The sequence below is a fragment of the Rhinolophus sinicus genome, linkage group LG04 (assembly GCF_036562045.2).
Source record: "Rhinolophus sinicus isolate RSC01 linkage group LG04, ASM3656204v1, whole genome shotgun sequence".
NCBI classification, from domain to species: domain Eukaryota; kingdom Metazoa; phylum Chordata; class Mammalia; order Chiroptera; family Rhinolophidae; genus Rhinolophus; species Rhinolophus sinicus.
The window spans coordinates 108,153,609-108,297,787 of record NC_133754.1 but is presented as its reverse complement, the minus strand read 5'-3'; the positions used below and the strand labels follow the sequence as shown (position 1 = coordinate 108,297,787).

General features: G+C 40.5%; 1 protein-coding gene across 3 annotated transcripts; it reads right to left on the bottom strand.

Moving 5' to 3' along the window:
- Positions 1-45,446: 45,446 nt before the first annotated feature.
- SPTLC1 (serine palmitoyltransferase long chain base subunit 1) lies at positions 45,447-105,145 on the bottom strand. Of its 3 annotated transcripts, none has more exons than XM_019713878.2 (15): positions 104,990-105,145; positions 103,749-103,856; positions 101,217-101,311; positions 91,142-91,235; positions 90,556-90,628; positions 76,524-76,656; positions 74,085-74,214; positions 70,075-70,164; positions 62,496-62,603; positions 60,325-60,420; positions 59,883-59,979; positions 58,498-58,552; positions 51,659-51,776; positions 47,977-48,050; positions 45,447-46,862 (listed from the first exon to the last, which is right to left on the bottom strand). In XM_019713878.2, exons 1-15 carry the CDS (start codon positions 105,044-105,046, stop codon positions 46,769-46,771), a joined length of 1,422 nt encoding a protein of 473 aa, XP_019569437.1. In that variant the 5' UTR covers positions 105,047-105,145; the 3' UTR covers positions 45,447-46,768. The 3 variants fall into 3 exon arrangements, with proteins under 3 accessions (XP_019569437.1, XP_019569438.2, XP_074186290.1); XM_019713879.2 differs by having other exon boundaries at positions 46,392-46,827; XM_074330189.1 differs by lacking the exons at positions 90,556-90,628; positions 91,142-91,235; positions 103,749-103,856; positions 104,990-105,145 and having other exon boundaries at positions 46,636-46,862.
- Positions 105,146-144,179: the final 39,034 nt, after the last annotated feature.

Below are 144,179 nucleotides of genomic sequence, written 5' to 3'. Positions count from 1 at the left end.
CTTCCCCACTAATTTTGGCACCCGTCGGTGGATCTTGCCAACAATTATTGTTTCGTGGTCTGCCTAATGGTGATTTTTCTATTTCCCCTGTTCTTTCTACCTTTGTTAACTGGATTCACCTGTAAAAAAAGAGCTGTTCCTCCTTCCTATTTCTGTATTTACTTATTCAAGTTCTATTTGTATTGCTGTGGACTCAGGGATATTTACTTTACTCTAAGGGTTAGGCTCCACACCATCCTTACATATTTGTCATCCCTCGTGTCTGGATTTCTGGGGTCTCCATCTCCCTCCTGTGTGTGTAGCGTCTCCTTTCCATGTATGTAACTGTGGCAAAAAGGTTTGAAGTCAGAGGCAGCCTTTGTTTCAGTTGTTACCATTCCAACGCATGTTCCATGCAAAAGTCACTGGATTTCCCCCCCTAGTATCTTACTCTAATAGCCTATTAATTTATCTTTATTGATCAATTAAATTTATCACTCAAAAAAAGTTTGGTATTCATAGGAGGTATTGCCTGGATTTTGAGTGAATCAAATAAGCACTTGAAAATTTTAGGGGCTCCTTAAATGCTAATCACTGTTGTTGTTCTTCATTGTTCAGGTGCAGTATAATTATAAATAGGACAATTCATAAAGACGAGCAGAAACTCATTCAGAGAGAATTCCTCATATATCAAATGTGGAGAATATCTACCCCACAGAATTATTTTATATAAATAAAATTATGTATATTATTATTATTATTTTGTTTTTAAGTGTTAAGTGGACCATCTTCAAACACTTCTTCTTTAAAGATTGCTTCTCTAATCCCTGAACTAATTCTGTCACTGTTAAGTTACTACTTCCAAGTCTTAACAATTTGTTGGTTACCCGTGTGTGGCAGGATTAAGGGTGATTTTTGTACTCGATACTTTCCTGAACTTTTAAAGTTTTTATACAGTGAACATGTATTTCTTCTATTATAATAAAATTTTATCTAAAATATTTTATAATGTAACCCTTAATCCCACTTAGAAAGAAGTAGAAATTTCATTTTGTTGAAGAGACACGATGCTTCCTCCCCACCCCCTCATTTCTTATATTGAAATGCACAGTTGTTTTCCTCTTGGGCACACACACTCGTTTGTATACGTTAGAGTGGTGTTGGGGAGATTATTTTGTTAGCTTGTAAAATACACACAATTTTATTCATAGTTTTCCTTCTGAAAATAGTACCACCAGGAAAATGTGATCTGTTCCCCAGTACAGTAAAGAATTTTAATTTACTTAGGTTTTGGCTTGGAGAAACAGGGTTGCTTAAACAAACTCTCTCAAGACCACGGGGTGTCGTGGGCCAAGTGCTGGATGACATTAGATAAGCCGCATCCTTACCTCAGTGCAGCCAGACAGAGGATCACCACCGTACTAAGCTGGCGTTGGTTCACCACGCTCTGCTCAAACTTGAATGGAGTTTAAACCTAAATGGGTTTAATGCAGAACACCCTTTCTATGAAAATAAACCTTGAAAGCGTTGTTATTCAAGAAAACATTTAGAATAAAGCCTCCCGGCCTGAATGCCAGGGGAGATGGACTGACCTAAGTGGGGCTGGACAAGTCGTCCCTGGTGGTAAAGGGCAGCAGGGTGAGAGGCCAGGGCCTCACGGGCTCTGGTTGTGCATCAGAGCTCATCTAAGTCCCCAGTGCACTTACTTGTATAGAATAACAATGATTCTGGTTAAAATATCCAGGCTGTTTACTCCTGACTCTGGGAGAAGGCTGGTGGGGTGGGGTGGAGGGAAAAGTTTGCAGACCCTCCCCGCCGAAGGGAGCAGAACACATCAACCCAAAATATACCACTTTGGCATAAGGGTTATTTTGAGTCAAAGGCACTTGAGTAACAACAGATGCAGAAAGGGCTCTCTGACCTCCTCCTTCCCATGTAAAAGCAGGTCATAAAATTTCCCATGAGAAAGTGCCCTCCTTGGACCAAGAAGAGAATATTCTTATAACCTGAGACAGAGTCAACACCGAGATGGAGCCCCACAAATAAACCTTCTTAAAACAACTCTTATCTTCCATTAGTTTCCCTCATATATTTATCTTCCAGTAATTTACCACCTAGAAGGATAACCCCCTTTTCCTTTCTCTTGTCACCACAATTTATCGCTCTTTGTTTAAAATGGTATATAAGCTCCCAGGGTTAATCACTTTTTGGGGCATTTTAATTTCTGTGAGGTCCCTCATATGAATATGAAATAAACCTTTTTCTCTGGTTAATGTCTTTTGTCAGTTTAATTTGCAAGGTCCCAGGTACTGAACCTAAGAAGGAGAGGAAGAAGGTTTCTTTCCTTCCCAATACCTCCTATTGATTCTTTTTCCACACAAGTAAAGTTCATTCAAGGAGCACCTGCAGCTCAGGGAAACTGCAGCTTTCTTCACTGTAAAAGTAAAAAGAAAAAAGCTGCACCTGTCAGTTTTTTGGGGCAGAGCTTATGATTTAGACTGATAGTTTGTTTGGTAAATTAACCTTGCTTGGGGTGATGAGCTCCTTTGAGAATCTGATGGAAGCTTTGGGCTCTCTTCCCAGCAGAAAGTCCACAGGTGGCCACCTGTGTATAATGAGGGTGGGCGGTCCCTCCTGACAGTCTTCAAAGGTGTTTCTTGGTAACTCAGGGGAGATGGTCAGGGAACACAGCCTGGGGTGTCACAGGGTGGAGAGGACTGTAGCTGACACCCTGAGGTGTCTGGATCTATGGCTCCTCTCACCCTGGTGAGGGTCCCAACCAGTAGTTTGGTAGAAATTTGAGATGTCTTTGCAATGGCTGAGGTGTGGTTATCAGTCCTTTTCAATGACCTCCTGTAAGCCAGGCTAACCCTAATCTAAACAACATTCTTTTTTTTATTTTTTTTATTTAACTGAGTCAGTGCTTCTCCCAGTAGATGAAGCAGCAGAAATTTCAGCTTTATCTTGCTTGCCTAATCCAATATGTCTATGGCAAGTGTCGTAGTCCATTTGTTTCTCAGTTTTTTCATATGTAAAATTGGGGTAACAATAGTATCTATCACATAGGGTTATTGTGAGGATTAGATGTGTAAAACTCTCAAAACTGCCCCTGGTACCTGGTAAGTACTGTCTAAATGTAATTAATTCAATGATCAATGGATTCATAATTTCTAAGTTTCCTTCCTGCTCTAAGAATCCATGAATCTGAATAACACAAGCATTAGCTCCATATTTTAATCTGCTATCCTGTCGACATGCTTTATTTCACTTAATGCCCAGGAAAATCCTGTGAGTTGGGTTATATCGCCCAGTCAGACAGAGAGGAGACCGATGTTGAGTAACTTGCATAAGATTGTACAGTGGTGGGGTCAGTCTCAAAGATGACAGGGCCAGAATGCAAATCCGTACCCGCCCAAATCACAGACTGAGACGTTATTTGCAACATAGAGACAGGGGATTAGTATCAGAAAACAAAAGAAAGCTTACATATCCATAAGGAAAAAGACAAGGACATCAAAGTATTTAAAATGAATAGACAGCTCCTAGAAGAAGGAACTCATGGAAATGCAAATTATTAGGCTGGTGCAAAAGTAATTGCGGTTTTTGCAATTATTTTATTTATTTATTTATTTATTTATTTTAAAAAGGCCACATTTTTATTCCCTTCGATCTCTGTGGGTAATATTTTAGTTACTCCTTGGTGTTTACATTTCAAAGACATGGTTAAGAGTTACAGCTTTAAGAGACAGAGAAGGACTTTACATTTTTCAGCATTCCCAGGACATGTCAGAATTTTATATAATTTTTAGAACATTCATAATAATATCATATCGACCATATAAATATAATCAAAGGTTTAGCTCACTTATTTGACAGTAATTAACATACCAAATAAGCCTAATTAGTTTAATTTCTCCCTTTTATAAAGAGAGAAATTTTCTTTGAAATGTTTCAGGGGCCTTCTGGAACACCCCAAAGTTATTCCTAGGTCTATAAGACAATTTTTGCAATTATTTTTAACCTTTTAAACCGCAATTACTTTTGCGCCAACCTAATGCAATGACAATGAGATACCATATTTATCAGAAATGCTGGTGAGGACAGAGGGAAATGGGGACACTCTCCACTCCAGGTGAGCGACAGTCTTTCTGAGCTCCAAAGATATTCTTCTTCTATCTTCTACCTTCCCATAGTGCTGCTGAAAAGTCCTATGCTGCTATTATTTCTGATTCTTTGTATGTGTATTAATTACAATGCTTTGGGTAGCAAGGAACTGTAGGGGAGGAAAAAACTTTTCCTCTAGCCTTTTAGGTCCTGTAGCTGTGATTTGTGAATTAAACTGGTAAAAGGCAGATTAACAGAAGAAGGGGCACACACATTTTATTTGATGTGAATTAAATTTTACATGTTGGAGGGCTTCATGGTAAAGAAGTAAAGACATGAAGAGGCAGTTAGACCTGGAGGCTTATATGTCATTTTAGCGAAGGGAGAGAATTTGTAGAGACATGACTAGACAAAGGAAAGGGGTTGGGCATCTAGGGGCAGTAACTTACTGTAAGGAAAATATGTGGGGGAGAGTAATGGAAGACGAGGTCATTTGGTAAGGTTTGTTTATGCAGACTCCTCTTGGTGCCGTCTCCACCTGCAGTGATAAAGGATGCTCTTCCTTTCCTGGTACTGAAGAGGATGACATCTTCCCACAGGGACACTTATGCCCTGTTTTTTGGCAGATAGGGGGAGGGTGGAAAGCTTTTTTCCTACAGATCTGCTGCTTCTCAGTTGCCTTCAGTTCAAAATAATCCTTATACTAAAGTGGCATATTTTGCGGTGTCATGTTCTGATCCTCCCCAGAACATACTATCTATCTTAAAATAGCATGAGTACATTGATTGTTCCCTTAACGGGAGGACTGGGAGTAAATCACCCCAAGGTTGGATTGGCACCTCCCATGCTCACCAAGGGCCCAGGCCTCTCCTAGTTCTCTGCTTCTCCATCCTTGTGTGTGAGCGAGGGTGTTCTTTCTTCATTGGGATAAGATGGTTGGAGCAGCTCCAACCATCACAGCCTGAATCACAAGTAGAGTAGTAATAAGGTTCAACCATCCCCAGCAGATGTCTTCCTGCATTTCCTTGGTTGGGGCTGGACCCACCCAGTCCAGTAACTGGTCAAAGCCCTAGATGACCAGACCATGCCTTGTCTGGTCAGGACCCCTCCTCCAGGAGGGGCCATACTGCAAGCCTCCCATCTGGGTTCTAAGAAGCCCAAAAGGGGAAAGGGCACTTGGGCAGACATCTGCAGTGTCTGTCACAGTAGAGGATCTCTATTTTTCTCCTCTCTGAAAGTTTATCAATCTCTCCGGTGTTTGGGGTGGAAGTAGGTAGCTCAGTCCCATATTCTGTAATTCAGCCTTGGCTAGAACATTTGCTGAAGTGGAAGCATTTAATGAAAAATCCGAGAGAATGAGAATCTGCTAAAACAGGTGCTTGTAAAAGAACAACCCAGAGCTACACATTATTTTTTTAAATCGATAAGGAAGTGTTCAGTGACCAACCTGTTAAACCACATGTATTCTCTATCTCACCATCAGAAAGGTAAGCTCTGGCTCAGTCTTACTGATACGCGGTGTAGAGGCTTTTCTGTAATATTGATGGCCTTGTGTTAACAGTTCCATGGACTGTTTTCTTGTAACCTTGGGACTAGAGTATGTTTATCACAAGATAGTCCAAGTTTTTAGACTTCTTAGTATACACAACTATGTTTGTTTACTTGAAGGTGTCAATTTTATTTCTTATTAAAGGCTGACTTTACTCACTGACCGTGGTGACTCACTCTGATTTCATTTCACTCTGATTAACTCAGCCTCTGTCAAATGACAAAATTAGAAACACAGTTCAAGGCATAGTGTTTGATGAATATGTATTTATAAATAAATAACATGATTCTAACAGATTAACTTTGAAACACAATTCAGAAATTCAATTTGTTATTATATTTGAAATTTCATAATGATATGCTTTGTTATGGGTCTTTTAAATTCATTTTCTGAGGTGTTCATTGGGCTTTTCCAGTACGGAAACTCGCGTCCCAGGTTCTGGGAAATTTCCATGGATTAATTTTTGAGGAGTAAGAAGGTTATTTATCCATTTATCCATTAATGATTCTAGAAGGTCAACAGCTAACATCTATTTTAGTTAAGCTTTTAGTTAATTAAAAAAAATTGTTCTTTCTTTCTATATTTTTAATTAATTAGATATTGTACTTCCTAGACTGATTCTTTCATTTCTTATATTTTTCCATTTCTCCATCCCTCTTACCCTGATATTTCCTTAACTTTATCTTCCATTCCACCTACCGTACTTGTAAAACAATTATTTTAGGTTATTTTTAGTCTCTGATGATTATTCTCAGTTTATGAATGCAAAATTTTATTTCTGATATTCAACCATAGAGGTGTGTGTGTGTGTGTGTGTGTGTGTGTGTGTGTGTGTGAATAATTCTTTACCTAAATTGTCTGTTTTGTTTGTTCATTTGTTTTAGTCCCTCCCACGATGATAACCCTTGTCTAACTGCCATATTGAGTGTCAGGTACTAAGAAGCTGGCTGTGTGTGAGTGAGGGGACACTGGGGCCTGGTGGTCACAACTGAGTGTGCTTGGCAAAGGAGCCAATTCTGTCACTCCACACCTGGAGGTCTTTTCTCCTACGAAGGGCTCTTGGAGCGGGTGGCACTGCCTGACAGAATTCTAGAAGCAAGATAGGACAAAGGTGCCTGACGGACACGCCATCCTGTTCCTCCTTCTAGGAAGAGCTTGTCATCGCCAGCTGTCAGCTTCTTTAGGGTCGGCCTCAGTGTAGGAAGCCTCTTCTCTCAGCGCATCCTTTCCAGGCAGCCCATCCAAGGCCTGATCGAAGTGAACGCCTGCCGTCTGGGTCTGACCCTGAATTGAGCAGCTGGCAGCTTTGGGGTCTCCCAAAGTCCTCGGTTTAACTCTCTGTTGAAAGTCAGTAAATGCTGAGTTCTCTTTTGCAAAACTTGTAATAGCTGACGTAGTGGCGTCTGTGGATGCCTTGTTCTCCCAGAGCTCATGTCTTCTGACCCGTGACCGCTACTGCCAGTGCCTGTGGCCACAGGAGCATGTGCAGGGTGGGCGAGAATGTGCTTGCAGCCACCCCCACCCAGAGCAGGATGGGGGTCCCTGGCCAGTCTCTGACTGTCCAGCAGAACGGAGCCCCAGCCACCTACAGGGGGCCTCTCACATATACCGCTCCCTGGAGCAATGTCAATGTCTCCTGTTCCTCTGCAAGTGCCTCCCAGATCAACTGCTGTGCCGTTAACTCTCCTCTCACTCAGGGCCTGCTTCTGGGAGAGCCCAAACTCAGACCCAGTCTGTCAGCAGACACTGGGCTAGCACAAGGCTAGACACTCTGCATGCACCCTCTCAGTCAGAGCTGACCTGGAGTGTAGGTTGTGGGCACCCGTTCTGACAGGCCTTGGACTTGGTCAGTGCTGCTACCCCACCTCTCACTATGTAGCACTGTGAAGCTGCTTGTCTCGCCTCATTTCACAGAAGGGGAACTGAGGTTGAAAACATTACCTGAGGTCACATAGTTAAGAAACTGGGAGGCCCTGGCTGAAATTCTAGCTTCCTGACTCCAAAGTCCTATGTTCTCAACATGGGACCGTCTGTTCCGCCTGCACAGGAACCAGATGAAAAGTGGCTCAGAAACAATAGCCCCAGGAATATCGATAATGTTTCCAAGATTGTTAGCACCTGTTCTCGAACAAACAAATTCATTTCTCTCATTTGTGATTTATAAGAGTCATTTCTTATACACAAAAGAAAAAACCAAACACCATAATCTGAAGGGGAAAAAATCCCAAATTTAAAAGTGGAAAGTGGTGAGTGGGACATAAAGCATGCTACAGTTTAGTGGAACAAAGGAAAGTCATGTCTGGTTAGAATTCAAGATTCAAGGGCCCTTTTAGAAATTATTGTTTTCCCAGGATTTTATCGTTCCATTTTGGATTGCTGTGGCAGAGAGAAAAGTACAGCAAGTGAGGTGAGTAGGAGTCAAGAGAGGGTCTGGACATCCTGGCGGTGGGACCAGAGGAAGGTTAGTATCTCTATCTCTGTGTTCTCATCTGGAAGTAGATTTTGTGGGGTTTAAATGAGATGCAATTTCTTAGAGAGCTTTGAGACCTAAGACTGCAGATGCAAACATTCTACACCCTCAGGTGATTTTAAGCTAAGTCTTGAGGAAAAGAGTAAGTGGGATCTAATTGGGTTAACCTGAATGTGAGTGTACAAATGAAGAGCTGCTTTGCAGATCTTCTTGGTGCAGAATCTCCCCAAACACTTGTTATTAAACCCTTTCCAAATCCGAAAGCCCATCAAAATCCCCCATTCACCTTTGAAACGTGAATGCACTTGGAATTTAGTTTCTATGAAACTATTTGAGAAATGGCTGTATGATTATTTTTGAAACAAAATAAAGGAGGGAATACAGACAGTTGGTAAACTCTTTAGATGTGAAAGTGTTCCATTTTTCTTTCTCTTCAATGGACTCTGACCCTGAACAATAAACATTTAAATATAAACATTCCTGAAATCAGAAAACTATACATCTTAGCTGCTAAAAACTGGGTTTACACCCAATTTTACACCTCCTTGTTTGACTAAAGTTAGGGTGGAGTGAAAGACAGTTGGTTTTGAATTCTGTCCACTGGAGGTACAAAGGGAATGAAGCCTGCGGGCCCGAGTGCAGGGAGCCCAAAAACCCCTCTTGCACCTCCCAGAGCACACTCATATGCTGACAGTTGGTTGTTTTGGAGTAATTTCCCATTAATTTAATAAATATTCATACCTCTTTAGTGTCACTTACGCTTTTGAGGGGAGAAATTAAATACTAATAAAATGTTCCAGGTTTAATTTATCTTTAGCACGGAAGCTATCATCACTGATGAAGCATAAAAGGTGACATTCTAAAAACCTATTAAAATGGGGTACTGAAACAACCATGTCAAGAATTAATATAAAAATTTATTTCTAAGAACTCATATTAATTTCCCATATCATCTCGGAATACAAGGTCTGTCTGCAGTAGCAGCTTCATAGAGGGGTAGATGCCAGCACCCCACAACCTAATTTAAAATAATCAAGTCCAGATGCTGTTGCCAAAAAAGAGGTTTGCACCATTCACCGCCGTGACCTGGATGGATCATATTTCAAAAGTGTCAAATCAAAGCTGTCCCACCAAAGCCTGATTTCTTAATGAATTCCTTATGCATTTCATCTCTTGAATACAAAAAGTGGGGTATCTGCTGGGGAGTAAAATTCGGATTTACAAAAACAAAACCTGTGGGTATGATCCTTTGTAATTCGGATTTACAAAAACAAAACCTGTGGGTATGATCCTTTGTGAAACACCCCATGTGTCGATCTCTCACGTACAGTTATTTACTACTTCATTAAGATGCTTTCATTTAAACAGCTACATCTGAGAGGCATTATAATATTTACAGAGAAAAGGAAGAATGAGCTGAAGGAAAACCCACTGAATTCTCAACTTTTAAGTCTTTAAAAAATGCTGACATTCTGTCATGTTAATCTGATTGTTATGAGAAAAATTTAAAATTTTTTGTCATTTCTATATATTAAATACTGGCCTCTTTCCTGAGAAAGCTTTCAGCTGAAGATTTTGAGTCCTGTCTGGGTACTGGATAGCAAGTTTTCTTCTTTTTGGAAAACAGAGAAGAATGATCCTCAAGGTGGCTGGATAAATACACATATATAGACAGAAACACAGACAGATGGACAAATGGACAGATGGGTGGACAGATATAAGTAGATAGTAGTGTCATAACAATCTCCTACCTGCAGACTACCAGTTCAATGTGGATTTTTCTCAGAAAGATGCAGCTTAAAAGCCCCGAGAAGTACTTGTCCAAGAATTCAGGGCTATGGGGCTCTTTATGCCTTTAAGATACTGAAATTAAAGTATGAAAACTCCATTCACTCATTCATTTAACCAATAATTATTACAGAGTGCCCACTCTGTACCAAGGCCCAGCAATGACTCTTGCAATCATGGAATTGAAATGGTTCATTCCCATTTCCATTTGCAAAATCTCAAATGGTATGTTCAGAACAAGGAAGCATAGACCCACTATCCCTCCTCCCCCGGACCCCTGAAAACAACTAAATAGCCTGGAAATAATCCAACAGACAACAAAAAAGGATTTTGAAAGCTGGAAAGAATAAGGTACACTGGTTATAGAGCTCAGGGCTTGAGGAATGATGATGTGGTGAGTTCTTTTATTTCCCACATGCCCCATATGGGTGCCAGAGAGGCCTGGAACCTGGAACCACCAATGGGGACAGACAAGCAAGCAAACAAACAAGAAAGGCCTGGCCAAAGACCTGGAAGAGGAGAAACCCATCAGAGCCCACTTTACAAAGGTACACAGCAAGGACCTAATTTGCCTTCAACGCTCTGCTGGGATGACCCAACCCCTACTCCATACCTGAGCACTGGCGGGTGAGCTGATCCCCTGAGGGATAGTATTGGCACAGCCTGGCATCTCTCTGTCTTTTGCCAGTGGCATGAAAAGACACAGGCCCATTGGTGTTGGCCCCTCCCACTTCCCTCAGCAGCAGGTGGACTCACAGCAGCAGGTGGCCCAGGGAAACGACTTCCACCTCTTCAGGCAGCACCAGCAGGGATTCAGTGAGAGCCCCAGAAATGCCAGAACAATGAGACAGACCAGAATAGAAATGCAATGGCTCTGAAAACTGAACTGTCCTGGAAACTACAGCCCACAAAAGTAGGCAAGACCTAGACATTAAACTTAAAGGGTGACTGCCTACTAAAGCAGAAGATTTAAATAGCATTAAGAGTCACCAAACATAATAACAAGAATGTCTGGGATACAATAAAACTTAACTCATCACACCAAAAAACAGAAAAAATACACTTTTAATGAGAAAAAAGAAATCAACTAATGCCAATACTGAAATGAATATGATGTTGGAATTATTTGACAAAGATTTTAAAACAGTTGTAATAAGAATGCTTCAACAAACAATTACAAACTCTCTTGAAACAAATGAAAAAATAGAAAATCTCTACAAATAGAAGTTACAAAAATGAGCCATATGTAAATTATAAAACTGACAAATACAATAACTAAAACTTTAAAAATTCACTGCATGGACTCAATAGTAGAGTGGAGATGACAGTGGATACACTCCATGGACCTGTAGACAGGTCCATTGAATTTATTCAATCTGAACAAAACAGAAAAAATAAACTGAAAAAAACAAATGGAGCTGCAGGGATCTGTAAAACACATATCTAACTAAATATCTGAAATACCTAACATTTTATCATTGGAGTGCCAGAGGAAAAGAGAAAGAGGGTGTGGCTGAAATAGAAATAATGGTTGACACCTACAGCAAGAGATACAAAAATACAGATTCAAGAAGCTGAGTGAAACCTAAATAGGATAAACCCAAAGAAACTGAAAGAAAGACACATCATTATTAAACTTCTGAAAAACTAGAGAGAGAGAAAGAGAGAGCAAAAGAGAGAGAGAGAGAAATGATGCATTACCAACAATATAGGAATATCAAATTAATGGCACCAGATTTCTTATTTGAAATTATCAAGGCCAGAAGTTAGTGGCACAACATTTCAACTGATAAAAAAAAAGCAACTGGTAATTATGAATCCTATATCTGGCAAAACTATCCTTTAAAATGAAGGGGAAATAAGCCTTCTCAGATGAAGAAAAATTAAGAGAATTTGTTGTTAGCAGGCCTACCTTTAAAGGTTGACTGAAGAAAGCTCCCCAAACATAAAAAATAATGTTATGGATTGAATAATATCACCCAAAAATTCACATGCTGAAACCCTAATCCCCAATGAAACTGTATTTGGAGATAGAAATTTTAAGGAGGTAAATAAGGTTAATCAAGGTCATAAGGATGTGGCCCTATCCCTGATAGGACTCATGTCTTTACAAGAAAAGGAAGAGACACTGAGGGGTGAGGATGCAGGGATGGGAGTGTCAGACCTAATTGTCAGACCTCGCATCAATGATTAATTTAAATATAAGTGGTACAAATACACGAATTAAAAGATACGTGTCAATCCAAAACACTAATTCAAAAATATATATGCAGCCCTATGTTTACCGCAGTGCTGTTTCCGTATCTTAAATCAAGCCAAATGCCCATCATTAGACGATTAAATAAAGAACTTGTGGTATATTTGTACAATGGAGTATTACTCTGCCATAAAAAGAATGAAATCTTACCATTTACAGTAACATGGATGGACCTAGAGGATATTACGCTGAGTGAAATAAATCAGACTGAGAAAGACAAATACCATATAATCTCCTTACATGTAGAAACTAAAGAACAGAATATATGAACAAACAAAACAACAAAAAAAAAGATAGAGGTCAATTATTCCTCAGTAAAGTTGGAAACAATTAAAAATAAAAAAGATATAGTGGATAACACTAACATGACTCAATTATATGCAGTTTATAAAGAAATGACTTCAAAAGTAGCAACAATAGATAAATAGGAAATAAAAGGATGGAAAAATATATATCATGCAAATATGAAGGAGAAAAAAAGCAAGCATAACTTATAATAACATAAAATAAGGTAAACTTCAGAGCAAAGAAAATTATTAGGAACAAAAGTAGGCATTACATAACAATAAAGGATAAATCAACCCACCAAGATACACCAATCCAAAGTGTGTGTACAGCACACAGCAGTTTCAAAATACATGAAGCAAAAATTGATAGAGATGAAAAGAGAAATAGACAAATTCATAGTTGTAGTCAGGGATTTCAAAACCCAACTTTCATCAATTTATAGAAGTTCTAGAGATGAAATCAGCAAGGATATAGAGGAATGACAACACCATCGACCTACTGGATCTGACTGACATTTATAGAATATTTCACCTAACAAAAGCAGAATACACATTCTATTCAAGTGTTCGTGGAACATTCACCATGAAGACCATGTCATAGGTCATACAACAAACCTTAACCAATTGGAAAGAATTGAAATCGAAGGGTCCGGAAAAATGGCCGCGTGAGGTGAGCCTCTGTAAAACTCCCCTGGAATTTACAAAGAATCGAACAACAAAATCTCCACAAAGGACTCCCTGCACAGCAGACAGGCAAGACGAAGAGGCCCATTACCGACTGAAATCACCTACAGGTGGGAGATTCGGGCGAGTGGGGGGAGGAGGGAAGGGAGAAGTGTGCAGAGACGGAGCCACGCGGGAGCAGAACGCAGACCTGGCTCAGTGCTCCGAGCTCGCTGCTTCCCGGAACTACCGCAGCTGCGGGAGAGGGAAGAACTCGGACTCCTAGGGCTCCGCTTATGGCCCACAGGGCTGAGGGGACAGCATATACCACGGCTGAACCCAACGCTCATGGCAGAGACCTCGGAGAAAAGACTGAGGGAAGAAGGCTGAAAACGGTGGTTTAAGCCCTCACTGCCGAGCAGAAAACGGAGCCTTAGGCACTGAGACTAGCCGCCCCCTCCCTCCCCTCCCAGAGCTCGCCCTGCCCCCACCTGCCCGGTGCTAGAAGCGAAACAGTAGCAGTGTCAGATCAGAAAACAGAAAATTTGCTGTTTTGAGAACTGTGGACCGCAGATACAAATTAACAGCCCAACTAGTTCCGGCAAAGGGGAGGGAGCTGTAGAAGCAGGACCAGCTGTGGTGGTGGTCGTGGCCATTGCTCTGGGCCACCTCTCACAACTCACTCCGCCCCTGACCCCACCTATCTGGGCGGATCCCTGCAGGAGTAAACAGAACTGCTAAAACATACGGGCTCTGAATCAGGAGCTGGAAGAGCTTTGGAACATCAAAAGCTCTCCGCATACCCACCGGGACACTGCGCCCTGTGACCTAGACGAACTATTAACAGAGGAGAAGCCCGTCTCCCAGGGGATCCCCCCGTTGTGTGAGAAGCTGGAATAGTGCAGACAAAACATAGCACTACCGTGTGGGAGAAGAAAAATAAGTTGCAGTTGGAGAAATAATAAAACATTCTACCAACAAGTACTGGAAAACAAAAGAAAGACTGCTTCCTACCAACTTGTTGCAGAAGTCACTCCTGTAGATGTCTAGGAAGAGAAATAGTAAACCAGTAATCGCCATGAATAACCAAGGCAAAAAGATAGCTCAGAAAGAAAGTGAAAAATCTCCAGAGAAGGCACTTAAAGATACAGAAATATGTGACTTAAATGACAGAGAATTCAAGATTGCAGTTCTGAAAAAACTCAACAAGATACAAGAAAACACAGATAGGCAGTTAAATGAACTCAGAAACTCAATCAAAGAACAGCATGAACATTTTACGAAAGAGATTGAAATTTTAAAAAAGAACCAAATAGAATTTCTGGAGATTAAGAACTCAATAGAAGAAATTAAGAATGAAATAACCGGCTTAGGTAGTAGAGTTGACCAGATGGAGGAAAGAATCAGTGACATCGAAGATAGAAACCTGGAAATGACATGGATGGAAGAAGAAAGAGACTTGAGACTTAAAAGAAATGAAAGAACTCTACAAGAACTTTCTGACTCCATCAGAAAGAGCAATATAAGAATAATGGGCATACCAGAAGGAGAAGAAAGAGAGAAGGGAACAGAGAATATATTCAAACAAATTGTCGATGAGAACTTCCCAAATTTGTGGACAGAACTGGACCCTCGAATCCAAGAAGCAAATAGAACACCTAGTTACCTCAATCCCAACAGGCCTTCTCCAAGGCACATTGTATTGAAGCTGTCTAAAATCAACGACAAAGAAAGAATCCTCAAGGCAGCCAGGGAAAAGAAGACGGTAACTTACAAAGGAAAGCCCATTAGATTATCATCAGATTTTTCAGCAGAAACTCTGCAAGCCAGGAGGGAGTGGAACCAACTATTCAAACTATTGAAAGAGAGAAATCATGAGCCAAGAATAATATATCCAGCAAAGATATCCTTTAGATATGAAGGAGGAATAAAGACCTTTCCAGACATACAGAAGCTGAGGGAATTTTCTAATACACACCTTCTTTACAAGAAATACTAAAGAAGGCTATTCGACCACCATCAACAGGGACAATTTGTGGCAACCAAAACTCAAAAGGGAGGAGAGTAAAGGCCTGAACCGGAATATGGGAATGGAGAAAGTAAGCGTGCTGAAGAAAATGGAATATTCTAAATATCAAACTTTCTTTTACATAAACTTAAGGGTAACCACTCAAAATAAATCCAGAACTGAAATATATACTGAAATCAAAGAAGAAACAGAGGGAAACATCATAGAATACCACCACACAGAAATAATAGACAACAACAAAAAGGCAAAGAAACAATGGAGACACAGCCTTACCAGAAAACTAAAGATAGAATGACAGGAAATCCTCACATATCAATAATCACCCTAAATGTAAATGGACTGAACTCACCAATAAAAAGGCACAGAGTAGCAGATTGGATCAAAAAACTAAACCCAACCATATGCTGTCTCCAAGAGACACATCTCAGCTACAAGGACAAGCATAGACTCAAAGTGAAAGGGTGGAAATTGACACTCCAAGCAAATGGTACCCAGAGAAAATCAGGTGTAGCCATAATGATATCAGATGAAACAGACTTCAAGGTGAAAAAGATAACAAGAGACAAAGATGGACATTTCATAATGGTGAAGGGACTGTACAACAAGAAGACATAACAGTCATCAATATTTATGCCCCCAATCAGGGAGCACCAAATACACCAAGCAACTACTAACAGAACTAAAGGGAGAAATTGACCAAAACACAATTATACTAGGGGACTTAAATACATCATTGACAGCTATGGATAGATCATCCAAACAGAAAATAAATAACGAAATAGTAGCCCTAAATGACACATTAGATGAAATGGACATAATTGACATTTATAGAGCACTTCATCCTAAAACATCAGACTATACATTCTTTTCTAGTGTACATGGAACATTCTCAAGGATAGACCATATATTGGGACATAAAATCAGTCTCAACAAATTTAAGAAGATTGAAATCATACCAAGCATATTCTCTGATCACAAGGCTTTGAAATTGGATATCAACTGTAAAAAGAAAGCGGGAAAAAACATAAATACATGGAGATTAAATAACATACTTTTAAAGAAGGACTGGGTCAAAATAGAAATTAGAGGAGAGATCAAAAGATACATAGAAACAAATGACAATGAAAATACATCCTACCAAAATTTTGGGGATGCAGCAAAAGCAGTTTTAAGAGGGAAATTTATCTCATTACAGGCCTATCTCAAGAAACAAGAAAACTCCAAAATAAATAACCTCATGAACCTTAAATAACCTTAAAGAACTAGAAAAAGAAGAACAAGTAAAACCCAAGGTCAGCAGAAGAAAGGAAATAACAAAAATTAGAGCAGAACTAAATGAAATAGAGAACAAAAAGACAATAGAAAAAATTAATGTGACAAAGAGTTGTTTCCTTGAAAAGATTAACAAAATTGACAAACCCTTGGCTAGACTCACTAAGATAAAAAGAGATAAGACACTGATTAACAAAATCAGAAACGTAAAAGGGGAAGTTATCACAGACACCACAGAAATACAAAGGATCATCCAAGAATACTATGAAGGACTATATGCCACCAAATTCAACAACCTAGAAGAAATGGACAAATTCTTAGAAACATATAGCCTTCCAAGGCTGAACCATGAAGAACTGGAAAATCTAAACAGACCGATCACCAGTAACGAAATTGAATCAGTCATCCAAAACCTTCCCAAAAGCAAAAGTCCGGGACCAGATGGCTTCACTAGTGAATTCTACCAAACCTTCAAAGAGGATCTAATACCAATTCTGCACAAACTCTTCCAAAAATTGAAGAAGAGACAGTACTCCCTAACTCATTTTATGAGGCCAACATTACCCTGATACCAAAACCTGGTAAGGACAGCACAAAAAAGAAAACTACAGACCAATATCTCTGATGAATACCGATGCAAAAATCCTAAATAAAATTCTAGCAAATCGAATACAACAATGCATTAAAAAGATTATTCATCACGACCAAGTGGGGTTCATCCCGGGGCACAAGGATGGTTCAACATCCAAATCCATCAATGTGATACATCACATAAACAAAATAAAGGACAAAAATCATATGATTATATCAATTGATGCAGAAAAAGCATTTGACAAGATACAACATCCATTTATGATTAAAACACTTAATAAAATGGGTATAGAAGGAAAATACCTTAACATAATAAAGGCCATATATGACAAGCCCTCTGCTAATCTCATAATTAATGGAGAAAAACTGAAGCCCTTTGTTCTACGTTCAGGAACATGATAGGGTTGTTCCCTATCACCTCTGCTTTTCAACACAGTGTTGGAAGCCCTTGCCAGAGCAATCAGGCAAGAGAAAGAAATAAAAGGCATCCAAATTGGGAATGAAGAAATTAAATTATCACTCTTTGCAGATGACATGATGCTATATATAGAAAACCCTAAAGACTCCACCAAACAGCTATTAGAAATAATCAACGAATACAGTAAAGTTGCTGGCTACAAAATCAACGTACAAAAGCCATTGCCTTCCTATATACTAACAATGAAATCTCAGAAAAAGAAATACAAAAAACAATTCCTTTTGCAATTGCAGCAAAAAGAATAAAATCCCTAGGAATAAACTTAAGCAAGGACGTGAAAGACCTATATGCTGAAAACTATAAGACATTTTTGAAAGAAATTGAAGAAGACACAAAGAAATGGAAAGTCAGTCCGTGCTCATGGATTGGAAGAATCAACATAGTTAAAATGCCATATTACTCAAAGCAATATACAGATTCAATGCAATCCCCATCAAAATCCCAATGGCATATTTTAAAGAAATAGAACAAAAAATCATCAGATTTGTTTGGACCACAAAAGACCCCGAATAGCCAAAGCAATCTTAAGAAAAAGAACAATAATGGAGGTATCACACTTCCTGACTTTGGCTTGTACTACAGGGCTACAATAATCAAAACAGCATGGTATTGGCAGAATAACAGACACATAGACCAATGGAATAGAATTGAGAACCCAGAAATAAAACCACATAAATATGGACAGATATTTTTTGACAAAGAAGCTAAAAACATACAATGGAGCAAAGACAGCCTCTTCAATAAATGGTGCTGGGAGAATTGGATAGCCACGTGCAAAAGAATGAAACTGGACTGCTATTTGTCACCATGTACCAAAGTTAATTCAAAATGCATCAAAGACTTAAGCATAAGACCTGACACAATAAACTGCATAGAAGAAAACATAGGTACTAAACTTATGGACCTTGGGTTCAAAGAGCATTTTATAAACTTGACTCGAAAGGGAATGGAAGTAAAAGGTAAAATAAACGAATGGGACTATATGAAACTTAAAAGCTTCTGCACAGCAAAAGAAACCATTGACAAAATAAAGAGGCCACCAACTGAATGGGAGAAGATTTTTGCAAACAGTGCCTCCGATAAGGGGCTAGTATCCAGAATATACAAGGAACTCATGCAACTCAACAACAAAAAAACAAACAACCCAATTGAAAAATGGGCAGAGGACTTGAAGAGACATTTCTCCAAAGAGGACATACAAATGGCAAATAGACATATGAAAAAATGCTCAACATCACTAATCATCAGAGAAATGCAAATCAAAACCACAATGAGATATCACCTCACCCCAGTCAGAATGGCTATCATCAACAAGACAAATAGTAACAAATGTTGGAGAGGCTGTGGAGAAAAAGGAACCCTCATACACTGTTGGTGGGAATGCAGACTGGTGCAGCGTTATGGAAGGCAGTGTGGAGGTTCCTCAAAGAATTACGAATAGAATTGCCATATGACCCAGCAATCCCTCTCCTGGGTATCTACCCAAAAAATCTGAAAACATTTAGAGATAAAGACACGTGTGCTCCAATGTTCATTGCAGCTTTGTTTACGGTGGCCAAGACATGGAAACAACCAAAATGTCCTTCGATAGATGAATGGATAAAGAAGTTGTGGTATATATACACAATGGAATACTATTCCGCAGTAAGAAAAGATGATATAGGAACATTTGTGACAACATGGATGGATCTTGAGAGAGTAATGCTGAGCGAAATAAGTCAGACAGAAAAAGCAGATAACCATGTGATTTCACTGATATATGGTATATAAACCAAAAACAACAAAAGAACAAGACAAACAAATGAGAAACAGAAACTCATAGACACAGACAATAGTTTAGTGGTTGCCAGAGGATAAGGGTGGTGGGGGGTGGGGGGTGGGAGATGAGGGTAAGGGGGATCGAATATATGGTGATGGAAGGAGAACTGACTCTATGTGATGAACACACAATGGGATTTATAGATGATGTAATACAGAGTTGTACACCTGAAATCTATGTAATTTTACTAACAATTGTCACCCCAATAAATTTAATAAAATAAAATTAAAAAAAAAAAGAATTGAAATCATACAGAATATGTTTCTGACCATAATGGATTCAAGTTAGAAACCAATAACTGAAAGACAAAAGAAATATCTCCAAATAATTGGAAATTAAGCAACACACTTCTAAATAATCCATAAGTCAAAGAGGAAATCTCAAAGGAAATTAAAAAATAGAAGTAAAAATTTGCATGAATGAAATTGAAAATACAACATGTCATAATTACTGGTGTTCAGCTAAAGCAGTGCTGAGGGGGAGATTTGTAGCACAAAATGTTTACATTAGAAAAGAAAAAACATATTAATCAATGATCTGAATTCCTAGCTCAAAAGACTGGAAAAAAAAGAGAAATAAACAACAAAAACAAAGCAAGCAAGCAGAAGGAAGGAATTTTTTTTAAAAAGCAGAAATCAGTAAAAATGAAAAAAAGAGAGAAAATTAATGAAACAAAAATCTTATTTGTCAAAAACGAATCAATGAAATTATCAAAGCCCTAGTGCAGTTGACAAAGATTAAAAGATATAAGACACAAACCACCAATGTCAAAATAAAAGATGGGTATCGCCAGGGATCCCACAGACATTAAAATAACAGATAAATACTACAAACAACTCCATGATCATAAAGTTGACAACTTAGAAGAAATGAACCAATTCCTTGAAAACCACAAACTACAAAAACTCAGTAAGATAAAATAGGTATATAAATAGTCCTATAACCATTAAAGAATATAATTTGTAATTAAGAAGTTCCTGAAAAAGAAATCTCCAGGTTCCAGATGTTTTCAAATAGAGAATTTCTTAAAACATCTAAAGAATTAACACCAATTCAAAAAAAAAATCTCTTTCAGTAAAGAGAAGAGGAGAGGAAATTTCCCACCTCAGTTCATGAGGTCACAATTACCTGATACCAAAACCATACAAAGACAGTAAATAAAAAGAAAATTATACAACGATACCTCTCATGAACTTAAATGCAAAATTCCTCAACAAAATATTAGCGAATTGAATCAAGCAATGCATTTAAAAAAGAATTATACATCAAGACCATGTAGGGTTTATACCAGGGATACAAGAGTGGTTCAACATTTAAAAATCAACCAATGTAATCCACCATATCAATAGGTCAAATCACTTGCATGTCTGTTTCTGTCTTGTCATCTGCTTCCCAGAAGACTCAAACTACATTAATCTGTTAAGGGCTACATACCAAAAACCCCACAGCAACTTAATTAGAGAAACATAATAGAGAAACTTTAGATGGATTTTCTTTGTGGTTAATTACAAGGTAAAGACACCCACTACCACTGCCACCATTTAATATTGCTCTGGAGACCCTGGACAATGCTGTAACAAAAGAAAAAGAAATAAGAGGTATAATGAACATCTACATAGAAAAAAACACAAAAGAACCAACAAACTATTAGAACACATATGAGTTCAGCAAGTTTTCCAGATCAACTTACAAATATCATTGACCTTTCTCTACCTGCAATAAATGACTATAAATATAATAAAACAAGATACAAATTACAATAACTAAAAGTATAATATATCTAGGAATTATTCAAAAATTAAAAATCCCTCTAAGGGAAAACTTCAAACTCTAATAAAGGAGATCAAAGAGCCGAATAAATACAAAGACATCCCAAACTCATAGACAGGACAATTTAATATTATAAGATATTGATTCTTCCTAAATTGATCTATGAATGAAATGCAATACTAGTCAAAATTCCAGCTGGGGGTTCCAGTCAAGATGATGGATTAGATAAATGCTGCACTCACCTCCTCTCAGGACCACATCAACATTACACATAAACTACAAAACAATCATCATTGAGAATCACCTGAAATCTTGCTGACCTGAAGCCCTACAACTAAGGTCATACAAAAGAAGCCACCTCGAGAATGGTAGGAAGGCAGAGACGTGTAATAGGCTGGTCCCACACCCACGTGTGACCATTAAAAATCAGAAGCGATATCCTGACAGCAGAGGTCTCCTCAAAGGAGAAAGGGGTCCCAGAAACACACCAGGCTTCCCAGCCCAGGATTCCACTTCCAGGGAGAGAAGTCCCCATAATTTCTGTTTGTGAAAACCAGCGGAGATTGTGGCTGAGTGACACAGATGGTGGCTGGAGTCCCAGGTGTTCCTCTTAAAAGGACCCTGCACAGACTTACTCACTGAAGGAATCACTGACTCTGAGCTCCAGCACTGGGGCAGAAGTTGGAGAAGTGACAGGAACATACAGGGGGGAACTGAGTTGTGTGGCTTCAGGGCAAAGACTGGAGGGGCAGCTTTCTCCCAGACACAGGAGTCGGCAGAAGTCATTGTTTCTTTGTTGAGCCCTCCCCCTCACTGTGTGCAGACACAGGCAGCTGCCATATCTGAATCTCCATCAAGATGGCTAATGCCGTTCATTAGCCCGGCCCTGGTGATTCTGAGACCACGTCCCACCCAACTTTCCAGCACACTCCAGCCCCTTCCAGTGGCTTTTCCATATAAAGGGGCCTACCTTAGCTCATGCTGCAGAATTTCCTAGGGTCTCTCACAGGTTCACAGAACCCAGACAAGCAGCATCTGTCTTGAACAGCCCTAATCCCAGCTCTAATGGCAGCCAGCCTTGGTTCACATCTTGGCCTCTCGAGGAACTTCCATGCACCGCACAGGCGGTGGCCATCTGCGGATTGCTTTGTGGCTCCTGCTGTGTAGTCCCGGGGAGGGGGGGTAGGCACAGGCTGTGGTCGAACTTACTTTCGACAGGTGTCCTCCCAGGTGGTCCTGGGGCTGGCACCTCCAGTGGCCAGCTTCAAAATGAGCTGGAACATCACCAAGCCACCTTAAAGGACAACATACCCAAAGGGCAGATTGGGCTGGCACCAGAGCCCTGCTGAGGTAGATCCTACTCTGTAGGGTCAGCCCCTGCACTGGAACTCTTCCACTGTAGGCACTGCACCCTCCACAGACAGAGTGCACAGAAGCCAGATCCAGCAGGGGTCCCTCCTCCTATTCTTAAGCTCACCCATCTATTATTCTCCTGCTGTGCCTTCTAGCTATTGGAAATCAGACTGAGGAAAACAGCGTTCCTTAATCGAAGGCTTATAATGTGAGGGTCAGGTAACACTGGTGCTGGGAGGACAAAGATAAATAAATACAGTCCCCCACCCCGTGGATGTTCTAGCCTAGTGTGTTGAAGGGGTTTCCATCAACACAGATAGTTGCAGCATTGGACCTCATCAGGCAGTTTGCACCTGAGAGAGTAATGTATCCATCGACATGTTTGAAGGAGGTACAGTGCAGACACACCATGCTGATTTTTAAATATGATAAGCTGAGTCTAACATTCTTTTGGAAGAGAAAAAGTGTAAGGACGACCGAGAACACCATGAAAAAATGAGGATAGAAGATTTGTCTTCCAGATACAAAAACATTTTAGGAATCTATAATAGTTGGTAAGTTTTGGTATTGGCTAAGAAAAGACAAACAGCTCTACAGGTGACTATGAACCCATAGGAAGAAGTATTTAAAAAGGAAAGGATGGCCTTTGTATAATTCTGAAGTGGGCACACCTTTTTAAGCAAGGCAAAACTTCCAGGTGATAATGGAAGAGACTGGCAGATTTGACAACATAAAGATTTGAAGCAGTTGTAAATAGAAAGATAACAAACTCAAGAACAGAAGTAAAAATATATTTGTGATATATAGGCATACATCTTCTTATTGCGCTTTGCAGATACTGAGTTTTCATAAATTGAATGTTTGTGGCAACCCTGAGTCAAGCAAGTCCAAGGATGCAATTTTTCCAACAGGCTCAGATGATGGTTAGCAGTAAGGTATGTACATTTTTTCAGACATAATGCTATTGCACACTTAGACTACAGTACAGTGTAAACATAGCCATTATATATACTGGGAAACCAAAAAAATTCATGTGACTTGCTTTATTGCGGTATTTACTTTATTGCGATATTCGATCTGGAACCCAACCCTCAATATCTCTGAGATATGTCTATAGATACCTGATAAAATATTTATTAGTATCTATCCAAAAAAAAGAGTTTGGGGAAGTAGAAGCAAAAATAAAAAGATGGGACTATATCAAACTGAAAAGCTTCTGCACAGCAAAAGAAACCACCAACAAAACAAAGACAACCAACAAAATGGGAGAAGATATTTGCAAACAATGCCTCAGATAAGGGGCTAATATCCAAAATATATAAAGAACACATACAACACCCCCCCATAAAAAAGCAAACAATCCAATAAAAAAAAAATAGGAAGAGGACCTGAACAGACACTTCTCCCAAGAAGACATACAAACAGGCAACAGATACATGAAAAAATGTTCAACTTCACTACTTATTAGGGAAATGCAAATCAAAATCACAATGAGATACCACCTCACACCAGTTAGAATGGCTATCATCAACAAGACATGTGATAAACATGTGTTGGAGAGGTAATGGAGGAAAAGGAACCCTCATACACTGCTGGTGGGAATGTAAATTAGCACAACCACTATGGAAAACAGTATGAGTTTCCTCAAAAAAATGAGAATAGAATTACCATATGAGTTCAGCAGTCTCTCTTTTAGGTATCTATCCAAAAAATCTGAAAACATTTGTCTGTAAAGATACATGTACCCCTGTGTTCACTGCAGCATTATTCATGGTGACCAAGACATGGAAACAACCAAAGTGTCTTTCAATAGATGATTGGATAAAGAAGATGTGGTACATATATACAATGGAATATTACGTGGCCATATGAAAAGACAAAATACTGCTATTTGTGACAACATAGATGGATCTTGAGATTATCATGCTAAGCGAAATGAGTCAGACAGAAAAAGTCGAGAACAATATGACTTCACTCATATATGTGAGATATAAACTGAAAGCAACAAAGGAACAAGACGAACAAATAAAGAAACAAAAACTCATAGACACAGACAATAGTTTAGTGAGTACCAAAGGTTAAGGGGGGTGGGAGATGAGGGTAAGGGGGATCAAATATATGGTGATGGAAGGAAAACTGACTCTGGGTGATGAACACACAGTGGGATATATAGATGATGCATTATAGAAATGTACACTTGAAGCCTATATAATTTTACTAACAAATGTTACCCCAATAAATTTAATACATGAATAAATAAGTACATAAATAAATAGAACTTTGCAAACTCTTGGACTCAGATTCCAATTCTAGAAATCCACATCACAGAAACTCCTGCAGAGGCAAATAAAATTACATGTTCAAGGATGTTCACTTCAGCATTGTTTGTCGTAGGAAGAAAATAACAAACTTAAATGTCTACAAAAAAATTGGTCAGATAAATTGTAACATCCAAACTAGAATATTCTGCATGGAATAAAAGGAATGATGCGCTGGTGTGAAAAAATTCCTGTAAAGTCAGAACAATGAGATTGTTCTGTTTGTGCTTTTAAAAAGTCATCTGAGAATATAGATATATACGTAAATGTTTCTGTACTGTTCTTGGAAGATTTCCAACAAACTCTGAAGACATACCCTTGGGGAGAGAAGTGGAATGGCGTAAAAATAGGATTTTCAAGTTTTATTCTTCATGCCTCCTTATTGTTTGGATTTTTAATATGAACGTTTATCACTTGTGTAATTTAAAAAATCTAAACAACAGGAAAGCAAGGCTCCTTGACACCAGGGAAGAATAAGGAGCCTGAGGCCACCCAGGAGTTACCGGATGGGGAAACAGACATGAAGGAACCAGTGGGTGGTGGGGAGCGGTAGGCACAAACTCCTTTCATTCTCAGCTCCAAGCAGAGGGTCATCTGCACTGGGACGAAGGACAGTTTCCTCTCCACTTGAACAAAAACAAAAAAAATCAAGAATTTGGAAGTGGCAGATGTGACACCTATAAAATGATTTATCACCCACAGATCTGAGGCCATGGAAACAGCAGCTCAGTCCTATTCTAATTCAACACTGCTCAGCGACAGTGTCGGGCTATTCAGACAGAGAGGCATCTCTGATGGGGACCCTGGCCTGCCTGCCTGGAGGCAGCCTCTCAGGAGTCCTGGCCTCCAGACCTTGCTGGAAGCTTGTGAGCTAAGAAATGGCTGAGTTGTAAATACTTTCTTGTCTGGAATCCGTGCTAGGAATTTGAACAAGATCTCTCTTACTCGTTGACTTCCAGTCCAGCCCCTGGGGGAGAGCACTCAGTCCCTCAGTGTGGGAGCAGGGTTGGGCTTGGAATTTACCAGGATGTCTGGATTCTCAACACAACGTCCAGGAAGTTGGTTCCAAGGCATGTGTGTGAATTAAAGGGGACAGAAATATTCCTTTTCTTGGAAGTCTTCAGTATTGGGGGTGGGGGAGGGCGCAGAGGGGCTTCTGTAAAACAGTGCAGGGACGATCATGGACCTGGACGTCACGGAAGTCACAAAGTCCTCCTGGAGCGACTTGCTCCTGGATCCTGTAGGAGGTAAGAGATCTGCACTTCTGTGTGGAGTTCTTTCTGCCAATTTGTCTCAGCCATGTTATTATCATTAAAGATAATAACACACAATACATATTTCCCACGCATCAGGGGGAGTGCTAAGTGCTTGCTTGTAGCACATCACCTAATTCTCACAGTAGCTGTGAGGTTGGACGTCGTTATTCTCCATTTGTAGACGAGGAAACTGAGGCACAGAAGATGTAAGCCACTTTCCAGGATCACGTGGAAGGTAGGTGGTGATGGGGGTCCTCGTCTAGGTGACCTGTCCCTGGGGCCTGCACTCCTCTGTCGCAGCCCCCTCTGACATCACAGGGTCTGTGGAACAAAGGAGGCTGAGAGGAAAAGGGTCCTTGTGGTGAAGCCCTGCAGGGAGCGTGCTCAGAAGAAAGTGCGTGGAGGCCATTATGGGGTTGAGGGGTGGGGCGGTATGGGGCTTTCGGGGGCAGAGACACCTGGTTGTGGAAATGGAGCTCAATATTTGAAGCTTTCCAGCAGATGCATTGCCATCAGAATGGGACACTGGCTGGTGTGAGAGAATAGAAGGGACTCTGTACTTCCCTTGAGAAAGGAGTGTATGATAGTTCTTCCTCAGTGATGGAGGGTGTCTGCAGCCAAGTAGGAATTACCAACTTGGCCTGGAAGAACACTATGACAGCAGAAAAACTCAGATAATTCAGACAAATAGAGTCCTTCAGCTCAATTCTTTATTTCATAGGTGAGAATCTCCCTTGTAAGGAGTAGGTTTCATCCAAGGAGTCAGGCCTACTGGGTAAATGAACTGGGAGCGGACTCTGCTTTCTAGCATTTCCCGTCTTCAGATTTGCCTTGGGCTGCCTCCTGGTCCCCACTCTGCCTCCTCCAGTGTCCAGCGGCTGCTGGCGCTCATTGGTTAGTGGCTGCATCACTCCGGCTCTGTCCGTCCTCACACTGCCTTCTCTCTGGTGTCATCTCCTCGGTGTACCAATGGGTTACCTCCTTCTGCCTCTATCATTTTTTTTTAATCTTTTAAAAAATAATTTTCAACTACAGTTACATTCAATATAGTTTTATATTAATTTCAGATGTATAACATAGTGGTTAGACATTTATATAATTTACAAAGTGATTTACAAAGTGAGATAAGTCTAGTACCCACCTGACACCATACATAGTTATTGCAATATTATTGACTATATTCCTTACGCTGTACTTTACATCCTCTTGACTATTTCATAACTACCAATCTGTTACTTCTAAATCCCTTCACCTTTTTCACCCAACACCCCCAACACCCCTCCCACCCAGAAACCATCAGTGTGTTCTCTGTATCTATGAGTTTGTTTCTGTTTTGTTTGTTTGTTTATATTGTTCTTTAGATTCCACATATAACTGAGATCATATGGTATTTGTCTTTCCCTGTTTGACTTATTTCATTTAGCATAATACCTTCCAGGTCTCTCCATGTTGTCTCAAATGGTAAGAGTTCATCACTTTTTATGGTCAAGTAATATTCCATTGTATATATACACATCTTCTTTGTCCAATTGTCTATGGATGGGCACTTAGGTTGCTTCCGTATCTTGGCTACAGTACATAACACTGCAATGAACATAGGGTTGCATATATTTTTTTCAAATTAGTGTTTTGGATTTCTTCAGATAAATACCCAGAAGTGTGTGTGATTGCTGGGTCGTAAGGTAGCTCTATTTTTAGTTTTTTGAGGAAACTCCATACTGTATTCCACCAACTTGCAATCCCACTAACAGTGCACAAGGCTTCTATTTTTTCCACAACCTTGCCAATACTTGTTCTTTGTTGATTTATTGATGATAGCTATTCTGACAGGTGCGAAGTGATATCTCATTATGGTTTTAATTTGCATTTCTCTGATAGTTAGTGATGTTGAGCATCTTTTCGTATGTCTATTGATGATGTGTATGTCCTCTTTGGAGAAATGTCTATTCAAGTCCTCTGCCCATTTTTTAAAATTTGAATGTTTGGGTTTTTTTTGGTTTTGAGGTATGTGAATTCTTTATAAATTTTGGATATTAACCCTTTATCAGATACATCATTGGCAAATATCTTCTCCCATTCAGTAGGATGTCTTTTTGTTTTGTTGATGGTTTGCTTCACTGTGCAAAAACTTTTCAGTTTGATGTAGTCCCATTTGTTTATTATTCTTTTGTTTCCCTTGCCAGAAGAGATATATCAGAAAAAAATATTACCAAGAGCAATGTCAGAGAGTATACTGCCTATGTTTTCTTTTAGGAATTTTATGCTTTTAAGTCTTACATTTAAGTCTTTAATCCATTTTGAGTTTATTCTTGTATATGGTGTAAGAAACTGATCTAATTTCATTTTTTTGCATGTATCTGTCCAGTTTTCCTAACCCAATTTATTGAATAGATTGTGTTTACCTCAGTGTGTATTCTTACCTCCTTTGTCATAGATTAACCGAGCATGTAGCATGGGTTTATTTCTGGGCTCTCTATTCAGTTCCATTGATTTGTGTGTCTGTTTTTATGACTGTAACATGCTGTTTGGATTTCTATAGCCTTATAGTATAATTTGATATCAGGTAGCATAATATCTCAACTTTGTTCTTCTTTCTCTAGATTGCTGCAGTTATTCAGGGTATTTTATGGGGTCCATATAAATTTTTAGGATTATTGGTTCTAGTTCTGTGAAATATGTCATTGCAATTTTGATAGGGATTGCAATGAATCTATAGATTGCTTTGGGTGGTGCAGACATTTTAACAATGTTAATTCTTCCTACCCAAAAGCATGGTATACGCTTCCATTAATTTGCATCTTCTTCAATTTTTTTTTTCAATGTCTTATAATTGCTGAGTACAGATCTTTTAATTCCTTGGTTAAATTCATTCCTAGAAAAAAAATTTATTATTTTTTCTGATGCAATTGTAAATGGGATTGTTTTCTTAATGTCTCTTTCTGACATCTTTGTGTACAAAGCAACCAATTACCAAAATATTAGTTTTGTATCTTGCTACTTTACTGAATTCATTTGTCAGTTCCAATAGTTTTTTGGTGGAATCTTTAGGTTTCTCTCTATATATGCAGTATCATGTCCTCTGAAAATAATGACAGTTTTATTTTTTCCTTTCCAATTTGGATGCTTTTATTTCTTTTCCTTGTCTGATTGCTGAGGCTAGAACTTCCAGTACTGTGCTGAATAAAGTGGTGAAAGTGGACATCCTTGTCTTGTTCTTGATATTAAGGAACATGTTTTTAGCTTTATCCCATTGAGTATGATGTTAGCTGTGGGTTTGTCATATATGACCTTTATTATGTTGAGGTATGTTCCCTCCATTCCCATTGTGCTGAAAGCTTTATCATAAATGGATGCTGGATTTTGTAAAATGCTTTTTCTTCATCTATTGATACAATCACATGATTTTAATCCTTCATTTTGTTCAGGTGGTGTCACATTAATTGATTTCCGGATGCTCAACCAATCTTGCATACCAGGAATAAATCTCACTTGGTCATGATGTATGATCTTTCTAATGTATTGCTGAATTTGGTTTGCTAATATTTTGTTGAGAATTTTTGCATCTATGTTCATTGGGGATATTGGCGTATAACTTTTTCTTTCTTTCTCTTTCTTTCTTTCTTTCTTTCTTTCTTTCTTTCTTTCTTTCTTTCTTTCTTTCTTTCTTTCTTTCTGTAATATCTTTGTCTGGTTTTTAAGGAAATAATTAAGAAAACAATTAGAGTAATGGCAACCTAATAAAATTAGCTTGGGAGCCTTCCCTGCTCTCTGATTTTTTAGAATATTTTGAGAACGATAGTTGATAATTCTTCTTTGAATGTGAAGCCATCTGGCCCAGGACTTTTGTTTGTTGGGAGTTTTTTTTATTACTCATTCGATTTTATTAGTAGTAATCAGTCTGTTCAGATTTTCTCTTCTTGATTCATCTTGGAAAATTTTATATTTCTAGGAATTTATCCATTTATTTCGGATTGTCCAATTTGTTGGCATATAATTGTCCCTAGTACTTTCTTATAACCCTTTGTATTTCTCTGGTGTCAGTTGTCACTTTTCCTCTTTCATTTCTGATTTTATTTATTTGGGTCCTCTTTGTTTCTTGATGAGTCTGGTTAAAGATTTATCAATTTTGTATATTTTTTCAATGAACCAGCTCTTGGTTTAATGATCTTTTGTATTGTTTTTTAAGACTCTGTTTCATTTATTTCTGCTTTGATGTTTATTATTCCCTTCCTTCTATTCTTTTAGATCTTTGTTTGTTGATCTTTCTTTGGTTCCTTTAAGTGTAAGGTTAGATTGTTCGAGATTTTTCTTGTTTCTTTAGGTAGGCTTGCACTGCTATGGATTTCCATCTTTGGACTACTTTCTCTGTATCCTATAGATTTTGGGTTGTTGTGTTTTCATTTTCATTTGTTTCAAGGTGTTTTTTGATTTCTTCCTTGATCTCATGGTTGACACATTCATTTTTAGTAGCATGTTATTTAGACTCCATGTGTTTGTGTTTTTTAGTTTTCTTCTTGTAATTGATTTCTCATTTCATACCATTGTGGTAAGAGAAGACTCTTCATATGACTTCAATCTCCTTAAATTTATTGAGACATGTTTTGTGGCCTAACATATGGTCTATCTTGGAAAATGTTCCATGTGCACTTGAAAAAAATATGTATATTCTGCTGCTTTGGGGTGAAATACTCTAAAAATATCAATTAAATCCATCTGGTCTAGCGTGGCATTTAAAGCAACTGTTTCCTTGTTGATTTTCTGTCTAGAAGATCAGTCTGTCAGTGTCAATGGAGTGTTAAAATCCTCTACTATAACTGTATTACTGTTGATCTCTCCCTTTATGTTGGTCAGTGTTTCCTTTTTGTATTTAGGTGCTCCTACATTGGATACATAAATGTTTACAAGGGTTATACCCTCTTGTTGGATTAATCCCTTTATCATTATGAAATGTCCTTCTTTTTTTCTTATTATAGCCTTTGTTTTAAAGTCTATTTTGTCTGATGTAAGTATTACTATCCCAGATTTTTATTTTTTTTGTTTCCATTTGCATGAAATACCTTTTTCCATCCTTTACTTTCAGTCTGTGTGTCTTTTAATCAAAAGTGGGTCTCTTGTAGACAGCATATGTATCGGTCTTTTCTTCTCATCCATCAGCCACCCTGTCTTTTGATTGGAGGATTTAATCCTTTTACATTTTACATGATTATTGTTAGGTACATAGTTATTGCCATTTTATTATTCATATGTATGTCCTCCCCTGCCCCCTCACTCCTTCTTCTTAAAGAAGTCCTTTTAATATTTCTTGTGATACTGGTTTGGTGGTGATGAACACCTGTAGCTTTTTTTTTTTTTTTTTTTTTCTGTCTGGGAAGCTCTTTATCTCTCTTTCAATTTTAAATAATAGCCTTGCTGGATAGAGTAGTCTTGGTTGTAGGCCCTTACTTTTCATCACTTTGACTATTTCATGCCAATCCTTCTAGCCTGCAAAGTTTCTATTGAGAAATGAGCTGACAGTCTTATGGGAGATCACTTGTAAGTAACTAACAGCTTTTCTCTTGCTGTCTTTAAGATTTTCTCTATGTCTTTAACCTTTTAATTATGATGTGTCTTGGTGTGGGCCTCTTTGGGTTCACCTTGTTTGGAACTCTTTGTGTTTCCTGGACTTGTATGTCTATTTCCTTCACCAGGTTAGGGATGTTTTCAGTTATTATTTCTTCAAAGAGATTCACAATCCTTTGCTCCCTCTCTTCTTCTGGTACTCCTATAATGCAAATATTGTTATGCTTGATGGTATCCCAGAGGTCCCTTAAACTATATTTTTTACTCTTCTTTTTGTTGTTATTCTTGGGTGTTTTCTGTTACCTTATCTTCCAAACTGGGGATTCAATCCTTTGCTTCATGTAATCTGCATTTGATTCCTTTCAGTGTATTCTTCATTTCAGTTATTGTATCCTTCATTTCTGACTGGTTCTTTTTTGACTTCTATGTCCTTCTTTATACTTACTCTCTTTGTTGATGTTCTCACTAAGTTCTTTGAACATCTTTTTATAACCAGTAAAGTTTTGAACTGTCTCTGGTAGGTTGGCTGCCTCCATTTAGTTTAGTTCTTTTTCTGGAGTTTTCTCCTGTTCTTTTATTTGGGACATTTTTCTTTGTTTCCTCTGTGGAGGACAGCCTCATTTTGGCTGTCTGTGTTTTTTTTTTCTTCTTCTTCTTCTATGTATTAAGTAGTTCGGCTACATCTCCCAGTCTTGTCTGGGTGACCTTATATAGTAGGTGTTCTGTGGGGCCCACTTGTACAGTCTTCCTTGTTGCCTGAGCCATATGCTCCAGGTGTGTCCCTTGTGTGGGTCGTGTGTGCTCTCCTGTTGTAGTTGAGCCTTGATTGCTGTTGGCACACCAGTGGCTGGGATTGACTCCAACGTTGACTGGTTGTGGATATTAGCCACGACCACAGTGTAGGAACTGATGTGCGGCAGCTGACCCCTTGGAGTAGTATTGGTCCCAGTGGGCTCTGGCACCTGCTGAGACCATTCTTTGGGTGAACCACTTGTGGGTTTAATTGGGTAGTACTTTGTTGTGGTCTGAAGCTGTCTACCAGTGTGTTCATTCGAGGTGTCTTGGGAGTGGCTCCTCTGTAGACCAAGGTCAGCCTCTGTCTGTGACTGGGCAGCATGGTAGGAGCAATCCGCAGGTGGTTGCTGCCTGTGCTGGACCTGAAGTTGCATGGGAGAGGCCGTGCTGGGAACCAAGGCTTGCTGCCACCAACGGGCCTGGGGTAGCTCAGTAAAAGGCCCAGTATATTCCAAGACCTACCACCACTTGCCAATTGCCTGTATGCCTCAGGTGCTGAAAGATGCTCAGGTGGTAAATGAGGTGGGTGAGGGAGTCACCAGGGAGTCACCAGGGTGGGATGAGTGGTGTTCACTAGGTTAGTGCAGATTCAGCTTTGGCAATAGTCATGAGCCTGGGCCCACTCAAAAGGGTCAGAGAACATTGAGGCCAGCTGCTGTCTTCCTGGGGTTCATGGACCCCCAAGAACTGTCCAAGTAAGTCTGCAGCAGATGCCAATCCCAACTGCCTGCTGGCCACCAATTGCCAAAAATGTCTCCAGTGGTGCACAAATTGGGTTGGGCGGGGTCCCACGGAGTCACTGGGTTGTAGTGAGTGGAGTTCACCAGGCCAATACAGGTTCAGATTTAGTGGTGTGAAGGAGGGCTTAACCTAAGAAAGATGGCCTTTGCCTGTCAGCTACAAGAGAGGAGGATTCAACACAGGGATAATGGCAGCTGTCTCTCCAGCTCTTGCCCTGAAGTCACTTAACTCAGTCTTTCCCTATATGTCTTTGGCACCTTTCAAACCACTGTCACTCTGTCAGAGCCCAGGTAAGAGCCTGGGAGTGAGAGAGTCTATGTGCAGGCCCTTTAAGAGGAATGCCTTGGTTTACCTCAGCCTTCTGTCTCACACAGATGGACGGATGGAATCCCTGCTGACTTTTATAGCCAGATATTGTGGGGACTTCTCTTCCTGAGACATGTGCCCTGGGCTTAGGCAGCCCGGTGTGGGGTTGGGACCCATTGCTCCTCTGCTGCTGAGAGATCCTTTCAGATTCACAACTGCCACACTTGGGTGTGGGAGCAGCACATTCAATGGCTCTGCCCCTCCTGCCAGTCTCAACATGGCTTCTTTATATTCTTTTCTAAAAGTCTTCTGTTGAGCTAGTCTTCAGATGGTTCTCCAGGTTGACTGTTCTACAATTTAGTTGTAATTTTAATGTGGTCATGGGCAGAGGCAAGCATAGCATTTACCTACTCTGCCATGTTGACTGGAACTTCTGCCTCTATCTTATAAGGGCTATAATGGCACTTGTGATGGCATTTAAGGCCCACAGTTATAATTCAGGATCATGTCATCTTTATATCCTCAACTTAATCACAGCCACACAGATCCCTTTTTCCAGATAACATAACATTTACAAAGTCCAGGGATTAGGACTTGATCTTGGAATGGCGATTATTCAACCTATGACAGTATCCAATTCTCAGCAACATTTGTTGAAAAAACTATTATTTCCCCGTTGAATTCTTTTGGCAATTTGTCAAAAATCAACTGACCATAAATATAAGGGTTTATTTCTGAATTCTCAACTCTGTTCTAATGATATAGCCTTAAACCGGTACCGTACTGCGTTACTAGCTGTAGTATTATAGTAAATTTTAAAATCAGGTTGTGTGAGTCCTCCATCTTTGTTCTCTTTTTAAAAAATTGTTTTGGCTATGGTAAGCCTTTGTATTTTCATACAAATTTTAGGATCAATATTGATTTCTGCTGGAATTTTCATAGGAATTGCATTGAATCTATAAATCAGTTTGGGACATCTTCCAACTTTGAACAAAGAACATCTCTCCACTTATTTAAATCTTTAATTTCTCATAGTAATATTTTATAGTTTTCTCTTACACTTGTGAAGTGTATTTATTGTTTTATTCTTTTTAATGCCTTTACGAATGGAATTGTTTTCCTAATTTCTTTTCAGATTTTTGGTAATATGTAGAAATACATATTTTCGCATACTGATCGTGTATCTTCTGATCTTGCTAAACCCATTTATTGCCTTAGGATTTTTTACACGTAGTGTCATGTCATCTGCAAATAAGGGCATTTTTTACTTTTTCCTTTCCAAGCTGGATTTTTCTTTTTTTTTGACTGATTTTTTTGACTGATTTTGCACAGGCCAGATTCTCCAGTAAAATATTGAATAGAAGTTAAAGCTTTTTTTGCCCATGTTCATGAGGGAAATTGTGTGTAGTTTTCTTTTTTTTTTTTTAATTAAATTTATTGGGGTGACATTTGTTAGTAAATTACATAGATTTCAGGTGTACAATTCTGTATTACATCATCTATAAATCCCATTGTGTGTTCAGCACCCAGAGTCAGTTCTCCTTCCATCACCATATATTCGATCCCCCTTACCCTCATCTCCCACCCCCACCCCCGCCCCCTTACCCTCTGGCAACCACTAAACTATTGTCTGTGTCTATGAGTTTCTGTTTCTCATTTGTTTGTCTTGTTCTTTTGTTGTTTTTGGTTTATATACCACATATCAGTGAAATCACATGGTTCTCTGCTTTTTCTGTCTGACTTGTTTCGCTCAGCATTACTCTCTCAAGATCCATCCATGTTGTCACAAATGTTCCTATATCATCTTTTCTTACTGCCGAATAGTATTCCATTGTGTATATATACCACAACTTCTTTATCCATTCATCTATCGAAGGACATTTTGGTTGTTTCCATGTCTTGGCCACAGTAAACAAAGCTGCAATGAACATTGGAGCACACGTGTCTTTATCTCTAAATGTTTTCAGATTTTTTGGGTAGATACCCAGGAGAGGGATTGCTGGGTCATATGGCAATTCTATTCGTAATTTTGTGAGGAACCTCCACACTGCCTTCCATAACGGCTGCACCAGTCTGCATTCCCACCAACAGTGTATGAGGGTTCCTTTTTCTCCACAGCCTCTCCAACATTTGTTACTATTTGTCTTGTTGATGATAGCCATTCTGACTGGGGTGAGGTGATATCTCATTGTGGTTTTGATTTGCATTTCTCTGATGATTAGTGATGTTGAGCATTTTTTCATATGTCTATTTGCCATCTGTATGTCCTCTTTGGAGAAATGTCTCTTCAAGTCCTCTGCCCATTTTTCAATTGGGTTGTTTGTTTTTTTGTTGTTGAGTTGCATGAGTTCCTTGTATATTCTGGATACTAGCCCCTTATCGGAGGCACTGTTTGCAAAAATCTTCTCCCATTCAGTTGGTGGCCTCTTTATTTTGTCAATGGTTTCTTTTGCTGTGCAGAAGCTTTTAAGTTTCATATAGTCCCATTCATTTATTTTAGCTTTTACTTCCATTGCCTTTCGAGTCAAGTTCATAAAATGCTCTTTGAACCCAAGGTCCATAAGTTTAGTACCTATGTTTTCTTCTATGCAGTTTATTGTGTCAGGTCTTATGCTTAAGTCTTTGATCCATTTTGAATTAACTTTGGTACATGGTGACAAATAGCAGTCCAGTTTCATTCTTTTGCACGTGGCTATCCAATTCTCCCAGCACCATTTATTGAAGAGGCTGTCTTTGCTCCATTGTATGTTTTTAGCTTCTTTGTCAAAAATTATCTGTCCATATTTATGTGGTTTTATTTCTGGGTTCTCAATTCTATTCCATTGGTCTATGTGTCTGTTTTTCTGCCAATACCATGCTGTTTTGATTATTGTAGCCCTGTAGTACAAGCCAAAGTCAGGAAGTGTGATACCTCCATTATTGTTCTTTTTCTTAAGATTGCTTTGGCTATTCGGGGTCTTTTGTGGTTCCAAACAAATCTGATGATTTTTGTTCTATTTCTTTAAAATATGCCATTGGGATTTTGATGGGGATTGCATTGAATCTGTATATTGCTTTGGGTAATATGGCCATTTTAACTATGTTGATTCTTCCAATCCATGAGCACGGAATGTCTTTCCATTTCTTTGTGTCTTCTTCAATTTCTTTCAAAAATGTCTTATAGTTTTCAGCATATAGGTCTTTCACATCCTTGGTTAAGTTTATTCCTAGGTATTTTATTCTTTTGCTGCAATTGCAAAAGGAATTGTTTTTTGTATTTCTTTTTCTGAGATTTCATTGTTAGTATATAGGAAGGCAATGGACTTTTGTGCATTGATTTTGTAGCCGCAACTTTACTGTATTCGTTGATTGTTTCTAATAGCTTTTTGGTGGAGTCTTTAGGGTTTTCTATATATAGCATCATGTCATCTGCAAAGAGTGATAATTTAACTTCTTCATTCCCAATTTGATGCCTTTTATTTCTTTCTCTTGCCTGATTGCTCTGGCAAGGACTTCCAACACTATGTTGAAAAGCAGAGGTGATAGGGGACATCCCTGTCGTGTTCCTGAACGTAGAGCAAAGGGCTTCAGTTTTTCTCCATTAATTATGAGATTAGCAGAGGGCTTGTCATATATGGCCTTTATTATGTTAAGGTATTTTCCTTCTATACCCATTTTATTAAGTGTTTTAATCATAAATGGATGTTGTATCTTGTCAAATGCTTTTTCTGCATCAATTGATATAATCATATGATTTTTGTCCTTTATTTTGTTTATGTGATGTATCACATTGATGGATTTTGGATGTTGAACCATCCTTGTGCCCCGGGATAAACCCCACTTGGTCGTGATGAATAATCTTTTAATGCATTGTTGTATTCGATTTGCTAGAATTTTATTTAGGATTTTTGCATCGGTATTCATCAGAGATATTGGTCTGTAGTTTTTTTTTGTGCTGTCCTTACCAGGTTTTGGTATCAGGGTAATGTTGGCCTCATAAAATGAGTTAGGGAGTACTGTCTCTTCTTCAATTTTTGGAAGAGTTTGTGCAGAATTGGTATTAGATCCTCTTTGAAGGTTTGGTAGAATTCACTAGTGAAGCCATCTGGTCCCGGACTTTTGCTTTTGGGAAGGTTTTGGATGACTGATTCAATTTCGTTACTGGTGATCGGTCTGTTTAGATTTTCCAGTTCTTCATGGTTCAGCCTTGGAAGGCTATATGTTTCTAAGAACTTGTCCATTTCTTCTAGGTTGTTGAATTTGGTGGCACATAGTCCTTCATAGTATTCTTGGATGATCCTTTGTATTTCTGTGGTGTCCGTGATAACTTCCCCTTTTACGTTTCTGATTTTGTTAATCAGTGTCTTCTCTCTTTTTATCTTAGTAAGTCTAGCCAAGGGTCTGTCAATTTTGTTAATCTTTTCAAAGAACCAGCTCTTTGTCACTTTAATTTTTTCTATTGTCTTTTTGTTCTCTATTTCATTTAGTTCTGTTCTAATTTTTGTTATTTCCTTTCTTCTGCTGACCTTGGGTTTCACTTGTTCTTCTTTTTCTAGTTCTTTAAGGTGTAACATGAGGTTATTTATTTGGGAGTTTTCTTGTTTCTTGAGATAGGCCTGTAATGAGATAAATTTCCCTCTCTTTCAATAGTCTGAATATTTGGTTCCACTCCCTCCTGGCTTGTAGAGTTTCTGCTGAAAAATCTGATGATAATCTAATGGGCTTTCCTTTGTAAGTTACCGTCTTCTTTTCCCTGGCTGCCTTGAGGATTCTTTCTTTGTCGTTGATTTTAGACAGCTTCAATACAATGTGCCTTGGAGAAGGCCTATTGGGATTGAGGTAACTAGGTGGTCTATTTGCTTCTTGGATTCAAGGGTCCAGTTCTGTCCACAAGTTTGGGAAGTTCTCATCGACAATTTGTTTGAATATATTCTCTGTTCCCTTCTCTCTTTCTTCTGCTTCTGGTATGCCCATTATTCTTATATTGCTCTCTCTGATGGAGTCAGAAACTTCTTGTAGAGTTCTTTCATTTCTTTTAAGTCTCAAGTCTCTTTCTTCTTCTATCTGTGTCATTTCCAGGTTTCTATCTTCGATGTCACTGATTCTTTCCTCCATCTGGTCAACTCTACTACCTAAGCTGGTTATTTCATTCTTAATTTCTTCTATTGAGTTCTTAATCTCCAGAAATTCTATTTGGTTCTTTTTTAAAATTTCAATCTCTTTCGTAAAATGCTCATGCTGTTCTTTGATTGAGTTTCTGAGTTCATTTAACTGCCTATCTGTGTTTTCTTGTATCTCGTTGAGTTTTTTCAGAACTGCAATCTTGAATTCTCTGTCATTTAAGTCACATATTTCTGTATCTTTAAGTGCCTTCTCTGGAGATTTTTCACTTTCTTTCTGAGCTATCTTGTTGCCTTGGTTATTCATGGCGATTACTGGTTTACTATTTCTCTTCCTAGACATCTACAGGAGTGACTTCTGCAACAGGTTGATAGAAAGCAGTCTTTCTTTTGTTTGTCAGTGCTTGTTGGTAGAATGTTTTATTTTTTCTCCAACTGCAACTTATTTTTCTTCTCCCACACGCTATGCTATGTTTTCTCTGCACTATTCCAACTTCTCACACAATGGGGGGATTCCCTGGGAGACGGGCTTCTCCTCTGTTAATAGTTCGTCTAGGTCACAGGGCGCAGTGTCCCGGTGGTTATGCGGAGAGCTTTGATGTTCCAAAGCTCTTCCAGCTCCTGATTTAGAGCCCGTATGTTTCAGCAGTTTTGTTTACTCCTGCAGGGATCCGCCCAGATAGGTGGGGTCAGGGGCGGGGTGAGTTGTGAGAGGTGGCCCAGAGCAATGGCGGCGACCACCACCACAGCCGTTCCTGCTTCCACAGCTCCCTCCCCTTTGCCGGAACTAGTTGGGCTGTGAATTTGTGTCTGCAGTCCACAGTTCTCAAAACAGCAAATTTTCTGTTGTTTTGATCTGACACTGCTACTGTTTCGCTTCTAGCACCGGGAAGGTGGGGGCAGGGCGAGCTCTGGGAGGGGAGGGAGGGGGCGGCCAGTCTCAGTGCCTAAGGCTCCGTTCTCTGCTCGGCAGTGCGGGCTTAAAACACCGTTTTCAGCCTTCTTCCCTCAGTCTTTTCTCCGAGGTCTCTGCCGTGAGCGTTGGGTTCAGCCGTGTTATATGCTGTCCCGTCAGCCCTGTGGAGCCCTGGCGGAGCCCTAGCAGTCCGAGTTCTTCCCTCTCCTGCAGCTGCGGTAGTTCCGGGAAGCAGCGAGCTCGGCGCACTGAGCCAGGTCTGCGTCCTGCGTCCTGGGCCCGCGAGGCTCCGTCTCCGCGCACTTCTCACTTTCCTCCTCCCCCCACTCGCGCGAATCTCCCACCTGTAGGTGATTTCAGTCGGTAGTGGGCCTCTTCGTCTTGCCTGTCTGCTGTGCAGGGAGTCCTTTGTGGAGTTTTTGTTGTTCGATTCTTTGTAAATTCCAGGGGAGGTTTACAGAGGCTCACCTCACGCCGCCATTTTTCCGTGTGTAGTTTTCTTATAATTTGTCTGGCTTTGTTATATAGAATGAATTGACAAATGTTCTCATCTCCTGTTTTTCTGAAAGAAATTTGTGAGTGATTTCTATTATTTCTTCTCTAAATATTTAATAGAATTTACTAGTGAACTTATATGGATCCAGATATTTTTGTGAGAAGATTTAAAATTATTAGTTCAATTTCCTTACTTGTTATAGTTCTATTGAGATTTTCTATTTCTTTTAGTTGTTTTGATAATTTGTGTCTTTCTTGGAATTTGTTTGTAATATTCTCTTTTAATCCTTTTAATTTCTGTAGAATTGGTAGTGATGTTGCCTCTCTAGGTCATGATTTTGGTAATTTGTGTCTTTGTTATTTTCTTGGCCAGTCCATCTAAGGATTTGCCAATTTTGTTGATCTTTTCAAAGAGATTGTTTTTGTTTCATTCATTTTTGCCATTGTTTTTCTGTCTTCTTTTCTATTGATTTGCTCTCTAATCTTTCCTTCCTTCCTTTTGTTTGCTTCTGGTTTAGCTTATCCTTTTTCTAGTTTTTAAGGTGGAAGCACAGGTTATTGATTGGAAACCTTTCTTCTTTTTTTGATACAAGCATTTAAAGCTATTTAAATTCTCCTAACCATTGCTTTAGTTGTGTCACATAAATTTTGATGTGTTATATTTACTTCATTCAGTTGAGAACATTTCAAAGATTTCCTTTGTGATTCTTCTTTGATCCATGAGTTATTTAGAAGTATGCTGGTTAATTACCAAATATTTAGGGTTTTTCCAGTTTTCTTTCTAATGTGGATCTCTGATTTGTGTTATAGACAGAGAACATACTTTTCATGATTCCAATCTTTTAAAATATATTGAGACTTGTTTTATGGCCCAGGATTTGTTTTATCCTGGAGACTGTTTCATGTGCAGTTGAAAAGACTATGTATTCTGGAATCTGTGAGTGGAGTGTTCAATAAACATTTTTGTTCATGTTGGTTGGTAATTTTGGTCAAGTCTTCTATATCCTTACTAATTTTATTTCTGGGTGTTCTATCAATTATTTAGAGTGGGTTATTCAAATCTCAAACTATTAAATTACCTAGTTCTTTCAATTATATCAGTTTTGCTTTATATATTTTAGGACACTGTTTTTAGGAACATATATACTTATAATTGTTAATTTTCCCTATGTATTGACCCTTTTATCGTTCTGAAAAGTCTTTATTTTAGTAACATTTCTTGTCTAAAAGTCCATCATTTTTCTAATATTAGTAAAGGCCACTTCAGCTCTCTTATGGTTACTGTTTGCATGTCTGAATGTCAAGTGTAGCTTTTATACATAATTTTTTTTCTTTAAATTCAGCATGTCAAACTCAGCCTTTTGAATGTTTAGCCTATTCACATTCTAATGGAATTATTGACATAGTTGGGTTTTTACTGTTTGTTTCATATCACTTTTGTACCTCTGTTGCACCTTTCTTTTCTGTTAAATAATTTTTAGTTTAATATTTTAATTCCTCTATTTTTTTATAATTTATTTTCTTATTTGCTCTATTGATTACAATGTGCATTTTAATTTATCATAATCTACTTCAGAGTAATGGTTACCTAATTCTAGTAAAATATAAAGCTTTTTGCTCCCCATTTCTTTGTGTTATTATTGCCATATTACATGCATATGTTATAAACTCCCCAAAGCAATGTTTTAATTATTGCTCTACACAATCATATCTTTTAAAAGAGTAAAGTGAAGCAATGGGGAATATATTTACAGTTTAAAAAAATTTACCCACATATTTACCGTTTCCGGAGTTCTTAATTTCTTCCTGCAGATTTGAGTTATTTTCTGGTGTCACTTCTTTTCAGCCTGAAGAACTTTCTTTAGTATTTCTTGTAAGGCACATATGCTAGCAATGATTTCTCTCAGTCTTAGGTTCCTAGGAATGCCTTTTTTTCACTTTCAAATTGAAGGATTATCTTGCCAAATATAGAATTCTTGGCTGACAGGTTTTTTCTTCTTCTAGGACTTCAAATGTCTTTCCACTGTATTCCGTCTTCTGTTATTCCCAACTGGGAAGTCAGCTGTTAATCATGCTATTGCTCCTTTGCACATGATAAGTCATTTTCTCTTGCTGCTTTCAAGACTTTTTCAACATTTAGACTATATCTGGATGAGAGCCTCTGTATTTATCCTACTTTATGTTTGTTGAGATTTTTGAATGTGTAGATTGATTTTTCAAATAAAATTCGGGCAGTTTTTGGACATTTCTTTAAATACATATTCTGTGTCTCTCTCTTTTCTTCCTCTCTTCTGACTCTCCCATACAAATGTGTTGGAATGCTTGATATTGCCTTATTGGTGTCTGAGGCTGTATTCATTTTTCTTCAGTTATTATGTTCTCACTTCTTCAGGTTGGTTGTTTTGTACTTATCTGTCTTCAAGTTCCTGATCCTCTGTTGTGTTCCTCTTAGTGAGTTATTTGTTTTCTTACCTTTCACCTCCAGAATTTCCATTTTACTATTAAAATAACTTTGAGATTTAATGATTCATTGTTGTCGTACTTTCCTTTAACTTTTATAAACATAGTTCTTTGAATATATTTGTAATGAGTGCCTTGAAATCTTTGCTGAATGCAACAGGTGGTGATCAAGATAGCCTGTTGGCTGCTCACCCCCCCCCCCCACCTCCATCCCATGTGTGGGTTACTTCATTTCTCTGCAAACCTTGTGATCTATGAAATTCATTCTTTCTAATATATGATCAATGTCTGTGATATTCCATGTGTTTGAGAATAAGCTTATTCTCTAGAATTTGGGTGTAGAGCTTGGTATATTACTATACAATCTATCTTTATTATATTGCTTAGGTCATCTATAGCCCTATTTTTTTTTCCTACTTGTCTTTTCTTGGACTAAAAGTTCCAACCTCCTACTCTTAAGTGCTATTTCTATTTTCCCTTGAATCTCTAATAGTATGTTTTGTGAATGTGGGTTGTGATATTCATTACTGATATATGTCATTATTTTGAATTTCACCCTTTCGCAATACATGCGTATCCATTGGCCTGAATTCTACCTGTGCTATCAGGATTACTATCTTTTTCTTTTGTTTCCATTTTTATGTTTAGCCTTTCTGAGTCATGGAGTTCAGGTTTGTCTCTTGTGTATTGCATACAGTCATATTTTGCTTTGTGAATCAATTTGAACTTTTCTTGGAAGTAGGCATTAAGTGAATGCACATTTACTTATGATGTTTGGTCTCAAATCTTGCTGTTCAGTTGTATTTGCTGTGTATTAGGTGTTATAGTTTATTTTTCCCTGAGGTCTCATTTATTTATTTTTTTACAAATGTTTTTTTGTTTTGTTTGTTTTTTAAGATTTTATTGGGGAAGGGAACAGGACTTTATTGGGGAACAGTGTGTACTTCCAGGCCTTTTTTCCAAGTCAAGTTGTTGTCCTTTCAATCTTAGCTGTGGAGGGCGCAGCTCAGCTCCAGGCCCACTTGCCGTTGCTAGTTGCAGGGGGCACAGCCCACCATCCCTTGCGGGAGACGAACCTGCAACCTTGTGGTTGAGAAGACGCGCTCCAACCAACTGAGCCATCCGGGAGCTCAGCGCAGCTCAGCTCAAGGTGCCGTGTTCAGTCTTAGTTGCAGGGGGCGGAGCCCACCATCCCTCGCGGGACTTGAGGAGTTGAACCGGCAACCTTGTCTTTGAGAGCCCACTGGCCCATGTGGGAATCGAACCGGCAGCCTTCGGAGTTAGGAGCATGGAGCTCTAACCGCCTGAGCCACCGGGCTGGCCGAGGTCTCATTTATTTTTAAAAGAATCTAGGAAGGTTTGTTTGGCTCTCTGAGTTATGTTTACACTCATAACTTGTAAGGTCCTTAATCCATTTTTCTTCATCTTCTAGTATTTCCTTAGTCAGTTTTAAATATCCTTGTACTATGATTATACAATGAGCTTATTCTGCAGTTTTCCCTCTCCTTTTTCCTCTTATTTTATTAGTACCATTTCTACTTTGTTAAAGTATGTTACATTTATATATTCTTCTTCCACTTGTTCCATCTTTAGTCTTGTATCTAATTATATTCATTGCTCATATCTGTCATTTGGATAAAATTTCCCCCGTAATTTATTGAGTAGATGAAGCTGTCCCGAGTAGATTTCTCAGGAAGGGCTCACATAGTATTGACCTCTAATTACAAATTGTTTTTCTATAAACTTGTTACTTGAAAGACAGCTACTCTGGATCTAAAGTCCTTGACTCACATTCATTATTTTGCCTTGATATTTTTAAAAATGCTGCTTCACTTTGGATGTTCATCTGGATTTTTATTTTGTGTGTCCCATCACCCTTAGGCCTCCTAGTCCATTTTCCTCTTTATCAGTTAGTAAGGGAAATAAAGTTTAAGTAGTCTCTACAGCATAGTCCATACTGTGTGTGGGTTCTGGGTTTATGTTGACGTCATCCTAAGGACAGTGTTTTGGGAAAATGGAGATACTCAGATTTAGGTGGCCATGATTATCCTCAAACATCTCTATCTTCTGGGACTAAGGTTTTATGTCCCCAAGGAAAGATGGCATCAGGCTCATGCATCAGATTATTATTGTCTTATTTCATAGATTTTTAAGATGCACCTTTCCCACCCACATTATTCTCTCTGATACTGAAATGCATCTTACAATTGATGTCACAATACAGACAGCAGAGTTTTCTTTGGTGGTTCATAAAATAAACACACGTGGGTCCAATTAGCAGAGTTCTGCATTTGAAGTACTGCTATATTTTCTGTCCTTACTTGCCCCTAAGCCCCACCTTTCCTGAGCTGGAATCTCATTGTGGACAATAAAAAGGGTACAGTCACGTGGTCCCTTCCTCCTGTGGGCAGCTGTGGAGTGGCAACGGGTTCACAATGTTACAAACACTGCTCACCACAGTACTGCCTTTCCCAATGGAGGGCCACTACAGAGCACTACAGAACCCTGTTTCTAAGAAATTTGTAACCTGCTTCATGTTTGAGAGGACTGTTTGTTCCTCAGTACTTTGCCTCATTTTTATACAAATTTAATGTTTCTAGCAGATATTTTTGGTGTTGTACATTATTGGATTGTGGTCACTCTATGGTTTTAATAAAAACTTTATTTTTGGTTATTTTTGTTTAAAATGGTGTGTTTCATGGATTGAAATTAAATAATGTGTGTTGTTCCATCATCTTTCCCAGGAACTTTCAATCTTTCAAACTTTCAAAGTTACTTTCAATAGTAACTTTTAAAAGTGGCAATAAACAGCTAGATGTTGCAATTTTGACCTTTAAAGTATAAAAGTACCTGAAAAGTTACTATTCTCATCCATTTAAAAGTAATGGTTCTGGTATTTCTGTAGTGCTACTGTGGCCACAGCTTAAATCTGTAGGAACCTAGGAAATTTCAAATACTATACATTGAAGTACTAAAAAATTAAATGAATATTTTCTGAACTCCCATCTCCCCACAAAAGATATCATCCTAGATTTGCAAAACAGTAAAATCAAGACACTATTCTGTTGAATATATTACATATACAAACAGACTCAGCCGGAATGTAGATTTATTTCATTAAAAACACACAAAACATTCACCGCCCCCCCACAGAGAACTGTATCCTTTAAAGCAGCGGCAGCAGCGATCCCAAGGCACATATGTAAGAAATACCTCAAGCAAAATCAAAACCAAACATTAAAAAATAGGTTATTTAAAAAGATGGTGAACACAGATTACAAAAATGACATTTTTAAAGCAATTTTATTCCTTTACCTTTAAAGCAATTTTATTGCTTTACCTTTTCTTTAATAAGAAAAGGAATAATGGTGTAATATTTATGCGATGTCCAGTGGCACATATCACAGACATTATGTAACCTAACATGGTTTGCTGAAGGAAAAAAACAGCTAAAGTACAGTAAGATTTTTATTTTTAGTGCTTTAGATCATTTTTGCATATTTGAAATTAATAAGCTGAAAAGGAAAAAACCTCTTATTTTCCTTAGCTTAGAGAAAGTGCATGGCTCTATGTCCCTAGGCAAACCCACTACACAAAAAAGGACATTCAGATGGTCTAAGGAATCGAGGGTGATTTATACTTTGGGGTCATCACCATAACCCTCTTCCTACACAGATTAGAATTCAACGCACAATAAATGTAAAGGTCAATTATAGTCAAATAAAAGAGTATCAGATTTAAATTACTGCTCACTTAGGAAGTATAACGACCACTCTCCGGTTAGGGGTACTAAGATTAGCTGTTAGAAATGGTGTAACACCAATATTTAGTGGATATAAAAATTCTAGGATTCAAATATATTATAATGAAAAGTTGATAATAATTGCACAAAAAGTGTTCCCTTATATACTAGCCAACACTGAGCTTCACGCAATGAAGACTGAAAAAAGATGTGGCTGAATCAGGTCTTCATGACACAACAGTTTGTATCCCAAACGCTGAAGTGCCCTCTAAGCGATAATGCCGCAGCTGTTTTCTATGAAACCTTAAGGAGTGCTTACAGAATCTTCACTAGTAGAGGGGAGAGACGATAAAATGAAGCTCCATTTTTAAACAACAACAACAAAGAATATAAAATAGTATAATAAAACATTTAAACAGTACTAAACAGCACAATTTAAATACTAGTCATATGCTGTCATTAGTTTTCCTTTTTTAAAAAAATCAGCTCCTGGGCCTTTAGATGTGTGCTTTGTAAAAATAATCAGCATCCTTCTCCTGGTCACACGGCAAATCCACACCCACAGCACCTGGCACCAACGCAGTCTCCAAGATGGCCCCTCGCCGCCACTCCCAGTGACACTGGCCGACATTGGCCTGTCCACACGTCGTGTGGCCCCCAGGCCGAGGCTGACTACAGCAGGACTGTCTGGGCCACCTCCTTGATCGTGGAAGCAGCTTTCTCCAGTTCCTCTTCCGTTTGTTCCACTGTGACCACAACTCTAATGCTGAGAAATAAAGGACACAAAAACATGCATGGGTCAGCTGCCACCTGTCTGTGATTAAGCTCTATGGGCAAGTGCTGACCTGCTTTCTCATTGTCTGCAGTTGTTTTCTCAGTTCTACGGCAGGGCAGGGCAGGGCAGGGCAGGGCAGGGCAGGGTGTGGTGGCAGGGACCGTGTCCCGTAAGCCTGAAACACTATGAGCCCATTTACAGAAGTGTGGGGCTCCCGCCTGGAGGCCCAGTGTGTATCTACTCGAGGTGACCTTGCAGTGGGGCTCTTGGAAACTTGGTCTTTTAACTAATTGACTGCTCCAAGCAGTACTAGGCCTAAAGCAAGAATTCCAATTTCTCAAATTAACGAATTGTCTGGTTGTTCGTATTTATAATTTGGCGAGTCATGCTGGAAGGTGGGTGCCCACCACTGGTCTGACATCCCCATTTCCCACGCTCGGCCTACGCATTACCTGCTCCTGGAAGCCTAAGTCCTGCCCAGGCCAGAACCAGCCATGGCCTCCCCTTCTGTGACCTCACTGACACCGTGCCAGGACCCTGAACATGGCATGCTTCGGGTTTCCACCTCCTACAGTGACACTAAGTGCTTAGAGGGCAGGACCAGGATATTTGGTTAAATCCTGAGTTGGGGTCGCATCACCACGCAGGGCTTCCGGAATCCCTGGGTTTCCCCCACGATGCTTTATTTCCTGGGTGTTTTCTAAGTGTTCGTGGATGAAGTGCCACACGATGTTGCAGCTATAGGCGGGCAAGCACTGCAGCCGGCTACCCTGTGGGACTGTCACCTCATGGGAACTGCTGGCAGAGGTGCCACATTCCGGATGCGCTTGGTGTTTGTAATGGAACCCCCGCCACCCTACTTCATCCTTGGGGTCTCAGCCATTTCTTTGAGTCAACCAAGAGGGCACTGTGAGTCCTGAGAGGATTTTCAATTAAAATCTGAAAACATCTACTTTAAGAACAGAAGACAAGTGATGTACTGTATTTTAAAGACCCACTTTCTTCCTAGCTCTGGGACTGTCTTCCAAAAACTGTGAAAACATGATACGTTTCATACAGACTTTAAAGTACGGGAAGGTAAGCTCACACCTGAACGTCTACCAACCTTGGAGGAGGGAGGCACTTCTCTTCCTTCTCCAGGTAGCGTGCCTGGGTCAGTGCGATGCCCCTGTTCATGCACTGTGTGGAGACAAGGAGACATTTACACAGGAGGGCAGACATCACGGTGGTGACGGCGGGAGGGGGGTGGTGCACCGAAATGCTGTCCTCAGCAGCAGCTCTAACTCACTTCTACAAGGCCGGCTGCCGGGAGACAGAACTAAAACAGCGCCCAGCCGTGATGGGCAGCAGCACGGCTGTGCGGCCTTCCTGCAGTGATGGAGGCGTGTCCTGCCCCATCCTGCACAGCAGCCACGAGCTGGGTGGCCCTCAGGCACAGTAGGTCGGCTAGTGCCACTGAGAGACTGAAACAGCCACAGGTAGGCGGTGGGTACCATTCTGGACAAAGCACAACCAGCACACAGGAACCAGTACCAGCCAGGCCTGCAGGCTGACTGAGGCTTGGACTCAGAGTAACGCCCGCAGAGCTTTTCAGGGAGAGACCGCTCATTCACACACCAGCCACACCCCAACTCCCTTCCATGTGCTACCAGGCAGAGGACTCAGGATCACACAGCTTTGCGTAGCTTCCCAGGCATTAACCACCTGCTGACACTTTTTGTAAATCAAAAATTCTCTATCGAAATAAAGCATAAAAACCAGGTCACGGTAGAGGGTTACGGGGATTTCTTTTTTGGGGTGATGAAAATGTTTTGGAATTAGACAGTGACACTGCACAACCCTATGAGCATATGGAAAACCACGCAACTGTATACTTTAAAGGGTGACTTTTACAGTATGTGAATCATATTTAATAGCAGGTAGTGGTGTGAAGGAGAGAACAATTATCCCCGTGTGGCAGGAAGGTTCTTTGCTGGAAGCGGGCCACTCTGTAAGCCGCGAGGCAGGTTTTTCTCTTCTAGGAAAAGATGGAAAGCACCAGCAGGCAATGACGATGGACTTGTGCTGTTTCCAATTTCTGGACATACACCTGGGGATGTTCACTGCTCCTGCAGACGCCTGGCTGTTTCTAGCCCTGGCTAGTTAAGGAACATTTTTATAAACCATCCCTCAGTGTGTAACAACAGTGTTTTGTCAAGCAACTCAACAAAAACTCAACAAAACCTCTCAATTCTATAAAGCTTAAACAGGGGTCACAGTTCTTTTCTCTCCCTTAAATATTGAAAAGAAAAAATAGAGAGGTGTGGAACAGAAGATCTTTAAGATGGAAGCTGTGATGATGCACAGACACAGGAAGAGCTTTCTCTTCCTTCTTCCACATGCGGTCTGCAGATACTGCTTCTGTCCCCGAGGCCCGTGCTCTTCTCGCTCAGCTCTCAGGATGATTTCCTGGAGACCGCCACGCGAGCGGGGATCTGAGCTGTGCGCGGACTCTCCCTTTCTCTTTTACTACCGTGTTTCCCCGAAAATAAGACCTAGCTTGACCACCAGCTCTAATGTGTCTTTTGGAGCAAAAATTAACATAAGACCTATTATTATATTAATTATATTAATTATATTAATATTATATATTATGTTATATTATATTATACTGTACTATTATAAAGACCTGGTCTTATATAAGACCCAGTCTTATGTCAAAATAAGACTGGGTCTTATATTAACTTTTGCTCCAAAAGACGCATTAGAGCTGATGGTCAGCTAGGTCTTATTTTCAGGGAAACATGGTATGAGGATAGTCTATGGAAGTGCCATGTGTGAACAATGAGCCATGGCCTTACCTGCCCTCTGTGTCTCTGCAGAGCAGCAGGAAACCGAGGGTGTCTTGTGAGAAAGGAGCAGAGGATCTGGCATGTGGCCTGCAGAGAAGACCCACGTCCCGCCCACACACAGAGCGTGTGCAGAGCACTGTCCCGAGGGCCTCAGGGAATGGCGGTGTCACAGTGGACTCCAAGGCCCTTGGGACACACAGCTCCAAGGCCTGCGCTGCAGCAGCTGCACCCGTCCTGTCACTGGGGCGATCCAGTTCAGGAAACGAACTTGCTGTCACATGAAGGCACTGAGATTAAATGGACTTTCACAGCTTGTCTGTCTGGCTTCTACTTAATTTATCAACTTGTTTCAGTATCACGTTTGTGTAAGAACTCTAACCCCAAGGAGCCTTACCTCCTTTGTATCTGTGCACATTTAAGGAACATTACAAGAACACCGAGGCAGTTAATGTGGTCTGTGGGACGTATGTCCTTTTAAAGAGCTTGTCTTTGTTCACGTTTGCAGAGCGGTACCTGAGGGGACACCTGTCATTGCCTTACTCAGCCAGGTGAGAGTCACTCCAGCTCAACTGTTCATAATCTGACACGTTCCCTTAATTGGGAATCTCACATTCTGGGTTTGGTTTTACTTTGGAATTTTAAGATGACTGATTCCAGAAGGCCACAACTGAAGCCTTCCAGGAGTCGTCATTCCAGGTGATGTGGTTCACGCCTCGTAGGAGGAGGGATGACTAGAGCAAGTTGTGAAGCCAGAGGCTGGCAGCCATGTGACTGGGCGAGGGCCCGACCTCCATGAGCCCCAGCAGGGCAAAACATGAGACAGACGGCGCCATCCCAGTTCCCGACACCGGGTAGCAGGGACCCGGAGAGGAGTCTCCAGGAGGAAACGTCATCGGGAAACAGAATGCAGCCCGCTTTCATCCTCAAATACATAAACTGGTACCTTGCTTTTCAAACATAATCCATTCCGGAAGACCGTTTGAGTTCTGAAATGTTCGAAAACTGAGGCACGGTTTCCCCATAGAAAGTAACGCAAAATGGATTAATCCGTTCCAGACCTTCAAAGTCAACCCCCAAAACTGAAAATTTAGCATGAATTTTACTATCTAATGATACCACAGATACATAAAATATATGATGTTCATAAACTGAAATGTTCATCAACAGAGACGTTTGAAAACCGAGGTACTACTAGATGTATTTCAGATTCAGGAGAGAGGCAGTGCCACCCAGGCACACACGCTCAGAGCTGCAGGGCCACTGGACAACATTAGCAGGAGGAGGAGGAGGAGCAGCACGAGGGGAGTAAGGGGAGGGGACTCCAGGAGACGCAATGCTGCGGGACAGAAGAGGAGTGGTTTTCCCCAGAGAGCTTTTCTGGGTTAGTAAGTAGTTCAGTTACAATGAGTAGTAAACTGACTTTCAGATGATAAAAGATATTGAAATCAACATCCCAAATTAGATATAGTAACAAAGTGGTCTTCCTTCCTTCCTGGTGACAAGCATATTATGGCCTGTGTCTGAGCTACGTTGGGGTTCACCTCCTGACAGTCTGGTGTAACGTGTGGTCTACACAAAATGCTGTCCTCACCTACATGTGAGAAAGCCTGGCTTTGTGAATGGTGGGCCAGTGGGTTTCCTGGAAGGCTAGTGATTCAGAGCAAAAGGAAGGGTATTTAAACCCAGCAGCAAAGAACATAACACCTTCAGTGTGAGCTAAAGCTAGACCCAAAGGGATGAGCTGTGCCTGTCAGGGGAGACGCGCGACGCACTCAGCTGGGCTTCCAGACGCGGGCAAGGCTGGGCACCACACCAACTCCACACGAGGGGTGACCAGCAACCTGGTTACGCCCAGCCCTGGGGGCAAAGAGCCTTCTTAAAAATGACATAAAAAAATTGGTTGGATTCAGGGGATGGGTGGTATGGGGAGATTCACTTGGATAATTGGATACTTACTTGATTTACAATTTCCTGAAGTAGTTTAACATCCTTTTCTCTTGACCTAGTGCTTTCTTCTAGTTGCAGGTGAAATGCTGGAGAAAGGGCCTCCCCCACCACTTTTAATCCAGAAATGCTGAAGAAGGGAAACACACACACACAAATCAAAGCATTAAGTCCCTTCCAGGCTCAGGTATCTCCCATGCAAATAATGTTACAGAGTCTGCATTAATGACTGAGTCCCAGAAACCATGACTTTTACGGGAAACACCCTGTGGTGGGATTCTGATTCCGACAAACAGAGGCAAAATGCATGCGCTGGGCAGTCGGCATCCCCCAAGACCCCCGCCATGCTGTTTCTGTGACACAGCTGGGAGGAAGGTGCCCGTCCCGGTGGGCACCTCTGGCTCTCACTGCCCAGGAAGCACGGGAGCCCTCCCTAGTCTCCCACCAGGAGCTCTGCAGGCCCTGTCACTGCCTCTCCTCGTCTGTTCGCTCCCGTTCTTCCACTGCCGGTGCCAGACAGACCTGGTCCAGCCTCAGCGCCACTCCCGAGCCTCCCTCATCACCCACTCACCACAGGCAGGGGTCTGCACCGTCGTTTTCTATTACTTACTCTGAGTTTCCTTCCCAGACTACTTACTACAACTGATAACATTGTTTCCTTGATTACTACCTAAGTCTTTAGTTTCTATCTTGTCTTTTCATAAATTGTAGGGATGATTTCTGGCATTGAAAATGTTGTAATTTGACTTCAACAATATGTTCATATTGAAAAGTTTCCTTATTTGCCTGTTTAATTTTAAATTTTACTTGAGTGAACAATTTTCTTCTTTCTTAGGATTAACAGCACAGAAATCTGCTATTGCTTAGGTAGAAACATTTCTGTGAGGGTGAAATCCTCTATTTTCCAATGATTATTACAGATATCATGAGAACTGTGGGCCATATTATTTAGTCAGGTTCATTTAAAGTCCTTTTTGTCCTATAATAAAAATACTGTTTGATTTCTGATCTATCTCCTAGAACACACATAGTAATACACATTTATTTGAAATTAGGCTAAACATTTTAGATTGCTTTTATATAGTTTGTTTCACCTGGATCTTTCCCTTAGAATGAAATGAGCACAGAAAGCACTTGGCAGCATATTTGATTCCTCAAATATGTTTAGGACACAACAGGTTTTATTGAATGACTGCCACATGCCAAATGTCATGTGAGGTACTGGGAGCCAACATCATTTAGCTTTCAAGCCACACCTGAACAATATTCATTTGTGTCTCCTTTCCTTCAATGTAATACACCATGTTATGATCTCTAAATAAACCAGGCTGCAGATCTGAATCATGGAATCTTAGAATCTATGTCTTCTGGAATGTGGGAGAACCTTCTAGATTAGTTCTTTTACTAATGTAGAAGCAAAACAATACGCTTTCAAAACCCCTATCCTCGGTGAATTTTGCATATGTTAAACTTGTACACAAAAAAGCACCATTCATTTCTAGGGCACGTACTCTCGTGGGAGACTTAAAAACTGCTTCTCAAATAGCATTTCATATGAATTAAATGGCCTGGATTTTTCCTAACACATACAAGGCACCTGTAGCCCAACTGAGCCTGTGCTTTGATCAAATGGGCTCATCTCACATGGTGGGTAGGACAGGCTGATGGGAGAAAGAATGAAACAAAACGCCCTCTCTCTAGCTGCTGAGTGTCAGATGAAAGTGTAACTAAAATCAAATGGACACAGAATTACAGATTGAGTTCAGAAACTTAAAAGCTGTGTTTCAGGGCCTATTATACTTTTTAAAGAAAAATTTTGGAAAGGAAAATGGGCTCAGATGTGGTCTGCATCATGTGCTTAGTCTAGGGAGAGGGCTGGACACCAATAACTTAGCTGCTAGAACTTAGGGCTCTTCACCTTTCCAGCAAGGAATCAGACTAGGGTAGGCTGCTAACTTCTTCTCCCAAATGCAACCTCAAAGATGAGAGAAGAGAATCACTGACTAGAGGAGAAAAAAAAAAAAATTACTTAGAAGTGAACACTGAAACTACTGTCATTAAAAATTTTTATCTTTTAAATATTTATTGGAAAATAAGAAATAAAACCAATAACCTAAATGTAAGAAGCTAAAAAAGAGTAAGAATACAATTTAATGAAACAGGAAAGTAGAAAAACAAGGAAGAAATCAATGAAGGAAAACAAAATATGATAAATAAGCAAAATTAAAAATAATGACTTAGGCAAAATTCCAGAAAGATTATCATAAAAATGCAAAAGAATGAAACAGAAAAAAAAAAGGGGACGGGAATAATGTAGATACAAGAGAGATAATCACAGACTATGCCCAACGGAAATGCCCTGAGCCTAGCCAGTCTCAAAGGGGTTGGGCTGCCCAATTTTGAAGAAACAAATATCAAGCCTGGTGTTATGCAATGGCTTCAGAAAGCAGGAAAAGTGGAACAACAGTTCTATCATTTATTGAGGCTACCAGAACATCGATTCCTAGGTTACATAAGGTTGCATAAAAGAAGGTTATAGGCCCATTTAAACTGTAAGTATGGATATAAAAATTAAAATTAAAATATAAGCTAACTACATCTAACAATGCAGAAAAATATAATGTAATCAAGTAGGAGTGTAGTCAGGAAGGCAAGGATGGCTCAACATCATAAAATAAAAGTCTCCCCATCTAGGAACAATATGATAAAGACCAAAAACCTATCGTATAATGTTTTATGCTTAATAAGGAAACACTTTTATATTGGGAATGAAAGAAGGATGTCTGCTATTACTGCCACTGTTCAACAGAGTATTACAGATCCAGACCAATGCAATAAAAGAAGAAAAAGAACTAAGATTAAGTTCTTAGTGGCCATCCTCAATTAAGAGGGAAGAGAAAAACATTACTGCAGATAATAGGATTTCTATGTACATCGTCATAACAGAATGAAACAAACTACTGGAATTAAGAGCTCAGAAAGACTGCTGGATATAAGATCAGTTCAGAGAAAATAATAAATCAGCAATTAGAAAAGATACAAGAAAAGACAACCTCATTCGTAACAGCAACAAAATCTGCAGCATATCTAGAGATTACTCTTAAAGATCCTGTGAAGATGCAAGAGCTTTAGGGAAATTTTTAAAAATTCCATTAAAGGACCCAAAGGAAAATTCAAATAAGTGGATGCAAATTCCCTACACATCAATCAGAAAACTTAATGCAGTTACAGTTAAAACTCTAGTAATATTTTTGGTGGAACTTGAATTAACTGCAAAACTTACATAGTAATAAAAATAGATAGTTATAAAAACAGTCTGAAGATTGAGCAAATAAACCAATAAAGTGAGAAAAAAGAGCTGAGAACCAGATTCAGGTATAAATGGGAAACTGGCAAATGAGAGAGACCAACCAGTAGAAGAAAGGATGTGGTGTTTGGACATTAAGAAACTGACTGCACTAGTATTAAAACAAACGAGACATTCTCTAGCCACCATCCCATTTCTTTGTTCCTCTTACTGTGTTTCCCTGAAAATAAGACCTAGCGGGACCATCAGCTCTAAAGTGTCTTTTGGAACAAAAATTAATGTTTAAGACCTGGTCTTATTTTACTATAAGACCGGTTATAATACAATATAATATAATATAAAATATAATATTATGTTGTATTATATTATATGATATATACTATTACATAATATTATATAATACTATATAATACCAGGTCTTATTTTACTATAATACAAGACCCAGTCTTATGTAATGTAAGACTGGATCTTATATTAATTTTTGCTCCAAAAGACGCATTAGAGCTGATGGTCTGTCTAGGTCTTATTTTTGGGGAAACACGTAACAGCAAAACTCATCAAAACAGTTATGTGAGCTGTGTCCCATTCCTTTTCCTGGTTTCTCCTGAAACTACTTCTCCATCAGGCTTTTTGTACCCACTGCTCCGCTGAAACTGCTCAGCAAGTCCCAATAACCTCCACATTATGAAATCAAAGGCGCACTCTTAGCACTCCCATCTGGCTTGCCAGCAGCGGCACGTGATGTGCTGGCCTCCTACTTACATACTTTCTCTACTTAGCTTCCAGGACCCTGTGCTCTTTTGGTGTGCCTCTCCTTCACTGGCCACTCTTTCTCAGTTTGCTTGGCTGGCTCCTGAATTCTTTACATTGAAATGCTTGAAACACTACCTATATGCAAGTGACTCAAAATGTACCTCACGCTCACATCTCTCCCTTAAACTTCAAATTGTATAGGTTGGTATGAAAGTAACTGTGGTTATTGCAATTATTTTTAATCTTTTAAACCACAATTACTTTTGCACCATCCTAACATATTCAACTGGTACATTCTTCTTCATGTCTGATGGCATTTCAGGCTTACCATACCCAACACGGAACTTGCCCAACAAACTCACTCCCTCCAACAGTTCTAACAACCTCACTTACTAGCAACTAAATCCAGTTCCTCAGACCAGAAACCTTAATATGAAGCTTGAGTCTTCTCTATCTCACTCACCCTGCACATGACCTTCTAGCAAATCCAGCTGGCTCTACTTTCAAAATATGTCCCAAATCCAAACCCTCCCACTGCTACTACAAAGGTCAGAGTCACCATCATCCTCTGCACACAGCACTGCAACGATCTCCTCACTGGTCTCCTCGCCTCTGTACGTGCCACCAAATAATACATAATCTGTTTTTTCACACAGCACAAGAATGATTTGGCTAAGCCGTTAAGTTCAGTCACGTCATGCCACTCCTTTGCTTAGAACCAAGTCAGGGCTTCCTGTTTGGGCCCTGGCCCCTGTCATCTGACCTTTACCTTCCACTGGGAGTCCCCGGTTCTCCCCTCTTACCAGACTGGCCTCCTTGTTTCATTTTCTGTTCCCTCTAAACAGCTAGATACCTGTGCGATGTGCTCCATACCTGCCTTACTGTGTGTGTGGCATGAGGTGACTGTGGAGTCCTCCACGTGGAGACACTGAGTCAGCCAGTGGGCCTGAGATCTGGAACCCTACCAAGGGGGACAGAGTGGGGATACTAACTGTGAGTTGCCAATGTCCCTTGTCATGAAACAATCTGACACTCCAGGGGAGGAAGAATGCCATTCTCCAAGAAAGTAACAGGGAAAAGAGGGCCACAGACCAAGCCCTGAAGAGGATGCTAAAAGAGAGGCTTCAAAGACCAAGATGAAGCGAATCAAAGACATGGAAGAAAGCCAGTGTGGTGTAACAGAATTAAGGAAAGAAAGGGCTATAGGAAGGAAAGCGCGCTCAGCTGTGCTGAGCCCAGTGAGGTAAGGAGGGCAAGCTCTGAAGATGGTCGCTGGAGCTACAATGACGCAGCCCTCGGTACCTCCACAGGAACAGTCTGGGTGGAATGTAAGAGTAGAGAAAGCAAACTCAGCAGTTTCATGGGTAACAGAGGAGAGGGTGTGGCGAGAGCACAGACAGTTCTGGAGAAGGTCAGCTACAAGGAAAAGCAGAGCAAAGGGCAAGCTGCTAGAGGGAAAGGTGGGCCGTGGAAAGAGGAACCGAGAGCAGAGTATACCTGAGTGCTAGTCACGTGACTCAGGAAAGGGGAGAAACACAAGACAACGGAGCGGGGACAACCAAAGGCACTAGCCTTTAGAAAGAAGAGCTATGATGTCTGGAGGAACATTTCTTTGGCTGTAACACAAGGGAAGACTGGATCAGATACCTGTGTGTGTACAGGTCTGTTAGGGAACATGAGGGAGTTCCCAAGTGACAGCAAGAGGCAAGGCTGTCAGCTGAAAGTGGGTGGGGTGAGATAGAGGGTGGGGGATATTGGAGAGATAAAAGGGTGTGAGAGATGAGGAAAGTGAAGGACTGGACTTAACGAAAGAACACATGAGCACTGCCAGACAGAACGACACATCAGAGGGCGGTGTTCCTGAGTTACAGAGACTCCAGTGTGCTGGCCGTGTTGGTGTATTAATGCCTCATAAGCCAATGTAACTGGAATCAATACAAGTAACATCTCTCTACCATAAATCATGCAAGAACTTTGTTACTATGATGCAGACACACCCAGGACTTTAATTATTTCTGCCCTTACTTTATCGGGAACAGCTGTGACTGCTCATTTTTTAACTGTCCTTTTCTTTTAGAAAAGTTTCTAGTTTCTGTATTTGGCAATGGGGAGAGGCCAAAAAGGCATGCTTCACCTTAGGCAAGGCAAAAAGAAACACTTTGGGCAATGTGACATCATTTTCTATAACGCCACAAATCTGCCTGAAAATGTCACCACCTCAATTTTTTTCTCAACTCTAGAGGCACCTTAAAGAAGTACTCTTGTGTAGTTAAAACAAAGACAAGCAAACTGCTCATAAGGTTCACTTCAATTTCACTTTCTTTTTCTTGTGTTAAAATAAAACTTAGTGATTATTTAAAAAGTAACATGGACAGTACGAACACACTGTCATCTAACTACATGGCATATAACCATGTCCTTTTATTCGTACAGATGTGGAGAGATTCTCCAGTGTTTATGCTGGTTATTTCGGGTGGTAGCATGTTGGGTTATTTGTTACTTTCAACCGTGTAGCTTCTAGACTGCTATAATATCTTACTAATGAGTTTGTGTCATTTTTAGAAAAACAAAAATCATGATTCTTTAAAACAAGGACACAACAGATGCTCTGGTTTCATACATACACATGTAAGTGAACTGAGTTTTTGGTTTCATAGTTGCAGTTCAGTGAAACTGACCCAAGTCTACCAAATGTACTTAAAACCAAAAAGATGGGATTCAAAATTTTTCATTAGTTGTTTTAATGTGGTACAGATGAACTTTAAGTTAGTTGAAAACATATAAAACTTACCCTTGTAAAGCTTTATGAATTCGTTTGCACTTTTCCTTCAACACTGCAAAAATACCTGAATGAAAAAAATATACTTGATAGTTCAGTTGACCATTGAACAAAATGGGGGTTAGAGGCGCTGAACCTCCCCCCACAGTTGAAAATTTGACTCCCCCAAAACTTAAGTTGTCCCTCGGTATTCACAGGGGACACCAAAACCCATGGATGCTCCAGTCCCTTATATAAAAGGACAAATCAGTGCACAGAGTCAACTCTGCATCTTTGGACTTCTAACCATGGGTAGAAAATAGTACAGGTATTTATTGAAAAAAAAAATTAATGTTACAGATAAGTGGGCCCATGCAGTTCAAAGTCGTGTTGTTCAAGGGTCAACTGCATATTTGGAAAATTTGATAATACTAGTCTAAATATATTTTTAAAGATCCAGTTCAAGTTCATCAATGTAAAATGTGGCAAATCCTTCTACATACTAATAACAGAAACAGACAGCCAGTAACTCCTGTGAAGGCCCAAGCTTTCATCCTTGGCACATGCTGACACCTCCTCACTCCACTTTCAGCAAACTCTGGGAGAGATTTTTTTTTTACAAGACAACAATGGCTCTTGTTCCTATCAACACTCTAAATAATCTCGCTAAGAACAAAGGGTATAAATAGATTTCTTATTTCTGGATCTTAAACAATTTGGTGAAAGACAGAGACTGTCGTGCTGTTTATGATCTTTTACTCAAGGAAAATTCAAAACCTAAAATATCTGAGCAGGAAGGGGGAGGGCCAGGCCGTCTGAAGAGCAAGCACATGGCTGTGCAAACAGAAACACCCACTTTTCCTGATCCTCTGAATTACAACCAAAGTGGAAAATTTAGAAAATTTAAAACTCAGAAATACCAGGCACGGCCTGTTTCTCCAATTTCATGTTAGGCTTGGTGAGGGGGCACAACAACCACAGCCAGTAGCCACATTTTACACTTAGGTGATGGTGCCCATTAAGTAAGCTTTAATGGTTGGTAAATAGGTACCAACTGCTGATTCAAAGGCAGAGGGGGAATCAGACAATAGTTACAAAATTACAGATAACAAGAACTAGCAGCACACTTCAGCGAATTCCTCCCAACACGACAGACAAACCAAAGACAACTGGCCCAGAGTTGGGCCGTCCTCCTCTGGGCAGCTCCACCCACCCGGGGAGCCGGGTGCTGTGGCTTCAACTCTGGGGACAGGAGAAGCTCTAAGCTGAAGCCCCAAGGCAGGAGCAGCTGTTTTCCGGCCCAGGCCAGAGCTTTGTATGACAAATCATTTCCTCTGCGTCATTCGCCCAGGAGGCACACCAGGAGCCGGCTGACATGGCCTGCAGGGTGTCTAACCTCCGGGGTTTGAAAGCTCTACCTGGATTCTCCTCCATGATGTTGAGTGCCTCAATCGCAGCTGCAGCTAACAGGGGAGGCAGCGAAGCTGAGAAGCAGTACCCCTGGCCGGAGAGTCGCTGAGGAGAAAAAAGGAAGTTAAAAACATAAATACATTTCTCTTTATTTTTCGGCTAGAAAATCTAAAAACACCAAACTCTACTTTGCCTACCGAATAGTATGTACAAATGGAGAGGCAGTAACATCCAGGCATGCCTAAAAGTCATACATGGAACAAAACACTTCTTTATGAAAAGGGATATTTTCTAAATGTAAATACTGAGTTATTCTTTAACAAACCAACTTTTAAATAAAAATTGTGTGGTAAACTAATTGTAAATGGAATTTTGTAATAGGAAGTTACATTGTGAGGTGACCAATGGAGCAGTGAGTTTCAGTTGTTGCTTTTTTAAAAAAGAATCTACCTGATGGTCAATTACGAAAGACCTGCCACAGCAGAAACCACCAATAGAAGCAAGTGAATTCTCCATGTTGGCACTGATAAGATCAATGTCGTCGATCTGCCAGAGAAGAGGGACAGTGACAATTACTCAATTGAAAAAGAAAAACAAGACCAATGTCAATCCTAGAGACAAAATTTCAGCACTAATCATGTCAACTGGATTCTACAAACTACTTACGTGAAAATAGAGGAGAAATCACACAGAATCTATTGTTAAAAGAACTGACTGATGTCTGAAAGCGTGCCTGAAAGTGTCTCACTTTATACTTTTTGCGATTTTATCATGCATTAACAATTTATACACAATGGAAAAGATAAATTAAAAGATGAAATCCAAAGCTGTTTGATACTAAAAATGTTCAGAGGTACAAAATAAGATCATTTCCTGACCATCCCCGCAGAAGGTACCTGAGGTGAACAAAAATCCATGTTTTGAGCACTTTATCCCTACACTCTTTTTACCTTTCATCTTTTCAAAAATGAAATCAATTTATCCAAATATATATGGCAATCAATTCTTTGACCAAAGTGGGCAAATGGCAGCAGATGAACGCGATGTGTCTCGCAGCCTCCTGAGTTCCCACCGTCCTCTCAGCTCCCCAGTAACCTGAGACCCTCACCTTCTGCTCCAGCCCCAGAACTGCTCCATCCTGGCTGCCTAATAGCCAACAGCCATTGAATAATTACTCACTAATGGCTGTGATAATAACTGGTCAAATCGTATGCAACAAGGAAACCTGTGCACTTTTATTCATTTTTGAAAAAAAATCTTTTATTATGAAAAATTTCAAACCTACACAAAAGTTGAGAGAACTGAAAAAAAGAACCCCATCACCCAGATTCAGTAGTTACCAACTCACGGACAATCTTGTTCCATGCATAGCACCCGATACCCTCATCATTTCTTTGGAGCACATCTCAGACTACATATGATTTCATCTAAAATATTTCAGTGCCCATTTTAAGATATGGACTCTTTCAAAACCATAAATACAAAACTATTATCACACCTAAAAAATGAAAAATTTCTTAGCATCAAATATTGGTTAAATAGCTCTGTCTCACAAAGCTTGTTTTTGTATAGTATTTGTTTGAATCAGGATCCAAAGAAGGCCCATACACTCTGTCTGCACTCATACTCAAGCCCTCATAAATCTTATCTCCATGACAACTGCTGATAGCAGTGAGGAAACTAGACCGGTGACGTCAGATAGTGCTTTTGACTTTTTAAAATTTTCATGTCTTAAAAATTTCTCTGGGGTAAATTCTACTTGAATTACATCTTCATTTATCTTGGATTCCTCACTGTATGTAATGGTCGGATATCGGTGTCTGAGGAGCATGCGTCAATCTAACTTCTCTGGGACGGCAGGAGTAGTGGGATGCATTACCTTTTAGGTGATTTTATGTTTCATAGTGAACTTCTTAACACACGCTGCAAACCTTTCATGCACAGAATTTGGAGAAAAGCCTACTTCAACCTGACTACACATGGTGGTGGGGGGGTGAAGATGGAGGTGGGTTCTGCAGATGGGCTGCTTTGCTCCTCCCTGAGGCTCCAGGAGCACAAACCACTAAGACTGGGAGCAGCTGCGGCTCACTTTTCTTTGGCAAAAGAAAACATGACAAACTCATTCCAGTTGTCTGGGACTTCGAGGGGCTTCACTGAATCCATGCCAGTGGCGTTTCTGATACTATACATATGTAAAAGGAAAGCATGTCTCTATCACCTCCACACACGCAAATTAGAGAGAATACATAACTTTAAGTGTTAAAAAGAATATCCTTTCACTGCCATCACACATACTTCCTAAAGGACTACTTAGGGAATTCTTACTGATTTTAAGGAAAAACAGAAGGCAAATTTAACTGTTTCTAGAGCAGAGACACTGAAAGCCAGGACATTGCTACCATGTAAACAGAACACAAATTCTATGATTAGCAACTGAGTTTATAGGTTCCGAGGAGACTGGCGCCTGGTCTGGGTGACCCAGTCCCCCGTGGATTCAGGGCAGTGACAGGCCCCAGAGCTGCACACCCATGAGGATCACTGTCTGGTGCCTCTCAACCGGCCAGCAGGATGGAAATGCTCATTCTCTACATGAGGGAATGTTCCGAAAAAGGAGAACTTACATTGATTCCAAAATGTTCAGTGACTCCTCGGCCATGCTCTCCCAGGACTCCAAATGAAAGGCTCTCCTCCAGGAAGATCCTGGCTTTGTATTTGTATTTTAACTTAACCTAAGTGTTAATAAAACATAACTTTAAAATACTGATGATTAGCAGCAAACAGAACATGTTGTCAAGAACAAAACTGAATGTAAAATAAAAAGGAGAAAAAGGAATGTACAGTTGATCCCCAATAGAGGTGGAGTCTTATTTTTTAATTTGCCTACTTGTTAAAATGTATTTGTCGCCCCAAATCCATACTCAGGGCCTAGGTGTAGGGCAGTGAAAACTCTGAGTCACGTGACGTGCACATCAGAGGCAAGTGTTTCAGCTCACACTATAAGGATGTGTCCTTTTCAGTCTATTTATTGCCACTTTTTTTGCATTATGTGGTTTCTGTTGGTGATCTAGTTGTTTAAAATGGCCCCAAGCATAGTGCAAAGTGCTATATGTCCTAAGGGGAAAGCTGAGATGTGCCTTATGGAGGAAATGTGCTAGATGAGCTCCAGTCAGGCATGGGTTACAGCGCTGCTGGCTGTGAGTTCAATGAGAATGAATCAACAAGTTACAATCAATAACATGTCTTTAAACAGAAACTCACATAAAACAAGACTATGTACTGAGAGATTGATTAAAATGGTATGACCAGTGACTTGCAAATAACTAACTCTGTTTTGGCCCAGGAGCCACAGTTCAGAATTCCCTAATTCAGTGTTTGCAGTATGTGCACAGAACATACCGTGAATAACAAAAATCAATTGTACTTCAGATGCTCCAAAATGACTGAATTTAACTTAATAATATCGACAACGCAATGCCAATTTTTCAAGAAGGAAATGTTAAGACATTATGAGTATAGACATGTAATCTAGCTGCTAAATACTGGTCTGATAAAAATTCCTGGGGAAATATATATATATATATATATCTATATATATATCTATATATATAGATATATATATATATATATGTATAGATATATATATATATATATATTTTTTTTCCCCCTCATTAGCACCGTGTTTTAATTTGGAATCACAGTTATTTTTTTAATGCAGAAAAAGTTTTCATTAATGTTTTTCCCTTTGCTTTCAGGTTTATAAGAAAGTCCTTTCCCATCAAAGGTTCAGATGCGTATTTATCTATATGTTCTAATTATTTCATGTTATTTTTTGTTTGTTTACACATTGGGGAGTTGAACATATGCATGTTTGTTTATATGTTTTACCCCCGATGTTTAATTGACTTATTCCTATATAATATGTACTTGATCAGTTTCACAACTGAATTAAAATACAGTGATATCAACCATTAAATTTTTATATACAAGGTCTGACAATTAAGTTCGTGAACTCATCCTAGAAAAAGTGCTACATACCTCATTGATGAATATCACTACAGTCACCTTTGAAGTACTACCCTTGGGAAGCTATGCACAGATGCCAGCGCCTAGTCCACCCTTCAAAGCAATTTTGGAACTCTTTTTCTGGAATGGCCATCAGAACTGTTGTCATATTACCCTTGATGTCCTGAATGTCATCAAAATGTCTTCCTTTCAATATTTCCTTTATTTTTGGGTAAACAAAGAAGTCATTGAGGGCTAGATCAGGTGAGTAGGGAGGGTATTCCAATACAGCTCTTTGTTTACTGGCTAAAAACTCCCTCACAGACAGTGCGGTGTGAGCTGGTGCATTGTCGTGATGCAAGAGCCATGAATCGTTGGTGAAAAGTTCAGGTCGTTTTCCTCTAACTTTTTCACACAGCCTTTTCAGCACTTCTGAATAGTAAAGTTGGTTAACTGTCCAATTGGTACAAATTCATAATGAATAATCCCTCTGATATCAAAAAAGGTTAGCAACACTGTTTTGACTCTTGATTTGGACTGATGGAACGCTTTTGGTCATGGAGAATTGGCTGACTTCCATTGTGCATTTTGATGCTTTGTTTCAGGGTCATATTTGTACACCTATGTTTCATCACCAGTGATAACACGGCCCAAAACATTGTCTTGTCTCTCCAAAAAGTCTTGGCAAACTTCGACTCTCCTTTGCTTTTGTTCATCGGTGAGCTCCTTCAGGACCATATTTGCACACACTTTTTCTCATGCGAAGATTTTCAGTTAAGATTTTCCTAACTGTTTCTCTATTGATGTTTACTTGGTCTGCTATGCTTCTCAGTCAGCCGAGGATTTTGATGCACAATTTGACGAATTTTTGCAATGTTTTCATCAGTTCTGCTTGTTACTGGTCACCCTGATCTCTCTTCATCAGTGACACATTCTCTCTCCTCAGAAAAACGTTTAATCCATTTGTACACTGCCGTTTTCTTCATGGCATTAGCCCCATAAACTTGGACTAACATGTCCCTGATTTCACTTTTGTTCTTGTTAAGTTTAACAAGAAATTTAACGTTTGTTCGTCGCTCTAATTCAAGCTCAGGCATTCTCGTGACGGGCACATGAAAACACGCAACAACAACAATGAACGCCATTCAGCAAGACACTGCCACACATCGACACGAACACAGCTGTGAGGCACTGATATACAAAGGTCATGAAACCTTATCGAGCTGCTTGTACACTGCTGCCAATGTAAGTGCACAGTGGCAAGGTTTTGAACTTAACTGGCAGGCCTCGTATAAGACATGAGAAGTTGACCTCTCAAATATTCCTATGACTCATGTATCTTTTCTTGTACCAGCATCGTATGTTATTATTAAAGATTTAATTACTAAGATCCCTTTCCACTGAAACTAGAGAAATAATGCACAAAACGTATAAGATGATTTGATGTCCCACTTCACAAGTCTCAGATAATTTCTTTTTTAATCATCAAGATCTTATTGGCTAATCTTGGTAATCAATATCAAATTGGGAAGGGGGGGCCCACTGGTCTTTTCGCTGGATTTTCATTCAAAATGAATTAACTCATTTGGGGGAAAATCACATCTTTCCAACACTGATTCCTTACCATCCATTAATATGAATGAGATAGTTTCTAAAAGTCATGTTTCAGAATATCTTTTGTCATAGGAGTGGTGCATAAACAGATAAGTGAAAGTAAAGAGGAACCCCATAATCAAACCCTATTTTGTATCCTGTAATTTTTGCATACTCAATACTTACATGTATTTGATCTGTCCCTACATTTTATATTTTGTCTCACTGCTTGGCTGTATACCCACCCATTGGTACTGCTCTATTATTGTAGCCTCATAACATACAGTTCTAGTATCTGTTGGCCCACTCTCTTCCACTCATTATTCCATCAGTCTTTGACACAAAACAAGAAGAGGAGAACAGATACATCTCTTTTATTGAGATTTAGGATGTATCTACATTTCCTCAAAAAATAGTAAAAAATGTTAAAAATAAGAAACGAAAACTTATTTTAAAACCTTATTCAACTGATGGACTCATAGATTCAAATTTATTTTTTTCTGTGCTATTAATTTTTTATTACCTAGAAGAAATAAGTGTCAATTTCAATGTAATGGATTTCATATAGATAGATTTCAATTCTATTCTGAAGTGGCATTTCATTTTTTTATTAAATGTACTGGGGTTAGTAAAATACGTTTCAAGTGTACTACTCTGTAATACATCATCTGTATATTGCACTGTGCATTCACCACCCAAAGTCAAATCTTCCATCACCATGTATTTGACATCCTTCACCCTTTTTTACCTACCCTCTCCTCCCCTTCCTTCTGGTAACCACTATACTATTGTCTGTATCTATGAGTTTTTGTTTATTTGTTTTGTTTGTTTGTTGCTTTCAGTTTTATATCCCACATATGTGTAAAATCATATGGTTTTCAACTTTTTCCATCAAACTTATTTCACTTAGCACACATTCAAATTTCAATGGTGAAATGTAAGGGTGGTTCAACACAGGAAAATCAATCAATGTAACACACCATATTAACAGAATGAAGGACAACCACATGGTCAGCTGACGCAGAAACAGCATCTGACAAAATCTAAACCTATCGTAACAAAAACACTCAACAAATTAGGAATAGGCGGGATCTTCCTTAACCTAATAAAGGGCATTTATGGAAAATCCACAACTAACATCACAGTCAAGGGTGATAGCATGAAAGCATTCTCCTAAGATCAAGGGACAAGGATGAGACTTTCGCCACGTTAGGCAACACTTAACTGGAAATTCTAGCCTTAGCAATCAGGCAGGAAAAAGGAAGAAAAGACATCCAAATTGGAAAGGAAGACGTAAAACTATCTAGTCACATACGACATGGTCTTATCTACAGAATGAGACCCACAAAAATACTATTTGAGTTAATAAACAAGTTCAGCGAAAGTTTCACAATACTAGATCAATATACAAAAATCAGTTGTATTTCTATAAACTAGCAATAAACAATCAAAAAAAGAAATTAAGAAAACAATTCCATTTATAATAGCATCACAAAGAATAAAATACTTAGGAATAAATTTTACCAAAGAGGTGTAAGACTTGTTCAGTGAAAACCATAAAATAATTGCTCAAAAAAGTTAAGGGTAATATAAATAAATGGAAACACATTCCTGCTCATGTATTAAAAGACTTAATATCATTAAGATGGCAATACTTCCCAGAGCAATCCACACATTCAATACAATCCCTATGAAAATTTAATGGTATTTTTTACAGAAATGGGAAAGGTGATCCTAAAATTCAAATGGAATTTCAAGGGACTCCAAATAAACCAAACAATCATTAAAAAGAACAAACATGTAGAACTCACATGTCTTGACTTCAAATTTTACTACAAAGCTACTAATTGAGACTGTGTGATACTGGCCTAAGGACATATAGTTGAATGGAATAGAGTCCAGAAATAAACCCATAGATCTATGGTCAACTGATTTTTGACAAGGGTGCCAAGACCATTCAATGGAAAATAATAGTCTCTCCAACCAATGATGCAGGACAACTGGATAACCACACGAAAGAACGAAGGTAGACCCCTCCCTCATAGCATATACAGAAACTAAGTCAAAACGGATCAAAGAACTAAGATAAGAGCTAAAACTATAAAACTGTTAGAAGAAAACCTAAGGGTATATGTTTATGTCCCTGGATTTGGCAACAGATTTCTTAGATATGACACTAAACAACAGTACAATCAGCAACAAAAAGTTAAACTGGATTTTATCAAAATTAAAAAACTTTTGTACATCAAAAGACACTACCAAGGAAATGAAGAGAAACTAGAATGGGAGAAAATACTTGCACATCATATATCTAATAAGGATCTAGTGTCCAGAATGTATGAAGAGCTCTTGTAACTTAACAAAAAGACAAACAACCCAATTTAAAAATGGGCAAAGGACTTCTATAAACATTTCTCCAAAGAAAATATATAAATGGCCAACATACACAAGAGGATCAATATCATTAGTGATTTGGGAAATGCACATCAAAACCACATACTTCACACTTACTAGGAGGGAACAATTTAAAACATCAATTAAGTGTTGGTGAGGGTGTGGAAAGTAGAACCCTCCTCCAATTGCTGTGGGAATGTAAAATGGTGCAGCCTCTGTGGAGAACAGTGTGGTGAAGGTTCCTCAGTAAGTTAAATGTAAAACTACCATACGATCCAGCAATTACACTGCGAGGTATATACATAAAAGAATTGAAAACGGATTCAAACAAATACACTGTTCCCAACAGCCAACGGTGGCAGGAAGCCAAATATTAATCAACAGATAAACAAAATGCAGTAGATCCACAAAATGGAATATTACTTAGCATTAAAAAGGATGAAGTACTGGTACATACTACAGATTGGATGAACTATGAAAACATTATGCTAAAGGAATGAATCCAGACACAAAAAGCCATGTTTTACAATGGTGCCCCTTAGCCCCTCCTTAGTTCACATTCCGTGGTTTCAGTTACCCACAGTCAATTGCAGTCCAAAAATATTAACTGGGAAATTCCAGAAATAAACAGTTCATAAGTTTTAAACTGTGCCTTCTGAGTAGTGTGATAAAATCTTGCACCATCCCACTCCATCCTGTCCAGTACATAAATCATCCTTTGTCCAGCATTTCCATGTGACATACGGTGAGTTAGTAGCCATCTTGTTATCAAATTGACTGTAATACAGGGCATATGCTCAAGTTACCCTTACTCTACCTAATAATGGCCCCAAAGTGCAACAGTGATGCTGGCCATTCAGTTGTGCCAAAGAGAACTGTAAAGTGCTTCCTTTAAGTGAAAAGGTGAAAGTTCTCAACTTACTAAGGGAAGAAACCCCATATGCTGAGGGTGCTAAGATCTATGGTAAGAACGAATCTACTATCTGTGAAATTGTGAAGGAGGAAAAAGAAATTTGTGCCAGCTTTGCTGTGGCACCTCCAACTACAAATGTTACGGCCACAGTGCATGATAAGTGCTTAGTTAAGATGGAAAAGACGCTAATTTGGGGGTGGAAGACATGAGCAGAAAACATGTTCCAACTGACGATAACGTGCTGCACCAGAAGGCACTGAGCCTCTACGCAGGCTCCAGCAAGGGATCCCCTGAAATGAGTGACCACGTTCACATAACTTATTACAGTATATTGTTACAATGTCCTATTGTGTTGTTAGTTCTTAGTCTCTTAGTTGCTAGTCTCTTACAGTGTTTAATTTATAAATGACTCCTTCTCATAGGTATGTGTGTGTAGAAGAAAACGGACACAGGGTTCAGCATTATCTGCAGTCCCAGGCACCCACTGGGGGTCTTGGAACGCACCCCCTGTGCAGAAGGGGACTACAGTATGTGATTCCATTTACGGGAACATCCAGAATAGGTAAATCCATAGACAGGAAGCAGATTGTGGTTGCTTGGGGCTCAGGGAGAGGAGAAACGGGGAGTGGCTGCTTAATGGGTGCAAGGTCTGCTTTGGGAGTGATGAAAAGGTTTTAGAACTAGATAGTTGATGGTTATACAACACTTGCATGTACTAATGACACTGATCTGTATACTTCAGAATAGCTAATTTTATGTCATGTGAATTTCACCTTAAAAAAAAAACCTCTAGTCATGGTTTCTAAAAACAGTACATAGCTTTCCCTGTGAAAAAGCTGAGTACAAAATACATATTGTATAATTTTATTTATATGAAATTCTACAAAAGGCAAAAGTATAAGAACAGAAAGTAGATCAATGGTGGCCTTGGGCCAGGTCTGCGGGTACTGACTACAAAGAGGCACGAGGGAATGTTTTGGAGTGATACACATGTTCTGTATCTTGACTATGGTGGTGGTGATAGGGGTGTATACATCTGTCAAAACTTATCAAACTGTACACTTGAAGTGTATTTTATTATACAACAAAGTTGGTTTTAAAAAGCTGAGTCTTGATTACTCTTTAAAGGCCAGAGATGGCATTTAATGTTAATCGACTTCCCGAGCATGATCAGAATGTGCTTATGATACCTATTAAGCAGAGCAATACAGATGCCATGCATTAAAAGTGGCCATAAACAAGAGGCGAACTGCCAAACAGTCCGAATACTAAAATAATGAGCAATCATGGTTGCTTACCAATTCTGGAAGAGGACAAATAGTTCCAGTATTCATGTACAATCCTTCGGCTACAATGAAACGTCGAGTTACACGAGCCTTGCGAGGATTCTTTAAATAAAAAAACGCAGACATTTTAAATTTCAGTAACTCCAAACACATAATCTGTTACATGCTTCCTAGCACTTTTCCCTTATAAGATTTATTCATCAAAATAAGTAAATAAATATATTAGAATAGTTGTGATCAATTTCAATCCCAGGTTTGAGATGCTGTTATTACGAGATAAAGAATAGTGCTTTTGGGGCCGGCCCAGTGGCCCAGGTGGTTGGAGCGCTGTGCTTCTAATGCCAAGGTCTCTGGCTCGATTCCCACATGGACCAGTGACCTGCGCCCTCTACAGCTAAAATAGTGAACAACAGCTCTCCCTGGAGCTGGGCTGCTGCGGGCTGCTATGCTGCCGTGGGCTACCGTGTGCCTCCATGAGTGGCCAATGGCCAACGTGAGTGGCCATCTGCCGTGTGCTGCCATGAGCGGCCAGCAGCTGGTGTGAGCTGCTATGAGCGGCCAACCGACGACTGACTGCCTCAGCAAGGCTTGTAATACCAGCATGGGCCAGGGAGCTGTGTCCTACACAACTAGACTGAAAAACAACGGATTGAACCGGAGTGGGGGTGGGGGAGGAGGAAGAGGGAGGGAATAAAAAAGAACAGTGCTTTCTTCCTTCAGGCATTTTTCAGTTCATACAATTAACTAAATAGGTAAACACACACACACACACACACACACACACACACACACACGATTTAGGCACTGAGAATATTATAACACAAGAAAACCTCTCAAGCCCAGAATGATGGGGAAGAGGCCCAGGGAACTTTCTGGGGGAGGTGGGAATGTTTGCTATCATGACAGGGGCCATGATACCATATGGCTAGGATTGTGCATTTCGGTGTCTATAAATTTTACCTCAAATAAAAAGAACTGTAACAAGGATGTCAGTCATCATCATAGAGACACAGTAGGGAGTCATGTGGAAGTTCAGATGATACAAGAATGGCAGAACGCTGACAACAAAGCTGGGAGAAGAGTAAGGGGGTTTCATCACACTACTGTGTTTCCTTTGAATGCGCCCACAATTTTCCATAATAAAAGGTTAAAAAACAGACAAACCCTGCTTTCCCTCACCTACCAAAAAACAGATGAAAGCCTTTACCTTCCTTACTTCTCACTACTGGCTCTAGTAAAGCTCAACTATGACCTCATCCGGTGATGTTCGAAGCCAGTGGGTTGGAGGCTTTTTCAGACAACATATACCTTCCCACACCCCATGGCTGGCAAGCTGCTAATAGACCATCACACTGTTCAATACTGAGATCCACAGACCTTGCCAGGACCTCCCTACTCACAGGTTTATTGCCTCTAAACGTCTGTCTGATGGACAACTAGAAACTCCAATATCAAAGCTATGCTTTAATGGATATTTTTGAATCCACAGCTGGACCGAACAGAAAGATGTCTGCTGAAGTACCCGAAAGGATCAATCCATCATGGAGTGTGCATGATGGAGTGGGTCATCCCCACTCTCTCATTAACACAAACCCAAAGACCGTGGACCTGCTGGCGGTCCTGGATGAGGACATGGGGCATCCTGCTTCTCCCTGCCTATCAAAAATGAGGTATTTTTCTTAGGATTTAAAAATAGTCAATGTAGAAATCTTGGGAAATGGAAAAGCACAACAAAGAATTTAACAAATTAGCTTGTTACAACACACATCGATAACTTTTGTCTTGTAAATACATACCTTTATAAATTACTTTGTTCAAATTAGGATTTTACTGTAATAGTTTTAGGAACTGAGTTTTAAAAACATTATGAGCATTTTCATATTATTTAAAACATGATTTTAAGGGAATATAATATTCCACCTTGAGAGTATACCATAAATTAAGAATTCTCCCAGTGTTGGATTTAGGTTGTTTCCCTCCTTTTGCTTTTTTACATCATATTGTGAATATCCTTCAATCTTTGACACCTTTTCTAATTATCTCCTAAAGACAGCACCTCAAGATACAGGTCTGAAGGGTACAGATTATTTAAGAATCCTGAAATATATTTGCCCACTTACTCGTTAGAAAGGCTGTCATTTGAAGCTCTTCCCAGAATTACAGGGGGGCCCTCTGTCTCATCACAGACACCAGTGTTGGCACTGATTATTACTATTAAAAAATGCTCCCTAATCAGATAGGCAACAACTCCTAGCCTAAATTTCTCTAATTATTAGTGAGGCCAGACTATTTTTCACTTGCTTACAGTTATGTGTAATTTTTCTATAAAATGCTTTTTTTTTTTTATCTACCAGCTTTTAATATTTTATTTTTATATGAATTAATATGGGACAAGAGAACCCTGTAGGAAAAAGAATGAAAAACATCTTGGGAAATCAACAAAAAAAATTTTGATCCAAACCTGGAATAAACTGCAATATTTTAATTTACTTTCAAAGGAAAGAGAAGCATCTAAGTAGAAAATATCATAAAATTTAATATTTATATTTTTGTGAAGTGAAAAAGAATTATTTTTAAAAACAAAAATGTAAAGTAATTTAGAGAGCCTATTATTGGCAGGAAAATGTTGTATAAATTAATTAGTAAAATGGAAGAAACTATAAAACGGAAATACATTTCAAGATAATTTCATTTCTTGTTGATATTCATAAAAATAGTTCCACGTATTATAAGTCCAGTAAAACACACACACATGCACACACACACACACACACACACACAAGAAACTTGAATATAATGTTTTCCAAATTTGTACAATACTAACTTGGCAAAATAAACTCTACAGCATACTGGCCACTGGTCCCACTTCCCAAGGCAGTGTTCTTCAATCTGGTAGCATTCTATTACTAAATCAGAATAAGGGACATCTTTTTACAATTTGTAGAAAGCAAGTCATCAGTGGAATGGTCTCAATTTGAACATTTTCCGTATAGATTTTCCTAAATTGTGTAACTATGAAACACTGGCCTATAGCACATCTAGCATAAAATAGCAAGAGTCTAAGTATAGTCATTAGAGATAGAAAGTCATCATGGAACGTATATATTCATTAAATGCTGCTCTTAGGCTGTCATGTAAACAAAGATGACAGAATCCCAAAGGGATAATGCAAATATCTGGAAAAATGGAAATGAACACAAATTTGGGAATCTGATGAGCATTTTATCTGTTACTCTAGCAACGAATGAGCTGTCCTGGAGAAGTGTACTTGAAAGGGATGCAAAGGCTGTGTGAGCAGGCTCTGTGTACCATCCACACAATGCTTCCTGCCTCAGAACCACGGACCAGACAACCTTTCTCATCCATGTCAACAGAAGGAAATAAACGCGAATTCTAACAGTCATGCCTCTGAACATCTCTGCTACACTCAAACCGAACACAGGGGAGCGAGTTCCATCCCTCCATTCCCCAAGGGGAGGAAAAAGTGTCAATAGGCTGCAAGGCGGCAGGAATCCACATTTGGGCATTTGTTTCTCACAGGCAGCAGCTGCTCAGAACTCCGGCATGAAGGTGGGGTGGGCAGAAAGATCACCTTGCTCATAAATTCATAAATTAAGACCTGCTGCCTGCTATTGTTTCTCCCATGTAATTGATACACGACTTATTCTGATATGAACGAACCTATTTTGAATCTCATTAATGCCCTAATGAGTTCGGGCGCTGTTTCTGTACAGCTGCAAGTGTACCCCCCGACCCCCAACAAACTGCACGGTGCTTCTGTCCCTTTCACAAAGCTGCCCGGATTACCTCCCCCAAATTTGCCATACGTAATTATGGCAGTGACGAGACAATTACCATCAAACTTGGCTCTGTAACATGAAGTTCATTTAATAAGCAGGAACGCCCTTAATATCCAAATGTGATCCGCAGGCAACTGTTCATGACAAATTGCCATTTCATATATAATTTAGCTGGTTAGAAAGTATAAAAGAACTGCCTCATTTTCTTCAAAAGACTCATACCTTTTGATCTTCGATCTCTTGTTCTTTCAGCAGTCGCTCCAGGTCAGCCATATCGTTATGCTTAAATAACTTAATGTCACTACGTGATGCCTGTAATCCTTTCTGAATAGCAAAGCAGGCTGCTCTATCTCTGCAAGGAAGAGAGACCCACCAGAGTGGGGTGTAAAGGGTCTTGTCAACATTTTAGAAAAGCAATGCTTGCTTTCGTAGGTTGATCAACACCCATCAGTTAACATGAACACAGCAAATAAACAAAACACGTCTGAACAGTTACACATCACTGTCTGCGTTTCAGTCTGCAAGCTCTTTTCACAAACGACCACACTGATTCTATTCCAAGAAGCACTCTTGCCACTTTTCCGCCTCAGAAGTCAGCCTGCACCTAATATGGGAGGCGCCTGTTTGCTCACAGCAATTTTCTCTGAGAAATACACAATTACTGTGCATTGCACCATCAGTGGCCTCTGACTTGACTGCCACACTCTTCTGCCGTCACTTTGCCATGAGAAGCAATGCTGGATCACTGACTCTATCTACAGAACCCAGGGGACAACGGTGTGGGTCTTGCAGATTAAACTTCCGTAAGATCTTCTGAATTGGGTTAATTTGGAGGAAATGTATTTTAAAATAAAGTCGTATTAATAAAAATACACGCAGACTTCTACTTCTGGGAAAATGGTAAGAAGACTCTGAAAGGAGAGAAAAGGTAGACCAGCTAGGGACCTGAGAAATGACATGAAATGAGTTCCTTGGGTTTTCCTGAGTTGCAGCTGATGAAACAGGCCACCTGGAAATGCCACGGCACAGACAAAGTGGCTCTAACAGAAGCCTGTGTTCTGCAGCCAGAGGGACCGACAGCAGAGGGGGCAGCCCAGCAGGCAGTAATGCCTCTACTGTAGCGTCACCACAGAAAAACCTGGGCCCACCCCCTCCACACCTGCAAAGGCTGGGGGAAAGGACCTACACTCTGAGCCTTGTGAGTCTACAGCAGGGCACCCCAATACCCCACGATGGGAACAATGGCCACAGTGTCCTGCAATCCCCAGGCAGAGCTGTGTGCGTGAGCGTGCTGCACTAGCAGGAGTTCCAATCGTGGGACGAGCGGCAGGAGGCTGCAGGGACTGAGGTGAGCCCACTCTGAAGTCCACTCCCTCACTCGGACCCCTCTTTTGAGCTCCAGCCTCCATTCATTCATTTACTGAACCGGTATTTACTGACCACTATTAAATGGCAAATGCACCCTAGGCAATTAAGCTAGTACAGAGTGGTGAAAGTCCTAGAAAAGAGGAGTCCAGTGAGTCTGAGCCAAGATGAGCAGAGCTGAGGGTGTGTCGGCGCACATGTGCACATGCGTGCATGAGGACGGTCTGAGAAGCGGGGCCTCGCAGAAGGCGGCCTTGACCTGGCCTGAGAGGCTGGGGAGGCTTTCCTGCGCAGGGTGAGCAGCACGAGCAGGAATTAAGCAGGAGATGAGACAAGGAACAATATTCCAGGAAAAGGGATGAGCATGTGCCAAGTCTCTCAAGTGAGAGGAAACCGGCGTGTAAGGCTGGACAGGCTACAGCATGACCACCTGAGGGAAAATAGTGAAAAACAGGCCTGAAAAGGTAGTTCAGAACACACAACAGCATCCTAAATACTTGGATCCTTATTTTAGAACAATGGAAACTAAAATGGAGTGTGCCAATCAGATTTGAATTTTTTAGAAAGATTATTCTGGCTATGGTGTTAAAAAGGAAAAGGAAGCAAAAGTAAAATTATTTTTTAAAATAAAAAGTAGATTTGTTTTTAAAATTAAGAGAGTCATTTAATAGTCTACTCAAACGATGACAGAGGCTTGGGTGAGAGGCAGGTGCCTCTGACAGGTGTGACCAGCTGTCTGGTCTGCGCCAGCCGCGCCCCACTCCTCTGCTCTTCCCGGCCACGGCCGAGGCAATGCCACCCACGCAGTGCACACACACCGAAGGGTGCAGATTTATTCATGGGAAGTCAGGGAGGCCCAGACTCACGGCTTCCATGCTCCTAACACGCCATGAAGCGAGACCAGCAGAGACCAGGAGTTGGGGTGGGGTGCTGACAAGTGGGGTGACTGACAGGTAGTGTGAGTGAGCTGTGCCCACGGACTCAGAAGAACCCCACACGGTCACACAGCTGCGTAGGCAGGCAGATGGTTGGCCTCATCCTGGGTAAGTCTGGCCTTCTTGATATCAATAAACTCATCATAATGGAAGATAACTGAGTACTGACACCTTTAGGCATTCTTCTAGTGATGGTCCCAAAAATTCTGCACAATTAGTTGGCTGGGGTGACTATGCATTTCTTTAAAAACAAAAAGTCAGTAATAGTTGAGGCAGATAACCTCCACCAAAGGAGTTCTCCAGAAGGGTCAATATTAGTCCCAAAGGATTTTGATTAGAAAGGTAGGTGAAGGTGACTTACACAAACACGATGTCCCCTCTCTTAGAGTACGCAGGAATGGCACTGGCGATGGTGGCAAAGCCGTACGAGTAGATAATGGCTTCTTCCGTCTTCATAAATTTTGCCAGGCGGTCCTCCAAGTCCAAGTGCACATCTATTTCAATAGTAAAAAGGTCAATGGTTAAACTGCCTTAGAATTCTTTTTCTCCAACTCAAGAATAGAGAAAATCAGCAGTTTAGTTATTAGTACTGTCGCCTTATAGCCAAAATGTAATTGATTCTAAGTTATAAATGATGTAAGATCTATTCAGATAATGCTGGGCCAATACTGCTTCTAAAATCTGAGGACTGAATCGGCTACTCATCTGTACACACAACGGGTCCGACTGGGCAGCTCCGAACCGGGTTCGCTCTGCTGTTACTCCAGCCTGAGAACCCAAGGCCCAGGGCCTTCCCTGCTTTAGAGGCCCTCACCCACAACACCACTTTCCCAATGTTCAACATTAATGAGTAATACCTTTTTGCATTTTACAGAAGGTGCAAAACCGGGTACTAAGACAACTGTCAACCAGCTTTTAACAGGAAAAGAAGGAAGAAAAAAGCAAAGTCGGTCATTTCAACAGAACTGCAGAGACTCTGCATGAAGACAGTAACACTGAGCAGAGCTGGTGCCCCTGACACCCGGTGTCAGTCCTGAGGTGCAGCACCTGCCATCACACCGCAGGACTGAGTTGCCATCTACATTCCTTTGGAAGTGTACCAGGGAACTCAAACTTAGAGTACAAAGGGAAATGTGGTCCTCTCTTAGAGGCACTTGAAGAAGAAGGCTGACGTATTGCCTTGTAAGACACTAACCAGTTTTATGCCAAACTAGCAACCTTATTCTGATATTCCTGGGCATTTTTTAAATTGCCTACCAATAGTTCCTCAAAATGCCTTTTTAAAACAACTTTATCACCTATCGGTATCTTCATTAATTAATGAGTTGAATAAATTCATTGTATATTTGCATGAGTCAGTTAAGTTACAAAAATTGTATTTTACCACTGCACATGAGATAAAAGAATGTTGATGCAATCATAGGAGTAAGTTGTAATGATTAAATTGGTATTTTTTTCTTATATCCTGGTGCCTTATACTGTCTCACCTCCCCAGGCTGAGCCAGAGGCCGCATGCCCTGGGATGGAGGAAGCAGCAAGGTCTAGAATCCACAGTGCACTGACTAGCTTTAAACTAGCTTTGAAAACTTCAAAGTGGTCTTAAAATGAAGCATTATCCAGGAGAGCAAAAGATTTTTAAACTTTAGCTCCATTAACTATAGCAGGACCCAGGCCCGGAGAAGCAGATCAGAGTTTTACCACATGCCCAGAGCACGGAGAACTCAGAGTTGGTGTGGAAGGATACGGACAGGACCCCGCCGGCCTGGGAGCTTCATGGGAGAAAGGAGGAAGGTCGCGGTTCCTAAAGGCAGACTTCAGCTCGTGGAAGGGGGAGCTGCGGCACCCCCCGAGGGGAACTTGGCAGTCTGGGTAGTGGCAGGGGCCCCATATACCCCTTGATGGGGGCAGGGAGGGCTGATGGGTGACAGAGCCCGTGGCCCAGTTTCCAGGCCCCGTGGGGGGAGGCATCACTCCAGAACACCGGCCAATCCCTCGCTCTCAGAACCAGCCTTCCCTCCAGGAGCCCCGGCACCAGCACTTCACTCCAGACCAGGGGAAGGCAGGGGCCTGTGCCCCCACTCCAGAGGGACACGTGTGCCCCCGCACCCTCAGAGGCCTTCTTGGTGAGAAGGCAGAGAGGGACAAGGCCTGAGGAACTGAGACACAGAGGAGATGACTGAACCCAGCTGGGTACACAGCTCGACTGTGAGTGGTCGAAACTGCAATGGACATGGCTGCCTGTCAAGGGTAAGGCTTTCACCGCCGTCCGGGGACAAGTGAGTAAGGTCAGTTTAGCTACGGGAAATAAAGAAACAACAACTTTATTTGAACAAAATGTCTAAGCTCTGTAAACCCACTCACTGATTTTTGAGGCAAGATAATCTATTGTGATGCTTTTTAAGTATTAAAAGGCAAATTAAGAATTACAAAAGCTGCAACTTCACTAAGGACTATATTTTAAAAAATAGTCAGATAAGGGGGATCCAATAATCTTGTCAGTTAATTCACTTGTTAAGCACTTAATGAACAGCATATCAAGACAGAAACTATGATAAGCACTGGATCAGGGAGAAATACAGGGTTTCTGCCACTTGACAAGGGACACAGCTAAGAGGCATCCAGCAACTGTCACCGGAGAACTCCAGGCCAGAGACAGGTACGAGGTGAGGTTGTGCCCTCAACCAAATAGCCTCAAATATTTGGGTCCTTCCACACTCAGAGCCACACACATCCACAGTGATTTTTGATTAACGACAGAGAACACTCGAAGGTGAACCAAACGCAAGGGTGGGAACTGGCTACTGAGTAGGAGGAGAAGACACGCATTGTCGACACTAACCCCCAACTGAGTGGGAGGAGAAGACACAAATTGTCAAAACTAACCTTCAACTGAGTAAGAGAAGACACATGTTGTCTACACTGATCCCCAACTGAGTAAGAAGAGAAGACAGGTATTGTCTACACTAATCCCCAATGATTAGGGGGAGAAGACACACTTTGTGTACACTAACCCCCAAATGAGTAAAAGGAGAAGACATATATTGTCTACGCTAACCCCCGAGGAGTAAGAGAAGACACGCATTGTCTACACTAACTCCCAACGGAGTAGGAAAAGACAAATCGTTTATACTAACCCCCAATGAGTAGGAGAAGACATATATTGTCTACACTCATGCCCAATGAGTAGAAGACATGTATCGTCTACACTAAACCCCAACTAAGTAGGAGAAGACACAAATTGTCTACACTAACGCGAGTAGAAGACACATTGTCTACACTAACCCACAATGAGTAGAAGACATGCATTGTCTATACTAACCCCCAACTGAGGAGGGGAAGACATGTATTGTCTACACTAATCCCAACTGGACTGCAAGACAGATACAGAGAGGAATTTGAAAACTAAGGAGCAATATCCAGAAACTGAAGCCTGTTTTATAGATTTCTTATAGAATGTACAGAGTTGTGAAAATGAACTACTTGTCCCATTCCAATCAAGTAATGGTAAAAAAAATTAAGCATATTTCTTCCCATTTCTAAGTTAAAATACATATACACCACATAGTCTATTATAGAAAAAACACATGAAAAGCATTTGATTTCCACTACTAATCAGTTATAGTCATTTTATCAACATTAAATGGAAACAACCAGTGTCCTTTGATAGATGACTGGATAAAGAAGATGTGGTACATATACACAATGGAATATTACTTGGCTGTATGTAAAGATGAAATGTTGCCACTTGTGACAACATGGATGGATCCTGAGATTATTACGGTAAGCAAAATAAGTCAGAAAGAAAACGTCGAGAACCATGATTTCAATCTTATGTAGAATATAAAACTGAAAGCAACAGACGAAAAGGACAAACAAACAAACAAACAAAAACTCATAGACAAAGATAATAGTTTAGTGATTACCAGAGGGTAAGGGGGAGAGAGGTGGTAGGAGAGGATAAAAGGGGTCAAATATATGGTGACGGAAGGAGAACTGACTCGGGATGGTAAACACACAATGTGATTTACAGATGATGTATTAAAGAACTGTACACTTGCAGATGTCATCAAAATGGCGGCGTGAGGTGAGCCTCTGTAAAACTCCCCCAGAATTTACAAAGAATCGAACAACAATAACTCCACAAAGGACTCCCTGCACAGCAGACAGGCAAGACGAAGAGGCCCACTACTAACTTCACCTAAAGGTGGGTGAATCGCGCAAGGAAGAGGGAAGGGAGAAGTACAGAGATGGAGCGGCGCGGGCGCAGGACACCGGACGCAGACCTAGTTCAGTGCTCCGAGCTCGAGGCTTCCCGGAACTACCACAGCTGTGGGAGAGGGAAGAACTCGGACTGCTAGGGCTCCGCTTATGGCCCACCGGGCTGAGGGGGCAGCATATAACACGGCTGAACCCAAAGCTCATGACAGAGACCTTGGAGCAAAGACTGAGGGAAGAAGGCTGAAAACGGTGGTTTAAGCCCTCACTGCCGAGCAGAGAACGGAAGCCTTAGGGACTGAGACTAGCCGCCCTCTCCCTACCCTCCCAGAGCTCGCCCCGCCCCCAGCTGCCCAGTGCTAGAAGCGACACAGTAGCAGTGTTAGGTCAAAAGACCAAATATTTGCAGTTCTGAGAACTGTGGTCCACAGACATGGACTCGCAGCCCAACTAGTTCTGGCAAAGGGAAGGGAGCTGAAAGCAGGACTGGCTGTGATAGTGGTCGCCACCATTGCTCTGGGCCACTTCTCACAACTCACCCTGCCCCTGTCACCACTTATCTGGGTGGATACCTGCAGGAGTAAGCAGAACTGCTGAAACATAGGGGCTCTGAATCTGGTGCAGGAAGAGCTTTGGAACTTCAAAAGCTCTCCGCATACCCACTGCGACACTGAGCCCTGTGACCCAGGTGAACTATTAACAGAGGAGAAGCCCGTCTCCCACGGAATCCCCCCATTGTGTGAGAAACTGGAATAGTGCAGAGAAAACATAGCATTACCATGTGACAGAGGAAAAAAAAGGCTGCAGTCGGAGAGAAAATAAAACATTCTACCAACAAGTACTGGCAAATAAAAAAAGACTTCCTCCTACCAACCTGTTGCAGAAGCGACTCCTGAAGATGTCTAGGAAGAGAAATAATAAATCAGTAATTGCCATGTATAACCAAGGCAACAAGACAGCTCAGAAAGAAAGTGAAAAGTCTCCAGAAAAGGAACTTAAAGATAGGGAAATATGTGACTTAAATGACAGAGAATTCAAGATTGCAGTTCTGAAAAAACTCAACGAGATGCAAGAAAACACAGAAAAGCAGTTTAATGAACTCAGAAACACAATCAAAGAACAACATGAGCATTTTACGAAAGAGATTGAAATTTTAAAAAAGAACCAAATAGAATTTCTGGAGATTAAGAACTCAATAGAAGAAATTAAGAATGAAATAACCAGCTTAGGTAGTAGAGTTGACCAGATGGAGGAAAGAATCAGTGACATCGAAGATAGAAACCTGGAAATGACACAGATGGAAGAAGAAAGAGACTTGAGACTTAAAAGAAATGAAAGAACTCTACAAGAACTTTCTGACTCCATCAGAAAGAGCAATATAAGAATAATGGGCATACCAGAAGGAGAAGAAAGAGAGAAGGAACAGAGAATATATACAAACAAATAGTCAATGAGAACTTCCCAAACTTGTGGACAGAACTGGATCCTCGAATCCAAGACGCAAATAGAACACCTAATTACCTCAATCCCAACAGGCCTTCTCCAAGGCACATTGTACTGAAGCTGTTTAAAATCAATGACAAACAAAGAATCCTCAAGGCAGCCAGTGAAAAGAAGACAGTAACCTACAAAGGAAAGCCAATTAGATTATCATCAGATTTTCCGGCAGATACTCTACAAACCAGGAGGGAGTGGAACCAAATATTCAAACTATTGAAAGAGAGAAATTGTGGGCCAAGAATAATATATCCAGCAAAGATATCCTTTAGATATGAAGGAGGAATAGAGACCTTTCCAGACATACAGAAGCTGAGGGAATTTTGTAATACACGACCTGCACTACAAGAAATACTAAAGGAGGCTATTCAACCACCATCAACAGGGACAATTTGTGGACACCAAAACATAAAAAGGGGGAGAGTAAAGGCCTGAATCGGAGTATGGGAATGGAGAAAGTAAGTGTGCTGAAGAAAATGGAATACTCTAAATATCAAACTTTCTTTTACATAAACTTAAGGGTAACCATTCAAAAAAAATCCAGAACTGAAATATATACTGTAATAAAAGAAGAAACAGAGGGAAACATCATATAATACCACCACACAGAAATAATAGAAAACAACAAAAAGGCAAAGAAACAATGGAGACACAGCCTTACCAGAAAAATAAAGATAGAATGACAGGAAATCCTCACATATCAATAATCACCCTAAATGTAAATGGACTGAACTCACCAATAAAAAGGCACAGAGTAGCAGATTGGATCAAAAAACTAAACCCAACCATATGCTGTCTCCAAGAGACACATCTCAGCTACAAGGACAAGCACAGACTCAAAGTGAAAGGGTGGAAATTGACACTCAAAGCAAATGGTACCCAGAGAAAATCAGGTGTAGCCATAATGATATCAGATGAAACAGACTTCAGGGTGAAAAAGATAACAAGAGACAAAGATGGACATTTCATAACGGTAAAGGGGACTACATAACAAGAAGACATAACAGTCATCAATATTTATGCCCCCAATCAGGGAGCACCGAAATATACCAAGCAACTACTAACAGAAGTAAAGGGAGAAATTGACAAAAACACAATTATACTAGGGGACTTAAATACATCATTGACAGCTATGGATAGATCATCCAAATAGAAAATAAATAACGAAATAGTAGCCCTAAATGACACATTAGATAAAATGGACATGATTGACATTTATAGAGCATTTCATCCTAAAACATCAGACTATACATTCTTTTCTAGTGTACCTGGAACATTCTCAAGGATAGACCATATATTGGCACACAAAATCAGCCTCAGCAAATTTAAGAAGACTGAAATCATACCAACCATATTCTCAGATTACAAGGCTTTGAAATTGGATATCAACGCAAAAACAAAGCAGGAAAAAATACAAATACATGGAGATTAAACAACATACTTTTAAACAACGACTGTGTCAAAGAAAAAATTAGAGATCAAAAGATACATAGAAACAAATGACAATGAAAATACATCCTAACAAAATTTTGGGGATGCAGCAAAAGCAGTTTTAAGAGGGAAATTTATATCTTTACAGGCCTATCTCAAGAAATAAGAAAAATCCCAAAAAAACAACCTCATGTTACACCTTAAAGAACTAGAAAAAGAAGAACAAATGAAACCCAAGGTCAGCAGAAGAAAGGAAATAACAAAAGGCAGAGCGGAACTAAATGAAATAGAAAACAAAAAGACAATAGAAAAAATTAATGTGAAGAAGAGTTGATTCTTTGAAAAGATTAACAAAATTGACAAACCCTTGGCTAGATTCACTAAGATAATAAGAGAAAAGACACTAATTAACAAAATCAGAAATGAAAAAGGGGATTTATCTCAGACACCACAGAAATACAAAGGATCATCCAAGAATACTATGAAGGACTATATGCCACCAAATTCAATAACCTAGAAGAAATGGACAAATTCTTAGAAACATACAGCCTTCCAAAGCTGAACCATGAAGAACTGGAAAATCTAAACAGACCGATCACCAGTAACGAAATTGAATCAGTTATCCAAAACCTTCCGAAAAGCAAAGTCCGGGACCAGATGGCTTCACTAGTGAATTCTACCAAACCTTTAAAGAGGATCTAATACCAATCCTGCTCAAACTCTTCCAAAAAATTGAAGAAGAGACAGTACTCCCTAACTCATTTTATGAGGCCAACATTACCCTGATACCAAAACCTGGTAAGGACAGCACAAAAAACAAAAACTACAGACCAATATCTCTGATGAATACCGATGCAAAAATCCTAAATAAAATTCTAGCAAATCGAATACAACAATGCATTAAAAAGATTATTCATCACGACCAATTCATCCCCGGGGCACAAGGACGGTTCAATATCCGCAAATCCATCAATGTGATACATCACATAAACAAAATAAAGGACAAAAATCATATGAGTATATCAATTGATGCAGAAAAAGCATTTGACAAGATACAACATCCATTTATGATTAAAACACTTAATAAAATAGGGATAGAAGGAAAATACCTTAAAGGCCATATATGACAAGCCCTCTGCTAATCTCATAATTAATGGTGAAAAACTGAAGCCCTTTGCTCTACGTTCAGGAACAGGACAGGGCTGTCCCCTATCACCTCTTCTTTTCAACATAGGGTTGGAAGTCCTTGCTAGAGCAATCAGGCAAGAGAAAGAAATAAAAGGCATCCAAATTGGGAATGAAGAAGTTAAACTGTCACTCTTTGCAGATGACATGATGCTATACATAGAAAACCCTAAAGATTCCACCAAAAAGCTATTAGAAACAATCAACGAATACAGTAAAGTTGCCGGCTACAAAATCAACGTAAAAAAGTCCACTGCATTCCAATATACTAACAATGAAATCTCAGAAAAAGAAATACAAAAAACAATTCCTTTTGCAATTGCAGCAAAAAGAATAAAATACCTAGGAATAAACTTAACCAAGGATGTGAAAGACCTATATGCTGAAAACTATAAGACATTTTTGAAAGAAATTGAAGAAGACACAAAGAAATGGAAAGACATTCCGTGCTCATGGATTGGAAGAATCAACATAGTTAAAATGGCCATATTACCCAAAGCAATATACAGATTTAATGCAATCCCCATCAAAATCCCAATGGCATTTTTTAAAGAAATAGAACAAAAAATCATCAGATTTGTTTGGAACCACAAAAGACCCCGAATAGCCAAAGCAATCTTAAGAAAAAAGAACAATACTGGAGGTATCACACTCCCTGACATTAGCTTGTACTACAGGGCTACAATAATCAAAACAGCATGGTATTGGCAGAAAAACAGACACATAGACCAATGGAATAGAATTGAGAACCCAGAAATAAAACCACATAAATATGGACAGATTATTTTTGACAAAGAAGCTAAAAACATACAATGGAGCAAAGACAGCATCTTCAATAAATGGTGCTGGGAGAATTGGATAACCACGTGCAAAACAATGAAACTGGACTGCTATCTGTCACCATGTACCAAAATTAATTCAAAATGGATCAAAGACTTAAGCATAAGACCTGACACAATAAACTGCATAGAAGAAAACATAGGTACTAAACTTTTGGACCTTGCGTTCAAAGAGCATTTTATGAATTTGACTCCAAAGGCAATGGAAGTAAAAGCTAAAATAAACGAATGGGACTATATGAAACTTAAAAGCTTCTGCCCAGCAAAAGAAACCAATGTACAAAATAAAGAGGCAACCAACTGAATGGGAGAAGATTTTTGCAAACAGTGCCTCCGATAAGAGGCTAATATCCAAAATATACAAGGAACTCATGCAACTCAACAACAACAACAAAAACCAAACAGCCCAATTGAAAAATGGGCAGAGGACCTGAAGAGACATTTCTCCACGAGGACATACAAATGGCAAATAGACATATGAAAAAATGCTCAACATCACTAATCATCAGAGAAATGCAAATAAAAACCACAATGAGATATCACCTCACCCCAGTCAGAATGGCTATCATCAACAAGACAAATAGTAACAAGTGTTGGAGAGGCTGTGGGGAAAAAGGAACCCTCATACACTGTTGGTGGGAATGCAGACTGGTGCAGCCATTATGGAAGGCAGTGTGGAGGTTCCTCAAAAAATTATGAATAGAATTACCATATGACCCAGCAATCACTCTCCTGGGTATCTACCAAAAAAATCTGAAAACATTTATCCATAAAGACACGTGTGCTCCAATGTTCATTGCAGCTTTGTTTACGGTGGCCAAGACATGGAAACAACCAAAATGTCCTTCGATAGATGAATGGATAAAGAAGTTGTGGTATATATGCACAACAGAATAGTATTTGGCAATAAAAAAAGATGAAATAGGACCATTTGTGACAACATGGATGGATCTTGAGATTATAATGCTAAGCGAAATAAGTCAGACAGAAAAAGCAGAGAACCATGTGATTTCACTGATATGTGGTATATAAACCAAAAACAACAAAAGAACAAAAACAAATGAGGAAGAAAAACTCATAGACACAGACAATAGTTTAGTGGTTACCAGAGGGTAAGGGGTGTGGGGGGAGGGAGATGAGGGTAAGGGGGATCAAATATATGGTGATGGAGAACTGACTCTGGGTGGTGAACACACAATGGGATTTATAGATGATGTAATACAGAATTGTACACCTGAAATCTATGTAATTTTACTAAGAATTGTCACCCCAATAAATTAAAAAAAAACCAAGCAAACAAGAATTGTACACTTGAAACCCATATAATTTTACTATTGTCACCCCAATAAATTTAATAAAAGTTAATTTAAAAAACATGCAGTCATGGTTCAGTTGATTGCTCTAAAAGAAAAAAATATTTAAAAATATACAAATAACTGTTTACTCTTGGCTTTAAAATAATAAAATGCCACTCTCTCTCACAATAAAATCCTGCCACTGATTGCTTTTTGATCTAGTTTAAGACTAAAGAGCCAAGCAGGCATTATATATGCAAAGCAGATCCTGGGCACCAGCAACAAACCACAGATAAATGAGATCTGTACGTACCATAAACAAAACAAATAAAGAAGTTTTTAACAAGAGCAACTATCAAAGTGCACTGGGACCCCATTAGCCTCAATGGAAAGGAAAGCTTCACAATCTGATAAAACCACTCGCTGAGTTCTAAAATATACATTAAAAGAATAAAATGAGACAGTGGAACAACTTCTGATAATATCGTTCTTAGGAAACGATCGTAAAAACTTTAGTTCTACCTGCCAGGCCTTTAGGGGGCAGCAAAACGTTTAGCCTAAGAAACTAGATGAATTTTTTGACTCAACTGTTGTTTGATTTTCGTTTTTTATGTTAATCATCTAAGATTATCTAGTATTGCCCTGTGAAATAAAAAGAATGCTTTAATAAACAAATGTACTTTTACAAGTGATTTACAGTCATTACCTGAAAAGTCGAAAAACACCTAAAAGAGGGAGTATTTTCATCTTTGAAAACAGATGCTGAATGTGACACTTCTAGGAAAAATAGACAAAAGGCAACCTTTTGGGGATCCAGGGAGAGACCCTAGGCCTCATGAATCCACAAGCAACTACAGGTAATACCCATATGACATGGCACTTCTACAACGTGGTTTCACTCTAACCCGGTTTGGGAATTAGAGAAATACCCAAACAACACGGAGCGTAAAAAGAACTTTTAAGAGTAAAAAACATCTCATTTGAAATTAGGGAAATCCCTGAATAACATGGAATGTAATAAAAGCTTTTAAGAGCAAAAGATATCTCACTTGAAATTTTTCATTTGAGCATAGATGTCGTTATCAGATTTGACCTCAGAATTTTAAAACTTATTAGAATTTTAAATCCATTTTGTTCGTGGAGTATTAAGTTCAGAGGACGAAGATATCTTGTCAAAAAGAAAACGCCCTCGGTAAATGGTGCTTAGTAGTGATGACGAAGAAAACATTATTTCATACATATTAATATGGTATACTTTTTGTGAAAATTGCTTTAATAAAGATATTTCTCTTAATTATAAAAATATAACAGGATGTTTCTTTAATTTTTGGAACCTAACCCCCTTTTCTGTACTAGTTTTTTGTTTCGTATAACACGAATTCACACAACATGGCATTTTTTAGGAACCTAACAACCGTATTATACGGGGGTTACCTGTACACACAAGAGGAAAGGTGTCCTCAAGTTTTTTCATAGTTCAGTGCAAAGGGCAAGTGTTCTCTAAATATTTAGGGTAAGTTAGTTGTATAGACATTTTAGAGAGTTAAAATTTAGCCTTATTGACCTCAAGTAGCTTCTCTGATCTTACCTAACACTGAAATTTCAGGGCAATTTAATATAACTAAGAAAATTTAAGTGATTACATCCAGAATAGGAAAAACGTAGAAAATATCCTGTTGGAAAACCAAAAGGGAAAAATATGGACAATATACATCTAAAGAAAGGAAAAAGATGGTAAGTAAACATGGGCAACTATTAAAGAATGAGACAAGTTTATCGGAAGAACAATGCACTCAGAAAACATTATACATTACTGCAAGCTGTAAGTTTTGGTGTTGTTACAAAAACACTGCAAATTAACCCTCAATCTTTGCCAGACTCCACAGTCTGTTTGAAGCTTCAACTATACTTAGAATAAGGATGAGTCAGTGACCAGTAAAGTCCTTTACAGAGGAGCTTACACACAACAGTGCATTCATTATACTGCCTCTGGTGGTCCATTCAGACACCTGAAAAATCAAATCCAATGGTTTGTACATGCTGAAAAAAAGTGGAAGAAATAACAAGAAACACTGATAGCTGTCTTTTTTTGGGGGATGGGATAGTGGTGGAAAAGGGAAGACTTTTCACTCTGTCTCTGTAAACCATTTGAAGTTTATATCATGGACTAAATTATTCAATCAAGAAAATTAATTTAAAAACCATTCATCTAAAAGACCCCATGTTTGGAAGCACACGCATCCTATTAATGCATATTAAATTTCAGGTGATCCAAATGGAAAGCTGACTGGGCTATCCTAACAATACATTTCCACAGCTCTGGGAAAACTGGTCTTGAAGATTTAGAACATTTGTTTTTCATGACTTGATTTAGCAATAAATCTCTTACCTGTCGTCTCAGATTAACTCCCAAGCAAGGGCCAAGGCCATACATACCAATAAAATCCACCAGAAAGAGAGCCTTTTAGGAAAGCAACTACTGTGCCCTAGCAAGCAGATCACACAAAGAAAGTCTTGTTGATAAGATTACAACAAACAACTGCATAAAAAATGCCATTTCTAGTGTTCCAATACTATCAAGGAAATCATTCCCTAGTGATCAAAACCAAGCAAACAACCATGTTTGCACTAAGCTAGAGGAAAGAGGGAGACTGATCTGAGCTTTTCTAAGTCTTTGATCCTGTCATTAAGACTGGGAGGCGGCATACTTAGTTTCTAGTTTTAGGGCTGAAGTTAATGAGCTGTGTGACTGAGGAAGTCACTTAACCTCTCTGTGCTTTCTACTCCTCTTATGAATAGTTGGGATGCTGGAATACATGGTTTTTAAAATCCTTTCCAGCTGTAGGATTCTTGGATACAAACTCCCGTCATCTGTTTCCAATACAAATAATATAACCACTAAACTAGCTAAGGAATAAAGAAAGGTGCTCCCTTAAATAAAAACATCTTCACGGTTACAGTGGAAAAAAAAACACACAAAGACCCGAAAGTACAAATGAGGACAGAAGTCAGAAGAGACCTCCCCGGCTCTACTTTCCCACACTCCGACAGTTTGTAAGCCAGAATGCTATTTCCAGTAATATTCACTTGAACAATTATTTACCATTTTCAAAATCTTCAGAAGCAAAGAACAATATACATTTAAAAAGCACAACCACAAAATGCCAGGTCGATTTTGACAACTGTCAGGAAGCTCATAGTGTTTGAAATCACACTCATTTAGTTAGCCTGTCCCAAGGTCACCCCCACACAAGGAAATCAATGATCCTTCACTTTCATTCCAGAAAGAAAAGAGCTACATAGTCTATTGCCCCGCAAGTCAGTTCTTGCCTTGTTTCCTGGCATGTCCAGCTAGAGCTATTTCCCAGCCCCGTTTGCAGCAAGGCCACGCCTGGGTTACGGTCTCATAAACGGAATGTGAGCAGCGATGTGCAGCGCCACCTGCCGGCCTAAAAAGGGTACGGCAGCCTCATGCTCCTACTCCCCTAGACTTCTCACCTGGCTGCAGCCACATAGGCAAAGATGGTGCCCTTCCCATTGGAGCAAAGACATGGGGAAGATCCGGATTCCTGCACAACTATGAAGAGCAGCGCCACCCACAACCAGAACATTCCCCTTACAACTGTCATGCACGAAACAAACTGTGTCTCCTCACACCACTGTCCTTTGGGCCACATGCTACAGCAGCTCAGGCTCTAACCTACAAGCTACATACCTCATTGTACCCACGGCTCTTCTCCACAAGTGACATTCAACTCAGACTAACGCACCTCCCACCAATGGTTCCAAACATTCTAGAAAGTCAGGTAAAAAATAGCACTTGCCAGCTTCACACCACAACTAATTAAGGATGTCTTTTCAAAACAGTTTTAAATCAAATGGCATCTTAATTCTTGAAAGTAGTGGTCTGAAAAATACAACAGAAACGTACCGAATGTGCCATAAAATCCCCTAGGTCCGCAAGTCCCCACACCATACTTCTTTAGAGATGCCAAAGCTGCTGCCTTTGTGGAAGAAAAGTAAATTAGATTTTAAGAGTCCAAAGCTGACACTTCCTATTTTTTAACCCACATGACTCCTCCCTCGCCCTCCCGTTTTCCTTCCTTTCTCAGAACTTGGCATTCTAACAATAGGATATAAAGAAGAGGCAGACATAAAGATCTAGGGATGCAATTTAAAACATGGAAATGTTCTGTTAGCTCGATTAGCCAAATCCGGTTACCTTAATGGCTTTATACTGTTGGGCGTTTGTGGACAGTCTGTCCTCAAAAATATTTACTGGCTGACAATCCCAAGAGGAAATGGAACAATTTCCTAGACACATCTCTGACTACCTCAGGTCTGGCTTGTTAGTTCTGCCACCCTCTGTGGAAATCCAGGTCATAGCTCTTCCACAACAGCGTACTGGCAGACACACTTACAGAGCTCCTTCCGGTGTTCTGCACTGGCTTTGATTTTACGTCCAGTGTCTTAAGTCGGACATGCTATCTGTCCACTTCAGCACAGGTGCTCCTTACCTTGACCCTAGGGTTATCCAACAATCCAAGAAAATTAAATGAGGCAAAGTTGACACATTCTTTTCCATTCACCACGATGTTGTGGCTTGGTGGGCTGGGGAAAAGAGACGAGAGTAGTTACTTTTGTGTTACAGCACCCATGCTATTTCATTACCCTGACAGCAGACAGGACACACAAGGGTTGTCATTCTACCTATTTGCATACTGGTCTCCTGGCTCTTTAACTGTTTATTTTTAGAAAGCAAAATTAGATAATAGTATATTAAAAAGCAAATACTCAGTCATTAATCATATTCTTAATAGGATACCCTGTATTACTTAAATTAAAAAGTGACCTAGACTTCCAAGAGGGATGGATGGATGAATGGCAAATCTTAGTTTCGATTTAAAAATTCACTTAAGAAAGAACAGCTACATAAAGTACCTCAGAAAAATTCTGGGATAAGATTAACCAGGAGGAAATATAACAAGACCAAGATCAAAGGCAAGAATAGGAAGAACAAGTTACGATCTTACAGTTAATTGGTTTAAAAATAAATGTTACATATATATATGAAGCCCCTAAAAGAATAAGTGAGACATGTACCTAATTTCTAAAGTTAATGATGGAATACTATTTAAGAGGAATTCCTCCCCGGAACCTGAGAAAACATTTTTTTTAAAAGGAAACGGGGTGGGCAGCCCCCAAGGAGCTTGGATTTGAGCATCGCTGGGCCGGGAGATGGGCTCTCGAGGAGACAACCTGTCAAGTCCCTTACTGACAAACACTAACTCGAGACCATGCTTCAAAAACAGAGGCTCAAGCTGTGGGTCATGAGCTATTAAAGGGTTGTAAGAGCAATTCAGTCAGTCACAACTAGCCTATTTTAACTAAATAAAATCATAATAGAACAGAATGGAAAAGTACCAGAATGCACAGCACAGCACAAGCGTACAGGCTGTGGCGGGAACTTATCTGTCACACAGCTGCACTGGTCTGCGTGCTGGGCTGCTCTATAAAATGCACTGCAGCCAGGAAAGACTGAGAAACTGCTCTCATCGGTATGTTTTCACACAACTGGTTTTCTATGAGAAAAATAATAAAAGATGCTGGGAAACCATGGAAGGAAATGAATGACAAGTTGAAGTAAATTCACAAAAGCAAATAAACTCAAAAGGCAAGATGACTCACTGCAAAGAACACGCGGTGTAGTTAGTCAGACAAATCCCATCTGCCTCATGGCTACTGATGGCTTCAGAGATTTGAGGATGTTACTTGGCCTTCATAAGCCTCAATTTCTTCATCTATGAAGTTGGGAAAGAACCTTTCGCTCAAGGTAATTGTCATTATAAAAGTGCCTGGCCCACAAGAGGTGTTCTTTAACTATTTTCTTCCTTCTACCCTATGGCTTCAAGGGCTTCTTTTCTTTCAAATCACCCGCTGTGACTGTGACTCCATCGTGTCATTTAGTTTTCTGCTTCTCAGGGCTTCTCTAAGTTTCCCAAGTGCTCCCTGGTGTGGAGGTTCTGGCACTCAAAAAAAGATGCAAAAACAAAACATCTACGGAGACAAGTCTGTAGTAACGGTTGCTGCTATCAAAGTCAATTCCATTCTACAAAACCTGTAACACAGAAAGAAATCTAACCATCAAGAATAGACACACACACGGGGTGGCAGCTTAGCTCAGTTAGCTAGACAGAGAGTGGTGCTAATAGCACGAAGGTTGCCAGTTCGATCCCCTCATGGACCACTATGAGCTGCATCCTCCTTAGGAAAAACAAAAGAAGAGACACACCCAAAGCCCCTGACCACAGAAAAGCAGCAGCATGACACAGGGAAGTAGGGATGTGATTTCTGTCCAGCACTTGGAACAGGGAAGGAAAACAGATTCCGATGAGAAACAGACGGCTCACACCTGTGCCCCACGCAGGCTCCTGACCCAGGAATCCTGGATCACAAGGCCCTTCTGAGTCACTTCGCAGAAACAAATAAAACCCATCTAGAAAGTCATCTCCAGAATCAAGTCCTCAGAGGACTAGAAGAAGGGAAAATACAACCCTTCCCAATCAGAAACCCAACCTCACAATTAGAGTCAGTAATTACATGGATGAACAAAGGTCCATGATTGGCTAAGCGAATCAGAAACAGGAAGGATGCTGCTTGACCAGAAAGAAACAAGTATCACAGACCCCCGTCGACATCAGGTTTGGCCCTGGTGTGAGAAAAACTAGACCAAGGAGAGAACCCAGCACTCAAGAGAACTGTGTACAGTCAACGCCTGGCCAATGATAGCAGTCGCCTGACAAGCTACACAGACATCTTTCTCTATGGAAAAGGAAAGCTGCATAACCATGTACAAAGGTGAATTCTAGATGTACTAAAAAGCGAAAAGATAATAGAATGTAGAAGAATGTCTTTGTGACCTTGAAATAGGAAATGACATCTGAAACAAGTTTCAAAACGACACAAACCATGAGGCCAATGGATGAATCTAACCAGGTTAAAATTAAGAATCTTGGTTCAATGAAGATACCAAAGACAAAGTTAACAGCACCACCTTACGTGGTGCTGGCAAGAGTGGAGCTGGGCCAGGGAGGGTTAATGCCTGAATCACCAAGAAAGGCTAAAAATGGAGAAAATAAACCAGAGACTCAACTAAACCAGAAGACAAACCTCTAGAGAATCTGACTAAGAAGGAGACACAAACCTCACAGATGTGTCATTATATTCACCTGTAAATAAAGTTGTATGTACATATTTTACATATGCATGACCAGGAAAATCCTAGAAACTACTCAGGCCAATACATTTGAAAACATAAGAAATGACTAAACGATGGTAAGCACAGCTTACTCAAGAAGGAAACCTGAATTGCTTTACAAACTCACTGAAGACACAAATTCATGATTAAAAATCTATGCTCAAAAGATCAAACAACACAGGAAATACATACTATTGCTCAGAAACTGTAAGACTAATATATCTTTGATATCAATACTGGACCAACACAGAAAAGAAAAAGAAGAGACTAAACTCATTCTTCAACATGGATGTTAAAAATCCTCAAAATTAGCTAAATAAATCCTGTAATGTATAAAAACTAACCAAAAGCCATGCTTAAATAGGGCTTATTCTAGGAATGTAAGGATTATTTGTTAACAGAAAAACCTACCAGTGACTTCTGGTATACAAGACAGAATGAATGAAACAAACCCATTTCAACCTCTGGTCCCGACTGATACCTCATGAAAATGCCTAGAGAGTCTAAAGGTCTAACCTTACCAAGACCAGTACACAGAAGCAGATGACAGTAACAAAATGTTGGGAACCGGCAAGCAAACTGACAAGTTGTATTTGGCAAGTCGAAGAGATCAAAGAGAAAGCTGAACATAGGCTGGCAGTGAAAAGCCCTGCAGCAAACCCAAAAATGCCCCCAAGGTGGGGGCACGGCTCCCTCTGACAGCGGGGGACAGGTGGGGAGGACCATACTATAGGATGACGGCTTGGAAAAGTTTGATACGAAGCAGTCATTCCCTTGCGTCCCCTTCAGCCCTGCAGAAAGGCGGGAAATTTACTCTCTGGAAGGGCTGAGCATAAACAGAAAGTCGCAAGGACCAGTGAGGGGATGGGTGTACTCTGAAACCAGAAATAAAGTATATATCTATGTAACATAAAATGGGACACTGAGCTCTCTTCCTCCAGGCCAACTCCCATAAAGCCGGAAACCAAGTTTACACCCTTCCTCCCTGCCCCCAGCACATTGGAGAATTCCTTTTCTGTGAAAACTCAAAGTCAAGAGAAGAAGAACAGAAAATACTGAGTTTGGGATTCCCTCAAATAAATGGACAGGTCCTTGCTGATTATCCTGGAGTGATAACCACCACCACCAGTCAGGGAGTCCAGTCAGGGCTTCCAATTAGCATCTCAGTGTCTCATCTTAAAATAGATGGACAATCTAACATTTATGGTCAGCTGATTTTCAACAGAGTGCCAAGACAATTCTACAGGGAAATGTCAGTCATTTCAACAAATGTCACAGAGACAACTGGGTATACACACGTAAAAGGATGAAGATGAATCCCTATCTCAAACCACTATGAAAATTAACTCAAAATGAATCACAGGCCTCAACTTAAGAGCAAAAACTATAAACTCTTAAAAGAAAACAAAGGAGTAACTCTTCATTATCTTGGGCAAGGCAAAGATTTTTTAGATCTAACACAAAAGCATAAGCAACAAAAGAAAAAATAGATAAATTGGACTTCATTAAAATTAAAAACACCTGTGCTTCAAAGTACACTCTGAGAGAACAACACCTACAAAGTACACCCACAGAATGGGAGAAAATATTTACAAGTCATATATTTGACAAGGGTCTAGTATCCAAAATATATAAAGAGCTCTTACAACTCAATGATAAAAAAACAAATAAACCAATTAAATAATGGGCAAATGACTTAAGTAGACAACTCTCCAAAGAAGATAAGTAAATGGCCAATAAGCACATGAAAAGATGTTCCACATTAACCATTTGGGAACTGCAAATGAGAACCACAATGAGGTACCACTTTCCACCCACTAGGAGGGCTATAATAAAAAAGACAGTAAGTGTCGGCCAGGATGTGGAGACATTAGAACTCTCATATGCCAGGGGCATGTAACTGATTCAGCCAGTTTGGAAAACAGTTTGGTGGTTCCTCAAAATGAGTTACTGTATGACTTAACAACTCCACTCTTAGGTACATACTCAAGAGAAATGAAAACATGTGTATACTAGTACTCAGGAGAGTGATGTACGTATGCATTTTTTTTCTTTTGTCATGTATTCCCAAGTGATAACCCATATGCCCATCAACTAATGAATGTGTAAACAAAATGAGGTCTTTACAGAGTATTATTCAGCCATAAAAATGAAAGAAGCACTGATACATGCTACAACATGGATGAACCTTGGAAATATGATGCTAAGGGAAAGAAGGCAGGCACAAAAGGCCAGATATTGTATGATTCCTTTTACATGAAATGTCCAGAATAGGCAAATCCATAGAGAAAGTAGATTAGTGGCTGCCAGGGGCTAGGGAATGGGGGGATGGGGAGTGACTGCTAAAGGGCGTGCGATTTCTTTTGGGGGTGATGAAAATATTCTGGAATTACATGGTGGCAATGGTTGCTCAACTCTGTGAATATACTAAAACCCACTTAATTATATACCTTAAAAGGGTGAATTTTATTGTATGTAGATTATATCTAAATAAGGCTGTTGTTTAAAGAAAAAAAATCTACCCAAGTTAAGTAAATGCACTTAACTTTTGTATCATCTCAGTACTGAATGCAGAGGAATTGCATGAATTGAAAAGTAACTCTAAATGTATTAATATCAACAAAACATCATGGTTTTTGCATACTATTTACATAATGCTGTTTATTACAATGAAAATATTTTGCATATTAAAACAAAGATGCTAAGGATCACCAGCATTAAAAAGGAATCTAATACAGCAATAAAAAAATAGATAAAACACTCACTAGTGTAAAAGAGTAAAATAAAAAACAATTTAAATATGTGTTAAGGTTTCAAAAAAGTTACCTTCCATAGGCCTTCCCCAGAAGTCCACCTGTGCGCTACTGAGTAAGCCAAGATAGAGGCCACTGACAACACAGTGATGAGACCAAGGGAATCGCTGGGCTAGTGCTGAGGCGGGGACCCCAGGGCCACCCTGGGCAGCGGCTCTATACAGCAATAGTGAGCACTGGAGCAGGACGACAAGCATTCCAGCAAGAAAAATGAAAAGGAACCCAAGAGATAATTCCTGTGTTTGAACACTCTGAATGGAGATTTACACCCCTGGAGGAAGACACCAGGATGAAACCAAGCAAGCAAGTGGACACACAGAAATGATTAACTCCAAGGAAAACAAGAGAGAAAATGTAAGTAAAATGTTCTGCATACTGAAAAAAATGGATGCTAACCTTAACTAATGAACGATGTTAACGTGGCCATAAAAATGTCAGCACTAAGTAACTTGAGGACCGTGATGCAGTCAGTCCCAGCCGTGCATGGAGACCAGGGAAGGGCAGGGAGGCCTGTGTGCCTGTGGAGCTGGTGTCCTGCCCAGTGTGCAGGAGCCACACCCGGCCCCAGGCCCCCAGGCTGTGTGCTGGCTTAGGATGGGCAGCTTCTCTAGTCCACACAGAGGCAAGGGAAGGCTATGAGGGGCCTGGAGACAGCAAGTGAGCACGCGTTTCAGAGAGCCAGTCTTTATCTCCCACAGTTGATGAATACAGTTAAAGCTGGGAATGAAATCAAGAAATCAAGAAGTCAAGAAATCACAGCATAAGCAAGTTCCTTAGAAAGAGAGGCATACACCAGGAAAAGAAGCTAAAAAATATAAAGCAATTGCTTCTAGTAGGAATCTGAGGTGAGGAAGGATGGCATGATGGACTGCAGTTTCTCTCATAAAAATTTATGTATACATATAACAAATTAAAAAAATCTATCAGTATATAGTAACTGATTAGAGGAGAAAAGTCATGATCATAGTAACTGATTAGAGGAGAAAAGTCATGATCATATCAATAGATACAGAAAAAGTATTGAGTGCATTTTAACATTCTGATTTAAAAAACAGAAAGTTCCCTTAGCAAAGTAGGAAGAGAAAGGAAGGCCCTTAACTTGATAGAGGTTACCTCACAGCACACTGAGCCCGTTACCACTGCTATTCAACACTGCATGGGAAGCATCAGTGCAGTAACAGAGGAACAAGAAGAAAGACACTTTTCAGGACAGAAATGAAAACTCCCTGGAATCTAGGCATGAACCTATTACAGATACACAATGTCAGTTTCCTGGTTGTGACATTGTATGGCAGTTACCCAAGATGTTACCACTGGGGGAAACTGATGGGATCTCTTTGTATTATTTCTTATTACTGCATGTGAACCTATAATTATTTCAAAATAAAAGCAAAAAAGATACGGTAAGTCTTTATGAAGAAAATCATATAACTTTACCGTAGGACATAAAAGAGCTACGAATACGAGTGACACACCAGGTACATGGGGATAAAATTCAGTATTAGCAAGATTCCAATTCTCTCCACATTAATCCATAAATTCAGTGCACTGCTACAGTCATAAACCCAAACCCATTTTTGGTCAAATCTGATCAACTAAACCCAAGTTCACAGTGAAGCAAAGAGTCCAGAGTAGCCCACACAATTATGGAGAAAGGGGAGTGAAGGCCTCACTCTTGCCAACGCCAATTCTTACGCTGTGGTCTTTATAGGAGTGAGGTCTGGCACGGGGACACACAAATACACTGAAGGAATGGAAACAAAGCCAGAAACACACCCTTTATAAGGGAACTTGGTACACAAAAGAAGGGACATTTCCAATCAGTAGGTGAAAAATGGACTATTCAACGAATAATGCCGGGACAACTGACCATCACATGGAAAACAGGCAATTAGACCTTTAGGGTAGGAAAGCATTTCTTCCACAAGATTAATGATTGGTAACTTTGATTTCAGAACATGTAGAATTTTTTAAGACCAAAGAAATCCATGAAAGTGAAGAATACAAGCCTCTCTTAGATTAAATCAGAAGCAGATAGACACACTCAGGAGAATATTCTGCATCACATTTTTAAACAAAGTAGTAAATATTTTCATGACAACAGGAATATGTGGTAAAAGTATAAACATAAGCAAAGGAAAAACACCCACCAACTTTAAGATAGTGGTTATCTTGTGTGGGAGGCAAGAGTAAGCAATAGATGGGAAGAGGTATCTTTAGCAACATTTGCAATGCTTTATTTCTTTATAAATAGATTTCAAGTAGCTAGACAACCAAGATGGTGCAGTAGGTAAATGCTGTGTTTAACTTCTCTCACCACCACATCAAAATTACAACTGATTTCCAAAACAACCATTGAGAATCGCCTAAAATCAAGCTGAACTGAAGCCTTTCAACTAAGGATGCACAGACAAAACCACCTCCAGACTGTTAGGAGGGGCAGAGACGTGGAACAAGCTGGTCCCACACCCCTGTGACCATTACCGATCGGGAAGGCTATTTCGGCTGTGCAGGTCCCCTAATCCCTCACAGAAGCGAATGGTCCCAGTCCCACCCCAGCCCAGGTTTCCAGTGCCGGGGAGAGAAATCCCCATAAATTTTAGCTGTGAAAGCCAGCGGAGATTGTGACTGAGTGAGACTGAGCGCTTAAAGGGACTGTGCACAGACTTACCCACCAACGGAATCACTCACTCTGAGCTCCAGTGCTGGGGCAGCAGCTAGAGAGGCGGCAGGGACAAATGGTGGGGAATTGAGTTATCTGGCTTGAGACGGGCTGGAAAGGGGGCTTTTTCCAGGACAGGGGAGCTAGCAGTGGCCATTGTTTCTTTGTTGAGCCCTCCCCCTTCCTGGGGTGTGGACACAGGTGGCCGCCATATCTGAGTTTCCACAGGTCTTTCCCCACGCCCTGGAAATTTGAAACCTGGCCCTGCCCAACTTTTGGGCACACCCAGGCCTCTTCCAGTGGCTTTTTCATGCAGACCATGGGCCTTGGCTCAAGTTGCACTCTCCTAGGGTCTCTCAAAGGTTCCGGAACCCAGACAAGCAGCATCTGGCTTGAGTGTGTCCTGTACCTCTGGCTGAGCAGTCCTAAGCTTGCACTAGTGGCAGCCAGCCTTCGTTTGTGGCTTGGCCTCTCAAGGTGCTTCCAAGTACAGCAGAGTGGCAGCCATCTGCAGATTTCTTTCTGGCTCCTGCTTGGTGGCCCCAGGTGAGGCACGGGCTGTGGCTGAAGTAGACCTACAAGGGATCCCCTCCAAGGTAGCCCTGGGACTGGTGCCCCCAGTGGCCAGCTTCAAAACAAGCTGGAACATTACCCAGCTGCCTGTAAGTACAACACACCTAATGAGTGGATTGGGCAGGCACCAGCGGCCTACTGAGGCATATCCTGCTCCGTAGGATCAGCCCCTGCACAACAACTCTTCCACTGCAGTCAAGACCAGGCCTCACAACCAGTGAACTCAAAGGTCAGTCCCTCCCATTGATGTGCAATTATCAACCAAGGGTCAGCAAGAGGAGGGCTCACACAACCCACACAAGGGACACACCTGGAGTGTGTGGCTCAGGGGACTAGGAAGATCGCACCACTTAGCCCCACAGCACACCTACTACATAAGGCCACTCTACTAAGACTGGAAGACACAGAAACCCTACCTAATACATAAAAACAAAAACAGGGAGGCAGCCAAAATGAAGAGACAAAGAAACATGTCCCAAATGAAAGAATAGAACAAAGCTCTAGGAAAAAACTAAGTGAAACGGAGATAAGCAATCTATCAGACACCTGAAACTAATTAAAAAAAAAAAATTCTAGTAAAAAAAGTAGATTTCAAGTAAAGACAGCAAAATGTTAATGCCTATTAATTCTGGATGGGTGATAGAAACATATCTGATATTTTCTATATTTTTAAAAAGTTTAATTTTAAAATGTACATGTATTTTTAAAAAGTTTAATTTTAAAAAGTACATATAATAAAGCAAAGAAAAACAACAGAAGAACTAAAAATAAAAGCAGACATTGGAAGAAGAGAGGTAGCGTAAGTGAGCTGGAGTTTCCTAACTCAGATTGTGAGAGTCAACAGGTGTTGTCTACCATTAATCAGCCAAGAAAGAGCAGCGTAAGGATACTATTAATGTCTAATTATGAAGGTAACCTGCAACAGATCTAAAATCAGGAACAAAACCAGGTGGGAAAAAGCAGGAGCGTTCCTTTTCATTTTCAGTGCATCTGACCATTTGATATATTATCATGTGCATATATTACTTTGAAAAATATACATTTTTTTGATTTAGAAAAAAGGGACAAGTGGTAATGTCCAAATTGCAGACTACAAAAAATGCCCATATCATTCCTAAAATAAAGTTTTATATTGGGAACTAAAACAGTTTCTGATCTGGAAAAAAATCCTACATGTTTTATTTCAGTTAAAATAAATGTTTTACTTCATATAAACCACTGTATACTTTGTCACGTTTACCTATAAGAAACCAAACACAAGTCCTTCCAGTAGGAAACAGATTTACCCTGAAACAATGTTGTAGTTGAGAGCAGGATGGTCTTTTGTGATAGGAGGAACAAGGGGTTCTGGTTGCCACTCTTCAATCAATTCTTCCTTTTCCTACAAGAGAAATGGTGTTAAAATACATCACAATGCTAGTCACTCCAGTAGTATCTATAGTGTTTGCTGTAAAGGAAACATCATCATGAACACAGCACTAGAAACAGGTCCAGCTATTGTGGCTAGAAATGAAACAGAATCACTTCTGAGGTTTGAGCACTTAAGCTCCTCACCTCATATCACAGGCTAAAGGCTCTTTTCCATGTAGTTTTGCAAATGACTAGAAAATTTAAGAAAATTTTATTCCTATGCTCAGGATTTTTCACCATGGGAAGTATGAAGTGTAACTTATAGTGATTGTAAAACAAAAAGAAAGTCTGCAGCACAAAGGTGAGAAGCATGATTTCTGCTAAGTCAGCTCAGCCTCTCTTCCAAGACAATACAGAGAGTCACACCCAAAGCATTTATATAGGTGACTGTCATGGGGAGGGGATCAACCAGACCACAAAGCATTGTTTCTGCAAGCCAGCTGCAGGATGCAGGTGTAGCTGAAACAGAAAAAAACTCTCGTAAGTATTATAACGGGATTTTGTTTGCAAATTTCTCATAAAAAGCTACTTTATTCCTTTTACCTGTTACTTCACGCATTTTAAGTATTTTGACTATTTTGAGTTTCTTCTCCTTTCTTGAGTTAGAAAAAAGGTAACTATGAAAATGTAGTCTGGATGTACAGGATGAGATGAGGCACCTAAAGTAATACGACGGCCACAGCAATTCTTGCCTCACAGACAGACCCTCTCTCAATAGTTCTAGTCTCATACTTCTGTTAAATGCTTTTGAGCATTTTTCTCCCAATAGGCAACTCCAGGGCAGGACCAAAAGCATATTCCCTGATGTTCTGGGACTCAAAAATGCTGGCCCTACAAATCAACCAGTAAGTCCCTCATCTGTTCCTGCCAATAACCCAATGGGAGAGAACTGAATCCCAACAAGGCTGGAGCACGTTATGCGCACTGTCCACTGGCTACCGTGCAGACACGTGTTAGAATCCACTCAAGGTGCCCTGGTTCAAGGACTGCAGATCTAGCAAGCTGACAGGGGCATTTCTCACTCACAACACTCAGCTCTTTTCTTCCACTGCTGTTAGGGTAAGATGTCAACGATCACTAAATTTAGTTCTAAGTTTGCCCTCTGAGGATATTGTAAAATTATGTTTATGTATCTCTTTAAAAAATGGATGTATGTGTAGGTTGATATGTTTAACTAAAACTAAGAATATTTGGATTAAATCAACCCCTTTAAAAAGTTGGGTTAGAAATCTGTTTCATGGCCACCTAGTCATTCATAAGGGGTCCCTAAATGTCAAGGGAAAAAGTATAGCAGGATTTCTGGCTGGAGGGTCCGGTCTTACCGCAGTGTGATCAAAAGAGTGTGCCCTGGCACGTGAATCCCACAAAGCAGTCATAAAGGGAGTGAGAGATCTGTGGTCAAGTTGAGGGTATTCCTTCAAACAGAGGTCCAAATATCCACTGGCATGTAAAAGGTTATAGGAAGTCGTGCAATGAGACACCTCTATTCTGCTTTACCAGGCTGCCATGCTTTACTTGCATGTTCCCTAGGAGACGGTGCCTGGCCACTTCATGATCAATACGAACGACCAGGACAGCGGCAACCAGGGAGGCACACACACACTGCTGTGGTATCTTCTGCTGGGAATGCTCTGGGAAGTCAAGAAAAGTCCAGTGCTTCGTCTCTGCTGCACTAAGTGCTGCCTTGTGAACCAAAAGTTCTAGAGATTTTTGTGGGAAAAATCTCTGAGAGTCCTTGCCTCCCTAAGCATTCTGGCACAACAGTCCAAGTGACGGAAACTACACTGCAGAACTGCTCTTCTCCACCAATACCAAGCACAGTCACCCGGTGCTCCTACCTGAGTGACAAGGGTAAGCATCTCTCCCCAAGCCCCCAGTCCCTTATACCAATGGACTGCAAGTGGTCAGTGCCACAGGTCCTCTAGACACTTCTGCTTCCTAAGGTTCACCTAGCTTGGGCTTGAGTTGGGTCTCTTACCATACAGAACACACCAAAATTCAACTTGCTGTGGGGAGGTGGGAAGAGAAGGAGTCTTTCCAACTCCAAGTTTCCTTTATGAAGACCACAGGGAAAAACGTTCACGCAGGCTTCAGAAACAGCGGCGCTTTCCCGAGCAACTCATGTAATCCTGCACACAGACATTCAAAACCAGTAGCTGCCCATGCTTCCCTTTCGTCATCTATTTGTGAGAGTGTTGTCTATCCCCAGCAAAGCAGAGAGGCCCATAGCATGGTAGTTCACTGGGTAGCCCCGGCTTCCCTGTATTTTGTCTACCCTGCTACGTCATTCTCCTTGATTTCCTTACATTACAGAAAATATTTTAGCATATAGTTGAGCCACCACAAGTTATTTTTGGAAATATGTAGCAACTACAATCATACACCGAATAATAGATTTAATTTCTTACCTTGGCTGTAAGATCAGATCTTTCTTGTAATTTGTAAGTTTTAGAGAAAAGAAGTCTGATTATCCAGAGTATTAGAATTCCTTCCAAGATAAGATGGTAAGCAGGTGCCTAAGGGTGAGCCAAAAACAAAACAAGAAATGAAATGAACACTTCTAAAACCTGCATATAAAATTTAATGCACCTACAAATACAGCCTCCCGTGACCTTTAACGTATTACTTAAAATTTACTTTGAAAGCTCTTTTCATTTCTGCTCATTCTTGCCCCCATTTCTAATATAGGCAATTTCTTCTACATATGAAAAATCTCTAATACTGCAGCTTTAAAACCTCTTTAACAAAATATCTTTAAAATAAAAGCTGACACAGAATCCCAACATGTCGAACAATACCAACAACTATCAGATCCTTCAGATAATTTAAATTTGTACTGGTGGAAAATGACTGTAACAAACATTGCATGGCTTAATAACTTTCTACAACCCCATCTACCACGGGTGAGTTAATAGAGCAATAGAGAACATTCACACAGAAAGTTCTATTGGACAGCGCGGCAAAGCTCAGTAAATACTAGTTAAGTGAACGAACATTCTCTAAGACTGACATTTTGATTTCACGTTACCTAACGTACTGGAAATAGCTAGCCTTTCAACAAACTCTTTACTCTTCCTTTAACGATCTACTAAAATAGTTGTCTATTTACAAGATAGACAATAGGATATATGCGGAAGAATGACAAAATAATATTCCTGAATCCTCAATCATTCGCCTTCCTTTCTAACCCCGCGCGCGCCCCGACAAAAACCAACTCCAACTTATTACAATTCTCTCTCCTACGCCCTGCGCCACACTTCCAAGGACCTGACTTCCCTAGGACCTCCCCACACACGAGATCCTCCAGTTTCACTTCCCCGTTTCACCATCAGTCCCAGCCCTGCATTTTGAGAACCAGCCTCGCTCCGTGTCCCCTCCCACGTGTTCCTTCCCTACGCCGGGACAGGACCCAGAGCAGGCGCCGCGGTCGCCAAACCCTCCGAGCCCCTTAGCTCCAGCTCGCGCCGGTCCCTCCCTGCGCTCCGCGGCGGAGACAGTGCGCGCCCGCGAGCCCCTCCAGCGAGGGACGCCGCGAGTCCGGGCGTGACCGAGCCAACCCCGCCCAGGTGTCTGGCCACAACTCCACACGAGCAGTCCCACCTCCCCACGGCCACGTGTGGTCGGGGGCTGCTCGGGCCACCGAGCTCACCTCGTAGAGCGCCTGCACCATCTCCACCAGCACCCACTGCTCCGCAGCAGTCGCCATACTCAGCCGCCCCGGCTTCCTTCCGGAAGGCGGGTTACAGGTACGTCAAACAGAGCGCGGCGCGGCCCGAAGACGTTTTCGCGCCTGCGGGGCGGGGTGGCCGAGCGCTGGGCCCCGCCTCCTTGCGCTTGCGCACCGGGCTGCGCGGGAAGGGAAAGGCCTGGGGCTCTGATGGGTGGGGTCTGGAGTTTGGGTCTCGCAAGGGGGCTGGGAGGGGTGGGAAACAGCAGACTAGTTCCTCTGGTAAATGTTGCCACGTGGCCAGTGTTTGCCAGGCCCTGTGCTGTGCTCTCGGGGTGGAGGGATTAAATAAATGTCCTTTGCACTCTAAATGCATTTGGGAGCAGGGAGTGTTATTAATGTAATTGAAAATATATTCTTTTAAATTACATTAAGTAAAAATCCCAGAATGTATTATTAAAAAATACAGAAATATAAATAAAAATAGCCAACTCATATAGCACTTACTGTGTGTCATGCATGGACTAAGGCTTCGCAGGTATTAAGTCATATAGCAGGTAGGTGTGGAACCATCTAGTGTCTTCATAGTGTCAGACGAAGCAATGTCCAACCTATAGAAAAGTTTTATAAGAGCATTTGAGCCAAAATTTTGAGGCCATGCCTGGAAGCCATCACTCGGATTGAGAAAATGCTCTGAAGAATGGCAGTTTTGCAGCTTATTTTATACATTAGAATCAAAGGAGAAAACCTAAGGCAGGTTACATGAAATCCATTGGTGGTAGATTAAGGGGGGATGGGGAAAAGCAAAGCGGCAAAATCTCTGAGATTGGATGAAAAGTAAAATGGAAAGATAACACATGTCTTTTACATTGGTGGGTGCAGGGGAGTTAATTTAACATTAACAATAAATAGAGGGGGTATTCGGAGATAACAAGGAGGGGTTCTGTGGTTTTGTGCTGGCAGTCGTGCCTTCCAGGGGTCTGGAAAAGAAAATCACTCTGACGTTTCAGAAGTGTGTTATCCTAGATGCACAAAGACAGCAGACAGGTTCAGTTAAGGTAAAGATTAACCTTTATCAAGAAAGCTACAGGCCTGACTTGACTACTCACCGTGACCTGACTAGTTAGGAACTTTTTATGTTCATACTATCCTGTGTGGTTACTTTCGGTCACTGAGTTTGTAAAGCCTGTCATGCATCGCCCACCCCACCCCACAGCTTGTCAGGTTTAGTGTATAGCCCCTTTTATTGTTCACAATAGCTATATACTAACATGATGTACACACACTTACTTGCATTGGATTTCTTAAGTGCATCTGGGATCATAGGGACACTATTGTTCTACAAGTTGCTATTTTCTATTATTTTTTCTTGTAGATTTTTGTCTATAAATCTTGTATTTTTAATGGCTGAAGAATAATATTTCTTGAAATAACTTGTTATATTTCTTGCTCCATTTTATTTAAACATTTTCCTACTGGTGGACACTTAGGTTTTTTCCACTTTTCCCCCATTACAAACAATGCTGCAGTAAACAACTATGTGTGTATTCCTTTCTGTGCATGCGGAGCATTTCTGATGAGCTTCCTCAAAGCAAAATTTTAGTCAAAGAATATACATATTCTAAATGTTGACAAATACTGCCATACTTTTCTCCAGAATGGCTCAACCAATTTAAAATGTTTGAAGTTGTAGCCACAGTCTAGCCCATGATGAATATAGTCAATTTTTTGAAAGTTTTTGCCAACTTAATGGAGATAAAATGATACCTTACTGAGTTTTATTTTCCATACTGCTGGTTATTCATAAGGCTTAGCAACATTTTATATGTATATTGGTATTAGTAGTCCTGTGAATCACCAATTCATATTCTTTGCTCATTTTTCTATTGATTACTTTTCATTTTTTTATGGATTTATAGGAGCTCTTTCTGCATTCTGAATATCATGTGTTTTCCTATTTCATATGTGACAGTTATTTTTACCCAGTTTCTGTCTAGTTGTTTATGTTGTCTTCTGTCATACCTACATTTTAAATTTTATGTAATGTGTCTGTCTGTTCCTTTATTTCCTCTGGGTTATATCTTGTTCAGAAAGAACATTTTTACTACATGTATGTTTTCCTCCCATACATGCATCAGTTTGTTGTTTATAGTCAGCTCTTTAATTACTCTGGAAATTATATTTTTGTAGGATAAGAAGTATGTGCCTTATAAATATTTTTTTCCTAGAGGAATCACAGATTTTACCAGTGCCATTTATTTGCATAACCCTGACTTTCCCCAGTCCTGTGAAATGGCACCAGCATTATGTATTTGTTACATTTCCTCATGGAGTTGGTACTATGTACCAGCTAATATCAGAGCTCTGCCAACATCCCCTGGAATCCAGTACAGTGCGTCTGCACACTGCTTCCTCCAGGTGCTTTCATTCCCAACAGCTATCACCTACACTGTTTTGAGGCTTATCTTCAGGCTGTTAGAACCCTGTTTCCTGCTCTCATGGAGAATTGGAAGGATCTGAGAATGTTTGTTTTCCCTAGGCAGCCCATAACTGGGTGGATGAGTGATGGTTACAGGGATATAAATATTGCAGCTTCTTTGCCCCACAAAGCAAGACAGCTCTGATGGGTGAACCTCACCATCTCCCCTGGATTGAGTCAGTGGCATTGTCTGCAAATTCTCTTCTGCACCCATCAGGAGGCAGAGTCTACCTTCTCTTCTCTTGTGGCTGAGCATATCTTTGTGACAGCTTCTCCAGTAGAATGCAGCTGCCATGCACAGAGATCATGGGGACCATATAAAGGGAGAAAGAGATGGTCAAGGGGCTTCAGCTCCAGCCCCCAGCTGTCTGAGTCTTGCCAGTCCGGGTGTCAGACATATGAGGGAAGATGCCTTCAAGATGGCCCCAGCTCTAGTCAGCCTCTGATTATAACCATCTGAGAGATCCTGAGTGAGAAATGCCTAGCTAAACTTAGACAACCCCCAAATTTGTGAACAAAATAGATGATTGTTATTGTTTTAAGCCACTGCCTTGGGATTGTTATGTGGCAGTTTTATTTTCTCTGTATTATTTCCTTAGGGCTGCCATAGTAAATTATCACTGACTGGTGGCTTGAAACAATGGAAATTTATTCTCTTACAGTTCTGGAGGCCAGAAGTCCAAAACCAAGGTGTTGCCAGGGCTGTAGTCCCTCCAAAGGCTCTGGCAGAGGATCCTTCCTTGTGTCTTCCAGCTCGTGGTGGTTCCTGGCATTCCCTAGCCTTTGGCTGCATGACTACAATGTCTGCCTCTGTCTTTGCTTGGCCTTCTCTTCTTTGTCTGCCCTCTCTGTGCCTCTTTACAGACACTTGTCATTGGATTTAGGGTCCATCCTGCTAATCCTGGATGGTCTCATTTCAAGACCCTTAACTTAGTTGCAGCTGCAAAGAAACATTTTCCAAATACGGCCATATTCACAGGTTTCAAATATTAGGACATGGATATGTCTTTTAGTGGGCCACCATTCACCCCACTACAGTTGAACCTCCAGCCCTACAAATTCATATCTGTCCCACATACAAAATACATTCATCCCATTCCGACATCTCCAAAAGTCTCAACCCTCTTCTAAATATTATCAGCTCAAAAAGTCCCAAATCTCTTCATCTAAGTCATCTAAATCAGGCATGGGTGAGTCTCTGGGTATAATCTACCCAGGGGCAAAATTCTTCTCCATCCATTGACCTGTGAAACTAGATCACATACAAAACGCAATGGTGAGACAAGTATAAGATAGACATTCCCATTCCAAAAGGGAGAAAAATGGAAGGAATAAAGGGGTCATCAGTTGCAAGCAAGTAAGAAATCCAGCAGGGCAGGTTTCATTCGGTTCCAAGGCCTGAGAATAATCCTTTGTGGCTCAAATCTACATAGGCCTCTGTACCCATGGCAGCTTGATAGGTCTTTGCTGTCATAGCTCCGGCTTCTATGTCTACGTCCATGGTTCTGCCCTGGTAATAATTTTGCCGTTTTTCTTGAAGGGTAGCATATGCTTACAGTTCAGTAACTCTGTCAGCTCATTTTGTGCCTGTAGAATTTCTGAAAATCTGACAGCCTCTTTCACTTTGTCTGTCTTTGTTCCTTTGGGACAAGCTAGAATTGTTTGTGCTGATACAACATTCTCAAAAAGCTTGTGGGTCTCCCATGTATGTCATGAGGATTCATTCCACTAGACCAGAAGATAATCCACAGATCTTTCTCGAATAACCCCATCTCTATTCCTGGCTCTCCTGAGATGGTTAAGTGGATCGATGAGTCACATGCCTAATTTCTTCAGCAAAAGTTTGTTTAACTGCACCCTTTGGCCTCTCTCCAGGTCATACTTTCCCAACACTGAGTCTACAGTTTTGTTTTTTTATCCTTTATAATGTAGATAAGCCAAGAAACTTACAAATCATCAAGTGCTGGGTTTCATTTTTTTTACTTAACATTTCCTTACTTAAATTACCTCTTTCCTCACATTTTATTGAAAATAATGGGAAGAAACCAGTCCACACCTTCATTATTTTGCTTAGAAACTTCCTCAGCTTATTATCCAAGTTCATCACTTACAAGTTCTGCTTTCCACATAACTACAGGACACAATTCAGCCAAGTTCTTTGCCACCATATCACAAGGATTACTTTCTTACAGTTTCCAATAACATGTTCTTCATTTTCTTCTGAGCCCTCAACAGAAATGACTTTAACATCCATATTTGCTAACAGTCTATTCATGATGAGTGATGCATTTTCTGAGATAACAGAAGCTTTCTCTATCATGCTCTTCACTTCCTTCTGTGCTTGTTAGTTGTGACAAATGTACCTTACTAGTGGAAGGTGTCAACAATATGAGAACTTGTGAGTTGTATAGGAACTCTCTGTACCTTCTTCACAATTTTTCTGTAAATTTACAACTTTTGTGAAATAAAAAGCTTATTTGAAAAAGAACTTGGGGAAACAGAGTTATCGTGGAATGAATAAGGAAAAATATAATTAATACTTTCAGGAGAAAAGAAAAGAATCTATTGCCTCTGTGGAGTAAGAGCCATATGCTACAGAAAGGAACATCTAGATAAAAGAATCTCTTGGGAATTAAAAACATGGAAGCAGAAATGAAAGAATGTATTAGAAGTCTTGAAAGGTAAAGTTAAACAGATATGCCAGAAAGTAGAACAAAAAAGCAAAGAGATATAAAATAGGGACAAAAGGCACAAAGATGAGAGAATCAGTTTAGGAATTACAAGAGTCAAATTCTTAAGTTCCATAAAGAAAGCATATAGGGAAAGGTGGGAGGAAGCAACCTAAGATATAATATGAAAAAATTCCCAGGAGGATGTGAGTTTCAAGATTCAAGGCTCCCTTAGGTGCCAAACATAGTGATTATAAGAAGTCCCACAACTAGTTACACCATTATAAAGTGAAAGAAAAATAAGAATCCAGAAAGCTCCTGAAACTTCTAAAAGGCGGATTAAAGGACAGATAACAGAAAGGGATCAGGTGTAAGGATGGCATCAGACTTCCCATTAGCACTATTAGAAGCCAGACAGTGGAGCAATGCCTTCAAACTTCTGAAGGAAATGATTTCCAACAAAGGATTCTATTACTAAGCTATCATAATAAAAGTAGAATGAAGACATACAGTGTAGATCAGCCAGGGTAGGTTAGGTGATGCTGCAGTAACAACCATCCCCCAAACCTTTGTGGTTTATAACAACAAAAGTTTATTTCTTGCTTATGCTACACCCCTTTGTAAATCTGGGAGATTCTGCAACATGTCTCTCTTTTTCATAACCCAGGCCTACACAATTACTGCCTATCGTTGTGTTAGTGCAAGTTGCACACTAGTGATTAAATTCTCTGGCATGATGGTGACATTCCACTTCTACTCATGTGGCCAGGAGGTGTGGTCTTACCTCAGGCCTGGAAAACAGAGCCAGGAATATTTGACAAATAGCACTGATGGTTAGCCCACAAGTGCTTAAAAACTGATCTACTGTGATATCCTTCCTCAAGAAACTCCTGGGTGATATGCTGCTCCCAAATGAGTCAACAAAACAAGAAAGGAGATGGCATGGGACACCTCACACAGAAAAGAAGGAGAGGATCCCAGGATGATAGCTGTGGGGCAGGCCCAAGGTATGACCAGGCCAAACTGGATTAAGGAGATGGAGGGCAGAAGGAATGGACTGAGGTGGGTCCAACACCAAGTAAATTAAATCCGGGAGAAAAATGTTACAGAGAGGAATCATCTTTTGACCTAACAGTGAGCAACATTTAAAATCATTTAAAAATGAAACCACTCTGAATGAACTTGACCAAAAACTGGGTTAAAACTTATTGAGAAGATGGAAGTTGGTGAAATGTGTGTGTGTGGGGGTAATCTCAGATGCCCAAACCTTTATCTTCCGTAGTAAGTTGTTAATGAACAATAACAAAATGAAAACATCATAAATAACAGGATAACAGTAAGCTGCGTAACAACATGAGGACATTTTCAGAAGTAACTAAAAGAAGTGGTTGCCTTTTGGAAATGGGAATCCTGGGTGAAGAAGAGTGGGCCAGGACTAATGTTTTTTTTACTTTAAATCTTGTGCTTTTATTTGAGTTTTTAAGTTATAATACATGTGCTACTTGGGGCAAAATACAAATTAAACCAAAATTATATCTTTATTTGTCCTTTATAATATTTCACCTAGCATAATTAGCATAATGTATCAGTCACTGCTATTAGTGATTCACGTGTATTAAATAGTGGCGTAAGATCTTATTGTGGGGTTTAAAGAGTTTCTGTTTGTGTCTAAAATCAAATACACTTGCTGGTATAATAAAATTAACTCTGAAAATCCATTAAATCTTCCATAACTCTACAACTATATAAAATATGTAGTTTTGTATACACACCCTTGAATCCATTCCTTTGGAACTTCCTTAGAGCATGTTCCTTAAGGGCTCTCAATTCCTTATTATTATTTTTATCATGGGGGTATAACATTGACTTCAGACTGCTAAATTTATGAATCACTTGTCATTTGTTTATTCGTCCATCCATTTCTTTCTCTCTTGTCTCAGGTCCCCTTGCCCATTCCCAGCCCGTGTCGTTCTGGATACCCACCCTAATGTTTCTAAGTGCACCTGTAGCCTTGCCAAGGATGCAGTGACACTCATCGCACATCATTCATGAAAAATGTAAAAAATGAGGTTCAGGTCAGCCCTGGGTAGTTTGTCCCGTGGCTCAGCAAAGTTATCACAGACTCTGGTTCTTCTGGGACCTTTGCTCACACCCCAGCATGCTAACTTCTTTTTAAGATCATATCCAGATCACTTCAAGACCAGTGCTCCTCACTGGCTGTAAGGCAGCAGCCGGTGCCGATCAGTTTCCCATGATCCCACGCTCATGTCCAGGCAAAGAGAGAGATTGGTTTCCTGAGGCCTTTTCTTAAGAACAAGGAACCAACTTTCTTAGAAACCCTCACATCTCTGCTCAAACTGGGTTAGGTCTGCCCACTTCTGAGCCAGCCATGTACAGGAGAGGAGGGGTGATCTGCTGCCCACAATGGGAGGGACCGAATGGAGTCAGTCACAGTCCTCTAAAGCCATTTGACCAGTCTCTTCCAATCCATTCAACACAGCAACCACCTGACAACGTCACTCATCACTTAAGCTCCTTCAATGGCATGGAAAACAGTTTTCAAGCTGGTCCTCTCGCTGAGCTACATTTCCCTGTGTCCTCCCTTGAATCTAGGTTGGCTCTGTGATTTGCTTTGGACCAGCGATGCCATGTGACTTCCAAAGGTAGGTCATCAAAACTTTTCTGTATCTGCCCAAATCTCTAGGAACACTTGTTTTTGGAATACCCCCTCTAGGAAGCCATGGTACTTTGAGACACCAAAGCCACATGAAGAGGCCATGTGTAGGCACTACAGTTGACAGGCCCCTGAGCTCCCAGCCAACAGCCAGCATCAGCCATCAGCCGTGTCAGTGAGCCACCTTGGGAATGCAGTCCAGTGGAGGCTTCAGATGACTGCAGCCACTTGTGACCATAACCTGTGAGGCCTCAAGTGAGAAGTACCCAGCTGGGCAGAATCAATCTACTGAGCCCTGAGAGGTAATAATAGCAGTAGATAACTGAAACAAATGCCTTCCCACATAGGTCAGTTAGGTTGTGAGTAGGAGGCCACCTGACCAGAAATGACTTAGAAGCCTTTAAAGATCCACATACTAAGAATGCTGGGGAAGTAGATCCAGGATTTGATCAGTGGCTCAGCAACGTCAAGGACACAGACTCACTGTTTCCATTCTACCATCCTGAGCATGGCAGCTTTGCGTCGTTAGGACTGTCACCGATTCCAGATGGACACAGTGCCACATAATCACAGGCAATCCGGACTAGAGGGGAGGGGAAGGAACCTCTCTTTTTGAATTCTGAGGCTTTGTGTGGATGCCTGATTTTTCCCAGGAGCCCTCCAACATTCTTTCTTTGTACTTTATATGCCCAGCCCTGATGAGTCACAGGGGAAGGGGGCTAGAATTAGCCAACCAATTATGACCCATCTTTTGGGTGTGGGGGCTGGGCCTGCTCTCACTGAGACCAAGAGGGCTCTGCCCACTGCCTGAATAAAATGGGGTTTTCAGGAAAAGAGGTAGAATTGGATGTGCCCAATCCTTACCCCTTTGTTCTGTGGCCTATGCCCACTAGCCTTTCCCTTCCTACTGTCTCTGCATCTCTGCACACATAGCTGGAGTGCACGCTCTGTACCCAGAATGCTCTCTTCTCCCAGCCCAGATCTGAGATATGCATCCTTCAGATCTCAGCTTCAGCACCACTTTCTCAGGGAGCTCCCCATTCCCCAAGCTACATACTCTTTCAGGACTCTGCACTTCTTGGTTTCATGTAATAAAGCCCCAGTGTATCATTGTACATGTATGGATTGATGTCTGTCTTCGCCACACACCAAAGATAGAAGCTGTGTCAATATTTTCATCACTATATTCACAAGTATCTAATAGATACTCGATAAATAATTATGAAATATATCAATTATTATGAAATATATTTGCCCTCTCTACTTCACCCACACCTCCCTGTGCTGGTGCTGCATAAACACTGAAGTCATTTAAAAAGCTATTCTGGATCCTAAATCCTGGAAAACTTCAACAGGGTGATTTCAGGTTGTTCATACAATAAGTTCCATTTTGCTTAAACAGGAGCTGATTTTATGCTTGGTGAAATTTTTAAGTGTCACTTCAGGATACCACAAATAATAATTATAACAACAATAAAGAGTTTCATTCATCTTTCAAATCTGCAATAACTGTTGCACGTGTTTTAAAAAGTTTTAAAATGATTATGAGAGCCCTCTTCAAGAGGGACGAAGTAAATTGTTTTAGAAATTAATGTCTTTTATTAATAAACCCAACTCGCAGTGCTCAGGGGTGATTCTGTGACTGGGTTTCTTGGGGACTAAATCTTAGTATTGGAAGAAGTCTTAAAGGGTAGACTCTTTGCTAATATTCCATAGATAGGTGATAAACATAATATCTCCATTCTGTATTATAAAGGAGAAACACTCTAAGTTATGTTGTGCTTATGAACATCCCTCCTGCACAGAAGAGCTCTGTGACCTTGGGCAAGTTGCTTAACTGCTCTGTGCCCAGGTTTCCTCAACTGTAAAATGGGGATAAGGTTGTTGTGAGGATTAGGTGTTAGTACACACAAAGTGCGTAGAACCACGGCTGGCCTCTGGTAAATGCTGACTAATGGTGGTTGGTATTTCAGAATCTGGCACAGCAGCAGGATCTTAATGCAGTCACCAAAAGCATGGGTGTGGGGACAGAGCCCCAGAAAGCAGTTTCCAGGCTCTCGGTCTCACATAGAAAGGTGCTGGCTCAGGTAGTAAATGGCCATCAACTGTGATTGGATGGCCATCAGCTGTGGCTAGTTGGCCATCAGCTGTAACCAGTGAGCCATTGGCCACTAATATAACTGCCGTCGCTACGCTAGCAGAAAATGGGGGGCTTGCAAGAAGATGGTGGCTGAGCTAACAAGAGCGGATTGCAGAGAGGCGGATGCCGCCAGAGAGAATATAGTGATATGACTCCCCTACTTATGGCTCCGTGGATGTTCCTTTTTGGCCTCACCATGTCCTGCGTTCTCTTGTGTGGAGCGGGAGCAGAGACCCCGCCGGACGCCCTGCATGACAATGGGCTTTCAAGGTTTGAATCCAGGCTCCACCATTTAACCAGCTCTCTACGACCCTTGGTCAATGATTTAACTCCTCCAATCCTCTGTATTCTCATCCATCTAATGGGGAGCATTATCTACCTCATGAAATGAGGGTTGAATTAAATCAAATGTGGCTGTACCTGGCAAACAGTGCTGCTCTCACCTGGTGCCTCTGCCATCGAGAAGCCCTGTCCCTGCTCAGCAGGCCAGAGCTCCTGAAACTGGAGGGCATGGAGGACATTCAAAGCAAACCATGGAGTTCAAGTTCAGTCATTGTCATGCGGGAGACCCTGCTCACTGCGCCATTTGTCGTGCGTGGGGGCCTTCTCGCCGCGCCATCTTTCAGGCGGGGTGGCCTGCGGGGTCTCTGCTCCCGCTCCCCACCCAAGAACGCAGGATATGGTGAGGCCGAAAAGGAACACCCACGGAGCCATAGGTAGGGGAGCCATACCGCCACGGTCTCACTGGAGGCTGGGCCCACCGGACGCCGACCTGCCGTCTGCTTTTCCACCAACCGACCGACCGATGACTCTCCTCCACTCTCTCGACTCTGTTCCTCCTCTCTCTCGGCTCTCCTCTTCCGCTCTCCTCGGCCCTCCGTAGCTGCAGCAGTTATACCAGCGGCTAATCGGCTAACCGGCCACAGCCAACGGCCAATCAGCCACAGCCGACGGCCATCCACCACCCGAGCCAGTACCCCTTCACGTGAGGCTGAGAGCCTGTAAACTACTCTCTGGGTGTCATGCAGGGCGGCCTGCGGGGTCTCTGCTCCCGCTCCCCATACAAGAACGCAGGATATGGTGAGGCCAAAAAGGAACACCCACGGAGCCATAGGTAGGGGAGTCATACCACTATATTCTCTCTGGCGGCACTATACTCTCACTGGAGGCTGGATCCACACTGTCCGCAAACCGCCATCCACACTTGCCAGCCCAGCCGCCATCTTCTTGCTAGCCCCCATTCTTCTCTTCTCTTCTCCTCCCTCTCTTGCTGGCGTAGCCACAGCAGTTATATTAGTGGCCAATGGCTCACTGGTTACAGCTGACGGCCAACTAGCCACAGCTGATGGCCATGCAATCACAGTTGGCCATTTACTACCTGAGCCAGCACCTGTCTATGTGAGGCCGAGAGCCTGGAAACTACTTTTTGGGGCTCTGCCCCCACACTGGGGCTCTGTCCCCACAGTCATTTTTCAGAGGGAACAAACTGTTTTGTGTTGGTCTCAGCCTGTCAATAAACAATGTTGTGGCTGGACCAGCCCTTGTGGTTCTTGTGCTTGCAAGACACCCTTATAACCATCAGGAAACTTTGAAAAGGCACAGGTTCATAATTGGAAATTACACAGCACACCTGGAGCCATACAGCGAGGTTGTGGGGTGGGGGGTGAGGGGTAGGGAGAGAGAGACAGAGAGAGACAAAATGGACCTGGGGTTCTGCTTTTATTGGGTTCAAGGGTGAGGGCCTTGAGTTTCATGGGCTCACTCTCTATTGGCAAACTTATGACATAAGAACAGGAATTTAAAGTGTAGGGTGGGGGGAACACAAGTAGTCCAAACGGTCAGTTATTGAAATCAATGAAGGTTTCAAAACAGAGGAACCTTGGTGGGGGGAGGCAACCTGACTCTTTATCTAGTCCTGTGGCTGGCAATATGTTTATTGGAGATACCTGGCTTTGAAGTGGATGCCTCTCTGAAACAGATGCCTCCGCAATCAAAGCTTAAATCAGGCACTTGCATTACAAAAAGAAAAAAAGAGAAAAAAAGAACCCAAATGTATACAACACAACTCAGTACCAGAAAGAGGGGAAAATGACTTGTTTAAAGGCACCCACCTAGTCAGAAACAGAAATGAAGAGAACCCATGTTGTAAAAGAAAAACTAACATGCATGTGGGGACAGAGCCAGAAGTACAGTTTCCAGGCTCTCACCCTCACGTGGAAAGGTGCTCACTCGGGTAGTAAATCAGCTGTGGCTAGTTGGCCGTCAGCTACAACCAGCCAGCCATTGGCCATTAATATAACTGCCGTGGCTACGCTAGCAGAAGAATGGGGGCTAGCAAGAAGATGGTGGCTGGCAAGCGCGGATTGCAGTTAGCACGGCGGCGGAGTGCGGGTTGCAGATTGCAGAGAAGTGGACAGCAGATTGCAGATAGTATGGCTCCTGTTCCTGTGTCTCCAACCCAGCCGCCAGGGAGACTACAGTGGTATGACTCCCCTACCTATGGCTCCGTGGGTGTTCCTTTTTGGCTTCACCATGTCCTGCGTTCTTATGTGGGGAGCGGGACCAGAGACTCTGCATGACACCCTGCATGACAGTGCATCTCTGTTTTATGATAATGTTTTGTTTTATTACATTTACATTGTATTATTATGCAATAGCCTTGTATTCTAGGAGTTGCAGACACTTCCTGTGGCTCTGCTGTTACCCAGTGAGGTTCAGAGAAGCAAAGGATAAATTAGTGGTGTGGGCCGCTACCACTAACCAGTTACTGTCTTTTGGGAGACCTGTCACAGGTGATGAATGTTCTCTGGTCCTCTGAAGAGGAGGAATCAATGGACAGAGCTTTGGGGGCCCCTAGGGCACTGGGAGGCCCCCAGAACCAGGAATCCCAGGTCCTTGACAAATCTCTATTTCTCTTCCCGATACTGGACAGATATAAATATTCTTTCAAATGACTATATTGGTTTTGAATGAACACCAGTCTTTAAATCAGTGAACTTTAATACTATCATGTCCTTGGAAAGAATATCTGCTTAGGACTTGACACTGGATCAGATAATTATTTGGAATGCAGAAAATGATCCTGGTGCCTAACCTCTCTTGGAGGTTCGTTGAGCCAGGTGGGGGGCCCAGAGTGACCCCTGAGTGAGCTGGATGTGTCTGGACTGGAGGCTCCAGGGCCCAACGCGGTGTTGGGAGCTGCCAAGCATGAGCATGGGGTCACGGGCCAGTCACCAAGCAGCAGTCATGGGACTTGGTGTCCTTGGTGACCTGCTGTCAGTGTGGCTGCTTCTGATTCGGACACTGCAGCTGACTCTGACGCCGGCCTGGATGTAATGCAGGGTCTCAACTCCCAGCAGGTGAATGCAGGATATGGTGAGACTGAAAAGGAACAATGGATCCATGGATAGGGGTTTGTGGGGACAGAGCCCCAGAGAGTAGTTTAGAGGCTCTCGGCCTCACATGGAGGGGTGCTGGCTCGGGTGGTGAATGGCCGTGGGCTGTGGCTGATTGGCCGTTGGCTGTGGCCGGTTAGCCAATTGGCCGCTGGTATAACTGCTGCGACTACGGAGGGCTGCCGAGGATTGCCGAGGAGCCGAGCAGAGCCGAAGAGAGCGGAAGAGGAGAGCCGAGAGAGAGGAACAGAGTCGAGAGAGTGGAGGAGAGTCGTCGGTCGGTCGGTTGGCGGAAAGGGGATGGCAGGTCACGCGTCCGGTGGGCCCAGCCTCCAGTTAGACTGTGGTGGTATGGCTCCCCTACCTATGGCTCCGTGGGTGTTCCTTTTCGGCCTCACCATATCCTGCGTTCTTGTGTGGGGAGTGGGAGCAGAGACCCCGCAGGCCGCCCCGCCTGAAAGATGGCACGGCGAGAAGGCCTCCGCGCACGACAAATGGCGCAGCGAGCAGGGTCTCCCGCACGATAGGGTTTATACCATTATGTTATATTCTTGGCGGTGGCTGGTCAAGACACAAGAAGCAAACATCTGCCAGTACCCTAACAAGGGGTCTTCCTGCACCACAGTCTCTCTGGCAGCCAGTGGAGACACAGGAAGTAGGAGCCACAAGATCCACGCCATCCGCATTTGCTAACGTAGCCACAGCAGTCATATACAAAACAATAGTGGCTAATGGCCATCTAGTAACAGCTGATGGCCGAATAATGACCGAGCCAGCACCTTTCCACGTGAGGCCCGAGAGCCTGGAAACTGCTCTCCTGGCCCCTTCCCAACACTGGAGCAGCCCAGATAGCCCTGCTTTCTTCCCTGAACTTCCGTCTACCTCCTGCAAACAACAGAATCTAACAACTTTTCAAGTGTGAACACTGTTTTATTCTTTCAAAGGAAACAAAATTTAATCGAAGTCAAATTTCCAAAACAGAATAAAACATCTAAATTTCTAGGGAAGGTAAAAAGAGCAAAGGGTTCACGTGAGGTCTGAGGAGTCAAATTGAACAAAGAAACTGCTTCCAGCAAACTTTAATGATGAGTGTGAACTGCTGAAATGGGTTTACCCAGGACAAAAAGCCCTGTGACTGTGTTTGTGTCCTTTGGTTGTGTCCTCCTCCTGGGCCCTGGGAGGGAGATGCTTTTAGAGGGGACTCTGGGCACACTTCAGTTTTCACATTTACTCGTCATACAGACAGAATGGTCAGCTTAAAATTGCCAGGGCCCTTGGGCCTGAAAGGAACTGCTATTTTGAAGGTGAACCTTCTGGCCCTGTAAGACCTGTGTTTAGTGTAGGGAAAGCAAGGGGTGCACATAACTCTCCTGGCTATGTGCCTCAGTGTCCTCATCTGTCAAGTAGGGATGCTGGTAGGACCCCTAGGGTCACATGGGGGATAAACAAGACAGCATATACTGTGTTCAGAAGTAGGCTTGGCACGTAGTCAACACTCGTAGTCCTTTACTGTTATTGTGTCCAAAAAAATATCCTGATGTTTTAAAATGGAAAATTTCTACCTAAAAAACCTTACACTTTTATTTTTCCTCCTGGTCTATGTTGTTTTCAGCAGTCACAATAGGCTTCAATTTTGAGTACACACCGACCATGTTTTAGACTTGCTGCTGGGAGCTCCTCTGTAGCTTATCTCCATAACTCCTCATAACCACCTCCGCGGGACCAGGAGGGAATGACTGTAGGTCCTGTAGGGCTTCCGACAAGAAGACCTGGGAGCTCGTGTTGGTCAGGGACAGCCTTCTGGAACAGGGAGACTGAAACGGGGCCATTTAAGGAGGTGGAGGAGACGGAAAGATGAGTAGAGAGTTGGGATGAGGATTTCAGGAAACTGGAACAGCTTGGGCAAAGGCACAGAGGCAGGGATGGGGCACTTTCCACCCTGCACAGTCAGTGACCTTGCCCAGTGACAGGGAAAATGAGAAACCAGAGTTACTCAGATCCCTCCAGGTGGTCATGTGATACCCAGTGTCCTCCCCTTTTCCTGCTCCTCTGGTTTAGTCAGGAGGCTTACATCAGGAAGCAGCTTTCAAATGCCTTTAGCATTTCCATTTCCAAATGATTCATAATCGTGTCCAACAGAATCCTTACCAGTTTTATACATTAGAGTGAAATATATACGTTACATCTATATTTGTATGTCTACACACCCCTGCATATATGTACACATTCGTGTGTGTAGATTCACACACTACTATGAATACCTCCAGGATAATGAGATGTCCTGACACAGGGGGTTTTGCTTTAGTATGTTCTCCTTCCCTTCCTCCCCTCCTCCTTCTCTCTCCTTTTCCATCTGTTACATTTCTTTGTTAGATGAAAACCCTGAAATAAAGTAATCAAGTCAATCCTCCCTGTTAGACTGTCAAGGAGCCAGAGGCTGTGGATCTTACTTGGGCTCCAGGTGTGATGTGAGCATGGAATAATAAAATGAAATAAAATAAAAAAGAATTTAAGTTGAATTCTTTCAAGAGGGCAGTGAGCCCACATCTGGGAGCTGGAGTGGGGACAGGAGGTCACACTCCCCAGATGGAAGAAGCCCAGTTGGATGGGTCTGGCCTCCAGTCCTAGCTTTTAGGCTCACAGCACATTTTTTAAAAAATGTATCTGCTTCTTTGGCTCTCTCTCTCTCTCTCTCTCTCTCTCTCTCTCTCTCTCTCTCTCTCTCTTTCTCTCTCTCTCTCTGTCACAGACTGGAGGAACTTAATGCAGTACTATTTCCAGGACCACAGGCGTGGTGATGCCCTCTTATGTTATCACAAAGATAAAATAATAACTATGAAGCACCTAGCACAGTATAGACAGCAATACCTGGAAGTGGTTCTCATTAGAGAAGTCCCAGTTTCAGTGGGGACAGGCATGCAGGGAGACTTTACCAGAAGCTTGGAGGATACGTCCAGAGCCAGTTCAGGGAGTGGCCAGGTAACCTGACAGGATCTACGTGGAGATGGGACTGGGCATGTCTGCCAGTGATTTCCTCTGGGTCATTTAAGGTGAAGAAAGCATTCATATGTACCCTGAACAAAAATATGATCAGGGTACTTATGCAAAAGGACTCCAGGACATGCTTACAATTTCATCTCCCTTCTTTCTCCCATATCAATGACTAAGGTTTAAAGGAAGCAGTCAGATACTTGGTACAGTTCATTTGGCACAGTGAACTGGTGTGACCCTTTGGTGACTGATCACCCTCTGTGCTCGGTGCTTATTTGCTGCTCAGTGCCCTCAGGTAGGTCATTCCATCTCTCTTGACCTTAGTTCCTCTCCTGGTGTGTACACCAAGGGGGTTCGCTGAGATCCCTTGCCACTGACTCACTTTTGTGGCCATCACAGTGGCCTTTGTTTCCCTGAATGAGCCTCAGGATTGGTTGAAATGAATCGAATCTGCCTGGGAGTCAAGGTAGAGTCAGCCAAGTGTGAAATTGGTAGAGGGTAACATAAGAGCCCAGCATGAGCCGTTATGTTGGTCCAACTGGTAGGTGCTCAGAGAAGAGATCAAAGAAAATATCATGTAAGCAGGGCAGTGCCAAGGGGTGTTGGAGGGGGGGCTCTAAGCTCCCATAATCCCTATTAGTCCCACTCTCCACACCTTAAGTTTACATGATTTGGGAAGTCGGCTTGTTCTCCGTCTGCACAAAGGGCCGTACAAATGCAGGTCCTGAGCCCAGAAGTCCTTCCTTCACCCAAAGTCTGGACTGAGTTGGATTCATTAGATTTTTTTGTTTTGTTTGTTTGTTTGTTTGTTTTTAATTAAAGTTTATTGGGGTGACAATTGTTAGTAAAGTTACATAGATTTCAGGTGTACAATTCTGTATTACATCATCTATAAATCCCATTGTGTGTTCACCACCCAGAGTCAATTCTCCTTCCATCACCATATATTTGATCCCCTTTATCCTCATCTCCCACCCCCAACCCCTTACCCTCTGGTAACCACTAAGCTATTGTCTGTGTCTATGAGGTTTTGTTTCTCATTTGTTTGTCTTGTTCTTTTGTTGTTTTTGGTTCATGTACCACATATCAGTGAAATCATATGGTTCTGACTTTCAGTTAGATTTTTAACATGAAACTCTATCATGTTTTTGTATTTGCAACCTCAGGCTCTCAGAGTGAATGGTATTTTTATATCACAGACTGGAAGAAATCAATAACCACTCTGCCTTCATTCCAAACAGGTGAGTATTCGGGTGTGTTGCAGTGCTAGTCCTGAACCCAGACTGCATTTTGTCTGGAAGGGAAAGGGCGAAGGAGCCAAGGAAACTGGGAGTGTCCCTGTGTCTTCTTGAATATCTTGATTAGCACTGAGTTTTAGCAGAGTTTCTGGAGTCAAACATTCAGGATCCACAGGGAGCAGGACAAGTTCGACAGCCTCCTGACCTCCTTTGCTGGGTTCCTGCAAGTGCAATTTCTCAATAGTAGGTTTCCACAATAGCATTTAAGAGGTTTACCAGGCTACCCACTTTAGCACTGTGTTCCCTTTTAATTACTGTCATTAAATGTGAATTTAAATCTTGGAACTGCATTTCTAGGGAGAGTATGCAGTTTTCCCAATCCAAACCACTGTTGTTAACATAAGTTCTAAAACTTTTTAGAACTCCTGAGGGATGAGCAGGTTGTTAGAAATTTACTGACTAACAAACCTGAAATACTTCCTCACTCCCTGTAAGGAAAATCAGCAATGTCATCACCATAAAAATAATTAGAGAACAATGTTACTCAGGTCTCTACTATTTATTTTTTTAAAATTAATAAATCATTTTACAGAGCAGTTTTAGGTTCATAACAAGATTGAGTAGAAAGTACAGAGATTTCCCAAGTACCCCTGCCCCATGTAGGCACCGCCTCCCTCACCATGAACATCCCACCAGAATGGAACATTTGTTACAATAAATGAACCTACACTGACACATAATGATCCAAAGTCCATAGTTTGCCTGAAGCATTGTACATTCTATGGATTTGGACAGCTGTATGAGGACATGTTTCCACCATTGTAGCACAGCACAGAATAGCTTCACTGACCTATAAGTCCTCTGTGCCTGCCTGTTCATTCCTCTCTCTTCCCCTTGACAGCCGCTGATCTTTTGACTGTCTCCATCGTTTTGTCTTTTCCAGAATGTCATAGAGTTGGAATTATACAGTATGTGGCATTTTCAGATTGGCTTCTTTTACTTAGTAAGATGAAGTTAAGTTTGCTCTGTGTCTTTTGGTGACTTGATAGTTTGTTTCTTTTTAGCACTGAATAACATTATCTGGATATACTAGCTTATCATCCATTCACCTACTTAGTTGCTTCCAAGTTTTGGCAATTATTAATAAAGCTGCTACAATTATCTGTGTGCAGGTTTTTGTGTGGTCATAAATTTTCAATTCATTTGAGTAAATATCAGGGAGCTCGGTTTTGGCCTTGTGTGGTAAGAGTGTCCTTACAGGAGCATACACAACAAATGCATTGATGCTGTTATTATTTTGAATGAACTACTGTTAGATCAATTAAGAACAAGAAAAATACAGTTGCCCCTTGAACAACATACGTTTGAACTGTGTGGGTACATTTATAGATAGATTTTACAAAATAAATACCTGTCCTCTTTTTGACCTGCAGTTGGGAGTCCATGAACGTGGAAAGCTGACTGTGTGCTTTGATCTATGCCATTTTATATAAGATACTTGAAGCATTCTTGCATTTTGGTATCTGTGAAGTTTCCTGGAACCAATCCCCTGCAATACCGAGGAACAACCTAATTTTGGGGAGTCAAAAGTTATGAATTTTCAACTATGAATTAAGCTACTACTGCACTGAGGCAGGGGGAGATCGGTGTCCCTAACCCCTGTGTAGTTCAAGGGTTAACTATAAACGATTTTATTTTACCTTCAATTTATTCATTCTCTGATGATCTTCCTTTCCTTATGCAGATCCGAGTTTCTGACTTACATTATTCTCCTTCTGCCTGACTTCTTTATCACTTCTTGCAAGATGGGCCACTTACAACAGAGTCCCTTTTTTTTTTAAATTTTTTTTTGTCTGAGAAAGTCTTTATTTCTCCTTCACTTTTGTAAGATAATTTTGCTGGGTAAGAGTGCTAGGTTGGTGGTTTTTATTTAAAAACTTTAAATATTTCACTCCACTCTCTTCTTGCTTACATGGTTTCTGAGGAGAAATCAAATGTAATTCTTCTCTCTGCTCCTCTGTAAGTAAAATGTTTTTTCCCTCTGGCTTTTTGTTTGCAGGATTTTTCTTCTTTATCTGATTTTCTAATGTTTGAATATGATATGCCTAAGTGCAGTTTATTTTCGACATTTATCCTGCTTGGTATACTCTGAGCGATCTAAATCTGTGATTTGGTGTCTGACATTGATTTTCAAAAAATTTCAGTCATTACTGCCTCAAATATTGCATCTGTCCCTTTCTCTTTTCCTTCTCCTCCTGGTATTCCCATTATGCTTATGTTACAACTTTTGTAGTTGCCCCACAGTTCTTGAATATTCTTTTCCATATTTTTCCAGTCTCCTTTTCTCTTTGGTTTCTAGTTTTGGAATTTTTATGGAGATATCTTCAAGCTCAGAGAATCTTACCTCAGCCATTTCCAGTGTACTATTGACCCTATCAAAGGCATTCTTCATTTATGTTAGATTTTTTTTTTAAATCTCTGGCATTTCTTTTTGTTCTTAGAATTTCCATCTTTCTGCTTACAATGCCAATCTGTTCTTTCATATTGTCTACTTTTTCCATTAAATCTCTTAGAATATTAATCACAGTTGTTTTAAATTCCCCAGTCTGATAATTCCAACCACTATATATGAGTCTGTTTCTGATGTCTGCTCTGTCTCTTCAAAGTACGTTTTTTTTTTGCCTTTTAGTATGGCTTATAACTTTTTCCTGATAGCCAGGCATGATGTACTGGGGAAAAGGAACTCCAGTAAGTAAGCCTTTGGTAACGTGGCAGTAAGGTGGGGGAGGAGACTTGTTCTGCAGTCCTGTGAGTAGGTCTCAGACTTCTGGTGAGTCTGTGCCCCTGGACTGTGAACCTCACCAGCACTTCTCAGTCTCCCCAACTCTTAGGTGGGACAGGATGGCTACAGGGAGCTTGTGTTGGGTATTTACTTCCTCCAGAGTTAGGCTCTGAAAACCCCCCAGAAGGTTAGTCTCTTTAAATAATTTCTCCTGAGGACATACCTTGCTAAGAAGAACAGGGTGCTCCGGCTTATTTCAAAGTTGTTTCTTTTTCCCTCCTTCTGCTAGAAACAGGAGGCAATTTTTCTCTGATCTTTACTGGGAGAACCTGGTGGAGTTTGTGGAGGGAAAACTCACCAAACAATAGGAGTCCCCCTCTCCCATGATTGGGGCTCTGGAAGGTTTTAGCCCTCAGATTTGTACACATTGAGCCACTGGCAATTCATCAGTTTCAGTTCAGGTTTTCCTTCCCCAGTGCTGGTTCCCACAGAGGTGTATGCTTATGGGTTTCTGCTTCAGTAAGTTGTGATTCTCTGTAACTACCTGTCTGTCAATTCAATTTTGAGGGCAGTTGTTTGCCCTGTGACCTATACTTGTCTGATGGATTTTTCACCTGGCTCAGATTTTACTTGTTGTTAGGAAGGAATGGCAACTTCTCAACTCATTGCTGGACCGGAAACCAGAAGTCTGGTATGTTTTTGTTGTATAAATAATACCTGAATGCATCTTTGTTGTAAAAGACTCAAGGAATATTTGAGAATAAAGAGAAAAAAAGTCCTTTTTCACCCATGAACCCACTATCACTTTCATTCCTATCAAAGGTGAACATATAAAATTTAGTGTTTATATTCCTGGATCTTTTCTAAGCATTTACATTCATAGTTATGAATGCACTCACATATATCTTTTGCAAAAAAATTAATGTTATCTTAACATATCCATAAGACCGTAGCTCTGAAAGTTGCTACTAAAGAGTGGAGGAAAGAATGCCCCAGACTAAAGGAATAGTGTGTGCAAAGGCCTTTCAATAAACTGGGAGAAGACAACTATGAGTGGAGCAGAAGGCATAGAGCAAGGTGAGGAGGGAAAAGTTCTGTGACTTCTGTTTTAAAACTTAAAAATCTCTTAGGGAAATTTCTTCATCAGTATCTGTACAACAGAGCATTTGGATAGCTTTCTTTTCACCGACAGAAGTTGCACAAGGAGATTTTGCAAGAAATGAGTCCCATTGGAAAATTTGGTAGATGCTACATGCATTAGAGGTGTGTGTGTGTGTGTGTGTGTGTGTGTGTGTGTGTGTGTGTGTGAGTGTGTGTGTGTGTGATGAGCATGCCCTGTGGAATGATGCTGGATGGAGAGAGGAGAGTCATTCATTCATCTATTTTGTACATACTTATTGAGCACCTACTACATGCCAGTCACTGTTTTATGTCCTGGAATACAACAGTAAAGAAAGCAGTCAATGTCTCTGCCTTCATGCAGCTTATATATTGGGAGTAAGAGACACCATTAAAGGGTACAAGATGAATGGGAACATAATAGAATCAACAAAAATAAGTAGTGTTGAAATTGATTGCTATTCCCAAAATATTTCTGAACTTTTTTGTTTTGGTAACCCAAATACCATGTTTCCCCAAAAATAAGATCTAGCCAGACCATCAGCTCTAATGCATCCTTTGGAGCAATAATTAATATAAGACCTGGTATATTATATTATATATATTATATTATACCCAGTCTTATGTTAAAATAAGACTGGGTCATATATTAATTTTTGCTCCAAAAGACGCTTTACAGCTGATGGTCTGGCTAGGTCTTATTTTTTGGGAAACACGGTATGGGCTGAGGAAAAGAGGTAACTGGATATACTGGCCATAGGTAGTAGCAGAAGAAATCCAAGACCTGACTAAGAAATTTTGGATGAGGTCATTGTTAGGGGCTAAATTCTTTTCTCCCAAAACTCATGTTGAAGTCTTAACCCCCAATAACTCAGAATGTGATTATATTTGAAGAAAAGTCCTTTAAAGAGGTAATTAAGGGGATGTCTGGTCAAGATGGTGGAGCAGGTAAATGCTGTGCTGGCCTACTCTCACAAACACATCAAAATTATAGCTAAAATACAGAACAACCACTATTGAAAATCACCTGACGTCTAGCTGAACAAAAACTCTACAACTAAAGACATCTTGAAGCCACCTTGAGAATGGTAGGAGGGGTGGAGACGTAGAAAGTGCTGGTTCCACACCTGCCTGTGACCATCAAAATTCAGGAGGGATAGCTTAGCTACACGGGTCCCTTCTGAGTGGCGAAGGGGTCCCAGACCTACACCAGGCTTCCCAGCTCAGGGTTCCAGTGCCTGGAAGAGAAGTCCTCACAACTTCTGGCTGTGAAAAGCAGTGGAGATTGTGGCTGAGTGAGACAAGGGGCTGGAATCCCAGTTATTCCTCTTAAAGGGCCTGCACTTGACTTCCTCACTCTCTCTGAGCTCTATGGCAGAAGCTGGAAAGGTGCTATGGACATACAGGGAGGAACTGAGGTGTCTGGCTCCAGAGTGAGGGCTGGAAGGGCAGCCTTCTCCTGGAGAGAGGTGGAAGCCATTGATTCTTTGTTGAGCCCTCTCCCCTCCTGGCATACAGACATGGACAGCAGTCATATCTGAGTCTCCATCAACCCTGCTAACACCATTCATTCACTCCATTCTGGTGATTCTGAGACTTCACCCCACCCAACTTTCAGGCACACCCAAACTGCTTCCAGTGGCTTTTCCGTATAAACCGCCTGCCTTGACTCATGCAGCAGATTTTCTTAGGGTCTTCCAAAGGTTTACGGAACCCAGACAAGCAGCATCTGTCTTGAGCATGTCCTGTACCTCTGGCTGAGCAGCCCAAGTCTGGCAATATCAACAGCTGGCCTTAGTTCATGGCTTGGCCTCTTGAGGCATCTCCAAGCACAGCACAAGAGGAAGGCCTCGGCAGATTGCTTTGTGGCTTATACCAGGTGGTCCCAGGCAGGGCACAAGTTGTGGCTGAACTTGGCCTGCAGGTGTTTCCCTCTCAGGACACCCCAGGGCTGGCACACTTAGTGGCCAGCTTTAGACTGAATGATAGCATCATCCCAGTACCTCCAAGGATGACACACACAAAGGGGAGATTGGACAGGCACCAGAGCCCTGCTAAAGCAAATCTGGCTCTGTAGATTCAGCTCCTGCACCACAACTCCTGCACTCCTGCACTGTAATTACAGCCAGTCCTCACGACCAATCAGCCCGGGGGTCAATCTCTCCCATTGATGTGTAAACAGCAACCTGGCTCAACTACAAAAGGAGGGTACACACAAGCCACACAAGGGACACACCTAGAACACCTGGTTCAGGTGACAAGGGAGATTTGGCCACTGGGCTCCACAGGACACCTACTACATAAGGCCATTCTATCAAGACTGAGAGACATAGCAGCTCTACCTAATACATAGAAACAAACATAAGGAGGCAGCCAAAATGGAGACACAAAGAAACATGTCTCAAAAGAACAGAACAAAGCTGTAGAAAAAGAACTAAACAAAATGGAGACACGCAATATAGCAGACGCAGGGTTTAAAACATTGGTTATAAGAATGCTTAATGATCTCAGTGAGAACTTCAACAAAGAAATAGGAAACATAAAAATGGAGATAGAAAACAAACAAACAGAAAAAACCAATCAGAAATCAAGAATACAATAATTGAAATGAGGAATACATGACAGGGAATCACCAGTAGATTAGAAGAAGCAGAGGACTAAACCAGCGATTTAGAAGACAAGGTAGCAGAAAACACCCAATAAAGATAACACATAATATATTAGTTTCACGTGTACATCATAGTTATTTAACATTTATATAACTAGAAGTGGTCACCATGATAATTCCAACATCTCACGCTGCACTATGCTATCACAATATTAACTATATTCCCTATGCTGTACATTACATTCCCATGACTTATTTGTTTTATATCTGGAAATTTGAACCTCTTATTCCCCTTCACCTTACCCCCTCTTTAAAAAATTTTAAATTACAGTTGGCATTCAATATTATTTTATATCAATTTTATGTGTACTGCATAGTGGTTAGACATTTCTATAACTTAAGGAGTGGTCCTCCTGACTACTCTAGTACCCATCTACCACTATACTTTTCAATTGCTCTATTATTGACTATATTCCCTATGCTTTATTTTACGTTTCCATGACTATTTTGTACCTACAAATATGTACTACTTCATCCCTTCACCTTTTTCACCCACCCCCCCTGACTCCCCTCCCATCAAACACCCTGATAAATCTAGTACTCATCTGACACCATACATAGTTATTAGAATATTATTGACCATATTCCCTAGGCAATACCCTACATCCCCATGACTACCGTGTAACAACCAGTTTGTACTTCTTAATCCTTTCCCCGTTTCCCCTTATCCCCAACTTCCTCCCAGCTGGCAACCATCAAACTCTGTATCTATGAGTTTTTTCTGTTTTGTTTATTTTGTTGTTTAGATTCCACATATAAGCATTGCATCTGTCTTTCTCTGTCTGACATACTTCTCTCAGTGCAAAACCTTCCAGGTCCATCCATGCCACTGCAGATGGCAAGAACCCATTCCCTTCCATTGCTGACCAATATTCTACTATATATACAAGGTCTGACGATTAAGTTCGTGAACTTGTTGCAACGATGTTGCTAATATTTTATGATATCAGAGGGATTATTTATTATGAATTTGTACCAACTGGACAAACAGATAACCAAGTTTACTATTTGGAAGTGCTCAAAAAGCTGCATGAAAAAATCAGATGACCTGAACTTTGCACCAACAATTCATGGCTCTTGCATCATGACAATGCACCAGCTCACTCTGCATTGTTTGTGAAGCAGTTTTTAGCCAGTAAACAAATAACCGGGCAGAGGGGTGGTAGGGGATCCAATATATGGTGATGGAAGGAGAACTGACTCTGGATGGTGAACACACAATGTGGTATGTAGATGATGTATTACAGAATTGTACAGCTGAAATCTACATAACTTTACTAACAATTGTCACCCCAATAAACTTTAATTAAAAACAATAACAACAACAACAAAACACAAAAATAACTGTCTTGGAACACTCTCCCTACTCACCTGAACTGGCCCCCAATGACTTCTTTCATTACCCGAAGATAAAGGAAATATTGAAAGGAAGACATTTTGATGACATTCAGGATATCAAGGGTAATATGATGACAGCTCTGATGGCCATTCCAGAAAAAGCGTTCCAAAATTGCTTTGAAGGGTGGGACGAGGCACTGGCATCGGTACATAGGAGAATACTTCGAAGTTGACCGTAGTGATTTTGCGAACTTGTCAGACCTTTTATTTTATCTACATTACAGTTCACATTCACAACATTTTAGGGCTCCAGGGATCTGGTCCTCTGGCTCATCCTGCCATGTTACCCATGACAAAATCCAGATCCTGACACTAAGGGATGGCCCTGTGTAGCCAGCTCAGTCATTTGGGTATGGAGACTATGAGTGTAGGTCCCCGAGTGGCCTGTGTTGGCTCAGATCCTGATTCCACTTCTTTCTTGCTGAGCAAATGTGGTAAGCTAATTAACTTTCTGTCCCTCGGAAGAACTAGGGTGTTGATACTTTCTACTACCTAGGATTGCTGTGGGGATACACTGCGACTGTTCTTGTAAAGTGTTTCCTGGCAAATCATATGTGCTTGATAACCTTGGCCTCTTAGCCCAGGGCTTCCACGACATTCCACTGCTCAAGCCGATGCTTGGCCTGCTGTGCCTCACCCCTGATCTCTCCTTGTCCTAACAAAGGCTTGCCTCAGTTTCTGATAGGTGCACTCTCTAAGGAAAGCCTAGATGATGCTATTCAAGGTGCCATAAACTGATTATGCTGATGAGGACAGCACATTCTTCAGTCCATTTTAGCCTCAGTTTGAAAGATCACTGTGAAGGTGATGGGTAATTTTTCAGCTTCCTGGTCTTTAAAATGCAGGAAGTAAGGGCCTGGCTTCTTCACAGAGTAACTATAAGGTTCAAGCAAAATAATCAAAGTGAAAGCACATGGAAAAGCAGACTTCAGAGCTCAGTGAGGGCATGGTGTGGCTCTGGGGACTGAGCTCAGAGATTCTGACCTCGAGTCTTCACTCTGAAGCCTGGAGCAGTCCCCTCACTCACACATCTGGTTTCAGGACCCAGCCACTTTCCGCCCGCCCCCCCATTTTTCTTATGGTGGTAAAGTACACACAATGTTTATCAATTTAACCTCTTTTAAGTGTCCTCTTCAGTGGCATTAAATACATTCACATGCAGCCACCATCACCATCCAACTACAGAACTCTTTTCATCTTGCAAAACTGAAACTCTGTATGCATTAAACAATAGCTCCCCATTCCTCCTTTCCCCCAGTCCCAGAACCCACCATTCTACTTTCTGTTTATGAATTTGACTGCTCTAGGTGCCTCATATAAATGGAATCAAACAGTGCTTGTCTTTTGTGACTGGCTTATTTTACGTAGAATAATGTCCTTAGGTTCATCCATGTCATGGCATGTGTCAGAATTTCCTTCCTTTTAAAGGCTGAATAATATCCCATTGTGTGCATACACCATATTTTTGTTTATCCATTCATTTTTCAATGGACACTGGTTTTCTTCCATATTTTAACTATTTTCTTTGTGGTTACTATGGGGATTATATTTAATATCCTTAAAGTATAACGCTCTAATTTGAATTTATAGCAGCTTAACTTCAATAACGTACAACTCTGCTCCTTTACAATGCTGTCCCTACCCCTTTCAATTATTGATGTCACAAAATTACATCTTTATACATTGTGTGTCCAAAAACATAAAATAATTTTTTTTTAAAAAAATGCCTTCATCTCCTAAATTATGTAAAATCAAAATTGATAGCTACAAGGCAAAGTTAGAATCATACTAGCTTTTAGACTAATAATTTTTAATGTAATGTTCTTTTAAATTATGTAGGAAATAAAAAGTGGAGTTATAAACTGTTGTTAGAATAACACTAGTTTTTATAATTGCCCATATATTTACCTTTATTGAGATTTTATTTCTTTATGCAGCTTTAAGCTACTGTCTAGTGTCCTTTCAATTCCACCTGCAGGACTATCTTTAGAATTTCTTGCTGGGCAAATCTACTAGTAACAAAATATCTTATATTTTATTTATGTGGAATGTCTTAATTTCTCTCTCACTTTTGAAGGACAGTTTTGTTGAATATAGGATTCTTCACTGACAGTTTTTTTTTCTTTTAGCATTTTGAATATGTCAGCTCAGTGTCTTCTGTCCTCCAAAGTTCCAGATGAAAATTCTGATAATCTTAATGATGATCCATTGCATGTGACAAATTGTTTCTCTCTTGCTGCTTTCAAGATTCCCTCTTTTTGTTTTTGAAAATTTGATTATAATATATCTTGGTGTTGGTCTCTTTAATTCTTCCTGGTTTGATTTCATTGAGTTTCTTGGACGTTTGTATTCATGTCTTTCATCAAATATGGGAAGTTTTCAGCCATTATTTCTTGAAATAATTTCTCTGTCTCTTTCTTTCCTCTCCTGGGATTCCCACAAGGGATATGTTGGTGTGCTTGATAGTGTCCCACAATTCATTTAGGGTTTTTTCACTTATTTTTCTTTATGTTACTTAGACTCAGTCATTTAAATTGTCCTAACTTCAATCAGTCCATTGAATCTTTCTTTTGCTTGCTTAAATCTGCTTTTAAGATCCTCTAGTAATTTTTCTTTTTGCCAATTATTATAATTTTCAACTTTAGAATTTCTTTTTGGCTTTTTTTTTTTAGGTTGTCTATCTCTTTATTGATTTTTCCATTTTGTTCATACATCATTTTCTTGAGTTTATTCCACATATTCCCTGAATTCTTTGAACATCTTTAAGACAGTTGTTTTAAAGTCTTTGTCTATTAGGTCCACCATCTGCTCTTTCCCAAGGACAGTTTCTGTTGGCTTATTTTTTCCCTTTGAATGGACCATAATTTCCTGTTTCTTTGTATGCATTGTAAATTTTTTTTTAAACTAGATATTTGCATCTAATAATGTGGTAACTCAGGAAATTAGATTATCCCTCTTCCCCAGGGTATGCTGTTTCTTTCTTTTTGTTTTCTCATTATTATTATTATTATTATTATTATTATTATTATTATTATTTGCTTGTTATAGGCTATCTCCATGTCAAGGATCAGCCTGAGATATAAACTTAACATTGCCTCATTATTTTCTGAGCCTGGATCTTTCCCTAGTTATGCACACTGACTTTGTAATTTTCCCCATATATCATTTGCTTTTGGATGTCTTAAATGTCTGAGTCCCAAAAGGGGAAAAAGAAGAAAATGAAGGAGGAAAAAATGTTCTGGACTTTTAAAGCCCGTGGAAGTCACTTCAACTTGAGGGAAAGGGGCTTGCAACCATGGGAGAAGGTGCAACAACAATAACCACTGCCTCTTTGTCTATACCTCTTGATCAGAAGCAGCAATCAGTAATCAGAGCAGATATTACTAATATTTGGAGGATGGGCCCTTTTTGCTCACCTGTCTTCTGCAAACTGTGTGCAGGCTGCTTCAGGAACATATGCACAGCTGTACAGTACAGGACTGAGAATATATAGCTGGGAATATATAGCTGCTATTGTGCAAAGAGTTGAAATAGACCAAAGTCAACTACAACCTACCATTCAAGTCTTACATTGAAAGTTGCAAGCCTTCAATAGACTCCAACTTTCCAAAATAGTTATACCACACAGATTCTGTCAGTGTAATTGTTGTCTAGGTGGGGGTTGCTTTCCTGATGCTTCCTACTCTCCCATCTTCCCAGAATCCTCTCAGTACCTCAGCCACATTTGCACAAATAGAAAAGAAAACCCACCTGTGAGTAAAGACGCAACACAGCTGCCTGGCACCATGCTGTAGCACACTCTGCGCCCTCATCTTGCAGCATACCCTATCTGAGATCAGCTACCATGTCCATCATGGCTGAGCTAGACAGGACTCCTTGTGGTTAACACAAGGAGGACACATGTGGGCAGGTGGAAGGGTCAGAATGGGGAGGCTAGAGATCTAGGTTCCTGTCCTGGCTCTGCTTCAAACTGGCTGGACAACTTTGAATCTCCCTCCCCTTTCTTTTTCTTTTTCTTTTTTTAAATTAAAGTTTATTGGGGTCACAATTGTTAGTAAAGTTACATAGATTTCAGGTGTACAATTCTGTAATACATTATCTATATCTCACATTGTGTGTTCACCACCCAGAGTTAGTTCTCTTTCCATCACCATATATTCGACCCCATTTACTCTCTTCTAGAGCCCCTCTCCCCCTTTACCCTAAATTATTGTCTATGTCTATGAGTTTTTGTTTCTTCATTTGTTTGTCTTGTTCTTTTGTTGTTTTCAGTTTTATATAACACATATCAGTGAAATCATATGGTTCTCTACTTTTTCTGTCTGACTTATTTCGCTTAGCATTATAATCTCAAGATCCATCCATGTTGTCACAAATGGTCCTATTTCATCTTTTCTTATTGCCAAATAGTATTATGTTGTGTATATATACCACAACTTCTTTATCCATTCATCTATAGAAGAACATTTTGGTTGTTTCCATGTCTTGGCCACCATAAATAAAGCTGCAATAAACATTGGAGCACACATGTCTTTATGGATAAATGTTTTCAGATTTTTGGGGTAAATACACAGGAGAGGGATCGCTGGGTCGTATGGTAATTCTATTCGTAATTCTTTGAGGACCCTCCACACTGCCTTCCTTAGTGGCTGCAACAATCTGCATTCCCACCAACAGTGTATGAGGGTTCCATTTTCTCCACAGCCTCCCCAACATTTGTTACTATTTGTCTTGTTGATGGTAGCCATTCTGACTGGGGTGAGGTGATATCTCATTGTGGTTTTGATTTGCACTTCTCTGATGATTAGTGATATTGAGCATTTTTTCATGTCTATTTGCCATTTGTATGTCCTCTTTGGAGAAATGTCTCTTCAGGTCCTCTGCCCATTTTTCAATTCAGTTGTTTATTTTGTTATTGTTGTTGAGTTATATGAGTTCCTTGCATATTTTGGATATTAGCCCCTTATCAGAGTCACTGTTTGCAAAAACCTTCTTCCATTCAGTTGTTTGCCTCTTTATTTTGGCAATGGTTTCTTTTGCTGTGCAGAAGCTTTTAAGTTTGATATAGTCCCATTCATTTATTTTAGCTTTAACTTCCCTTGCCTTTGGAGTGAAATTCATAAAATGCTCTTTGAACCCAAGATCCATAAGTTTAGTACCTATGTTTTCCTCTATGCAGTTTATTGTTTCAGTTCTTATGCTTAGGTCTTTGATGCATTTTGAATTAATTTTGGTAATGGTGACAAATAGCAGTCTAGTTTCATTCTTTTGCACGTGGCTTTCCAATTCGGCCAGCACCATTTATTGAAGAGGCTGTCTTTCCTCCATTGTATATTTTTTGCTTCTTTGTCAAAAATTATCTGTCCATATTTATGTGGTTTTATTTCTGGGTTCTCAATTCTATTCCATTGGTCTATGTGTCTGTTTTTCTGCCAATACCATGCTGTCTTGATTATTGTTGCCCTGTAGTACAAGCCAAAGTCAGGGAGTATGATACCTCCAACACTGTTCTTTTTTCTTAGGATTGGGTTGGCTGTTCGAGGTCTTTTGTTGTTCCATACAAATCTGATGATTGTTCTAGTTCCTTAAAAAATGCCATTGGGATTTTGATGGGGATCGCTGTAAATCTGTATAATGCTTTGGGTAATATGGCCATTTTAACTATGTGGATTAGTCCAATCCATGAGCACAGAATCTCTTTACATTTCTTTGTGTCTTCTTCAATTTCTTTTCAAAATGTCTTATAATTTTCAGCATATAGGTCTTTCACGTCCTTGGTTAAGTTTATTCCTAGGTATTTTATTCTTTTTGCTGCAATTGCAAAAGGAATTGTTTTTATTTTTTATTTTTTTTTTCCTGAGATTTCATTGTTAGTATATAGAAATGCAATGGACTTTCGTATGTTGATTTTGTAGCCAGCAACTTTAACTGTATTCGTTGATTGTTTCTAATAGCTTTTTGGTGGAGTCTTTAGGGTTTTCTATGTATAGCATCACATCATCTACAAAGAGTGATAATTTAACTTCTTCACTCCCAATTTGGATGCCTTTTATTTCTTTGTCTTGCCTGATTGCTCTGGCTAGGACGTCCAATACTATGTTGAAAAGCAGAGGTGATAGGGGACAGTCCTGTCGTGTTCTTGAACGTAAAGCAAAGGGCTTCAGTTTTTCACCATTAATTATGAGATTAGCTGAGGGTTTGTCATATATATGGCCTTTATTATGTTAAGGTATTTTCCTTTTATACCTATTTTATGAAGTGTTTTAATCATAAATGGATGTTGTATCTTGTCAAATGCTTTTTCTGCATCAATGGATATAATCATATGATTTTTGTCCTTTATTTTGTTTATGTAATGTATTACATTGATGGATTTGCATATGTTGAACCATCCTTGTGACCCTGGGACGAATCCCACTTAGCCATGATGAATAATCTTTTTAATGCATTGCTGCATTTGATTTGCTAGAATTTTGTTTAGGATTTTTGCATCTGTATTCATCAGAGATATTGGTCTGTAGTTCTCTTTTATTGTGTTGTCCTTACCAGATTTTGGTATCAGGGTAATGTTGGCCTCATAAAATGAGTTAGGGAGTACTGTCTCTTCTTCAATTTTTTGGAAGAGTTTGAGCAGGATTGGTATTAGATCCTCTTTAAAGGTTTGGTAGAATTCACTAGTGAAGCCATCTGGTCCCGGACTTTGCTTTTCGGAAGGTTTTGGATGACTGATTCAATTTCGTTACTGGTGATCGGTCTCTTTAGATTTTCCAATTTTTCATGGTTCATCCTAGGAAGGCTACACGTTTCTAAGAACTTGTCCATTTCTTCTAGGTTATTGAATTTGGTGGCATATAGTCCTTCATAGTATCCTTGGATGATCCTTTGTATTTCTGTGGCATCTGTGATAACTTCCCGTTTTTCATTTCTGATTTTCTTTATTAGTGTCTTCTCTCTTTTTATCTTAGTGAGTCTAGCCAAGGGTTTGTCAATTTTATTAGTCTTTTCAAAGAACCAGCTCTTTGTCACATTAATTTTTTCTATTGTCTTTCTGTTCTCTATTTCATTTAGTTCTGCTCTGATTTTTATTATTTCCTTTCTTCTGCTGAACTTGGGTTTCATTTGTTCTTCTTTTTCTAGTTCTTTTAGGTGTAACATGAGGTTATTTATTTGGGATTTTTCTTGTTTCTTGAGATAGGTCTGTAGTGATATAAATTTCCCTCTTAAAACTGCTTTTACTGCATCCCAAAAATTTTGGTAGGATGTATTTTCATTGTCATTTGTTTCTATGTATCTTTTGATCTCTCCTCTAATTTCTTCTTTGACCCAGTCGTTGTTTAAAAGTATGTTGTTTAATCTCCATGTGTTTGTGCTTTTTCCTGCTTTCTTTTTGCAGTTGATATCCAATTTCAAAGCCTTGTGATCAGAGAATATGCTTGGTATGATTTCAATCTTCTTAAATTTGCTGAGGCTAGTTTTATGGTCTATCCTTGAGAATGTTCCATGTACACTAGAAAAAATGTATAGTCTGATGTTCTAGGAAAAAGTGCTCTATAAATGTCAATTATGTCCATTTCATCTAATGTGTCATTTAGGGCTGCTATTCTTTATTTATTTTCTGTTTGGATGATCTATCCATAGCTGTGAATGATGTATTTAGTTCCCCTATTATAATTGTGTTTTGGTCAATTTCTCCCTTTAGCTCTGTTAGTATTTGCTTGGTATATTTTGATGCTCCCTGATTTGGGCCATAAATATTGATGACTGTTATGTCTTCTTGTTATATATGGTTCCCTTTACCATTTTGAAATGTCCATCTTTGTCTCTTGTTATCTTTTTCACCCTGAAGTCTGTTTCATCTGATATCAGTATGACTTCACCTGATTTTCTCTGGATACCATTTGCTTGGAGTGTCAATTTCCACCCTTTCACTTTGAGTCTGTGCTTGTCCTTGTAGCTGAAATATGTCTCTTGGAGACAGCATATGGTTGGGTTTAGTTTTTTGATCTGTGTGCTACTCTGTGCCTTTTTATTGGTGAGTTCAGTCCATTTACATTTAGGGTGATTATTGATATGTGAGGATTTCCTATTATTCTATTCTCAGTTTCCTGGTAAGACTGTGTCTTCATTGTTTCTGTCTTTTTGTTGTTGTCCATTATTTCTGTGTGGTGGTATTCTATGATGTTTCCCTCTGTTTCTTCTTTTACTACAGTATATATTTCAGTTCTGGATTTTTTTGAGTGGTTACCATTAAGTTTACATTAAAGGAAGTTTGATATTTAGAGTATTCCATTTTCTTCGGCATGCTTACTTTCTCCATTCCCATATTCCGGTTCAGGCCTTTACTGTCCCCCTTTTCATGTTTTGGTTGCCACAAATTATACCTATTGATGCTAGTCGAATAGCCTCCTTCAGTATTTCATGTAGTGCAGGACGTGTGTTAGAAAATTCCCTTAGCTTCTGTATGTCTGGAAATGTTTTTATTCCTCCTTCATATCTAATGGATATCTTTGCTGGATATATTATTCTTTGCTCATAATTTCTCTCTTTCAATAGTTTGAATATTTGGTTCCACTCCCTCCTGGCTTGTAGAGTTTCTGCTGAAAAATCTTATGATATTCTAATGGGCTTTCCTTTGTAGGTTACCGTCTTCTTTTCCCTGGCTGCCTTGAGGATTCTTTCTTTGTCGTTATTTTAGACAGTTTCAATACAATGTGCCTTGGAGAAGGACTGTTGGGGTTGAGGTAATTAGGTGTTCTATTTGCTTCTTGGATTCGAGGGTCCAGTTCTGTCCACAAGTTTGGGAAGTTCTCATCGACAATCTGTTTGAATATATTCTCTGTTCCCTTCTCTCTTTCTTCTCCTTCTGGTATGCCCATTATTCTTATAGTGGTCTTTCTGATGGAGTCAGAAACTTCTTGTAGAGTTCTTTCATTTCTTTTAAGTCTCAAGTCTCTTTCTTCTTCCATCTGTGTCATTTCCAGTTTTATATCTTCTATGTCACTGATTTTTTCCTCCATCTGGTGTACTCTACTATCTAAGCTGGCTATTTTATTCTTCATTTCTTCTGTTGAGTTCTTAATCTCCAAAAATTCTATTTGGTTCTTTTTTTAAATTTCAATCTCTTTGGTAAAAAGTTCATGTTGTTCTTTGATTGTGTTTCTGAGTTCATTAAACTGCCTCTCTGTGCTTTCTTGTGTCTGATTGAGTTTTTCAGAACTGCAATCCTGAATTCTCTGTCATTTAAGTCACATATTTCCATATCTTTAATTTCATTTTCTGGAGACTTTTCACTTTCTTTCTGAGCTGTCTTCTTGTCTTGGTTATTCATAGCAATTACTGATTTATTATTTCTCTTCTTAGACATCTACAGGAGTGGATCCTGCAACTGGTTGATAGGAAGAGGTCTTTCTTTTGTTTTCCAGTATGTGTTGGTAGAATGTTTTATTTTCTCTCTGACTGCAGCCTTTTTTTCTCTTTCACACTGTAGTGTTATGTTTTCTCTGCACTATTCCAGCTTCTCACACAATGGGGGGATTCCCTGGAAGGCAGGCTTCTCCTCTGTTAACAGTTTGCCTGGGTCATAGTGCATTGCATCAGTGTGTGGATGTGGAGAGCTTTAGAGGTTTCAAACCTCTTCTTGCACTAGATTCAGAACCCATGTGTTTCAGCAGTTCTGTTTACACCTGCAGGGATCTGCCCAGATAGGCGGGGACACAGGCGGGGTGGGTTTTGAGAGGTGGCCCAGAGCAATGGCGGCGACCACCACCAGAGCCAGTCCTGCTTCCACAGCTCCCTCCTCTTTGCTGGAACTAGTTGGGCTCGAATCTATGTCTGTGGTCCACAGTTCTCAGAACTGCAAATATTCTGTCCTTTTGATCTGACACTGCTACTGTTCCACTTCTAGCACTGGGCAGGTGGGGGCGGGGCGAGCTCTGGGAGGGTAGAGAAGGGGCGGCTAGTCTCAGTGTCTAAGGTTTCCCTTCTCTGCGGCAGTGAGGGCTTAAACCTCTGTTTTCAGCCTTCTTCCCTCAGTCTTTTCTCTGAGTCTCTGCCGTGAGCGTTGGGTTCAGCCATGTTATATGCTGTCCCCTCAGCCCTGTGGGCCATAAACAGAGCCCTAGCAGTCCGAGTTCTTCCCTCTCCCACAGCTGCAGTAGTTCCGGGAAGCAGCGAGCTCGGAGCACTGAGCTAGGTCTGCGTCCTGCACCCTTGCAGCCCTGTCTCCGCACTTTCTCCCTTCCCTCCTCCCCGGCTTGTGCGATTCGCCCACCTTTAGGTGAATTCAGTAGTGGGCCTCTTCGTCTTGCCTGTCTGCTGTGCAGGGAGTCCTTTGTGGAGTTATAGTTGTTTAATTTGTTGAAAATTCTAGAAGAGATTTACAGAGGCTCACCTCACACCACCATTTTTTCACTTTCATTTATTTTTATCTTTGATTCAGGTTGCAGATTCTGTTCATCTCCCAGTTCACACACCAACAGTACAGAGATAGGAACATCATAGCGGTCTCCTCTTTCCAACTAAGGTACTTCATTTAGTTATCAACTTAGCAGATTCCTGAAAAAGTGAGAATAAATTGATTTTGCTCTCAAACTCCTTCCTTCCTTCTTTCTTTCCTTCCTTCCTTCCTTCCTTCCTTCCTTCCTTCCTTCCTTCCTTCCTTTTTTCTTCCCTTCCTTCTTTCCTTCCTTCTCCTTCCTCTCTCTCTTCCTCTCTTTCTTCTTTCCTTCATTTCTTTTTTCCCCTGAAGACCTTGGGTTAAGCACAGTGGACTAAAAAATGCACACATTTCTGCTTTCTAGTGAAACTCACTAAACCCACTAAAGAGAGAAAAAAAAGTAGGCAAATAACATAATTTTAGAAGATGAAAGCCTGAGTGAGGAGTTAGGAGAACTGAGAAATATGAATATCAAATGCTTAGACAAGGCATGCCAAAAAATCACAAGACAATTCATATTTCAGAAGTCTGAAAGGTCTCAGAGATTAGAGACTCCAGGTCCTTGGGGAGACAGTGCTGAAAACAGGAGAGTAAACTTAAAATCTAAATAAGGGGCAGGTGACTCTTGTGCACACACAGTGCAGGGATGGCAGGTCTGTCCATGTTGCAGATGAAGAAACACAGACACAAAGAAGGTGAGAAAAATCACTAGTATTTGGAGCAACCAGATTTTGTTATAATTTACATATTACTGATTTATGACAACAATAATCTTGAGACAAGAGGCATGATCCAGAAATGCAACATCTACAGTATATTTCCAACTTGTTGCTAATTCTGTGGAGACATTTGTAGTTTTAATTATTTGGTTTCAGTTAGAAATTTCAGGATGCCATCTGTCTTGGAAGTGTGATACAACCTGCTTCACAGGAGCTTACCAATTACTGAAGCAGATTATTTTTTACTGATAGTAGAAAACAAAATATATAATTTGCTATAGAGATAAAAAATTGAAATTATTCTTTCTTTCCAATGAAGGTATAAAAACTGTATTATTTTTTGTTACCCCTCCCAATTTAAAATATTAATATGTACATATAGGCAATTCTTACTCCATGCATTATTCAGAAATGATTTGAAGAATTCATCAGTCTAGAAACCATCTTTTCAAATGTTCAGGATATATCAGCATAAATTGTTTGGTTCTCTTGTGATTCAACTTGTATAGAAAAAGCTCCAAGAGCTTCTCCAATGCCTTCTCAACAGAACAGTGTCCTCTGTCTAGACCCACAGGAAGGCATGGGAACAGCCTATGAAGGCCATGTCTGGATAAGAATCAGTGTTTTGGAAGGCAGTTCTGCCAGTGTCAGATGGTTGCTGGGTTTATCATGATGATTCACTTCTTTAGGTCTATACATGTTGAATAACTATTGTGTACACCTGAAATTAATATGACATTGTTATATTAGCTATATTTTAATGAAACTCTTAAAAGAAGAACCGATATTTTGAATTTAAACAAACTCCTTTTTGGGGGTTCGGGTACTCACATCTTTATTAAAGAAAAACCACCCAGCATCTTTAACATAATCATATTCTCTAAAAAGACTGTCCTCCTTTGATCCCAGTGTTTCCATTCACTGGGCATGGTGGAGGTTCTTTGATGACTCTCTCAGACCTGCTGCCCTGCTCTCATCAGCTAGGGAGCATCAGCAGTTGGAGACATCATCAGACAAACTCATGGAACTAAGAATGGTGAGCAGCCATGATTCTGCTTTGGAGCTAGCAGCATCGTTCACATTTCATCTCTTTGTGACTGTGCTGTGACCGGCTACGGCAATGCCAGCTTTGACCTTTTGATAAAATTACCAGAATCATAAACTTCTTTTGCCTTTTCATTTTTTGCTCTTTTTTTTTTCTATTACAATTGACATTCAGTATGATTTTATATTAATTTCAGGTGTACCGCATAATGGTTTGACACTTAAATAATTTAGAGTGATCCCCCGAATAAGCCTAGTACTCGCCTGGCATCATACATAGTTATTACAATATTATTGACTATATTCCCTATGTTGTATTTTTACATTCCCATGACTATTTTGTAACTATTAATTTGTAATTCTTTTTTTTTATTAGTTTCAGGTGTACAAAACAACATAATGATTAGACATTTACACGCCTCACAAACTGATAACCCCAACAAGTCTACTACCCATCTGACACTGTACATAGCTATTACAACACCATACACTATTCTCCCTATGCTGTACTTTACATCCCATGACCATACATAATATGTTATTATTATATATTATATACCATGTTTTCCCGAAAAAAAGACCTAAGCAGAAAAGAAGCCCTAATGAGTCTTTTGGAGCAAAAATTAATATAAGACCTGGTCTTATTTTTAGGGAAATACGGTATTAGGTAGGACTGCTATGGCTCCTGTTCTTACCGTATTTCCCCGAAAATAAGACAGGGTCTTACGTTAATTTTTGCTCCAAAAGACGCATTAGGGCTCCAAAAGACGCATTAGGGCTTCTTTTCCAGCTAGGTCTTATTTTCAGGGAAACACGGTATTGTATTACAGTAGTACCTCGGTTTTCGAACGTCTCCATTGACAACCATTTCGGTTTACTAACGCAGTAAACTGGGAAGAAAATACTTTGGTTTTCGAACATGCCTCGGAAATTGAACATGTCATGCGGCTTCCACTGAGTGCAAGATGCTGAGGCCTAGCTGTCGGCTGTTTTCAAACATTTCAGAAATCAAATGGTCTTCTGGAATGGATTACGTTCGAAAACCGAGGTACCACTGTATATATATTTAATTATAGTTGACATTCAATATTATTTTATATTAGTTTCATGTGTATAGCACAGTGGTTAGGGTTTATATAATCTATGACCTGATCACCCTGGTAAGTCCAGTACTTATCTGCTAACCTACATAGTCTTTGCAACATTATTGATTATATGACCCATACTGTATTTCACATACCTGTAACTGTTTAATGATACAAATTTGTGCTTCCTAATTCCTTCAGCTTTCCCCATCCCCAAAACCACTCCCATCTAGCAACTGTCAGTTGTTCTTTGTATGTATGAGTCAATTTGTGTTTTGTTTGTTTATTTATTCTGTTGTTTAGATTCCACATATAAGTGAGATCATATGGTATTTG

Coding starts and splice junctions, on each gene's coding strand:
- SPTLC1 (XM_019713879.2), bottom strand. CDS start 105,046: ATGGCGACTGCTGCGGAGCAGTGGGTGCTGGTGGAGATGGTGCAGGCG. Junction 70,165..74,084: donor AAGAGATCGAAGATCAAAAG/GTATGAGTCTTT, acceptor TTTTATTTAAAG/AATCCTCGCAAGGCTCGTGT. Junction 60,421..62,495: donor CTGAACATTTTGGAATCAAT/GTAAGTTCTCCT, acceptor CTTCTCTGGCAG/ATCGACGACATTGATCTTAT.